The sequence below is a fragment of the Hyalella azteca genome, unplaced genomic scaffold, assembly GCF_000764305.2.
Source record: "Hyalella azteca isolate HAZT.00-mixed unplaced genomic scaffold, Hazt_2.0.2 contig7943, whole genome shotgun sequence".
Classification (NCBI taxonomy): domain Eukaryota; kingdom Metazoa; phylum Arthropoda; class Malacostraca; order Amphipoda; family Hyalellidae; genus Hyalella; species Hyalella azteca.
This window is the reverse complement of record NW_025938050.1, coordinates 4,018-148,196: the sequence shown is the minus strand read 5'-3', so window position 1 is coordinate 148,196 and position 144,179 is coordinate 4,018. Positions and strand designations below refer to the sequence as shown.

General features: G+C 42.2%; 7 protein-coding genes and 1 long non-coding RNA gene across 10 annotated transcripts; 5 read left to right on the top strand and 3 right to left on the bottom strand.

Annotated features, from left to right (window-relative positions):
- Positions 1–1,395: 1,395 nt before the first annotated feature.
- On the top strand, positions 1,396–5,700 carry LOC108681350 (ribulose-phosphate 3-epimerase-like). Of its 2 annotated transcripts, none has more exons than XM_047881426.1 (5): positions 1,396–1,540; positions 2,211–2,366; positions 2,849–2,956; positions 3,219–3,440; positions 4,358–5,700. In XM_047881426.1, exons 1-5 carry the CDS (start codon positions 1,415–1,417, stop codon positions 4,457–4,459), a joined length of 714 nt encoding a protein of 237 aa, XP_047737382.1. In that variant the 5' UTR covers positions 1,396–1,414; the 3' UTR covers positions 4,460–5,700. The 2 variants fall into 2 exon arrangements, with proteins under 2 accessions (XP_047737382.1, XP_018025858.1); XM_018170369.2 differs by having other exon boundaries at positions 1,396–1,748.
- Positions 5,701–6,292: 592 nt separating this feature from the next.
- LOC108681345 (RUN domain-containing protein 1) lies at positions 6,293–22,350 on the bottom strand. The gene is made up of 13 exons (XM_018170366.2): positions 21,755–22,350; positions 21,291–21,384; positions 20,606–20,755; positions 18,994–19,003; positions 17,763–17,857; positions 14,490–14,580; positions 13,517–13,668; positions 12,758–12,891; positions 11,025–11,256; positions 10,481–10,636; positions 9,828–9,991; positions 9,206–9,300; positions 6,293–9,050 (listed from the first exon to the last, which is right to left on the bottom strand). The coding sequence occupies exons 1-13, from the start codon at positions 22,339–22,341 to the stop codon at positions 8,944–8,946; spliced, it is 2,067 nt and encodes a 688-aa protein (XP_018025855.1). The 5' UTR covers positions 22,342–22,350; the 3' UTR covers positions 6,293–8,943.
- Positions 22,351–24,893: 2,543 nt separating this feature from the next.
- LOC108681347 lies at positions 24,894–25,698 on the bottom strand. Its single transcript, XR_001931491.2, has 2 exons — positions 25,523–25,698; positions 24,894–25,063 (listed from the first exon to the last, which is right to left on the bottom strand). It is a non-coding gene; the product is annotated as an uncharacterized LOC108681347 (long non-coding RNA).
- A 4,099-nt stretch (positions 25,699–29,797) lies between these two features.
- Positions 29,798–46,872, top strand: LOC108681348 (alanine aminotransferase 1-like). The gene is made up of 10 exons (XM_018170368.2): positions 29,798–30,253; positions 32,236–32,325; positions 39,726–39,968; positions 40,175–40,288; positions 40,654–40,863; positions 41,007–41,127; positions 41,492–41,613; positions 41,789–41,992; positions 42,708–42,838; positions 44,115–46,872. The coding sequence occupies exons 1-10, from the start codon at positions 30,002–30,004 to the stop codon at positions 44,203–44,205; spliced, it is 1,578 nt and encodes a 525-aa protein (XP_018025857.1). The 5' UTR covers positions 29,798–30,001; the 3' UTR covers positions 44,206–46,872.
- Positions 46,873–49,690: 2,818 nt separating this feature from the next.
- On the top strand, positions 49,691–61,251 carry LOC108681344 (centrosomal protein of 104 kDa-like). Its single transcript, XM_047881425.1, has 5 exons — positions 49,691–49,874; positions 57,110–57,821; positions 58,103–58,267; positions 60,176–60,399; positions 61,102–61,251. The coding sequence occupies exons 2-5, from the start codon at positions 57,782–57,784 to the stop codon at positions 61,249–61,251; spliced, it is 579 nt and encodes a 192-aa protein (XP_047737381.1). The 5' UTR covers positions 49,691–49,874; positions 57,110–57,781.
- A 6,225-nt stretch (positions 61,252–67,476) lies between these two features.
- On the top strand, positions 67,477–89,482 carry LOC108681343 (centrosomal protein of 104 kDa-like). The gene is made up of 10 exons (XM_047881424.1): positions 67,477–67,500; positions 74,547–74,661; positions 82,123–82,226; positions 82,801–82,920; positions 83,522–83,659; positions 83,982–84,122; positions 85,568–85,781; positions 86,532–86,635; positions 87,609–87,756; positions 89,474–89,482. The coding sequence occupies exons 2-10, from the start codon at positions 74,602–74,604 to the stop codon at positions 89,480–89,482; spliced, it is 1,038 nt and encodes a 345-aa protein (XP_047737380.1). The 5' UTR covers positions 67,477–67,500; positions 74,547–74,601.
- A 60-nt stretch (positions 89,483–89,542) lies between these two features.
- Positions 89,543–135,372, top strand: LOC108681342 (neurofibromin). The gene is made up of 43 exons (XM_047881427.1): positions 89,543–89,665; positions 92,531–92,674; positions 93,036–93,198; positions 93,615–93,726; positions 94,242–94,351; positions 94,795–94,913; positions 97,594–97,722; positions 98,149–98,263; positions 99,117–99,244; positions 100,838–101,028; positions 102,423–102,546; positions 102,920–102,944; positions 104,903–105,123; positions 105,430–105,686; positions 106,014–106,185; positions 106,785–106,924; positions 107,564–107,779; positions 108,430–108,628; positions 109,269–109,445; positions 109,861–110,025; positions 110,447–110,608; positions 110,876–111,075; positions 111,718–111,851; positions 112,210–112,364; positions 116,711–116,855; positions 117,789–118,600; positions 119,388–119,525; positions 119,768–119,948; positions 120,302–120,485; positions 120,609–120,634; positions 120,685–120,768; positions 121,157–121,301; positions 122,102–122,301; positions 122,715–122,848; positions 123,084–123,224; positions 124,204–124,291; positions 124,713–124,852; positions 125,239–125,589; positions 126,210–126,360; positions 126,415–126,863; positions 129,005–129,238; positions 130,824–130,917; positions 132,555–135,372. Exons 1-43 carry the CDS (start codon positions 89,606–89,608, stop codon positions 132,734–132,736), a joined length of 7,497 nt encoding a protein of 2,498 aa, XP_047737383.1. The 5' UTR covers positions 89,543–89,605; the 3' UTR covers positions 132,737–135,372.
- Positions 135,373–135,827: 455 nt separating this feature from the next.
- LOC108681341 (tRNA pseudouridine(38/39) synthase) lies at positions 135,828–142,264 on the bottom strand. 2 transcript variants are annotated; one of them, XM_047881423.1, is made up of 9 exons: positions 141,880–142,264; positions 141,480–141,616; positions 140,410–140,586; positions 139,628–139,764; positions 138,726–138,847; positions 137,729–138,319; positions 137,210–137,448; positions 136,722–136,867; positions 135,828–136,068 (listed from the first exon to the last, which is right to left on the bottom strand). In XM_047881423.1, the coding sequence occupies exons 1-9, from the start codon at positions 141,985–141,987 to the stop codon at positions 135,833–135,835; spliced, it is 1,893 nt and encodes a 630-aa protein (XP_047737379.1). In that variant the 5' UTR covers positions 141,988–142,264; the 3' UTR covers positions 135,828–135,832. The 2 variants fall into 2 exon arrangements, with proteins under 2 accessions (XP_047737379.1, XP_018025849.1); XM_018170360.2 differs by having other exon boundaries at positions 140,410–140,571; positions 141,880–142,262.
- Positions 142,265–144,179: the final 1,915 nt, after the last annotated feature.

Here is a 144,179-nt window from a genome sequence, read left to right as displayed (position 1 = left end):
TTCAAAAGTGACATGACAGAAAGATAATAACCTGTAAAAAGACCTGTTTTGCTGTTCATAATCTTTTACCAAGTTTCAGAGCTGTTTCAGACTTTCAGTTTAACTGTGTACCAAATTACCTAATTCAAGTTTTACATATTATATAGCTAACAAAATATAGAAATAGGCTAAACATAAAATTATATTTAGGCTCTTCACTCTTGGATTAGTTGTATAATTATATTATATGTTTTATGAGTTAGTATGCTATTTAAAAATAAAAAATATAATCACATTGCATACAAATATTTCTAAGATTTTTTGAAGCCTTAAAGTCACAGGGATTATGGGATAAAACTAGAATTATGTAATGTCTGGTTCAATATGCAATTATTATGCATATAGTAATAGGGTAAACGCGGTATATTCCGACATCGTGGGTAATTGACTAATTCCTTCACCTCTTTAGTTTTTCCTTTATATTAAGCTTTGTTTTAGTTCTATGCCTTTGTTGATGGTTGAAATGGTGACGTCATACATTTGCGTGTCAAACTACTGCCAAAATACTAGGTCTTGGACTCTTGGCCGTCTAGCGGGAAAATATTGAGATCCAAAGAGAGACGATGCACGCTACGTCACTACCCAGTGAGATCATCGAAAAATGTGTCAAATTTGACAGTTGACCTTGCTCTACCAAATAGTGAATAACTGTTTGTATAGGAAGAATATTATGGTTTGAGACTTTTAAATACGTCTGTGAATATATTAGGAATCCTTTAAGTATACTTGTATTCACTGATTTCAAGTGGTAAATAAATTAATAGATGATTAAGTTGAGAAATGGATTTAGACACATGAAAACTAATTCTGTCACAACTTGAATTGGACACACACAGATCATTCCAAGCTGTGTACAAAAATTAAAATTTGCTTAATTAAAAGCTTAATAGTTGTTAATTAAAAGCATAATTAAGTAGTGTTCAATATTCATTAGTGTTCTAATTCAAAGCCGTGTTGTATTCCAATACAGCTCACACAGCGAACGGAATTCGAACACGTGGATGACGGCATTACGTATCAGTAGAATTTGAAGCGCGGACGGAATACGCCTCACCACATGCCGAATATTGCCACACACAGTGATGGAATATAGGGATTTGGTAGGTTTCCATTCTAAAGGCTTTTAAATAAATATAGCAACATTTTGTGACGTTTTGTTGTTGCTGACACGTAGTGCGGTGTTTTGAGAGTCACATAAAGCAAACAGAACTTGAGTAACACATACGGTTATTTTTTTATAGTTTTTCATTTCTCGATGCGTCCTTAATGTGATGGAATATACTGTGTTTACCCTATAAAAAAATATTTGAATGTTTTGACTTTTGTCAATTTTCAATCAAAGGTTTTTTTTTTTAGTGAACTGTTAACAGAACAGATGCAGGCCTATGGTGGCCTGTTAATGGCAACAGGCCTATCCTATGCAGGCCTCTTCTTCAGTGCCCAAGATACTACTAGATGTTTCTATTTCAGTTTCACACAACAAAACAGAAGTAAAGAGAAGTTAAGTTGTTATATTGTTATGTTTATCACTGTACTGTAGCTTGCTAAGTTGCTAAAGATTTATTTCATTAATCTCAAATTAAAATTACTTCTCCAAAAGCCCGTCCCTGGAAATTTCCAAGATGTCATGTTCAGGAAAACCATCATGCAAAATTGGACCATCAATATTAAATGCAGACTTATCTGATTTGCACAGTGCCTGTGTAAAGGTGAGTGAACTTTTTGGAAAAATACCTCATATCCTTACTGCTCAAGGAGGGCATGAATGCCTAAATTGCTTAGTGGTTTGCTAATGAATTGTTGAAGGATTCCTGTTAGGTATTAATTAATAATGGCACAGTAGAGCTTTATGACCTCCAGCAGAGTTCTGCCCATAGTGCTCAGGCACTGCTTCATTTGACTTATTTTACATTTCATGTAATTGATGCATGATCCTGTAAAACTTATTTTTTATTTTGCTTTTATATATTTCTCTAGGTAGATGATGAACAACATATTACTATTGTATGTTGAATAATTTGACTAATGATTGACTGAAGATATTAATGATATTTTAAACATTGCTGATTGTTTTGCTTGAAAAACCAGCTGATTTTGTTATAAATGCCAGTATGCCAGACTTCAAAGCATTTATATATGTGCTAGTTCTCAATGTGTTTGTTGTTGTGCAGATGATGGACAGTGGAGCAGACTACCTCCACCTTGATGTGATGGACGGACATTTTGTACCAAACTTGACATTCGGCCACCCTGTTGTCAAGTGCCTCAAGCCAAAGCTGCCAGATGTTTTCTTTGACATGCACATGATGGTTGCCAACCCTGAGAAGGTCAACTGCCAGTTAATACTTGTATAGCTTAAAAGCTTTTGATTTTTCATTCCATACTGGAGCAGCTTCTCACATCATGTCCTGAATTTTCTAGAACAAATAATACAGCAACCAAGACTTGACTGCATCTAGTTCTATCAATTAACAAACTCCCATTAAGATATTATTGCTGTTCAATTAGGCATTATCCTTTTTACAAATTAATTTTCTGCAAAATTAATTTGGATGAATGGTATATTGTATGTGCTGAATAGGTGTTAGTTTCATTCAGGTTATATTGCAGTTCTAGAAATTTTTTAGACAGTGTTATCAAAGCCTTTCATGTGTGATGATTTCTGCATATTTTAACAATTTTATCCTACTCTTTTTACATTTTCTTCACATGATGATGCAGGAGAGAGCAGAATGGCTCAGCATAAGTCATTTTACCTCATTCATATCTGAGAATGTTGGATGTTAATTTCATAATCCCGACTTCACAGTGGGTTTCTGAGATGGCAGATGCTGGGGCCTCACAATACACCTTCCATTTAGAAGCGAGTGAAGATGTTCCCAAACTCATCAGGCAGATTAAGGAAGCTGGTATGAAGGTAATCTGGCTCTCCCTATAACAAAGAAATTATATTAGTGCTATATACTTCAAAGGATGATGTGGTGAACAATTTCTCAGTTCAGTGTAGATTTGTTTGTCTAAAGGCAGATGCAGTTAATTTTGGTAGCACAGAACTTGAAAGTAAAAAAATTATTTTATGTCTAAGTGTCTAGTTAAACAAGTTTCAGTTTCTTAGCATGTTTGTGTTAAAGTTTTTAATTTCTTCCTCTGAATTTAATGTCACCGAATATTGTGTTCAGGTAGGTATTGGTCTGAAGCCCGGCACTGCCGTGGAGGCTGTACTTCCCTACGTGGAGGCGGCTGACATGATCCTCATTATGACGGTGGAGCCAGGTTTTGGCGGCCAGAAGTTCATGGCAGACATGATGCCCAAAGTGCAGGTGCTGCGATCAAGGTTCCCAGAGTTAGACATCGAGGTGGATGGCGGGGTAGGCCCTGACACCATACAGCTCTGCGCCGAGGTGAGCAGAGGGCAGCTGCTGGGTAAAAGTTGGTTCTGGCATTAATACTGTCTCAAATATTCATGGAATAATCAAGAAGCAGTAGATGGAATTTACTTGGTATTATAGGCATTTGACTTGCAATGACTGTTCTTGTTTGACCTGTTATTATCTTTTAAATTGTTCTAAATTTATTTCCAGCTAAATAAATTCTTAAATAGACAGTGCAATGCAGCAGGTAGACTTGCTAAACTGTCAGTGAAAATTCATACTATGTAACCTTTTAACACTTTTTCTCACATTTTTTACTTTTCGATATTATGCTTTGTGCATTAAAAAATAGAATGAGTTCACTAGCGGCCACATACATCAACTGATCCTAATGATGAACACGTCACGCACTTACTGGATCAGTTCACCCTCTCAGCTGGTGGTTGAGGTTATGAGGAATATGCATTTTAATTTTCACATGTATTGGTGTTACACCTTCTGTTTTTTAGCGCATTTTCTCATTTATGGAAAAAATGCACTATTGTGCTCGTCATGTCTGTCTGTCTGTCTGTTCGTCCGTCCGTCTGTCCGTGACCTCAAGTTTTCGTCTACGAGAAAATGCGCTCTCTGTCACTCACTGCAGTGAGTACTGCGTTATATTTTTTACATATATTGAAAGGGAATGAATAAACGGACATCTTGCAAAATGTTTAGTTGTTTTCAGTGCGGACACTGGACGACGTTGGAGTTATCTTGCAGGCAACTCAGGAGAATTAATAGGTCATATTGTCCAAATCGTGACACACTTGAATACCCATAACACAAGCATAGAGCAGATGTAGCCATGATGCGCCCTTTGGTTGGGGCAAAATTGGTCAAAATGACCCACACATGGGCAAAAAGTGCTTTGCTATTTATACCAAGTCTCACTCATTTCTCTGATGCAGGCCGGGGCGAACATGATCGTGTCGGGCAGCGCCGTGGTCAAGGCAGCAGACCCCAAGGCAGTCATCACCAACATGAGGCACGTCGTCGACAGCGCTCTGTAAGATACCGTGCGCCCCTCGTAGGTAACGACGCCCTCCAAGGAGCCCTTTGTAGTTTACGACGCCTTTGAAGACGTCGATTTACTTGCCAGCGCCTTCAGAGTATTCGTCGATATTCACGCCTTCACGTCGACGAATTCACGTCGATATTCACGCCTTCAGAACGTGTGGCGTGGATATTGCTGCGGCTGGATAGCCTCGTGCGATAAGCGTGTGGCTCAGGCAATATTGAGATCAGCTCTTATTAGTAGTTTTCATCTAAGAATTTTTGAGCATTCCAGTAATATAGAATTGACAGTATTGGTACAAACTAGCCCTGGCAATGTGTTATTCTTGCCGTAAGTTCTGCCTATTTATTTAATCCTATTGTTATTTATTATTTACAAGTTCCTTCTCACATCAAACGTGTTAAATCGGCCTGTCATATAGCCGTGTGCTTGATTTCAATATTCTGTGTTATTAATTGCTAATAAAATTTTTGTAAAACGCTAGCAGCATGAAAAAAGCAAGCCATAACAATGTTGCTATCAAGTATTCTTGGTCAAGTTCCTCATGGGAGTTGAGGCAAACTTCAAGTTCATATGAATTTAATTAGGACAAAGAATTGTTTTCTCTGCCCGGCTTGGTGTATATTACGTACTCGAGAAAGACGAGACATAGGTAGATAACACGTGAGGCATTCTTACTCAGAGCCTCGCATTCTTACTGTTCATCTCCACCACTCTTAAGTTGCATAAATATTCCTTTATCTCATTTCATATTCACAATTATTCATATTCCATCGGATGCGTCTTCTACACTAGCATCGCTATCACATCTTTGTCTCCTTTATTACACAAGTATTCCAGGCTAGTCTCATTTCAATGTATGGATTAATTTTCAGACCAAATCATTGCTCTCCCATTGGATGACTTGATCAATTCCAATGTAATCGCAGTAAGGTATAATTATATTGCAAGGGAAGTAAGGTGATAGTTGTGTTGACTACTCACGTGCTCACGGCAGTATAGTTCATAGAAATGAAGCTCCCAGTTCAGTGCTACGCCTTGTGAACTTCTATGAAGGATTGAGGTCGTGTAAACAAGGCTTTTTATTAATCGTAACCTATTGCACAGATCTAGCTCGATTTGTAGTGATATAACGAATTATTATAGAACTTGATTTATGTTCTTTGATAGGCTTGTTGTGTCGGGATTTTATTTATAAACTGATGAAGCGTAATTATTTTCTGTAATAAAATGGTATGACAAATTGTTTCCTAATCCGCTGATGGACGTCGGCAATATTGTTCAGTAGCCTCCATATCTCAAACACCTCATCGGCGGCTATCCCCTTCCGATTTTATCCTGGTGTAGTAGTTAGTCAAGGGTTTATTTATTATGAACCATTAAGCGTTCGGATATCTTTCCGCAATGTTAATCTGTATGTACGTCTGGTGGGAGGCTATCTCGCGATGTAAATAACTTCAAGAAGTTCGATCATTCAACCGACGGATACGCTGACCATCGTCAATGCTTTTCGTGGTCCAAGGTCAGGTAGTTGAAATTACCCTCAGTTGAGTAGAATACGATTTTAGAATTGAAATTGAATACTCTGAACGACAGATTACAATGAACTTAGGTGTTGCTATCGTCCATGCAAGCATTTGGTCTGTCAGCTGTCAACCCGCATCTTCATCCTCCCGGCAACATCCACGTGTGCGTCAGGGGTGTGTAGTGATATTCATTCATGTTGCGCGCCTCGAGCTTCCGTTCATCGGAACTCCATTTTAGAATCAACATTCAGCTGCAGCTGTTAATAACTTAAACATGAGCCTTGGGTAATTAATACGAAGACTAGGCGAAGACTTTATTTTGATAAATAGAATATCCCTATGAGTGACTGACCGTATGTTATGTACGTACACACGATGCTGTTCTTTGGACGCGACCTCAGTTAGCTTAGCTTAGAATGTTACATTACTCTGTAATCCTTTCACTTTAATGAGAAGGATAATTGATAGTTTTCGGACTAGAACACATTAAAATTCATATGGCAAAGGGCATTCTGCTAGCTAACGGCGCAGTTACCTCCCATGTTCATCCAGTTTTTAATAAGATGTTGCAGCGCACGTGATGAGAATTCAAAATGTCACTATGCACAATATTCATCATGGTCGCGAGTCTCTTCATATATACTTATGTACTACACATCCATGTTTCGTCTTCTGGTCTCTAACTTGATGGCACATGGCGCGTCTTACAATGCAATAAAATCAATTAACATAAAACAGCTTATTTCAGGAAACTAAAATGTGACATAGGAACGTGAACACATGAATACTTCAATGGCATGACTAGAGAAGTGGGGCTACTTGACTAAACGAGAACATTCAACGTAACAGAACAACAACTAAACTACGAGTTGCAGGCTGATAGAACGAAACTATTAACTGGCACCAGAAAATGGCAATGGCCATAGCCTCAAGCCGCATAAAATTGTAACTAACGGTTAACACAAGTGGCTTTCTTTAACTGAATAATTCATGATGACCGAACAGTCAGCTTTGCCGCCGTGCTGCAGCACTTCAAGAAGGTAGTCGTGGGGAATGAGGGGCCTGTGTGCCTTCACGAGGTTTTCGCTCAAGTTGTATGCCCTTTACCCGCTACCATCTTTAGTGTTTGAATTCGAAGTGTCGACTTACAAGTCCCATGTAATATATAGCACAACATGACGATTAATTTTGCAGGCTACGAAACAGTTATATATAATTTGTCTTGAAGAATGATCCTCAGGGAGGGAGGCAGCAGTAGCGGAGTGTATATGTTATAAGATGGAGGGACAACAACGATGTTACCGTCACACAAAGTCAGAAGCGTTTCCTCAGGACCGATAAACAATTTATATAAGCCGCAGTTAATGTCGAATCAGTTTAGCTAAGGCCGAACAAGAAACTGCACTGAACTCGCCGCTAGTTACTAAGAACCGTATATTACTGGTTTGAAGTACAACTTGTGGGTTCGATTACCACATGATGACTACCAAGCTGTTATGATTGCGCTAGAAAGATACAGTTCAGTTTTGCTTATAAAATAAATCGTTTCTATTGAATGACAAGTGCTGTGGCGACGTTATCGGCATTGACGGTAGACAAAATAATGGGCAGACATATGCATTAGTGGATACTCGAGTTATACATACATTCAGACAGCTTGAATATGCTCACATATTATAGAGTTATAATCGACAGTTATATAAGAATTATCAAGTGTTAGAACAATTGATAATATGCGTTGAGTAGCAATAAGGAAGAGACCGTAGAATGTAAACTATGATAAGACACGACAGACGTGAAATGCACATCACACTGTCAAAAAAGTAATCAATGGCTCGTGAGGTGAAATATTCAGAGTGCCATCGTGAGAGGAGACTAATTCCTCGTCCATGGACGAAGCGGAACTCATTTTCATGGCTTGGATTTTCATTGCACAAACAAATACTAACTGAAATCTTGAACTGATGCCTCTGGAATGAGTGCACGTTGGGTGGAGAAAATTACGACGCTAAGCGTGAAAAATAAATAAGTCAGAGGGTAGTACCTTTCGAGTGCATCACTAGCGTACTATTTGTAGACTACAAGTGAAGGGAAGTGCGCATAGGTAAGAGAAGTGCAGGCATGGTGTAAGTTACTCGCGTAGTTACTTATTCCTAATGAAAGCACAAAATAGTCATGGGTGCAATTCGGGTAGAGTGAATACAAATGGTATTTGGACATACAGGTGCCATTTTCAAGTACAATATAACGAAATGATCACAATTCCAGCAAAATTCTAAGGTGACAATGATAATGAGAAGTGTATTAGGCGAGACAATAAATACTACTCATGTAAGTAAATTATATTTCTCAACTGCTCGATTTCGATGACGTATGGAGCAGCACTCGGAACTTTTCTTCAGGCACTAAGCTGCATGAATGCCCTGCCGATCGTTCATGTTGCGCGAATGAATATGATAAATGCTCGAGACAAAGCGCTGGATGTTGTCAAGAGAATCAAATCACAATGCGTAGATCTGTTCCCGTTGACTGGCTCGAAGCTATTCAACGAACAGTACAGCGGACTGCAAAGCGAACAAGAGTTCCTTTTATAAATATCTACATTTTCAAAAATTTTCAACACAAAGCGAACTTCTGTCCAATATCTTTCTTCTCAGTATCATCATGAACGTGGAATTAAAGGCTATTTTATTCAAAAATATTTCTGATGCAGAGCAGCTTTACAGTTTTGCTCAAGCGGAACTCAGATGGGAGCAGCGAGTCGTGGGTTTAAACCCCAGCCTACTGCGAACAACCAGCAACGTCGCTTGTATACGGCGCCAACAAAATGGCCGCAGACGCTTTGACCAAAACGAAACCCAATTACCTAATACCTGAGTGGCTCATACATTGAGAAAATAATGTTTCTAGGACGCAGTTGAATTTGGCCACTTGGCTGTGGGCGAGCAGGAAGCTAGAAGGCGTCGTTGATATTGCGCAAGGAGCGCACGGCGAGGTCGGCGGGCAGGTTGAACTGATATTGTTGAAGAGTCTCCAGGGACTTGAATGCGTCCTCAAAACCTGCAATCGGAAATCATTTTCAAATTTCTGATTAAAAATTATTGTAAAAAAATGCAGATTCCTTAAATAAGTAGCACAAAGGTTTCCTTCACTAAAAAATTACTACTCAAGTAAACTTGAAAATTCAAATATCATCAAGCTCAAGTATCGCTTACCAGTCTGTACGACGTAACTCCAGGGCTGGTAACACTTCTGCACGAGCGGCTGACAGCGCAGCAGCAGTCGCAGCCACACCACCAGGCGCTGCTGACTGCACAAGCAGGAAACTCGTTACTTTATAATCATCACTGTAAACTGTGATGACAATACAAACAAAAAACGTTACAGAGTTACACAGTTCGAACGACTAATTGGATTCGCAATGGTTCTTGTTGAATTATTTCTTCATAATGAATATAGATAAGGCATACACAGCGGGGATATAACATCTTAGCCGAATGAAAATCAGCAAAGCTGTGCTGAAACCGTGTTCAAGGCCTGAAAAAGTAAAGCCAATTGCTTGCCGAAGAGCTGGCAATCGCATTCGTTGTGACAAGATTGTCACCAAATTTCAACGAGCTACGTTGAATTTGGGTTCAAATTTTTTAGAAATTCTTCAGTTACATGAAGTTAGAGATCCAGAGCATAGAGTACAGGCACGATTCCTGGGGTCTGTAGTTGGTCATAAAGGAGCAAGAATTTTTTTTTGTTCATTAGGTCATCGAGGGGCGTAAATTCGGTCAGATTTTGATGGTCATGAGGATGAATTTACAAGAAAATTTGCCGTGAGTTACTCACTTGAGAGCCTCTGAGACGAATGCCTTGAAGTGGGAGTCATGGGAGCGCTTGAGGGGCGTATGCGTGGACAAGATGTTCCCTACCGTCGCCAGGAGTGCCCCTTTATGACCGCCTGCAGCGCCCAGCCCCCCACTGCCGCCGCTACGGAGCTCCAGGTTGAAGCTCTGCAAGGGCAGAAAAATCATAGAGCTATGTTCACATTTTTAGGCATTTATTTAAACGATGAATACTGCCTTGCAGGACGAAGTTAGCACATGTGTGAATAAGTCTTTTTCGTGACGAGAAAGGCATTGTTTTGTAAATGAGTATAAATGATTAACAAACGTAAGGCTTATAAGTTATAACTAACATGATGGTGGCAGCGGTCTGGTAATAATGGCACGAGACTAAACTTTGACTAGCCATTAAAATTCATATACTTGGATGAATTAAGAGTGTACGCATAAGTTTTTTTCGTCTTGGTGACCACGAGAGAGCCAGAAAGATGGTTCCCGGACGCACCTGAGAAAGACGGCGGGCAGGGGTGGTGTTGTAGTGGTGGCTCCGATTGAGGTGGTAGTACTGCATCACCACGTACCTGAGAGAGGCGGCGGGCAGGGGTGGTGTTGTAGTGGTGACCACGCTTGAGGTGGTAGTACTGCATCACCACGCACCTGAGAGAGGCGGCGGGCAGGGGTGGTGTTGTAGTGGTGGCCACGCTTGAGGTGGTAGTACTGCATCACGACGTCCCACGCGTGCAGTAACTGCGAGGGCGGCGACCGCGTCGGGAAGCACGACCACGCCGACACCAGACTGCGTCCGCTGCTCGTCTGCAGCGCACAATGTTGAGGATGAGACATCTAACAACTAGTTAACTAGTCAACTAACAACTAGTTAAAATAGCCAACCTCCAGCTAGTAAACCAGACTAACCTCCAGCTAGTTAACTATCCAACCTACATCTAGTAAACCAGATCAACCTATTGCTTAACGAGCAGGCACGCCAAGATGATGCACTCCTATAGCGAACAACCTATAGTGTCCTGGAAATATCAGTTGAGCTGGATATGTATCAAGAACTGGCACCTTCTACTTAGGTATTTCCTTCTTATATGAATTCAATTATTTATTCGTCAATATTTCAACGGTGAAATCATAGAATAGAGAAAAAGGAATAAACGGCGTTTTAAAGAAATATATAATAAAGTAATGGACGTACGGGCATGAGGCCGTGGTGCAGCAGGTCCCTGAGGGCAGGCACGAAGAGCTTCCTGACGGTAAGGGTGACCTGCTGGCTGCTGCAGCGTCGTGCCACGTCCCCTCCCCTCAAGTCCCCCATGGGTTCCTCGCCCCCCACGTCACTGTCGCTGGTGTAGTCGGAGGAGGCGAAGGAGGCGCTCACTTCCTCGGCCAACGTCGCTATCGCCAGCTCAAGGTTGGCACGCAGGTCTCTGAGAGCGGGATATATGGTATAATTCAAGTGTATTAAATAAATACGCATCTATGTTTGCTTTTTATCCATAATAATTATACGAAAAGTCTAACCAGTCACGCTCTAGGGTAGAGTTCTTTAGATCCTTGCTATATTGATAGCCACTCAAAACCCATAAACTTTTGAGAAGCTCTTTTCCCAGTAACTGTTGACAGGTTTTGGTTTTTGGACAGTATATTTGGCTTTCTTGACACTGTTTCAACGAACTGCCTGTTTTTCAACTCAGCCATGTGATCTTCAACTTATACATAGGAAAAAAGTAAGAAAATGATGTGGAGAACATACAAAATGTCCACATCATTATGAGTTGCATCCAGAGGATTTCATTTTCTTCGATCAACAGTAAATGTACAAGGGCAGGGATCTCCAACATCTGCACGGCGATTCGGCCTCAACGGAATTCCGTCATCAAACCTCAAAACAGCGAATTATCCACACAAGCGTCCCTCGGGGCTCCGTTCTGTCACCTGCCCTCTTCAATTAACATTTCCAAAGCACCTCAACCCTCCACCTAACATTAAGATCTTCTCATATTCCGACGATTTCACAATCTTTCTCACCCAGCAACCTACCTACCTCAGCGCTGCGATTTTTTCACTCACCGCAACCTGGAAAATTACAAACATACCTACAAAGCAATCAGCCGCCCAATAATTGACTACGTAAGCTCAATCTGGTCTTCTGTCTCTTCTACCACCAGCACCACCCGCCTGCAAACAGTTCAAAACTCAGCATTGAGAACAATGCTGAGCCGTTTGCCACAATACAACCGCCGAACAACATCTCCACTCCGAATGTCAAATGCTCACCGTCCAGCAACATACGGACCTCCTCCCTGCCCAATACTTCTGCAGTGTCCCAACCCACAACATGTTTGCCACATCACAAGACCGCTTAACCAACCTCGTTTCATAAGAAAAAATCTTTACCCCAAATATATCAATGCTGCTCAGCCTTTACTCCCAATCAACATAAACAGTGCGACCCTTAAAGCAGCCAGTAACACCCTCCACTCCAACGCTGCCATCGGCTCGTACCATCGCCTCGGCTCTCCTCCTCCATTCCCAACAATAGAAAAATCTTAATAATCACTTCCGAGATCTGCAAGACGGACGCTGGCACAACTTCCTTTCGGTCACTGCATACTCCTAAACAGTAAAAAAAAAGCAGAATCAACAACATCAGAAACTTATAGTACAATTGCAGCCATCTCTTCCCGGATGACGTGCCCCACCTCTTGGACTGCCCTAACAACCCAACACCCCTCAGCAGCGTAGGTCTTTGAAGGGACCGCGCTGCGGTTGTAAGTTGGCTCCAGCCAAGGATGGACCAGTGACAACGGAATCGGGCGCGGGGCAACAACAACAAATATTTGAACAATATTATATTAAGTACGTATAATAGTATAATCGTATAGTAGTATTAGTAACTATATTATAAGGTAAACAAAGGTAACTCACCCCCAGTGATGGCCTTTGGCAGACGAAGTGTGGGTTCGGGGAGGCGATGGCCCGCAGCCGAGTTGTGTGAAGCGCAGCATGTCGAGCAGCAACGTCGCCCGGTCCATGAGACGAGCTGTATCATCATGCAGCTGCTGGGGGGAGGAGGGTGTTAAACGAGCGGGGCATGGGTGGGGCATGAGTGAGGCATGGGTGGAGCATGGGTTGGGCATGGGTGGGGGCATGGGTGGGGGCATGGGTGAGGCATGGGCGAGACATGGGTAAAACTTGAGTGAGGCATGGGCGAGGCTAGACACGGGCGTGACATAATCATGACAGCGTGACGTTAGCGTAATGTGAGCGTGACATAAAAATAAAGTGAAAGCGACGTGAGCGATAGCTTTCTTGGATATTGTATATTAACATTCAAACCAATAATAGTCGATGTACAACATCAAAGTTGAAAGTGAATGTCATTGGTGAACAGCGAAGGGCTGTTCGAAAGTAAAGGGCTAATCAAGAAGACCTAAAAGTACTATGTAATATAAGGTATAATACTTCTAGGTACTCCGGCTACAAGTCCATCACTGATCGTTGACGTACGTTGTATATCAACTAGTGTTCCAACATGCCCCAGAAAATTAAACAAGTTTTCAGTGGTCTGCCAGCTTAATTCTTATCACTAATCGTAAACATTTTTAGCTATAATGACACACTGACAAATGAGCTCATATGCCTTCAGATGGCTACAAGAGATGGTGAAGACGTATTCATGCTCACTTGCTGCTTTTCTTTGCTGGTGTTTGGAGTGGACGAAGACTTTGGTCTGCGCGGAGCATTCGTCTTCTTGGGCGTGAGCTGGTCGCCGTGACCTCCACACTGGCACTTGGATGGCGACAGGAGGCCAGGTGGTACCTTCCTCTGGTCGTCGTCTGCACAAATGGATATTCATTAGGCACTAAATAAATAAGATTAGGCATGTTCCTAAATAAGATGCGCCAGTGAGTTCTGTATACTATGTTTCGTTAAACCTGCTTGTGCGTCCAAGCACAACAGTTTAGGCCCAGGAGAATAGGATTAGATTTGCGACAGGAGGGAGGGGCGTGACTTGGAAGCAGCGAATCAGCGTGGCAGTGATCGGAGCCGTACAGAGCTCCTGATTATATCTGAAGACGTGATGCACGTGAGCACGTCAAATGTTTCCGGAAGCCTTCCGCGTGTTGCACATTTTATACGTTTGCCTGTACCTGTATACAAGTTACGTGTCTCATGTTTTGTTGTGCCTGCATACAAGTTACGTGTTTGATGTTTCGTTGTGCCTACATACAATTCAAGTGTCCCCTCATATCATATTTTCTGAGCACATTCAACACTGAACTAGAATGTAAACAAATGAAGGATCGTCTACCACCGACATCTTGGTAACAAGTACTTGGAGCGGGGTATTTTAAATTCATTCCGTCAAGACTCGAGAGGCTTGAGGTAAGTCTTAACTTAATTCAAGTCTTCGCGCAAGCTACAACGAACTGACGTTATTTGTATTGAATTAACACCTGAAGTATCAGCAGCCATACACACGATTTACTTCCCATTTACGTATGCGCCCAAACTTCCTACCTGCGCGCGAGTCGAGTGTTTCTATTCGATTGAATGGTTGAAAGTTTCTATGCGAAATTGGTCAATATGTACAAGGACAGCTGACGATGCTTTTGATTCAAAGTCCTAATAAGAAGATTAATTTATAGAGCATTACCTTGTAAGAAGTCAATGAATCTCTCGAGGTCACCAATCTGCGTCTGCAGCTGAGACACAAGCTGCTCCTTCATCTTGAGGGGGTTGATGAGCTGCAGTGTTGGGGGGCATGCGGTTAGTGTAGTTAGTGGGGGTTAACAAACCAATTACCAAAGAATATCTCAATGCTTTCAAGTCAATGCACGGATTAATGGGAACTACTGTTTAATTTTCTGGCTACTTTCATTGCTTTTAAATTCTTGTTAATGGGAACTAAAATAACCAATAATAAAAAGAGCGAAAGATGTTACTTAACAAGCCATTAATACCCTTGAAGTATATATAATACACTGAGAGAAATGAGTGAGACTTTGTACAAATTTCGAGTTTCTATTTGGCGCTTGTACCAATCATCCTGACCAAGTTTGGTTGGAGAAAGGGCGTATCAGTGATACATGGAAAAAGTGTGCCAAAATATGCACAATATGACAAATCCATGTTTTTTGGTGCAAAACTACAACAGCATTGAAAGACATGCAACCACCAGGCTCAACATGAGCCACAACCAGGGTTGGCAATGATTAAATCATGTGATTAAATCACTTGATTTTTTATAAAAAAATCATGATTTTTTTTTATTTTTTCGATTTTTTCATATATTTAAATATATTGAGTGGCATTCTTTAATTTATATTGAGGTATTGTTATTCATGGTTTAGTATAAATGTACCATGAATGATAAATTGGTATATAAACTTGTTGCCTTTAGTGTGTATTAGGTTCCAATAAATTGAATGTTTTTGGTACAGAGGTATAAAGTGTGCAATATATTGTACGTAGCTAGCAGCTTAGCTAATTCTTTTAAGGCTATAAGTAGTCTTTAACTATTTGACTATTTGTTGTATATTGATGACAATATACAATTTAAATGTGTTAGCTAGCTTATACAGGGTGGGGCAGAACTGATTGAACAGTTTTGAGGCAAAATAAATTAGTAATGGAGGTACATAAAGAAGAAAGTTTATTTTCCTCAAGATTAGCATAACATACCATTTAAAATACTTATGCTTTGAAACAATATCAGGAAGATTGGGTTTGTTAGCTGCATCACACTGTTGGAGTCGTTCTCGGAAGTTTTCTACAGCGCGTTCACACATATGGCGAGGTATGGCCATAACCTCTGCTACAATAATCCATTCCCTTAGCTGTGGTAGGGTGAAAGGGAAACTTCTGAACACCTTTCTTTTAGATGTCCCCAAAGAAAAAAATCGCAAATGCTCAAATCAGGTGACCTCGTAGGCCACTGTAAATCACGCCTCAGAGTCTGGGAACATGCGTTTCAAAACATTGAGTGACATTCGGGCCGTGTGAGCTGTAGCCCCATCCTGCTGGAACCACACATCTCCCAATGCTTCATTTTCAACAATGTTTTCCATCCTGGGCTGCAAGAAATTTTGCAACATTGCAGCATAGCGATCGGAATTCACTGTTACGGTTACTCCCTCCTCTGAGAACAACTCCAACTGTGTGTTGCAGCTAACAGCCCCCATTTTCCAGATATTGTTTTTTGAAACATAAGTATTCTAAATGGTATGTTATGCTAACCTCTAGGAAAATAAACTTTCTTCTTTATGTACCTCCATTACTCTATTATTTTACCTCAAAACTGCTCAATTGGCTCTGCCCCACCCTGTATATTGAGAGGTTGAGATTGTATTGACCTTTTAGGCAATTAGAAAGATTTTCCACCCTGATACGCGTATTCTAATTAAATATTTAATTTCAATCTTTAAATATGCGAATTTGAAACTAGAAACAAAACAATTACAATTATAAGATTATATGTAAAATAATTAAATGCAGTGAATGGATATAAAATATTTGAATTGTGCACATGTTTATTTCAAACGGTGTTAGTTTTTCTCATAACTCAAGTCTCGTTTCAAGTCGTATGAGGTTTGTTTGGTTATCGTTCAGTTTATGTTTAGCATTGGTTTATTGGTCTGAATTAAATGGGAACAGTGCAGTCAGTCACTCAGTCACTACTAGTCGGTCTGTATAGAGGGTAGAGTCTGGTAGATTTATAGGACATAAAACTAGTAGATCTATTGATCACTTAGTTCAGTGCACTGTGCTATCAGCTACCTATCTGTTATGTGACTCTTTAATGTTTAGAAGATCTGCATTCCTGAAGTGTTTTTGTATATTGAAGCCAGTTAAATGGTCAATATTTACCTCATTACTTTGCTCCATACAAACTTTACAAAGCTAATGAATAGACTTATCAATAATTGTTTACCCAAAAATCCCTAAGTGGTAAACACCACCTTGGCCTGTTGGCCATTATTGAAGGCAATAAGTGCCCTTTTTAGCCACCCATTATGACCCATATACTGTTATTGTTAGTAGGCTAATTGCAACATAAAAAATAACACTTCAAAAAGACAAAAAAGCTGAAAAAATCAAAAAAATCAAATAAATAAAAAAAAATCATGAAAAAATAAAAAAAATCATTGATTTTTTATTTTTTTTTATTTTTTTAAAAAAATTAAAAAAATCGCCAACCCTGGCCACAACAGTGCTAATATCGCGTTAATGTTATTGCCACATTCATTTTAATGCAACAGTAATGTTAGTGAGTATCCAGGGCTACGGTCATGGATATAGTGTTCGACAAAGCCGAGTTATTCATCTGTCATGAAATTGTAAGCCATAAATGAACAAATTAGCACAGCAGCCATCGTCTCGCGTTGATATATAACGAAATAAGTTTATTATAAACAAATTGCGTGCTTAAAAATTTCCGGTACGAGTGAATAATCCTTTATTAAACTGGTGTCGACACAGAGTGCGACACCAAGTACAAGTTCTACATATACATCAGGTAGGAGATGATTAAATAAAACGTTGATTATGTATGTTGTTACATGGACACAAGCACATGATGGTAGCATGCCCATCTCCCTATACAAAACAACAGTACCAGAAACATCATGTACTTGCAATATAAAATGCACACCTAGCGATTTCTTCTCTTTCGACATATGCATAAGGCAAACAAGGCTGTCTCCCGACATCAAAGTGTCTCGAAATAACGACATTGGCAGACGTAGCGGCCGACATCTAGTCAAATATTGCTGGGTTTATCATGAAAATTTGCCAGTGATTAACTGACGGAGTTAGAAACTTTACTATATTGATTATTTTTGCCCTTGGAATTCATGATTATAAGTTAAGGCACGCAGTTAAATCCCACGCAACAGGCAAGATGCATGCACCCAACAGGAGGCCTCACCTGCTTCACGCAGGCGTCCACCTGGCGTCGCAGGTCCTCTACGGAGAGCTGCCCGAGGTTCTCAACGTCAAGCGGCAGCTTACCCTTCAGCTGATCTGCAATGCCAGCGTGGTGTAAAATGGGGCTCATAATATAATATTACACGATATGATAGAACTATGGAGCGTTATTACCAGTGTGTTCTGTAAAATTATTCTCCCTTTCGAATTAATGCATCTATGAACCCCTGTTACCTATGCATGTTAACTTTCTGCTCTTTAAGGACAATAAAGATACTTGCAATAATGACTACGATGATAGTATCGATGATAACATTGGGACAAGAGAGACAGTAATAACGAGAACGATGATAGTACCGATGATAACATTAGGACAAGAGAGACAGTAATAACGAGAACGATGATAGTACCGATGATAACATTACGACAAGAGAGACAGTAATAACGAGAACGATGATAGTACCGATGATAACATTACGACAACAAACATAGCAATAATGACTACGATGATAGTACCGATGATAACATTACGACAACAAACATAGCAATAATGACTACGATGATAGTACCGATGATAACATTACGACAACAAACATAGCAATAATGACTACGATGATAGTACCGATGATAACATTACGACAACAAACATAGCAATAATGACTACGATGATAGTACCGATGATAACATTACGACAACAAACATAGCAATAATGACTNCCAGCATTTGCATCAGCATATGCACCAGCATTTGCATCAGCATATGCACCAGCATTTGCATCAGCATATGCACCAGCATTTGCATCAGCATATGCACCAGCATTTGCATCAGCATATGCACCAGCATTTGCACCAGCGCACTACCATAATCTGCACCAGCGCACCAACCACCAGACGTAAGCTTTTACAAATCAGTTCGCGCTTCGTGGCTTAAGAGAATAACGAGAGGCGGCAATCAAAACATCTAAAGCTCCTCAGTGGATGAAGCTTAGGCTGGACACCATCACCTAAAGAACTGAGTAACGAGAGATCCTCCAATGTACACAAGGTGTTAATTATGCAGCTGCTGGCCTTGGCAACGGCATCTGTAAACGACGTGTATACGAACTTGACGTACATACATAAAGGCTGAGCAGTGAACAGTTGTGCTAAAGGCACAGCTGCTCACTGCATCATACACCTGACGCAACAGCTGTGCAGGATAACGCGCGCGAGCCTCGCACAAAAATCGCGCACCTTGTTTCAGCTTTGATACGAATTCGTTTTGAGAATTCTTCACATTAATGTCTTTCATAACAATGGCTGCTGCAGCAGTAAGTAAGTTTAAATATGATTTCAGCATTTAACAAGCCTAACGTTTCTGCAATTCATTGTTAGAGTCTGAACGTGAATTCATGCATTGAGTTCACGCACAGCTTGGCAACTACCGTATCCTGGATAGATAGACATAGGATACCTAAATACAAATCCTAAATACTTCTTTCAAATACTTAAAATCGTATCCTCAATACATACACATATAGCATAGATAAATAATCATCCCAAAAAACAAGGCAGGTCACAGGGCTGCTGTAAAATTTACAGGCAAGTGTCTCACGGTCACCTCTGATGTGTCAATTCTGTCTCTTATCCTCACGCAACAGCGAGACATTTCCCATATCTAGAGATAAAATATTATGAATTAATTTTTTTAAGCAGCGAGTTCGAGGCGAGTGTTTTAGCACATCCTGAGAGCTTGTGTTATCGGGCCGGCTATCATTTCTTCTGACGAGTTTTCCGCAACTTAGTGCTCTATTTTGTGCGCTTGAAATTACATGATAATAGTAAATATTTGATGCTAAAATACAGAAAAGCTTATCATGGCACGTAAGATTGCACACCACTTGCCTTAATATAAGATCCCATTGATATGTCATGTGGATGAATGAGATTCAAGCGAAAATTGCAAGTGAGAAATTAAAGTATATATCCTGTTATTTCTTATAATAGTTCATTGGTTTGTATACAGAAACCAATTTACGTAAGAAAAATAGTCTATTCAGTCTCTCATTAGCTAATAGTTTGAGAATGTAATTAATCTTTCTTGGATTTGAAAGAAAACGAGTTATTTAGTGCAGTTAGTTTCCTACGAAGTGGTGTACCGAAAGTTACCGTCATAAAACAAAGAATCAAACACCTATCGCGTCTGAGGTACCTACACAAATTTATTAGCAAGACCACAATAATTATAGTTCACGAAACTGGCGCCAGACAGAAAATAGGATTAGAACCATTTGGAAGAGAACTATCGTGTGAAAAAAAAATAATTCAAGTCTAAAATAAGGCTACGGGGAAAATATGAGTAAGATTAAAGCACGAGTAAGGATAAAGAAATGAATGATAAGGCCTATGCCTCAATGACCACAATAATTGTCTTTCACGAAACTGGCGTGAAACAGAAAACAGGCGTACTTATAAAGGTCATTCACAAGAGAACTATCGTGAGGCAAAAATAAATGTAAGTGTAAAATAAGGCTACGGGGTAAATATGGGTAAGGTTAAAGCAAGAGTAAGGGCAAAGAAATGAATGATAAGGCCCAGCCCATTCAAGGACGATATCGTTAGACAGAAAATTAGGATAAGGATAAAATAGGAATCATCGTAAAATAAGGGTCACATAAAACAAAAAAGTAAAATAGGGAGGGACGGTAAAGCCCCTCAAAATGAGGACTAAAGGGTAAAATAAGAAGGTTAAAGCCCCTTAAATAAGGTTTATGGTAAAACTAAAGGGTAAAACAAGAAGGTCAAGTCCCTCAAAATGAGGTTTATGTTAAAACTAGAGGGTAAACAGAAAGGTAATGTGACTCACTGAGGTAGAGCACTGGCGCACGGCCTGCCTGGTGTGCTCGATGGCGCGTAGGTCAGGGATGCCGCGGTCAGCGAACTCCTCGAGCTCCTTCAGCAGCGCCTCCTTCTCTCCTGCCTCAGCGTTGATGATTTGCTTCAGCCGGAACTGAACCTGCAGTCACGCAAGATATGTGACGGCAGGTACGTTAATACGTTATGACGTGACGTTAGGTACATTACGACGTGACGTAAGGTACGTTAATACGTTATGACGTGACGTTAGGTACATTACGACGTGACGTAAGGTACGTTAATACGTTACGACGTGACGTTAGGTACATTACGACGTGACGTTGACGTGACGTCAGGTACATTACGACGTGACGTCAGGTACATTACGACGTGACGTCAGGTACATTACGACGTGACGTCAGGTACGTTAATACGTTACGCCGTGACGTTAGGTACATTACGACGTGACGTCAGGTACGTTAATACGTTACGACGTGACGTTAGGTACATTACGACGTGACGTCACGTACATTACGACGTGACCAGCCGAGACTGCACCCGTCGTGCGGTACATTAGAAGTTGACAAACTAAAACTGGATCTATCACGACGTAAGATACGTGACGTCAAGTATGTAACATCGTGTTATGACATAAAATACGTTACGATGAAGTGAGTGCTATAAGCCACACGTACCTGAGCAAAGTGCGAGGTGAGGGACATGAGGGAAGAGTTCAGCTGCTCCTGTTCCTCCTCCAACTCCCGCAGCCGCCCCACCTCACTGCGCGACCTGAGGGTGGAGACAGCACAATACATCGCACTTAAGGAGCTATTACACTTTGGAATAAATAACACTTCAGGATACCACCCACTTTATATTAAATAAAATAATACCGAAAAAAAATCACACTTCAAGGTATTTCACACATCAGTGTTCATCACACATAGGATATTTTACATGCAAATGGATATGTTACACATAGAATACGTCACACATAGGATATGTCATACTCCATACATAGGATATACATCACAGATATATCATGTTGAGATGGATTTAAATGTTTTGGTCTTTCCCAATTTTGTTAACAAGCTGAATATTTCCAAGCAGAAAGAAAGAACCAAGAGACCTTCATATTAAGTAGGATAGGATGACTGACCTGCCAAGCTCCTCAAAGGAGCAGATGGATTGTTCATCCTCATCATTTGGGGCACCAAGGGGAGGCCAGCGTTCACCAGTAGGGCGCTCCCAGCCCTCCCAGTCATCCTCCTCAAAGTCAGCAGGTCCTCGGGAGGAGCAGGTGGGGTAGTCGCTGCTGCCATCAGCCTTGTGTGCTGGTGAGAATCCTGACAGTGGCGATGCTCGGCCCTCTGATCCTACCACCTCCTTGTTGCTCTCAAAGGACTCCATGCGGTCACGTTGCCATGTCCCACCCATCCTCTTGACAGGCTGAGGTGGCAAGCACCGGCTAACCTTCTCTCGTAACTCAGCACCGTACCAGTCCCGCTCCGACTTGTGGCCTTCAGCGCCATTCTCTGAGCCACTGCCATCGCTCCTCAACATAAAGTCATCAGTATCAGCAGTGAGCATTTGTTCTTTCCATGTCCTGTTAGTCTTGTCAGTGTCCCTCATCTGGTCGGCTGGTGGAGGTGTACTGCATTGATGTGCAGTTGCTTTACTACTTCTATCATGAACAAATTTGTTAAAACTGTCATCATAAGTTATGGAAGATTCTACTGTGCTCATGTTGACCTGCAAACCAATTGAAATTTCATACATACAAAAATATCTTCAGTGAATTTCATACATACATAAATTGTTAAAAAAATCTGAGCATGCAATCAAATTTTGATAGCATCTGAGAAAATATACCTAGCACTTTCTGCTTACTGTAAACCCCAGGTTAATTATGGTAAATACTTATCAGTACTCTTCTATTCAACCTTGACTGATACAAGAAGACTCCTGCGCATTGTCAGTTTAATGCATTCCGAAGTGACTTGATCAATTTTTTTACAGTATGAAAAATGGCAAAGTAGTACTTTTGCTTGCAATTCCAGAAAATCACACAAGGAACTATCATTTTCAAACACATTTTTTGGAAAATTTGGCCTGCTCTCCCAGAATGGCAGAGAGATATACAAATTTGGAAGGAAGTTTTTAGACAGCATTGAATTTAAGTGATTTGATAGGTGAACAGGTATAAACATTTACTAGATTAGGAGACACAAAGGGGGATTCTAGGAGAGGTGGTATGCACTTGCTCAGTCATTTTCAGGAATTTGGAATTTTTTTTTTATAATTGCTCATAACAATGTTTGCTTTGGATGTGATTTTTTTTTAAATCACTATAGCAAAATTGTTCAACTTTCCTTCATTTTAACCATGGAAATTAAACAAGGGCCATAAAAATGGGTTAAATCATCAGTAAGCACAGACATTTTTTTGCTCATTCACAGGAGGACTTTGCCTAATTTTCCAGTTTTGGCTTAATTGCTGCAACAGAATTTTCCAATCAGATAAGTTATGACATTAGTTTTGTTTCATATTGGTTGGAATTCTAGAACAGTGCATAAAGCTTGTCATTTTTGGGTGGATGCATGTCCATCCAGAGTGTGATTGGTTGTGGTATCATCCAATCCAGACTGATAGGTTATGGGACTATGATGTCATCCTCTCCAGACTGTGATTGGTTGTGGGATTGTGATGTCATCCTCTCCAGACTGTGATTGGTTGTGGGATTGTGATGTCATCCTCTCCAGACTGTGATTGGTTGTGGGATTGTGATGTCATCCTCTCCAGACTGTGATTGGTTGTGTTCAAACCCACACCCCTCTGCTCCAATCTAGGTCCTCTGAACTTCAAACACTGGGCCCAAAAATGAAAAGAATGTCATCACATGTCAAACTCGCAAAGTGCCTCTTTACATTTGGACTATAGAGCATATGTCAACTCAGCCCAGCCAGGTATGGACTTCTTTTTATTACTGAAATCTGGTGGCTGTCTCCAAGGTGAAAAAACTTCCACTACATTTGGAATTTTACAGCCTGATCTTCTAATCTGGAATATTGAAAATGGGAGAAATTTTTCAAAGGACATGGTTAATGCCTATAGTTTTACAGACTCTGCTTGAAATATTTGGGTAAAAATAGGCAATTTTTCTTATTATTTTCCACTGCAGAAATTGAGAAAGGTTCACAGGATGACAGGAATAGGTGAAATTGGATTAATTAACCAATATTTTGGTCTACTAATTCACAAGCGGCTTCTGCCCATTTTTACAGGTTGGCCAACCATGCCTTTTTCATTTTTTATTTATGATTTGCTTTCAATAAAAGGTAATTTGTCAAGCAAGTAGAAAGAATCTTCTGCTTGCAGTTCCACAAATAAAAAATGACAGGAAGGCTGTAGTTGTGGCTCAAAAATATATATATATATATATACCACCACCAGACTATGATCAGAGCCAATCTTGGCAAACAAATTTATGGTTTAAAATTTGCTTTTGACAATCACAACATGAAAAATTGAGATGGCTAAGAACTAGGTAGATAGGAAAAGTCATACTTCTTTTGAAATATTGCAGCTCTAATGTCATGTATTTTTGTGTGATTGAAAAAATGGCGGTTTGCAAAAATGTCATTTCATACAATTTTCAACTTTTGCAGTACCTCAATGCTCCTGCCAAAATATCCTGCAAAAGGTCATGATAATGAGTCGACCCAAAACGTTTCATTGAACATTGCATAGCTGTGGTCATGTCAGAGCAGTCAGACTGTATTATCACATGTTCAGTTGCCAGTTGCCAATTGCCACTAAAGTGCAAAGACAAATGCCCTTGTTTGCCGTTCCAAAACAAAATTAGGGATTTTAGGTAACACGTGCACAGGACTTTGAAAATGAGTTGGCAGATTGTGTGTGTGTGTAATTACCCTTTTTGGTTTATTTTGCCATCCTGGTAGTGGCAACTAGGGAGGGGTGGTGATAGGTCAATTTTTCCGGGCACATGATGCCACTGGTAGTTCTACGACCATCACTGGCTTGCTGACCCGCCAGAACCATTTGATTGGAGTACACAACACCCTGGACAAGCCAGGTACTCATTTATCAACCAGAGTTGGATGAATGGCTGAGTTGACCATGGGCTGAGCTTCCCGGTAGAACTTGTCCTCAGTGGGACTCGAACCCGGGCGCTGGGTGCAAGAGACAGTGTTCCCGTGTATGCCGCGGGGGGATTAACTCGTAACCCACTTAAGTGAAGCTGAATTGGTCTAATATGGTGTAAGTAAAGAGTTGCCAGAAGTGTTCTGTTTTATTATGGGATTTTAAAATACAACTGACATGCCGATGAATGTACAAAGAGAATATTGCATATAGTGCTTTAGGTCTATGGGACTTGGTGCTTGGTAACTAGTGATATGGAATAGGGAGCACAGGACGGGCAATGGCGCATAAGGTCCTCAGACAGCTGAAAGATATAAAAATTACAAATGAAATATACTGCGCATAATGTGAATATGACGCAAGCAGGTTACAATCTATCGTGCCTAAATTTAGATGTTAACTTGAGGCAATCATGCTATGACTGAATAATGAATAAACATTAAGTAATTTAGAGATTGATAATTTTAGTCTAGTAACTTAAATTGCAAGCGTTATTGAAGAAAAAATTATAATTAATAAACACAAAGCAAACAACATTGGAAATAGATTTGACGCAAGAATGCAAGTGAAGTTATATAGGTAAAACAAGGACCGCATAACCATCATGTCTATGAACTGAACACTTGAAACACAGTTAACTTGATTATGGTAGGGTTGTGCTCACATAATACAGATAAATAATGCAACGGTTAAAAAGGTATGGAAAATGCAGTATTACGGAAGACATACATATATATACATTATCAGGAAGAGCTTCACTCACCCAACAGTATTGCAGAATTAACTTGATGCATTTAACTGTCTTGGCAGCATTTTAGTTACTGAATTAAACTTGGCTTGAATGGAATTTAATCATTACCTCTGTTCTGAAACGATATGAAACAAAAGGATGCATTGAGTAAAAAAATTGGTTAATGACACAGATGGGTTGAGTGGAGAAAAAGCAATAATGCCTTCCGGCAACAACAGAGTCTCTCACCACTGCACCACACAGCTCTTAAGGCCCGTTCACACTAGGGGCAACATACAAAAATCAAGGGCCTCAAAGCGCATGCAGAGGCGCTTTGCAGCCTCTGCATGCGCTTCTTGACCGATTGACGAGCTAGCGATTGACAGGGGCCATGCCTCATGCAACACAAGCGCAGCGCTTAGTAGATAGCTATTAAAGAATTGATATCACTTGTATGCTTAAATCGCAAATTAACTAAGAATTTAAGTGAAATTAAATATTTAAATCAAATTAAAAATCTAAATTAATTAATTAAAGAAATTCAATTTGTTCTATGGTTTCAATGTAGGTATTAATTTGTGACTTCTGATTTGTGATTCTAGATTCTACGAACTGACGATGGAGCTGGTCTCCGAAACGTTTTCTATAAAGATATGAATTTTTGTGGACTATTCTTTGCTTTTAAATTCTTAGTTAGTAGATAGCTGTATGTGGTCTAGTAAGGTTGATTGTGTACGCTGGTCCGGCACACCAAATGTCAACTAAAACACCACTCTTGTTTGGAGTCACTCTCTAGTAGAGCGCCTAATTGATCTTTATAGAGAACACGAATGCCTATGGAGTGTTCGATCAAAGGAGTCCAAAAATCGAAATGCAAATGATGTAAGTTATTTTTACATGACGTGTTTAGTTTATGTGATTTTAGCAACTCCTGACAATTTATGCATTACCGTTTAGCGATTTCAAAGGATGATATAATATCGGTACAAACATTAGAACTTTTTATTTAACCCTTTAGCGGGCAAGCATTGAAATATCCAGAAATTAAAATTTCAGAAATCATTTCAAGAAAGTAAGAAGTATTATACAATATATTTATTTATATGAATTTTTGCAAATTTTGCCTATTGAAGGTTTAAATCGCACTTGAAGAATTCAATAAATGCGATCAGTACACAAAATTTTTATTCAGAATTAAAATTCAGTTTATGCAAATGAAAAATTAGAAACATATAAATTTAATTTAATTAAATTTAATCAAGTTGACAAAATAAATAAATATATATATTGATACTTACAAATTTTGAAGAAAATGCGGAATGAGCGTCAATCCCATTGTCCGAGTCAAAACCTTCATTTAAATGCTCATATTTCAATTTGTGGACTTTGCAGCTGGTGATGCTATAGATAGAATGATGGTCAGATAATTCAGATAATTAGTGATTGACTGAGGCATTATAAGGATGCCTCAAAAACAAACAGGAAGCCGTGGTGATGCTTTTTGTGATGCGATTTCAAGTGATCATATATGGTAACTTACTCATGAAAGGGTTAAGAATAGACTATATTTTTTATAAACTGTATCTTTTTGAATGTGCTAGTTCTCTAATTATGATGCCTATGCTAAATTCTCGTTTACAACTGGCATAGTGCGAAGAATGACGGACCGCAGCACACCCGAGAACAATGGCCCACAGCTCAAATTTGGTTACATCCATCCTCATTGATGTCTAGGTGCCAGTGGCAACTAGTGTTCATTGTTCAAAGTGCGCTACCAAAAACCGAGGACTCAAACTACCGAGGACAAAAGTAGTGTGAACGGTTGTGCGCGGTGACGCACAGCAGCAAACGACTCAAAGCGCATGTCGTTGCCACTAGTGTAAATGGGCCTTTAGGCAGATTGTAAATAGCTCTTCATGGCTGATATGTGGAATACACAGCTCAAGAAAATAGAATCACAGCTTGTCAAAATCATGGTTTGAAAAATCCAGTTGCAGTTCAGAGAGTAGATATTTTCCTCACTAGGCACAGAAGTCAGACCATGGACTAGTGAGTAGTGTATTGGTATGATGGTATTCCATATCAAGGCAACAGGCATCATGAGACATGGAATATAACTACAGGCAAGCTGCAACTGGATTTTTCAAGCCATGGTTTTATAGGTTTGCCAGCCTTGATTCCATTTCTTCAACTCGTGATTCCATTTCTTTGAGCCATGAATTCTATATCTCGGCCATGAAAAGCCATTTATGACCCACAAGCTTGTTTACAAAGTCACATGCTTGTGTTCTCCCAAAGTTGCATGCACGTGTTACCCCAAATTTTACCATAAAAACAGTCCAATTGTACAGCAACTCTAAGATTTCTCTTCACTTAAATGGCAACTGAACAAGTGATAATGCAGTCTGACTGCTCTGACATGACCACAACTACGCAATCTTCAAGGAAAAGTTTAGGGTTGACTTCTTGTTATTACATTCTGCACAATATTTTGGCTGGAGCGTTGAAGTAATGATGATTGTGCATCATTGTGGAAGTTAAAAATGTTATGAAACAACATGTTGGCAAAGTGCAAACTGCAATTTTTTAAATCAAACAAAAATACATAACATTAGAGCTGCAAGATTTCATACCTACTGAATTTACTGAAATTATATAGCTATCCTGATATTAGAGCCACGATATTTCAGAAAAAAGTAGGACTTTTCCCAACCTGCTGCCTGCTGGTAGGCTTATCCTTATTTGTAGTTTGTTAAATAGCTACAATTTGCAAAACCAGTAAACCAGTTAATTTTCCTAAAACTCTGGTCACACACTCACAGGAACACAGCCTGACTGCCTGAGAGGCTGAGTCACTAGTCTGGAAAAGTCCTATTTTTGTCTGAAATATCGCGGCTCTAATATCATATAATTTCAGTAGGTATGAAATCTCGCGGCTCTAGATATGGAATTCACGGCTCGGTGAAATTGAATCACGGCTCGTAGAAATGGAATCACGGCTGGCAAATCCATAAAACCACGGCTCGAAAAATTCAGTCGCGGCTTGCCAAGTAGATATATTCCATACTAGCTGAGTCACAGGCTCACCGCTCAGTGCTCACAATTTCACAAATTCACAGAGACTCACAATGGCCAATCTGGAAAATCCTACTATCTATTTAGCAGGATTTTGCTCAAATTGTGGTAAAACTATCATTATTGATTTTGTGCCATGTCATTCAAAAAAATTCAGCCAAAATCACATAGGTATAAACCTTTCCTATGATTTGAAGAATGAAGTATAGTATAGGAGATGAAAATGCTCACGTTTACAGGCCCATACTGGTGAGTCTATGCGTTTACTTAGTCAATTTCACCCACTTTCAATCCCTTTACCTTATTAGGTACTTTCACAGAAACATAAGAAATTATAGAAAACGAAAAAAAAACATTTTCACATACAATCTTTAAAAATCATCAGTAAGATCAGTTCATTAATTTAGCTATTCATTGCAGGCAAAAAGTGCCATTTTTCCTAGGTAGTAGGTACCTACAAAACTTTTACAGGACAATGAAGACATCATTAGTTTTCACGGGCTTTAACTTTTCCGAAGAGTGCTTATTTTTCTTACATACTTCAATTTATTTGAATTCTGAGGTAAGAGTAACAAAAACTCCCAGCAACATATGCTATGCTCAAGATCTACACAATCACTTCCACTTTAGACGCGGTCCTCCCACACACTATTCAGTTTTTGCCTGTGACAGACTGACAGTGACACAATTCTTAACCGTGACGTAAGCAACGGTTCCAAAGATGCCAGCCATCACGAGAATATCAATACAACTTTAATTACATAGATAATTATTTTTACTTGGTATCTTGAGTTATGTGAATTGATAGAAAGTACATAAAAATTCTTATTCCTAAAATTACCTCACACGTTACGGGGCACAAGTTCTATAGATTAAGCAAACAGTCCAATTACTTCAAAATGAGAAAGGTTGAGTTTATTCCCATAGTCATTTCCAGCTACACATAAGAAAAATTTTAAATGGCTGTTAATTTGTCCGAGGCACGGCAGTTGATGACTGATTAATAAATTACCATGTCATAATTTTAAAGGACGAAGTGCACAAACTCTTAAAAATATATTCATCTGCAAAATTTTAATTTTATGGACTAAAAAAGCAACTTATATGAGCGAAGACGTATTTTGTTGAAATTTATTTTATTCATTCCTTGCATTACCTACTTTGTTAAGCATGACCATCTAAAGAAAACGGACATGTACGTGTGTGTCTAGTGTCGACAGACTGACAGTCATGTTTGTGGTTAACTTGTGCGTATGTAACTAAGTGCAGTTTGAAGGAGGTCTTCTTTGACAGCTGTGTTGATGAGCAGTAGTTCTCTTCTTTCTAGAGAGCACAAGTGGTGCCAAGTGTTCAGTCGTTTACTAATCAAAGCATAATACCACTGAGTTTCGGTGATTTGAAAAATTGCAGTTATTCTTGCAAAATTAAGCTCCAGATATGTCTGTTACTTCGCTCAACACAAGTCGTCGTCTGCTTGGCAACTCGATCAGAAATATCAGCGCGAACGTTGGTAAGGGCGGCCAGTACTACGGCGTATTTTGTAGTGTAAGGTGTGTGTCGACGTCAGCCGTCATGGATAACCGCGTTTTAACTCTTGATAATATGAATCCTTACGTTAAAAAAATGGAATATGCAGTGCGTGGTCCATTGGTCATCCGCGCAACTGCTCTTGAGAAGGAATTGCAAGCGGTGAGTGTTGCCATATTTTAGGTGAACCGCATGAATTTGCGTACCATCTCGTGCGCAATTTCAGTGCCACTGTTTTTGTGCGTCATTTGTCCCATAAAATCCATGTAAAAAAATTAGCAGTCACAGTGCCACTAAATCAATAGGGCTTGTTAACAACATCGATACTTATCTTTTTATGCATGAATATTTTAACTGATATTCATTTCATTTGCATGCATCATGATATCAGAGAAATCAGGTATGATTCCTCATTTTTCTTTCTCCATTCTCTCCTACAGTGAGTCCTACTTAATCACCAATTATTTTCTGTTTTTGCAAATAATTTCCTACATTCTAGTTTCCGTTAAATGAGAATTATAAATGATGAAACACTTATAAATAATTTGAGATCAGTCAAACTGTAATCCCGGGATAAAAATATGTGAACTGTATGATCATTGGGATTAGGCCCATTTGACCGACTCAACTTACTACCGTACTGTATATACCACCTGGCTTTCAAGAGAGTCTTACCTACGAGTCTAACGACTGCGCAATCAAACCAAAGTGAAGAATGCATTAAAAATTACTATGAACCACGCGATACTGAATACCGATATATATAAGTGTAAATTTTAAAGCAATGTTACTCCATGAACATTTTTTCTTAAATTATGTATAAAAAACTGTTGATTCTGTTGGACATTTCGCCAAGAGCTCGACGTGAACGCGGCCTATGTACACGTCACCCCTTTGAGATGCACACGACTTTCTTCAGCACGCCTGAGGCTCTATTTATCATGTTTGAACACTTGCACATTCCAACTTTTTGTGTCTTTTAATCCCTATGTCTATGTTTATACATTCAGAAACATGAATGGGTCGCATTGTCCAAGTAGTGACAGTTTCTAACCTACACCACGAGCAAGAAGCGGCGCCGTACTGACTGGCTATTTTGCCTGCGGCAAAACTGTGTTAGGACTTAGGATCATCCACGTTAGGACAAAAATTGCTTCACTATTTGGAAAAAGTTTTCTTCGTTTCTCTGATTGCATGCATCTACGAAGTTCGTTGGACTGACGATCTTGTGTCGAGTCAATGAATGTTTCGCCGGGAGGGCGGAGGTCGCAGCAACAGTCGCCCATTGTCCTGGTCTTACTATCACAAATAGTTATGAGCTTCAGCCAATCAGTGACGGCTTTGCAAGCTAAACCCACCAATCACAATGAGAAATCGTCCGCTATGTGTACTTAGGCCTCTAAGTGTACCTAGACTGCTACGTGTACCTAGGCCGCTACATGTAATAAGATCGCTACGTGTACTTTGGCCGCTATGTTTACTTTCGCCGATACGTGTACTTAGGCCAATACGTGTACTTGGGCCGCTACGTGTACTCGGGCCGCTACGTGTACTTGAACCGATACGTGTACTTGGGCCGATACGTGTATTTGGGCCGCTACGTGTACTTGGGCCGCTACGTGTACTTGGGCCGCTACGTGTACTTGGGCCGCTACGTGTACTTGGGCCACTGCGTGTACTTGGGCCGCTACGTGTACTTGGGCCGCTACGTGTACTTGGGCCGCTACGTGTACTTGGGCCGATACGTGTACTTGGACTACTTTTGATTGCACTGCTCCTGTTACGCCGTTTCGTGCTGAAGTGCAGGCGTTGCCGCTGCGCTGATCTAACCCATCATGAGATGGTCGATACTCACGTCATAATTTGTCACTCACTGGCGAGGGCGATTAGATGATTAGTATTTTTCTGTCTCTATTATTTCTCAAATTTCTCGTCATTATTACCAGTTTCGTCCTTCATCAGAGTGAAATTATTTTCCCTCTCGCCGTTGCTCGAAGCTTCGTCATTCTTCAACTAAGTTTCGCCATTTTCCAAATTCTTGTTATTATTCATATGGTCTCTTTGTCTGTAATGTAACAAATGTTTATTATCACAGTATAATTTCCTATACAGACGCTATAATTGGAATTATGTGATCGTTGCAGGGCGCTCAGAAGCCGTTCAAGGAGGTCACCAAAGCCAACATCGGCGACGCGCACGCAATGGGCCAGAAACCCATCACCTTCCTGCGCCAGGTGAGGCCATACTCATAACAATGAATGGCTCTTATTGTCCAAATAGTAACACACTTTCTTAACTGCAGCACGAGCAGAGAGCGGACGTAGCACTGATACGCCATTATTCGGGACCAAACTGGATCAGGACGACCCAGACAATAGCAAATAGTACTTCGCTATTTGGACGAAGTCTCACTAATTTCTCTGAGCCCATATAATTTAATTTTATGGAAGGATATTATTAATAATATTGATATAATATAATAGGCCACCATATACAGCCTACCTCGCACACTTGTTTCATGTACACTATTTTGAACACTCGAACACTAACATTATTGAACAATATTGTACACTCGATGTCCACACAACGAGCGCAATAAAGGCCTTGTCTTGCGAGTGGATCAATGGATGACATGTTTTATGTACCAATTCATTGACCATACAAGCTTGTGCAGCACAGCTAGCTGTACATTGTGCAGCATTCAAGCCTTCGAGCTACACTGCTAGGCTGTGTTGTGTGCAGTGCATGTGCACTGTACAGTATGCATTGCATGTATAACGAGCTGGTTGCTTTTGAAGGTGAATTGAAATTGAACCAAGCAGGGACACTTGAGTTACTGTGGTGCGTGCTCTGCAAGCTGACATGACGGTCACACGCGCGTGCTTAGCAATAAATATTACTGTGTATCCATGCGTGCTTAGCACTGAGTATTCCATATATAATACTGGGAGCCATACTTTCAAAACTTGTTAAGTTAACGTAAGTACTTACGCTCTATTTTCTTGTCTATGATTGGTGGATTTTGCTTGAAAGGCCATCAATGATTGGCTGATGAACTTACGATCTCTTAACTTTTTTTGAAAGCATAGGCCCTGGTTGTTATCTTTTCTTTATTTGTACTTTGTATCTGTTTTTCACCGGTTAACGTTAATGTATTTTCCATCGTTGAGTTTAATCCTGATTAAATGATTAATTATAGAACATTACTGATAACGTGGTTCAATTTCAAGGTTCAATGCAAACAATCAATCATTAGAAATCCTACGGAGGAGCACGTTACAAATATCGGCAGGTAAATTTACGCTGTGATCTATAACTTATTCGTGTGACATAATAACTCATAATAATAACTCATTATTATATCACATTATCGCTGTGATATAATAACTCATAATAATTCATTATTATATCACATTATCGCTGTGATATAATAACTCATAATAACTCATTATTATATGACATTATCGCTGTGATATAATAACTCATAATAACTCATTATTAATCACATTATCGCTGTGATGTAATAACTCATAATAACTCATTATTATATCACATTATCGCTGTGATATAATAACTCATTGACGCCCGATATACGCACCTCAGATTCTCTTCGGCGAACTGATCTACTGAATGTATTCTACCCCGTGAGAATAGGGGGAGATTTAGGGTTTTATTTAGGATTCGGGTTAGTGCATGATGAGAGTCAAAATACGGGAGAACTGAGAAGGATTAACAGGGTTTGTATCGACACTTGCCGTCGGACTCGAGGTAGGGTTAACAGGGTTGTATCAACGCTTACTGTCGGACACGAGGAAGGGTTAGGGTTTAGAGAGGGCCGAGCCATTACCATCACAAAGTCTGCTCTGGTCACTTCTCGACCAAGATGCTCGATTTTCATGCTCCCTAAATAGGGTTCGTGAACAAGACGTCACTTTATGTCGGCGGTTTTCATAAATACACCCAAACTCCAACAGTTGTTCTCACGGTCTCGTCTTGGTATGGTACCAACTACTATAGGTCTTCCTACCACGAATCACTTCTACCTAGATATAGGGTCTATACATTGAGTTCATCCATGCATTCTTAGCACCGAGTAGCCAGTCTATCCATGTGTGCTTAGCGTTGAATATCCAGTCTATCCATGTGTGCTTAGCGTTGAATATCCAGTCTATACATGCGTGCTTAGCAGTGAGTATCCAGTCTATCCATGCGTGCTTAGCACTGAGTATCCAGTCTATCCATGCGTGCTTAGCACTGAGCATCCAGTCTATCCATGCGTGCTTAGCACTGAGTATCCAGTCTATCCATGCGTGCTTAGCAGTGAGCATCCAGTCTATCCATTTACCCATGCTGATCTCGAAATCCATTCACTGTAGCCTTTTAAACCATGCATGAATATATAGAGCGACGTACGCTCCAACTACTAATACTGACGCTCTCATTGAAATACCGATTGCATGATTTTCAATTAAATTGGTGCGCCTGTTTGATGTGCCAATTATTCGTTTTTTTACATGACCTTCCGCCTGATAACTGCTGGGCTTTCATTTTCATTCAACACATCGCTAGGCACCACACGAGTCTTGCATGCAGTAAAGTGGATGATCGTTCATCTATTAACAGAGCGATGTCTTAGTATTGACGTCATAAAATCTATTGTGTCTCTTACAATACTTGGCTATGCTTAGAATATTGTACAACAAGCGGCACGTGTTGGGCGAGCTGCCAACGTCGGGCTATTGCTGGACAATTGACGCAAAGTGCAATGCTTACTGCCTAGCAAAATTAAGTAAATGTTCAGCAATATGAATATTTTTAAGAAAAAAAGCTACGTAATAAATCTGACTATAGATGCACTTAACAACTTAATGAACTTTTGTTAGGTAACACAGGTCCTCTTAGAGTCAGTAAGAGCTGTTAACAATTGTGTAGTTGTTGCATTAGAAGTTGCAAGAGATTGGAAGGAAGCGAGTTTATGTACACTAAGCCCTCAAAAACATTGAACACCGAGGCTACGCATCCTGTCATGCACTAGTCCAAAACTTTACCAGAGCCCGAGTGACTAAAATCCTCGACCAATGAATTTCTCACGGTTGAACTCGTTTTCTCGTGGAATGTACTGAATTAATTTATGTATTAGCGGGTTGGTTCGCTATATAAATATCCGGGATAGATAATTCCTGCAATTTAAGAATCGCGTGATTCCTATTACAATCATCCTTAATCCCGTCGTCTCGAATCCCGTTTTCTCGAGTATCTTTGACAATTTACAAAGTTATATGCGGTGATATAAGTCTTCTTTCAGCCCTCATTCAACACGAAACTCTCGTTTCACTCATGCTTTTCAATTTAAATGAAACTTTAATCATCACGTTTCAATAATGTTGAGACCTGCTTCAGTATAAATGTCATTTAAATTTTTTATGCATCCCTTCCCTTTAATTTTTGGAGTCTTCAGGCCCAATTAACTAACTTTCAGGTGCAGGTGATATCCCAACACAATAAGTATCCTGGGTACGAACATCAACGCCTCTTGTATATTTATTGTGCCAGGTTTAGAACACACGCAATCTCTGACAAATATATAGATTACGTATAAGAAATAAGTGAAGTTCGCCTCACAACACACGCACACTTTGACAAATATCTATATCAAATATAAGAAATAAAGTGAAGTTCGCCTCACGCTTAGACGGACAGTCACGAGCTCAGTGCTTTGAGCACGCGTCCTGTCTGAGAGGGCGTGCACGGCTAGGACACGTGTAGTGTTGCATAACTACAAATTGGTACAAGTTAGAGTAGCGAAATTACTATAAGATAGCAGAATAAGCTTAGTTAAACACGAGTGGTTAATGTTAATGATTTCTCTGGTCATTAACCACTCGTGTTAGAGTAGCGTTGCACACGTAGGTGTAGTGCAGCGTGTCACATGCGTAGAGTGTTGCATGCCTCATACGCATGGTGTTGCTTCTTACGTTTATGAGATCTGCTGCTTGGTCATCATGTTGATCAGTTCATGCAGCATGCGAAGGCTGAACAGCCGACAGTTATGAGTGTGAGCGTCGGTGCCACGTAACCACGCAGTGCAAGTGAGTGCCACGTTACCACGCAGTGCCAGTGAGTGCCACGTTACCACGCGGTGCCAGTGAGTGCCACGTTACCACGCAGTGCCAGTGAGTGACACGTTACCACGCAGTGCCAGTGAGTGACACGTTACCACGCAGTGCCACGTTACCACGCAGTGCCAGTGAGTGCCACGTTGCCACGCAGTGCCAGTGAGTGCCACGTTACCACGCAGTCCCAGTGAGTGTCACGTAACCACGCAGTGCCAGTGAGTGCCACGTTACCACGCAGTGCCAGTGAGTGCCACGTTGAGAAGTGAAGAGCTGCACTGAAGCGAAACTACCCAGAAAAATAAGTGGGTCACATTGTATAAATTGCGACACACACATCTTAGCCTCGGGGGCACTAGCAAATAGTAGATGTTACACAGATACGCACCTTCGCGGGCCCGAAGTGGGCCAGAATGACCCACACAAGGGCAAAAAGTGAATCATTCTTTAGACAAAGTCTGACTATTTCTCTGAGTGTATCATGTGTAATGTGAAGCATCAGGCGTCAATGCAACACTGCACTCAGGAAAATCGATGTGTAATATTGTCTAAATAGCGACACATATTCTTACACTCATCACCAGCAGAGAGTGACGTAGCACTAATATGTCTTTTCACTAGATTTAAAATAGGTCAGAATGACCCACAAAAAGGCATAAATTGCTACGCTATTTAGACACAGTCTCACTCATTTCTCTAAGTGGCATGTTGGCTCCATGGCGACCCTGAGGTGCCAGTGCTACCGTGCTGCACGTGATGCATGCGCTCTGCCTGCCATTTGTTGTATGTAACATGGCGGCCATCATATGTAGTGTGGTGATGAAGGCTGTGGTGTTCATCATCACACTCACTCGCGGTCACGTCACAGCTTCCTACTTAGTAGTGATCCTGCATACGGCTAGCTGAGCTGCGGTTGTTCGCTTATCCCTCCACGTTAGATATCATCATTACGAGGTGTTAATAGAAGAAACTAGGGCAGACATCGGTATATTGAATTTTGAGTTTTTGGAATTTCATATTACAAATGTTTAATGCAATTTTAAGCAACGAGAAAGTCGCATGTTTCTGAATCTGGAGAGTATGCCAGAAAAAATTTCGTCGATTTTTGAGCATTACTAAAATATGGATCAATAACACACTGCATGATGATGCTCTCTGAATTGTGGTGACTGTCAGTGGCGGGAACACACATTTTACGACCCTTTCTCTTTAACACGTCCACTCTCAGCTTCTTATACCTTCATCTTTAGCCGCTCAATAAAATTTATACATTTTTGCCGCGATATAAATAAATAGATGAATTTCTTTTAAATTTTAAACACCCTGTACTGCTATGGGAAACAGCACAAGCTGGAAAAGACTACTGCATTCTAATTGCTCTATCATGATTATTATAGATGTCGATAAATGTAAATAATTTGATTTTATTGAAACAAAATTATTCCCAAGGAAGAATTTCTCTGCTTATTCGATTGCCCTGGACTCTCCAGCTCTGGAGTTGCTAATTCATCTGTCCAACTTTTACCAAACTGTCTCTCCGCCCTCTTTAAATTCCTCAACCATTCCGCACGCAGCTTCTATCCTTCCGCTTCCTCTACAATTGTCCCACGCAGTTCCTATCCGCAGCTATGACGTCATCTTTGCTGTGACGTCATCTCGCTGTACTGCTGAGATATGAACCTAATTCATCCCCCCTCGTCCCCCCGCACGTTTTAGACACAACGACCACGAACTTTGGGTCGATATCTCGCCTACGCCGCAGCTGTGGGCGCCCAAAACCAAAGTACGCAGCCTAGAATACTCATCTTTAAAATGGAAGTGTCCGCGTAAAAGGGTTAGGCTTATACCTTTGCCTATGGCGCCGAATCATTTAATGACCCAAACTGGTTTTAGGTCCATTAACTGTGAGCCTACGATCTAAACCGCTTAAGTGCTTGTAGCAAGCAACCTTAGTACACGTAGCAACCTTAGTACACGTAGCAACCTTAGTACACGTAGCAACCTTAGTACACGTAGCAACCTTAGTACACGTAGCAACCTTAGCACACGTAGCAACCTTAGCACACGTAGCAACCTTAGTGCACGTAGCAACCTTAGCACACGTAGCAACCTTAGCACACGTAGCAACCTTAGTACACGTAGCAACCTTAGTACACGTAGCAACCTTAGCGCACGTAGCAACCTTAGTACACGTAGCAAACCTTGGTACACGTAGCAACATTAGTACAAGCAGCAACCTTAGTACACGCAGCAACCTTAGCGCACGTAGCAACCTTGGTACACGTAGCAACCTTGGTACACTTAGCAACCTTAGTACACGTAGCAACCTTAGTACACGTAGCAACCTTAGTACACGTAGCAACATTAGTACAAGCAGCAACCTTAGCACACGTAGCAACCTTAGCGCACGGAGCAACCTTAGTAAACGTAGCAACCTTAGTACACGAAGCAGTCTAAATACACGTAACGGCCGATTACTCGTCTGTGATATGTGGGTTTAACTTGAAAAGCCGTCAGCGATCGGCTAACGAAGTTAGCCGATCGCTGACGTTAACGAATGGTACGGCCCCCTGGTCATTTGTTTAGACTAGATCTTTCTACAACTGCCGTTGATGTTATTCAGCTAAGGGTCATTTGAATATGTCTTAATGGTGGGCACAGTTTCCAGCTTGTAGAAATCTCTAACCACGTTAGCGATCATGTTCAGTTCTCAGTGGCTCAATATCGTCGGTACGATCTTATCTCCACTGATAAGGATGAACTTACCACAATTCAAAAGAGTCGAACTAGACAGGAGACTGCATCCTGTCCGGACAAAAGTGTTGTCCGGACAGTATGCAGTCAAATGTTCAGAATGAACCAATAATTACAATGAAATTATCAACTATTATTTAAAATAACTTGAACATGCAAGATGAAGTAACACTAAATTAATCTGAATCTAGATGCTGTGCTAGGGCTACCAGCTGAACCTATATTTATTACTGCTGTGGTCGGATTAATTAGATAATTATGATTTTCGCAATGTTTTCGTTGAAAGTAACCATGCCAATGGGTGAAAGATTGAGTTGACATCTGATTGTGTCCGTATGTCTGTTTCTGCAACTGTTCACTCAACACACTTGTGTTGCAGGTGGTGTCCGTATGCCTGTTCCCACAACTGTTCACTCAACACACTTGTGTTGCAGGTGGTGTCCGTACTGTCTCTTATACACATCTAGATGTGTATAAGAGACAGGGTGGCCACAACTGTCCGTATGCCTGTTCCCACAACTGTTCACTCAACACACTTGTGTTGCAGGTGGTGTCCGTATGCCTGTTCCCACAACTGTTCACTCAACAGACTTGTGTTGCAGGTGTTGTCCGTATGCCTGTTCCCGCAACTGTTCACTCAGCACACTTTTGTTGCAGGTGGTGTCCGTATGCCTGTTTCCACAACTGTTCACTCAACACACTTGTGTTGCAGGTTGTGTCCGTATGCCTGTTCCCACAACTGTTCACTCAGCACACTTGTGTTGCAGGTAGTGTCCGTATGCCTGTTCCCACAACTGTTCGCGGACTCGAACATCCCTGAAGACGCCAAGGCTCGAGCTCGCCTCGTGCTGGACGGTTGCAAGGGCGGATCCTTGGGATCCTACAGCGACTCCGCCGGGATAGAGATCATCCGTCACCACGTGGCCGACTACATCACGCGGCGCGACGGTGGCATCAAGTCCTCATGGGAGGACATTGTCCTCTGTGCGGGGGCCTCCGAGGGCATCAAGGTGCGTGCCTCTTAGAGCATCAAGGTGCGTGCCTCTTAGTGCATCAAGGTGCGTGCCTCTTAGGGCATCAAGGTGCGTGCCTCTTAGTCATCGTAGTTCATATCCACACATCCAGGTGTAGTGAGTGATGCAGCAATTTGCAACATCGTAGTTTATATCCACACAGCCAGGTGTAGAGATACGGCATAACACTCCACGTGTTGCAGGGTTTGCTGCAAGTGATGACGAACCACACGGACGGGCAGCGCATAGGAGTGATGGTTCCCATCCCGCAGTACCCGCTCTACTCAGCCACCCTCGCAGAGTTCGATCTTGAGCAGGTGACCAGGGCCAGCTAGTGTTATAGTGGTAATTTGTCATCATTTCTGTAGCTGATATGCATTTAGAGCTGAAATATGTGTTGTTATTAGAGTAGTACCTAGTCATGATGCACAGTTTAGTTACCAACACTAGACTTATAACTGCCACAGTCAATAGCCAAACACTCAAAATGTAATAGTGTAACAATTAACATGGTTAAAATGTGCCAGTTACCTACAAATAGCCTGCCTCATTAGGTCACTAGTCACTAGTCCCCATGTTGGACAGGTGCTAGGACCCTAGTTATACACGCAATGCCTGTCCTACTAGGCCCCTAGTTACACGCATGGTCTGCCTTACTATGTTATTATTCTAATTGGTACAGGTTAGCTACTACCTGGACGAGTCCGCTAACTGGGCCCTGGACGTGGAGGAGCTGGAACGCTCCATCGCTGAGGCCAAGACCCGCTGCAGCCCCCGGGCCCTGGTGGTGATCAACCCCGGCAACCCTACGGGGCAGGTCCTGTCCCGCCCCAACATCGAGGCCATCATCAAGTTCGCACAGCGACATCACCTCTTCCTCATCGCTGACGAGGTCACTAGGCTGTAGGTGCTTCTCTCAGAGAAATCAATGGCTCATATTGTCCGAATAGTGACACACTTCCTAACCCACAGCGACATCATCCCTCATTGGCGAGTGTACCAACAAAATGCATTTAAAATGCCTCTTATTTTCAGGTGTACCAACACAACGTTTATGCCGATGGCTGCGCCTTCCACTCCTTCAAGAAGGTCATGTCTGAGATGGGCGCTCCCTACGCGAACATGGAGCTTGCGTCCTACATGTCCATCAGCAAGGGTCAGTGCACGCCGCTCAGAAGCCATTTACTACTTACCTTAACTACACCAGTTAAGGTTTCGTAACTGCGTCTGCCAATCATGAACAACTTTCCAAGCTGAACTCATCAATCGTAGACGAGAAATCGGTCGCTCCGTTTACTTAGGCCGCTACATGTAGGTAATTGAGCTAGTTTTGATAGTACTGACCTGCGGTGTAACAAGCTCATCCGCAAATCGTATTACTAGGTAGTGTTCTTGTTTTATCGATGTCGTATTCTTCAGGCATATTTTGTAGTAGATAGTTACTAGCTTTAGTTTTATAATAGGAGTTTGGGAATGAATATTTTGTATTCTTTTGGAGGTTTAATATTGCGTTGCGACAGGCTTCATGGGAGAGTGCGGGCTGCGAGGCGGCTATGCAGAGCTTGTGAACGTCGACCCTGCCGTCAAGGCCATGTTCTTGAAGATGATCTCAGCCAAGCTCTGCCCCACCACCCTCGGTCAGGTGAGTTGCTTACGCAACAAATGGTAGTAGTAGTACAGTACTATTTCGTATCGCGACGAATCTATTGTAGTTCTCGTCTTGTTTGGATATATGTGTCAGGAGTGGATATATCAAGCGGTAGATCATATGCGATCGTATCTTATGGACGCCATATTTCATACTTGGTTCCGTCCAGGCTGTGGTAGAGTGCGTGGTCAACCCTCCCGTGGCAGGAGACCCCTCCTACGAGTCTTTCGAGGCGGAGAAGGGAGAGGTCCTTCGATCCTTGGCGCAGCGCGCCAAACTGGTGGCCGAGACGTTCAACACCGTGCCGGGCATGAGCTGCAACGTCGTGCAGGGAGCCATGTACGCCTTCCCTCAGATATCCATGCCTCCGAAGGTGAGTGAACTCAGCTGCTCCCCCTCAGATATCCTTGCCCCATAAGGTGAGTGAACTCAGCTGCTCCCCCTCAGATATCCTTGCCCCATAAGGTGAGTGAACTCAGTTGCTCCTTCCCTCAACCGTGAGTAGTATCAGACATTCCCCTCCATTGATAGGTTGTCCCGTGGTCCCAGGTACCCATGCTGTCCCGATATAGGTTGTCTCTGAACTCCATCCTGCCAAGGTGAGTGCAACCTGATATTTTTGCCTTCATCGATGGGTGCTTTAGTGGTTCTGCCTAAAAGTGAATGCCTCTAGGTGTCCGTGGCCCCAAATGTGGTGCATCAGGCGTTTCGTGCCTTGAAAGGTGTATGCCTTATTTTTCCTGCTCCTAAATTGGGTATCTTTAGCTGTTCCCTGCCAAATGGGTGTGTGACCTTAGCTTCCCATGCCATCCAGAAGTGGGTTCTCCCAGCTGTCCCTGCCCCTGGATGTGGGTGCTCCCAATCACACTTTAATGCCTGACCTAACAATCGTTTATGCAAAAGAATTTTTGAATGACACATAGTGAATTTCATAACGTAAGCGTAAGAACTTTTAAATGTACCCAATTGAGGCCTAATAAATGTCATAACGTATGTCCTAGCAAAGGTCCTAACTTAAGACCTGTCTTTGATGAAGTCTCCTGATGAAGACGCATTGAGTGTCCATATAAAGGCATCCTGTCTTTCAGGCGCTTGAGGCAGCGGCAGCGGCGGGTCAGAAGCCCGACGTGTTCTACGCATTCCAGCTCCTCGAGAACACCGGCATCTGCGTCGTCCCTGGGTCGGGTTTCGGCCAGCGCCCCGGCACGCATCACTTCAGGTCACTTCCCTCATACGAGTGTTTTCATTTCCCTCCACCTACCCTTTATTTATATTGTTATCTTCACTACCCTTATAGTTGTGCCGTCATTTATTCGATATTTACGCCTCAACTCGCTGCCTTCATAGTGGTTATCTCACTTCCTCCTTAGTTGCACCATTACTCCCTTCATTGCGGCGATTAGGCGATTAAACTTCCGCTTATGCAGTGCCTTCACTCTCCTAATTTTATGATCCATTCTCTTCACTTCAAATAACCTAATTCTCAACCCTTCACATTCTGGATCAGGGCAATGATAGCCGTTTAGATTCGATGTTATCATTCTCACATTGTTGTTCAGATAACATCATCCTCTCACTCTTTTTAGCGCATTTTCTCATTTATGGAAAAAATGCACTAATGTGCTCGTCATGTCCGTCTGTCCATGACTTTCGTTTTCGTTGACGAGAAATTGCTCTCTCTGTCACTCACTGCAGTGAGTATTGAGTTATATTTTTCAATTAAAAGTCGTATCTTGCTGCGTCAACGGTACAATTCACCGGGGGAGGTCCCGTCTCGATTCCTCTGTCGGACCATGTAGCGCACGCATTTGTTTTCTGAGTCCGACATATTTTTAATTATGATGTAATTTTAAGGGTGCCTCTCCACTCATGCGTGTCTCTGTTCGTGTCTGTGTCAATGGCCTTGTGTCAATGTCTCTGTCCCCATGTTGCCTTTCCACTCATGCGTGTCCCTGTGCTCGGGTCAATACATTCGTGTCTCTGTATCAACGTCTCTGTCCCCGTGTTTTGGTCTCCCACGTGTCTCTGTCCCCGTGTTTTGGTCTCCCACGTGTCTCTGTCCCCGTGTTTTGGTCTCCCACGTGTCTCTTTCCCCGTGTTTTGGTCTCCCAAGTGTCTCTGTCCCCGTGTTTTGGTCTCCCAAGTGTCTCTGTCTCCGTGTTTTGGTCTCCCAAATGTCTCTGTCCTCGTGTTTTGGTCTCCCAAGTATCTCTGTCCCCGTGTTTTGGTCTCCCAAGTATCTCTGTCCCCGTGTTTTGGTCTCGCAAGTGTCTCTGCCCCCGTGTTTTGGTCTCCCAAGTGTCTCTGCCCCCGTGTTTTGGTCTCCCAAGTGTCTCTGTCCCCGTGTTTTGGTCTCCCAAGTGTCTCTGTCCCCGTGTTTTGGTCTCCCAAGTGTCTCTGTCCCCGTGTTTTGGTCTCCCACGTGTCTCTGTCCCCGTGTTTTGGTCTCCCACGTGTCTCTGTGCCCTTGGCTCACAGTCTCTGTCGCCCCGCAGGACGACCATCTTGCCCCAGCCTGACCAGCTGGCCACGATGCTACAGAAGTTCCGCGTCTTCCACGAAGAGTTCCTCAAGAAATATTCCTAAGCCAGACATGGAGCAGCTTTCAAGTTTCCCGATTTGAATCCTGTTGACAAATGTATTTTCGTGTCTCGCCATTTTGTTGCGTGCGAGATTTTGTTATGGCTTCGTCGCTCTAAATTTATAGTGCATGCCTGTCGTTTGTTCGTGACTAGCGATGTATTACAAGCAATATGTGCCTTTAGATGAACAGAGCAAATAATTATTTTATGTTAAATAATGTATTATCGAGAGAATCGTTCTCGAACTGTGAGATAAAACATCGAACTTGTAACCCCGTAGCACGTGTAAACTATCAAGCTCAATTATAAAATCATGAGGTTAAACGCGCCGTTTGGGTTGCTTCCTGATGGCCAATCTCTTGAATTATCAACAATTATCAATCAATTCAGGAAGTTGATTCGGTTACGTCATAATGGCTTTGTGGACGTACTGACCGTACTTTGAGGACTGTCACTGGTGTGGGTGAAAATTTTGAAAATTGTTTAATTATGAATAATGGAAACCAAAAATATAAATGAATTCACGTGTGATTACCACCTGACTATCAACGTAAACAAGCATGTTCCTGTCAATAACAGGCTGACGACTGTTGTTCGCAGTATATCGGGGCTAAGACTCGATGTTTTGAAGGCTAGATTGATTGACCTTACGATGGTCGTCTCATCGGCACCAAGATTCGCATCGCGCTACACTGCAATGTATTTGTTGTCATGTTTCCGGAGAGTTCGCTCGAAATATCGTAAAAGTGTTTCAAGTATTAAGTAGATAAAATACATGTTACCATGACTGGCTGATGTCGACAACCGCTTGTCTCAAATTAGGGCTTGACGCGGCGGTGTTCGGAGTTACAAACTTGCGTGTGAACAACCACACCGCGGTTGTGATCAAGCTTAACCCACAACGCATCTGTGATATGCACTTCTTCCATGTAGGTGTCAGGAGCCATCATTTGTGTCATGTATCCCTCCCCTAATTGTGGATTGTTGTTCGTTTACCTGTTCAGTCGTCTACTACCTGACGGCATTGTGAGTAAACTGATTCTGTAGAATTGAGTAGGTTATAAATAAATGTTGAATAACATAGGTACGTTAGAGCCGCACAATTCTACTGCATTTAGAAGTTTAGTAGTCCACGTTGAGCAATAAACTAGACATTTTCATGACTTAGATTTGAAATATTTTAGATACTGATTTAAGAAAACTTGAGTCTGAAACTCCAAGTTGCAACGGGAGCGATCTTGAGTTGCTGGCATCCTAAGTTACCTAACCGTATCAGTTGCGAGCCAACGCTGACAGAGGTGAGGTGTGACGTTGCTGGGTGCTCATGTCTCGCCCATGCAATGCCAAGTTGAATGGTAGCGATTTTAGGCCGAGTAGCAAGAACGGAATGCCTGTCGGAGACCACCACTGCCCTGCTGTGAAGTTTTGAACTGACTGTCATGATCTTGTCCCTCGTATCCTCCAGCACTTCTGGACTGTAAGATTATCAGCCGCCAGACAGATCACATCCGTTGAAGTAGAGCAATCAGCCCGCAGGAAAACAGCCTGCTATAGTGTGGCCCAGCATAGTCTGCCAATGCGCGAGAAAATTCTGCACCACTCGCACAGAGCTCGCCGGAGCCTTGCAGTAAAGATGACGTCCGTATCTCGCCCGTGCATTAAATCGGCTTACGGTCGAACGGTTCAATCGCCAAAGGACGATAAATTTTGGAACAAAACTTTGCCAGCCGAAACTGAACCTCAGTGGCTGTGAACGAAAAATTAAGTCATTGGCATCCATTTTAACTATGCTCGGAAGTCATTCGACCAGCGGCATGGTGGTGCATGGCAGATTTCACACAGTTCCCCCGACGAGCTAGGCTGATTGGTGGCAGTACATTGTTCTCTGGTTACAGTTCGAGCCAAAGTCAGGGTATGACGTAATGTTTCGATGCAACGTTCAGTGGTGGACGATCATTATACTCTGGGCTATTCGCTCTCGTGTATGATGGTGTAAAGCCCATAATATTTAAAACAAGATGATGTGACAGGCTGGTTACTGACTGCAGGATTAATACGCGGCGGATTGGTGGCTTTATGGAAATAACCTATAGGCGTTCAATTCAGGGCTGATTGTGCTCAAAATTTGTGGTGCACGGCTTTGCTCTCACACGAACACTGTAGTAGACTACCTGGTCCGTACCAACGGATGCATTATAAAGTGCCTACTTTGAGCCCAGGGGAAAATATTTTCATTGCTTGCTTGTAGGAAACTCAGGGCACTTGCTCCCATATTCATTCATGGTTAACAAGAGCTGTCTACGGTGAAACGTGCAAGAAACACGCTGAAAAACTCCTATTTTTCTAATTCACTACGTTGTAGCTGGCTAAATGTGTGCAACACTTCGTCAAGCTTGTCGCTCTCTTTCTTTTATTCAAGATTTTTACGTTGAAGATAAACCCAAATCCTCTTGGTCTATACAACTGTGACTTATTTGTTGTCTTTCTGCTCAAATATTCTTTGTTATTGATGACGTTTAATTGAAGAGAATAATTGCTGCTATTTGATTTTTTGTTCAACTTGAAGGTGTGGAATAATTGTGAGTAGCATAAGATATAAGTGTGTAAATAATGTTCATGATGCACACGCCATCTTCGGGATGGATTGGGACAAATAAAATGTCAACATATCTGCATCTTGTTCTTATTGCACCTCACTGCCGTCAGTGACTAATGACTTCACGATGATGACACAAATGACTTCGTTACGATGACTCAAATGACTTCGTTACGATGACACAAATGGCATCGTTACGATGACACAAATGACTACGCGACGATGACAAAAATGACCGCAATGATGACTCAACACTAGTAATGTGGTGTAATAAAACGAGTTCGAAAGCATAGAGTAAGTTCACCAAAAATTAGATTTACATGTTACCACCAAAAACTTGGTAACTGGAGGACCAAGTAACGTCCCCTATTACAATATATGCATCAACTAAGTTTTATTATTTTTTTATAATTAGTTCAATTAAGATTTCTTCCGCTCAGTTAATACTTCCGTAAGCTGCTCGCCGCTTCACCCGAGGAAAAAGAAGAGCTGCCCAAGAAGAAACGTAGGTCGCAGCCGAAAAGAAGAAACGTAGTATTGCTCGGTGGATGAACAGTACCTGAAAACAAAGAAGGAAGCCTACCAGCGTTATTTACAGACTCGTAGCGATGCTGACTATCACCTATACAGGCTATACGCAAGAGCTCGAAATCAAGCTGAAGAAAGCTGTCGCACCGTAGTAAAAACCATCGAAAAAAATATTGCTAAAAATGCAAAAAAGAACCCGAAAGCCTTCTTGTTGTACGCTGGCTCGAAGTGCAAGATTAAGGACGGTATTTCTGATTTGAAAGTAGATCAGCGAAAGATATCCTCTGATGAGAGCAAGGCTACCGAACTTAATCAGTTTTTCAGTAGCGTATTCACTGAAGAGGACTTGAACAGTATTCCAGCTATTGAGGAGCACCCAGTCGGTTCTAAATTAACAAGTTTTTAAATACAAGAAGAAGAGGTTCTCCAGCGCTTTATCGCTGTAAATCCAAACAAGTCATGTGGACCAGACGGCTTCCACCCCAGATTACTCAAAGAGTTAGCAACTGTCCTAGCCGGCCCTCTAACGTCATTTCTTCGAAAAACTTTGAACGAAGGGATCTTGCCGGCTGACAGGAGAGAAGCTCAAGTGACACCATTGTTCAAAAAAGGTGACAAAAGCTGCCCGGGCAACTATCGCCCTGTCAGTTTGACAAGTGTCGTTTGCAAGGTAATGGAATCTGTTGTGAGGGATCGATTGATAGATCATTTGACTGCTAATAATCTCCTATCAGACTGTCAACATGGCTTTATTGCCGGGAGATCCTGCACCACTAATTCCTCTTGTCTACTCTGAACGAATGGACCCGCTTGCTGGACGAAAGGGAGCCAGTAGATGCAGTTTACCTCGATTTTGCCAAGGCATTTGACAGTGTCCCACATGAGCGGCTGTTGCGTAAATTGAAGTATTTGGGAATTGAGAGTAATGTACTCAAATGGATCAGAGATTTTCTAGTAGGGAGGCGACAACGTGTCAGTATTAATGGGTCCCTATCAGACTGGGCTTCAGTGCGCAGCGGCGTGCCACAAGGAAGCGTTCTCGGGCCTATTTGTTTCGTTGCGTTATAAAGGTCGTGTCTAGCGTTTGCTCGATGTATACTGACGACACAGAAATTTATAATACAGTAAAAAATACGTCGCAAAAAGTACAGTTGCAATGTCTTCTTGACAGGCTGGTTGACTGGGCTGATAAGTGGCAGCTGCGTTTTTAACGCTAACAAATGTAAAGTTGTTCACCTTGTCAAGAAAAATGAACAGCAAGATCACAGTATGAGAAGACACGGTTGCAACGACAGAATGATGATGTCGAAGTCGACCATGGAAAAAGATTTAGGGGTAATATCGACAATGAGTTGAAATTTTCTAAGCATATTGAAGGTCAAGTTAATAAAGCCAATAAACGTCTTGGACTGATCAGACGCTCTTTCGAGTTCCTAGATTTAGAAACGATGAAGCAGTTGTTTGTTGCTGTCGTGCCCCTGAACCTAGAGTTTGGAAACGTCGTGTGGTCACCGAAATTCGAAAAGGACAAAAATTTAATGGAGAGTGTTCAAAGACGCGCAACAATGATAGTTCCGGGCTTGAAAGGCAAGTCCTATGAGGAAAGATTAAAGATTATGAAGCTTCCAAGCCTCAGTTATCGACGTCTGCGTGGGGACCTCATTGAAGTATACAAGTATACTCATGGCTTATACAAGGTCCCAGAAGGATTACTAGAATTTGAAACAAGAACCAACACCAGGGGCCACGGCTATAAACTAAAAGAACAGCGTTGGAACACATCCATGCGACAACATTTCTTCTCGCTTCGAGTCACCGACATGTGGAACAACCTCCCTGATAGCATCGTTGACGCTCCGAGTATGAACATCTTCAAAAACAGACTAAACGAAGCTATGCAGGAGCATATGTTCAGTCTTAAAATGACTAGCAAATTACGGACCAGGCAATAAGTCCAGCAGCTATCTCAATCATTTGTCAGTTATGGAAAGATCGGGTTCCAAAGGCCGGATCCCTTGTGAATCAAGGCATGAAAAATTCAAGAATCGGCAACAGGCCATGGGCCTATTTTCTTCAATGCCGACACTTCTATTCTATATATAGTTTCATGGCATTCAGCACTTCATATAGTTGCGTAATTGAAAGAATTATATCTAGAAAATATGTATCCTTCATTTTCAGCCACCACGTTTTTAACAGTGTCAGATATGGTGAAGACAGCTTATCGCCGGCATTGGGGCGGTTTGTTTCGTTATGGCTAAAGCGACCTTGAGTCTCCAGTTCATGGATAGGAACGAGCCAGCAACGGACGGCCAGGCAGCGTGAGGGCTCAGGGCTGTACAGGCTCCAGTGTCTCGCTGGACGTTGGTGTGTTAGTATGTGCGTCTTTCCTGAACAATTTCTTCTATCTGAACGTACAACTCGGAACATGTTATCTTTCCCATAAATATTTAACAGAACGAACTTTGAAAAACTGATGAATCTGTTTTCTGAATAGTGAAGGTTCGTTTAAATTGAACTTGAAGCAATATCGCAGCACGAAGTTAGTGGTGAGTAGACTGGTAGAGGCGATACCTACGTCTGGCAACACTTATCATTTGTAAACGTTAATCTCTCAATTTATTGATATTGTCGTTTCTAGTTCTTTAAATCTATAATTACCAATTTTGTACTATTAAATCTGTTATTTAAGATAAACTTATCTCCACGATATCCGTTTTGTCCTGATCACTTGAATTTAACAATATATGACTTCAAAACCTGCTTATGTTCCAATCACTAATTAATGTCAACGTAAATGACTAAAAAGCACGTTTCAACTCATGGGTTTAGTTGTTTTTTTGGACACAAAGATAGGCAATTATTTTTATTGGTCCAAGGAATTTATTACCTGACTTTTCTGTGTTAGTCTACGGTATTATAAAGCCATGTTTATTTTACAACTCCAACTTGGCTGATGCTGGAGTGGGAGTTGGTGGCACTGGTGGGGAGGTGATGCGTTGTGGACGCTGGAGTGGGAGGAGGTGATGCGCTGTAGGCGCTGGAGTGGGAGGAGGTGATGCGCTGTAGGTGCTGGAGTGGGAGGAGGTGATGCGCTGTAGGCGCTGGAGGGGGAGGAGGCGATGCGCTGTAGTTGCTGGAGTGGGAGGAGGCGATGCGCTGCAGGCGTTAGAGTGGTGAAGTGGTACGTCGTTGACGCTAGAGTGGGAGACTAACCTGCTGTGTGTTCACCACTCACCAGATCGATTGCGGTCGCCATGGCAGTTCAGGCGTTTGTATAAAACCAAAACTTTGAGCTCGGCGCGTGAATTATACATGGGACGGTGAACGCCTGATAAACTTCTGTTCGTGGAACCTGTTTCTTGATAAGCGCCAAAGTGGTGCACGCTTGTCAGTGAGTGGTACTGACAACAGCAGCGAGTGGTGCTGACAACAGCAGCGAGTGGTGGTGACAACAGCAGCGAGTGGTGCTGACAACAGCAGCGAGTGGTGCTGACAATATAGTCTATATTAATGCATTACCTGACCTCTACACATGGCGGCTGTCATAGTCTACAGTAAATATAATGCATTACCTGACCTACAGTATACAAATAGCGGCTGTCATAGTCTACCGTTTATATGATGCATTTTCCGATCTCTTTATTAAAAGTCCACTACCATAGTCTATTTTAGATACAGGGCTGATGCCTAGATGAGAGCACTGTCATAGTCTATCTGCAACTAACTGCAAATTGTAACCGGTACAGGTATTTAAATTATAATGTTATCAAATTCCTTCGTAACTAAATTTGCATGCAAATAATTTACGTGGTCAATTATTTTTCTTATTATTCACGTAATTAATAACGTTATGCTCAGGTAATTATTATCAGTCTATCTCATGCTTGATCATCTGTCATACCGCACGAGGTGTCGCGCTGCACGCGAGTGTTGACACACTTAGGGAAATGAGTGAGACATTGTCCTAATAACGATGCATTTTTGGCCATATTGTGTGGATTATTCTGACCCAGTTTTGCTCGACAAAACAGCGTATCAGTGATACGTCAGCTTGCTGCTTATTAAGTGGGATAGAAAATTTTTCGTTATTTAAAAATATGTCAATCAATTTGCGCTGTTGCTTCAGTTCAGAACAGACCATTAGATGTGAATTGAGGCTTCGTTTTAACCATTAGTGGCTAATGGGGGCAATACTTATTCTGTGGGATAGAAAGTTAGTCACTATTTGGAAAGTGTGTCTGTCAATCAGAGCTGTTTCTTAACTCCAGACCAGACCATTAGATGAGAAGACTTGGTTTTAACCATTAGTGGCTAATGGGCTAATGATAGACATCGCTAAGTGCTTACTAATGGCTGGGACAGACGGCACTTGTCACTTGTTAAATGGCATGCAAAAAGCGCTGTCCATTTCTGGCTAGATGGTCTGGTCTGTCCTTACTTCTGGCTAGATGGTCTGGTCTGTCCTTATTTCTGGCTAGATGGCCTGGTCTGTCGATCTGTCTCTTATACACATCTAGATGTGTATAAGAGACAGGACAAGGGCCGACAACTTCTGACATCGACCGCCGGCCATGCCCCACCACTCAATAAAACCTTTGCTTTGATGCAGCAGATGCCCACTAAACATTTGATGCACTTCCTGACCTCTACAAATGACTGCTGCTATAGTCTATGTTTTATGCATTACCTGACCTGTACAAATGACTGCTGCTATAGTCTATATTTAATGCATTACCTGACCTATACAAATGACTGCTGCTATAGTCTATATTTAATGCATTACCTGACCTGTACAAATGACTGCTGCTATAGTCTATATTTAATGCATTACCTGACCCTGTCTCTTATACACATCTAGATGTGTATAAGAGACAGGCTGACAACAGCAGCGAGTGGTGCTGACAACAGCAGCGAGTGGTGCTGACAACAGCAGCGAGTGGTGCTGACAACAGCAGCGATTTTTTTGCAGTATCTGCAGGGGCAAGTCCTCTTGTAAATTTTTTTAATTGTTCCTGTTATCGTAAGTTTCAAAAGTTTCACCACGTCTACCAGTTTAGTACAACCATCCCCACTCGCAGTATTCGCACAAGCTCGCTCAATAACACCGCGGCCTTCCTCGCAACTCGTGTCACAAAAAAAAAGTTTGCAATGAAAGTTTGCTTTGCTGTACAAATTTTGGCCACTAATAGACTGCTGACCCGCAAACTTGAAAGCAGGTTACCCACAACTTTCCATGCAGGTCGTATAACAAAGTTCACTATATCGACTTTGATGTAGGTTTAGATGGTGAGCCATCTCTGGGAGTGTATGTAGACGAGTATTTGCCACAGCAGTGACAGAAATAGAGGTAAAAGTTCATTTATAACAGGAATTGCTGATGTAGAGACAGAAATAGCGGCAAACGTTTCATTTATAACAGGAATTGTAGATGTAGAGACAGAAATAGAAGCCAAAGTTTCATCTACACGAGTAATTACAGCTGTAGAGACCTGGGCAAAATATGCATATTTACACTATTGAGAGCAACTGTGTGTAAAAATATAAAATGCTAGAGGGTCAAGTAGTGGTAAATATAGTCGAAAGTTACATGTATACGAGAAATTGGAGCTGTATTTTAGAAGTAGACAGAAATAGGGGGCAAAAGTTTCATTTACACGAGTAATTACAGCTGTGGAGATCTAGAACATGTGGCAAAATATGCATTTACACTATTGAGAGCAGCTGCGAGTAAAAAAATGATAAACGGTAAAGTAATGGTGAATAATGGTGAAGTTGTGAAATTGTATTTATACGAGAAATTGGAACTGCATAATAGATATAGACAGAAATAGGGACAAAAGTTTTATTAACACTTATAGTTGCAGCTGTAGAAACAGAAATAGGGGGGCAAAAGTTTCATTTACACGAGTAATTGTCAGGTTCAGCAGACGATGATTGGCAGGTTCAGCAGACGATGATTGGCAGGTTCAGCAGACGATGATTGGCAGGTTCAGCAGACAATGATTGGCAGGTTCAGCAGACGCTGATTGGCTCACTCGAAATGAGTTGTGAGTTACTCAGAAACTTTTGTACTCACGACATCAAGAAGTTCTTCACAAGACGTTACTTCAATAAAATAACCGGACTATAACAATGAAAAAATCATTGCAATAATAACGTAAGGTTGAATTTATTAACGCGAACTTTAGTTGTACAATTTAAATTGATGTAACGATGACATGCGGGGGAGCTACAATACATAATGTGCAGTGTACTACATGTGCAGTGTACAAGGTACTGTGCAGTGTACTACATGTGCAGTGTACAAGGTACTGTGCAGTATACAGTGTACTGTGCAGTGTACAAGGTACTATGCAGTGTACAATGACAAGGTACTGTGCAGTGTACAATGACAAGGTACTGTGCAGTGTACAGTGTACTGTGCAGTATACAGTGTACTGTGCAGTATACAAGGTACCATGCAGTGTACAATGAACTGTGCAGTGTGCAGTATTCTGCTTTAACATTGCACGTATAGTGTAGAATTCATGCTAGTTACATTATATTGTATAATGCTTACAAGCTACATTGTGTGATTCATACAAATTTTATTGCTTAATACATGCAAATTGAATTGTATATTATAATTCATACAAGTTATAACAGCATGGGACATAGTTTGGTGACCTGAACTGACCTGAGGTCAAAAGAGCCTTACACGTGACGATCTGCCCAGTGTTTGCGTCACTACAAGAGGTGAACATGCGTGATGTTAATTGCGTATAACTTCTCGTTGTTCGTATGAAGTTCTTCCATTAACTTTTTTCATATGTGTTCGAATTTCTGATAAATTTTGTCTCCCGGTACGAAAAAATTGCTCAAGAAATGTAATGTAAAAGGTTCCCTATATCTGAATAAAGTTTACATTAGTTGAACCAATTTTTATTTCATGCTACATAGATTTCAAAAGCTAATTCTCCGTGAGGTAAGTTACTCATGTAAATAATTTACAGTCGACGTGCAGGAGCCTCGCCCAGTGTTCGGGTTATCAAAAACTTACGATTACTTGCCCCATAATTATAGAATAAAGTAGCAGTTTTTAATCTGAACTTTACGCGTGACTTTTACAACAACCGTGAAGCTCATTTATGTTCAGGCCTTCAGCGTTCTGGCATTCAGCGGAGCGTCACAACTGTGATGCATTGCAGCCCGTCACACACTCTAGTGGTATATCAATACCAGTCAATACTCGAGTGGTATATCAACACAATATCAATACTCGAGTGGTATATCAATACAAATCAATATTCGATTGGTATATCAATACCAATCAATACTCTAGTGGTATATCAATACCAATCAATACTCGAGTGGTATATCAATACCAATCAATACTCTAGTGGTATATCAATACCAATCAATACTCGAGTGGTATATCAATACCAATCAATACTCGAGTGGTATATCGATACCAATCAATACTCGATTGGTATATCAATACCAAACAATACTTGATTGCTATATCGATACCAATCAATACTCGAGTGGTATATCAATACCAATCAATACTCGATTGGTATACCAATACCAATCAATAAATACTCTATTGGTATATCAATACCAATCAAGACTTGATTGCTATATCGATACCAATCAATACTCGAGTGGTATACCAATACCAATCAATACTCTATTGGTATATCAATACCAATCAAGACTTGATTGCTATATCGATACCAATCAATACTCGAGTGGTATACCAATACCAATCAATACTCTATTGGTATATCAATACNGGTGGTGAGTGGGTGGTGAGTGGGTGGTGAGTGGGTGGTGAGTGGGTGGCGAGTGGGTGGTGAATGGGTGGTGAATGGGTGGTGAGTGGGTGGTGCGTGGGTGGTGAGTGGGTGGTGCGTGGGTGGTGAGTGGGTGGTGCGTGGGTGGTGAGTGGGTGGTGAGTGGGTCATTACTGCTGTGGTGGTGGTGGTGATGGTGCATGCAGCATCACCTCAACCACCACCACTCTCACCACCGGCGCCTGCACGCCACTTTAGTCGCCTGCAATTTACAGGCGATGATTGCGAGATGAAACGCCGGAGAATCGTGGCCAAGACAGCGGTGAAGTGTACTTATATTTGAGCGCGTCTTATCCCTCATGAAGAGCTAGCGGCTCGCTTACCCTATATAACGCCAACGTTCAAGATCATTACTTGCATAAAACTAAGGTAAAACGTCCTTGGCCGCTTCTTGATGAAAAACTACCACTCTGATTAGATGGGCGTTAATAGGATTCTGTTTCACATCTGGAAGCTTTGCCGTGAAATTACAGCGTCAAAAATTACAATCAGAAAGTCTCAAGATTGCCGTCATGAACTTTGACTCAAGATTGTCGTCATGCACTTATCTCAAGATTGCCGCCATGTACTTAGTCTCAAGATTGTCGCCATGTACTTAGTCTCAAGATTGCCGCCATGTACTTACTTCTTAGTCCCGATTGTAAATAATATGCGTTTAAAAATTACTTTTTAAAGACAACACTTCTAAAGAATCCAGTACGGTATCTCTGGTGTTACACATGTACAATAATTTCTAATTTTTGTTTTAATATAAAAAAGTATTGTTCAAATTTTTTTAATATATAAAAATTTTCAAAAATTTCAAATTTACTTATTCTGTCAACTGAATCATGTACATCGTCTCTGATTTTATGCAGGTTTGCAAAATTTCAGATCGATTGGATAGGTAAAAATGTGTTAAATATGGATTATAAGATTTGTAGCAGACAAAATTTTTTTGTAAATTTTTCTTAAAATTGAATTTTTTTATTTTCATAATTAATTATTCTGTCAATTGATTCATGCATTGTCTCCAACTTTAAACAAGTGTGCAAAATTTCAGATCGATTGGAGAGGTAGAAGTGTGTTAAATATCGATTATAAGATTTGTAGCAGACAAACAAACAAACAACAAGAAGTGAAGTTAAAGAGAAGTGTTGTATAAAGGCTCTTTATGTCTCCAAAACAATTAATTGCTTCGCACGTTTCAGTCGCTAGCGCCTTCTGATCACTAATACTTTATTATTTATCATTTGTTGCGGCAATATCATTTACTTAATTTTAAATTAAGTGCTTCAAATTTTATAAGAAGGTCGGCAGGTCGCTGCATCACTGCAGGCACGGCGCTCGCACTGCGCCACGTGTCGGCAGGTCACTGCATCACTGTAGGTCAAAGATAACAGCGACATAGTAAATTAATCAACCAATCAGCATTCAGGCTGCGATCAAAACCCGCCAATCACGGACTGCGGAACAAATGAGAAGCGACAAGCTATCGAGCGCATAGATATTAACGTGCGCATTGATATATTGAGAAGTAATAATTCACAGGTGGAATGATGCATTGACGAATATAATGGTTCATGGTTGGAATGATGCGTGGACGGGTATAGTGTTGTATGCGAAAGGTTGTTTGGCTCAATATAACATGAGTTATAATAGGCATGAAGTAAACAACATGCCCAAAGGAAGCATTTGCCAGAAGAGGGAACTCATTCTCTGATGAAGTGGAACCAAGCTTTGGAAGCAAGCAGCCTGGGCGTGGCGAGCTATATAGCCTTGTGTGTGCTACTGTCACTCCCGCTGTCAAGGCTCACAATAAGCATGTATACAGAGTATATATACGCTTCTAAAATCACCTAAAAAGTAGCATCAAATGATGATGTTATTGGTCAGCTAATAGTTTGAACTAGTTTGTTCGCCTTCAAGTAATTCTATTACTTTAATATCTTCACTCTCTGTTGCAGGGAGCTGGCCCAGAAGGCTTCGTCAAGCAGCTGAAGAAATAAGGTAGAACAAACCATCCATCGTAACCAGTACCTGCCTTGAACATTCACCACTACAACGTCCACTTTGTGATATTTAGGCTCAGATGACCTTAAATTGGATGTCATTCCATGCAAATCAATTGTAATGGTCAAGATGAAGGGTTTGGTCACGGCGCTGGTATCGAACACAGATAATGTGAGGTGAAGACCATAGTCCAGCTGCCATGGTGTAGGTCTAGAAAGCTGGACTGTTGAATCGAAAGTAAAGCTAGACTGTTGAATCGAAAGAGAAGCTGGACTGTTGAATCAAAAGCAAAACTGAACTGTTGAAAATAGAAAGCATTTTTTTGTAACCAACTGAGCCTAGGTCATGACAAGGTTTCGGAGGAAGAGTTTGCTATTTAGCTGTCGGAGAAATGCTAAGGTTTGTAGAGCCTCTGCGAAGGAGGGAATTGTCATAGTTTGCAGGGCAAACTAAAAGATAACTAGTTTGGTGCACAGCGGAGGTTATAGAATTACCTCTGCTTTTGGATAAAATTTAAGACATTCTTTTATGGACATCACATTTTGCTGTGTGAACTGAAGGACAAGCAGAGTTTGGCGTGCAGCTGAAGAAGATCTGCTAGGTTGAATGACGGCCGCTGGCTCACCATGCCGCACAAGCTCGAGTTCTCCGTATGTCGCTTCACCAGTAAGTGCTCGTGACGCTTCAAAATAGTGATGTTACTATAGCTAGTGAGGTCACGTGCTATTGCCTAGTGAGTAGTGACACTACCGTACTAGCTCTAATTTTAGTAATAGTCACGCCGTGAATAGTCACCACCCCTTTACCGCCTTCCTCGATTGATGATCCCTACCGAGTTCATGTCAAGCATTCCCCGGCCTTTAAACTACATCATTACAGTTGAAATATTTTCAATCTGAATAGTAAATTATCGATACAACTAAATGTTACTGCCTGTGTGCATGCAGGCGAGGACGCGGAGGGGCGGGCGCAGGACCTACAGCTGCAGGGGCCTGGAGCGCGCGGTTGGCGCTCCGCGAAGTTCTCAATTTACCCCCAAGAACTCGTGCTGCAGTTCAGCGAGCGCGTACATCTGACGCGCGTACAGCTGCTCTCTCACCACGCTCTCGTCCGTGAGTACCGCCCCTTGTGCTGCAGTTCAGCGAGCGCGTACATCTGACGCGCGTACAGCTGCTCTCTCACCACGCCCTGGTCCGTGAGTATACCGCCCCTTGTGCTGCAGTTCAGCGAGCGCGTACATCTGACGCGTGTACAACTGCTCGTGTACATGAGTACACTACAGGTGAGTACCTGCTTCTCGTCTAGAGTAGCTTACCCATGTACTGGGCTGTACTTTACTCAGTCGATGGCCCCTGTCGCTTCATCGGAGTGTTGCGAGCAAACTCTGCAACATCGAAAGGCGTAGCACATTAGAGTGATGTACGTGTCGCCGTTTATATCGCCGCCGCTATGTGCTCGTGACATGCGTGGCCGCCTTCCGGCATCAACTTTTCAGAAATAATATTGGCAAAGCAATGACGGAACAACTGTACTATCTTATTCTGAAAGCATGTATACAGTATATTTAATTAATTTTGTGTTCATATTCCACATGGCTATAGAAGAAACCAATTCGGAAATGTCTTTAAGAAAGCCGAATCATAAAATAGTTCCAAGATTTGTTAATTGCAACTTCCTGCATGCTTGCAGCAGATGATATACAAGAAGTTTTACGCTGCTCCAACAAGACCTAACTTTTATTCGTATGTCAGGCTTTCAAAAGTTGTCTAGAATTTTGACACTCATCTGGGAGCTAAGCAAAAATTTATAACCACCTGATCTGAAGCCTCGCTCACACTGTTCAATATCATAGGCAATTGCACGCAATGAAATTCTACGGCTGATCGTAACGTACGTTTAACAGTCGCACCATGACCTAAAATATTCGAAAGATTTAATTTAACTGATCTTGACTGTGTCGTGCCCCAGCGCCCTCGTTATAGTTTCGATTGACTGTCTCGACTCTAATCATGATTGTTACTGGAGTAAACCACGCGATGCCTGAATAGATTTAACAAGGTTGGCTTACTCAAATAAGATGGAAATTTTGAATAAATTTAAGCCTAATTTTGTAGTGATAAATAAACATTAACATTTGTGGTTTCCGATTAAAACCCATCTTGAAACACACGATTGAAAACCGTACAACGCAACAAGAAAAGTAATGAATGGAAGCATAATTGTGCTTATTGATTTGTGTACCGCCACATCCTCCGTGCTGTGACACTGACGGCAAGCTAGCGAAGGAGCGAGTGAGGCAGCCAATCAGGGACCGTATTATAAAAACTTGCTCAAGTAACGTAGTAACTTGCGCACACATAAGTACTGATTTCCTGTCTGTGATTGGTGGGTTTTGCTGGAAAAGTCGTCAATGATTGGCTGACGGGCTTACAAACTCGGGAATATTTTTGATAATACGGCCCCAGGTACCGTGCCATCATATATACTTCCAAGTTTGCAACTCCGTCAGTCAATCACTGACGGCTTTTCAAGCTAAAGATCTAAACTTACTAATTATAGACAAGAAATTGACTGCCACGTGTAGTTCAGCGAGTTTAGATAGTATGACCTCAGAGGTCTTGCAAAATAGTGTCGGAAGAGTATAATATATAATTATAATAATATGTATTTAGTAAAGCATGAAAGCAAGCTAATTCCAGTCAACATGGCGTAAATATTATTGAACTGAGATCATTAACAGATGTTATTTGAGGATTATCTCGATAGACAATTCTATTAAATATGCAGTTAACTTTTTAGCATAGGTTATTGAAAATACCCTATTCTTTTGGCTGTGACGTTTGCTTTAGGGTTGAAACGCTCCAAATTTACCCACGAACATTTTCTCGGTGGTGCAGCTGAGAGTGTGCAGCTGCCGATACAGTGCAGCTGATTCCAGTCATTATGTACAGCTGATATTAATCATTCCCTGCCGCTGATACATATCATTCTGTGCAGCTGATACATATCATTCTCTGCAGCTGAGCGTGTACAGCTGCTAATAGGGGACACGCCCCCTGAGGGGGAGATGGGGGTGTTGGGGGAGGCGCAGTTCACCCCCCTGGGGTACGTGGGGCTCAGCGACAACTCCCACACGGAGCACAAGGCACGTGAGCTCAAGAGCGTCAACGTGGACTGCACGGGCACGTTCCTCAAGCTGCTCGTGTACAAGAACTACGTGAACAAGCTTAATAAATACAACCAGGTACGTGAACGGGCTTAATAAATACAACCAGGTACGTTAACAAGCTTAATAAATACAACCAGGTACGTGAACAAGCTTAATAAATACCTGTCTCTTATACACATCTAGATGTGTATAAGAGACAGTAGAGTGGGTCTGGTAGAGTGGGTCTGGTAGAGTGGGTCTGGTAGAGTGGGTCTGGTAGAGTGGGTCTGGTAGAGTGGGTCTTGTAGAGTGGGTTATGGTCTAATTATATCAAAGCTCAAATGTTTTTTATTTATTTTATTTTTATTTATTTTTTTTTATTTTTCATATTTAATGTTTTATTTTTATTTACTTCTCATGAATGAATCACATGTAATTTAAAAGGCAAATCAGAGAAGTTTATTACACACCAATAATTCTAATATTACAATACAATACAATATTATTATTGTAATATATTACAATAATATTACCACTGCACTGCTCAATAACTATTCTACCACAAGTATTTCTGCTCATTAATTATTCTATTGAGATTAATGCTGCTCACGACTGCAGTGAGCAGCACGGCTCATCAATTAGTCCAGAACAGTCGGTGCTGCTCTGCTGCTGCTCATTGATTGACATTATACGGCGAGTTGGAACGCAGCTCTGCTCACTTCTTGACCTGCAGCAGGCTATTAGCAGCCTGCTCTGCCTGCAGCAGGCTGTTATACTTTCCTACCCTGCCTGAAGCAGGTTGTGTTGCGGCCTTCTCTGCCTGCAGCAGGCTGTGCTGCAGCCTACCCTCTGCAGCAGGCTGTGTCGCCGCCGTGTGCTGCCATAGCTCAATCCTGCTCCTGCAGCTCACGGCCACGCGTGTGTGTGCACACAAAGAACCATGTGTGAGATTTTGTTTGAATAGCTATGTACTTTCACCCTTTTTAGCGCCTTTTCTCATTTATGGAAAAAATGCACTATTGTTCTCGCCATGTCCGTCTGTCTGTCTGTCTGTCTGTCCGTGACTTCACGTTTTCGTCGACGAGAAAATGTGCTCTCTGTCACTCACTGCAGTGAGTACTGAGTTATATTTTTTAGTAGGTATTCCTGACTCAGTTTGTCAGGGCTAAAAGAAGTATGAGGGTCACATGCACGCGCTTCTTTCTCGCTCTGTGGGTAATAAAGTGTGTTACTATTAGGACAATGAGACTCATTAACTTTTTTGAGTGTGTGTCCGCTCGCTTTAATATGTACATTATGGGAGATTAGTCCTGTAATCCTTCGCTTTAATATATATGTAAAGGAAGATTAGTTCGGTAATCCCTTGAGTTCTCCCCATTTAGCCCGGAAGCGGCAGGATGCGGGCCCAATTTGAGCGAGAAATTCCTCTTAGTCTGCGAATTTCCACTGTGAACAAATTGCATGAGAATTTTCGAAAGATTTAAAAGAACATAGAGCTTGAGTTGAACGAGCATTTCCATTAGGATTTTTCATAACGAATTATAGCTAGACTCGGTACATAGAAGGAAAATAGAAATAATTTAATTTGATCATTATCATTAATTTATTTTCTTGAATTGACGCACATTTGGTTGAAATTTAAAGTCGAAAGTCTTAATGTCTTGTGATGGCCATATGTCTTGTAAAAGACATATAATTTTGTCCGAAACAGAATGAGTCGTGCAGCTGCAAGATAGATCTTGTTCTGTGCCAGCCTTGTCTGTCCCGGTTCTCTGTCAGCCCGGTCTCTCGGTTCTCTGTCAGCCTTGCCTGGATTGGTTCTCTGCCAACCGAGCTGGTCTTGGTTGTCTCACTTGTCTGTCATTTGGTTCTCTGCCAACCGAGCCGGTCTTTGTTGTCTGTCATTTGGTTCTCTGCCAGCCCGGCTTTTCTTGGTTCTCTGCCAGCTGAGCCGGTCTTGGTTGTCTGTCAATTGATTCTCTGCAAGATAGCCTGACGCCTCGCTGCAGGAGTTCTCTGCCAGACGGCCTTTCTTGGTTCTCTGCCAGTCTTATACCAGCCCCTGCTCTGTCCATTCTATATATCGTCTCCAGGTCCGTTGCCAGAGCTGTTGACTGCCGCTGCTCTGCCGGCACTGGCAGACTGCCAGCAGTTGATCACACTCAGACGTCGCGATTCCTGCAAGTTGTGTTCCGTATCGCAATTTATTTATTCCAAGGGCTGTTTTTACGTGAAAGAACGCGCCGAGTTGCGTAAAAACAACTCGCTAGTTTCTGGATTTTCCATTTGAGTAAATTGTCGGCGCTCGAATGTCTTATCTGTGGTGGTGAGAGGGTGGTGAGTGGGTGGTGAGTGGGTGGTGAGTGGGTGGTGAGTGGGTGGTGAGTGGGTGGTGAGTGGGTGGTGTCCAGGTACGTAAACGGGCTTAATAAATACAACCAGGTACGTGAACAAGCTTAATAAATACAACCAGGTACGTGAACGGGCTTAATAAATACAACCAGGTACGTAAACGGGCTTAATAAATACAACCAGGTACGTGAACAAGCTTAATAAATATAACCAGGTACGTTAATGGGCTTAAGAAATACAACCAGGTACGTTAACGGGCTAAGTAAATACAACCAGGTACGTTAACGGGCTTGATAAATACAACCAGGTACGTGAACCAGCTAAATAAATACAACCAGGTACGTGAACAAGTTTAATAAACACAACCAGGTACGTTGACGGGCCTTGGTACGTGAACGGGCTTAATAAATATAACCAGGTACGTTAACGGGCTCAATAAATACAACCAGGTACGTTAACGGGCTAAGTAAATACAACAGGTACATTAACGGGCATACTACCCTAACAAAATTCGGGTACCGCCCAGCCTTCTTACTCAGGAGTTGCTACACTCGGCGCAAAGTTATTCAGGGTCTGCTCGGCCGCCTGAGAGTGTGAGAAGGGTTGGCCGAGTCTTGTCATACCGATGCTTGTAAGCTGCCCAGCGGCTGCTCTTCAAAACCTTGAGTCGAAGCGGACATAGAGCGGAAAACCCTTATTCTATGGATTTCAAACCATGGGTTTGGCTTTAAAACACCGAAAAACCATTATTCTATGGTTTTCAAACCATGGAACCCTTATTCTATGGTGGCTGATTTACATGCTCCTCGGGTCCTGAGCGGCACCTAATGCAGATTCGAATCCACATCTAAAATTTTTGTGGTAAATAAATAACCTGGTGCGTTATCAAACTAACTAAATATAACCTGGTATGTTCAAAAGCATAGAAAATATTACCAGCTCCGTTATCAACCTCAAAAATATAACAAACGTGAACGGGTTCAATAAGTAAAACCAGGTACGTTAGCAAACTCGAAAATTTAACCAAGGTTAACGGGCTTAAAAAATATGTATCGGTGCTTATTTCTTATCAGTTATTGCCCGGATTTTATCTGTGTTAAATTGATCATTTATTCAACTGGCTTGTGATGGACATGGTGATAACTGCTGATAATTAAGACCTATTTTGATTGTATTTATCGGAACTGAGTTGTATGGTTATTCATACATGCAAGTCTGTGTGTTATTCATTCATACAAGGCTGTGTGTTATTCATTCAAGGCTCTGTGTTATTCATTAATTACAAGGCTGTATGTTATTCAAACAAGGCTGTATGTTATTCATACAAGGCTGTGTGTTATTCATACAAGACTGTGTGTTATTCATACAAGACTGTGTGTTATTCAAACAAGGCTGTATGTTATTCACNTCTGTTGTGTCCTCCCTCTGTTGTGTCCTCCCTCTGTTGTGTCCTCCCTCTGTTGTGTCCTCCCTCTGTTGTGTCCTCCCTCTGTTGTGTCCTCCGTCTGTTGTGTCCTCCCTCTGTTGTGTCCTCCCTCTGTTGTGTCCTCTCTCTGTTGTGTCCTCCATCTGTTGTGTCCTCCGTCTGTTGTGTCCTCCCTCTGTTGTGTCCTTCCTCTGCTGTGTCCTCTAACCTCTAGCATATTCATAAGTATATTAAATGAATTTGAACTCGATGCTGAAATTTCGCGGTTCCAAAATCATGTTATTAATCGAATTTCAGATCCCGTAGCTTAATTACGCAATTTTACTTAACTATTCTGTAGGATTTAATTCAGCTAGCGTATGTAAATCTAATCGCTTTTAATATGGAGGGTGTAAAGTCTGCGGTAAAGCCACACTACATTCAACTTACTATTGGCAGGAACAAACAGGTGTAAGGTCTGCGGTAAATTGCCACTACAGTATATCTAACTTACTCTTAACAAATAATTAAGTTTTAAAAAGTTCGAAAATTTCCAAAAATTAACTATTAAAGCTTGACTCTTATAAAATGTCAGGTATTTTCTTAAGTCTGTAATGATGACTTTTTGTGCGTAGCGGGATCTTGAAATTACACCAAACATTTTTTAGAGTAGAATTCTAAAGGATAAAATAATGGATAGTTGTATATATATAACATACTAAAATAGTCGATAGATATGTAAATAAAGCATACATTACCGTAAGACCAAAGCTATACCTTTGCAATATAACGCCGTTTGATCAAATCAATGAGCCATATTCTCCGTTCAATAAGAGACTGCCTTGTTTTATTGTTAACTGAATTGCTTACATTTCGTAACACCTTTAAGTATGTACACCGTGTAAGTTTAAAGAGCCTGGTCTTGTCAAGCAGATATTGTAATGCTCCACACGAAGTAGCTGAAACTTGTAGCGTTTTAAATAGAAATGAAATGCATTTTACCCCATTTTTATTTCTTTCAAATTTTTATTTTGAAATTGCCTTCTATTTTATATATTTTTTCGAAATTTTTTCTTCAAATTTTTTAATTAATATGAGATATAAGCAGTCGAATTATTTTAATTTTTAATACTTACTGAGGTATAACCTCCCATGCCTTTGATTTTTTCAAACTTTATTATTGCTCTTAGTCTACGGTAACGACACTGGACATTTAGTTTACAGTACTGGAAAATAACTCGTGTGAAGTCTACGGTAAAAAGCTCTAATATTTAACTAACTCTTCGGAAATTTTAAGCACTTCAGCAAGTTTCGAATAAAAAATTATAATGTAAAATGAAATTGAAACGACCTTAATTGGAAAATTATTTTATTTTATATTAATCATTTAGATCAATCAAAACAATCCCTTTCGTACATTTTGATTTTAGTTTCCGGTAATATTAATCATTTTCTTCGTAAGCTCCGTTTTCTATGATGCACGATAATTGCCGTGAGTCAGTATCACCACACCCTCGTGTGCGTGTGTGCGGCTACTGTCGTCTATCTTGTTTACTTTTAGTCTTACTTGTGTTTGTGATGCTTGTGAAGGTTATCAGTGCAGTGAATATTGTTTATTAAAGTGAAGACCTTCCAGTTCAGTGGCTGTCATAACAGCAAGACGAGTGTTGAAAATTAAAAGTGAGTTTTAACTGCTCAGAAGCCGGGTTTGCTTCATGACTCAGCTCTGCATGTTTACCTTTAACGCCACCTGACTTCTCTACCAATACTTCCTTTCTACCACGCACTTTTACTCTTGCTTCCTGACTTCTCTACAAATACTTACACGCACTTATACTTGTGCTACCAGAATTCAGGTAGCTAAGCTACCTGACTTCTCTACCAAAACTTCCATAATAGGCTACCACGCAATTTTACTCACGTGCTACCTGACTTCTCTACCAATACTACCTTACTACCACGAACTTTTACTTGTGCTACCTGACTTCTCTACCAGTACTACCTTACTACCACGCACTTTTACTTGTGCTTCCTGAAGTCAGGTAGCTAAGCTACCTGACTCCTCTGCCAAAACTTCCTTCCCACCACGCACCATTACTCGTGCTACCTGACTTCTCTACCAATACTTCTTTTCTACCACGCACTTTTATGCGTGCTACCTGACTTCACTACCAAAATTTCCTCTCTACCACGCAATTTTATGCGTGCTACCTGACTTCTCTACCAAAATTTAATTTCTACCACGCAATTTTATGCGTGCTACCTGACTTCACTACCAATACTTCTTTTCTACCACGCACTTTTATGCGTGCTACCTGACTTCACTACCAATACTTCCTTTCTACCACGCACTTTTACTCGTGCTAGCGGTCAATACCTGACTTCTCTACCTCCTACTACCACACATTTTTATTCATGCAACTTGCCTTTTCTAACAGCAGTTCGTCGTTACTACATCTTATGACGCTATTTAAATAAGCCTTATCCTCGTACTTTTAGAACACCCACAAACTGCAAAGCTTTGAAATTACTCGTGTATACCACCCACCCCGTGTACACACCACGCACCCCATCAACATTGTACGCTTCATGTACACCCCTGCACACCCCGTGGACACCTCACACCCCACAATTACACCCCACACACCCGGTGTGCAGATGACCGGTTGGAGTACTGCCGGCGGCTGCAGCGGGCAGGGGAGCTGCTGAGGGCGGCTGGGGAGCGGCTCGGTAAGTTCGAGATCGACAAGCAACTCGCGCTCGACGCCAACGACCACGAGCGCGTCCGGCGCAAGACACAACTCATACGCGACTACCGCGCTCAGGTCTACGCTGCGGTTGCCCTCGACGACCTACTCGAGAAGAGGGGGGTGAGTGCGGGGTGTGGGTGGAGCGGGTGAATGAGTGGGGTGGGTTCCGGGGTATAGGGTATCTGGTGTAAGGGTGAGTGAATGAGTGAGGTGGGTACCGGGGTATGGGGCATTTGGTGTAAGAGGGACGGGTGAGTGGGCTTATCCGGTGTAGGTGAGGCGGGTGAATAGAGGTGATGTGGAATTTAGAAGAGTGGGTGGGTGAGGCAGTGGGTGCAAGAGGGTGTTGATCAATTGCAATGGAGGCGGGTGAGTGGAATGGGTGTGAGGTGGACAAGTGGGCGAGTATCTGGTAAAAGGCGGGTTTTGGTATCGACGACCTGTTCGTCAAGAGGTGGGCTTGTGGTGTAAGAGAGCGAATAAATGGTTGGGTGTGGGCCTGTGAGGTGTCTAGTGTAATGGAGGAGCGTCGCCGGTTTGTGGGTATCAGGAGTAGAATGTCAGCCCTGCTGCTGTCAGTGAGCAGAGGGTGTAAATATTGCTGTCAGTGAGCAGTCCCCTGCTGCTGTCAGTGAGCAGAGGGTGTAAATATTGCTGTCTCGACGAACGTGCCCTGCCCGCCCTTAAGCAGTGAGTGCAACGTGTAGCATGTTACAACATCCCTAACAAAATTTGCGTACCGCCTAGGCTTCTGCCCAAGAGTCGCTACTATCGACCCAAAGTTATTCTGGTCCAGGGCCTATGCTTTCAAAAAAGTTAAGAGATCGTAAGTTCATCAGCCAATCATTGACGGCCTTTCGAGCAAAATCCACCAATCATAGACAAGAAAATAGAGCGTAAGTACTTACGTTCACTAAGCGAGTTTTAAAAGTATGGCCCCTGAAAATCGAAATCAACTTTTTGGTCAGAATCTCATTTCCGACTTTATAGTCGCCTGAGAGTATGAGAAGGGTTGGCCGAGTATTGTTATACCGAGCTTTTGCATGCTGCCCAAAGGCTTCTCCTCAAACCCTGAGCCTCAGCGGACATAGAGCGGCTGATTTACATGTTCCAAGAGTCCTGGGCGGCACCTAGTGCATAGTAGGGCCAACACATAAGTTATGTTAGGGATGTAGTGCGTTGCATGCTACAACATGCAGCTTGTTACAAGGTGTAGCATGCTACAACTTGTGATATAACTTGTTGAATGTCACGTGTAGCATGATGCTAATGGTAAGTGTATGTAGCATGTTGCAATTGGTATGTGGATGCAATATAGAATTTAGGGTTTGCTGGTGTAATATGTAGCATTTTACGCCAAGCATGCAGCAGTGAATAAATTTGTAGCATACAAAACATGTTTTTGTAACACTAAGTAAGTTGAAAATGGTAATTCGTTGGTGTAACGTGTAGCATTTGCAGACAATGACGTGTTGATGTAGCATTGGCATGTTACAAATGTCGATGTAACATGAAGCAGGTTTTAGAATTTACTATCATGATCATGTGTTCACGAAGTCAGTATTAAGGAGCTGTTGTGATTGGAAATGGAGGCACAACAACGATAGTGTCATTCTAAACACTCTCTGTTGTCGTTCTGTTGACATTTTGTTGTCGTTCTGCACATTCCTTGTTGAAGTTCTGATGTTTTTCTCTGTCGTTTGACACGATTCCTGTTGCCGTGCTCTATGGTAACAGTAGAGCATCGTACTGTCCCTCTAACAGCATTTATGAAGGAAGCTCACTTTATTGCTCAATTTCTAATCGTGCTGCCGCGAACGGCTGATTTTAAACCGCGGTTGTAGCGTCACGTAAGTAGTTTTACTACCACACCGGACCTAGTCTTGTATATATTTGCCAGATATTAATAGAATAAAATATTCTTTATATCAATATTGACTGGTTTCGATAGATTTGGCTTTCGCACTGATCAATACCTTGGGGTATTGATAGGTTTGTATCTTCTGTACATAGAAAATGGGAGAATCTGACAATATTGTCGAGAATTCTATTATATTGTAGGTATAGAATAATTACCATTATTTAGTAGCTTAATCTTGATTACTAGCGCTGCCGTAGAGCACTTGTCTAGTCCATCGTCGAGCTGACGGTTCTTTCTCATGACCATAACATAGAAACTCATAGAACATCTTACTATGACATTGTACGGTAGTTTGTGTGCACCTAAAGTCAGGAGATGAACTTGTACATGTACTTGCGTTCTATGAGGATTATTACTGGATTTGTACCACTATTTTAACTCATAGTTACAGCTCACTTCACAGTAAACGCCTCCTGCTCTCATTGCATAAAATGCTGTAAAACGAACAGTTTAAGCTAACTGGCATCTACGCTCATGCGACTGAATTTTATGAGTCATAAATTTGAAAGTATAAATTTCAACAAACAGACATATGCAAACTCATTACCAAGGGGGCAAGTCAAGCAAGCATTACCGTTAATGTTTGCATTACTTTGAACCACTTGATCATGTTTGCCCCGTTGCACTCTCGTGCAGATACAATATCTTGCATTGTAAGTTAGCTAAATGTACTTTACATTACAATGCTTGATACCAGTGTAGTGTCAGTTCTTAGTAAAAGTAATAGCTCGTAACCTCCCCTGTAAATTAATTAATAACATATCACGCGTGCTCAGGTCACGTTCATATCGCTGTGTTAGTTTGTGTTTGCGCTGGCCGCTTGTACGTTCGTACGCGTGTGCGGTCAATTTCAAGAGAAGTCATTCTTGTAGCCTTTGTTGCCTTATAGAATATGATGTATTCTTTATAAAGAGTATATTTCACTTAGAAAATTGTTTCCTCCGTGTAACATAGAGGATATATTCATAGAATATGATGTATTCTTTATAAAGAGAATATTTCACTTAGAAAATTGTTTATTCTATGAAACTCAATACTGTGGTTAGTGCTTGTAGGAGAATACGTATTTTCCAGATGGAATATGATGAGAGTATATTTCACTTAGAAAATTGTTTATTCTATGTAACTCAATACTGCTATCAGTGCTTGTAGGAGTAAACTTTTTTTTAGCTAGAAGTGGGTATATAACAGTAGCGTTGTATTTGAATACTTGTTGCAAGCAACAGTTTCCTATGAACTAAACTTAATTCTATCTATTTATCAGGCCAGGTAAGGCGCTTGGAATTTCGCTGCTGTATTTGTGCAGCTTCATCGAACCCTCCTCCTGTTTCTGCAGCTTTTTATGATCGCTAGTTTGCTTTAATGCTTGCTAGTGTTGTAATGTGCCGCGGCAGTGCATGTGTGTATCTATATTATCATTTGTAAAATAAATACTTTATATATTTTTGCTCTGTTTCATTACCTGCTTGTATCTGTGCTTGTATTCATTGAAGCCTCGGTCTACGGAATAGCGAAGTATTTTAGTAGCGAAATATTAACCCCCAATTAATCATCCTTCCTCGCGCATCTGAGACCCTCTGTTAGAAAAAAAAACGGTGAAAAAACGGTCCCACTGGCGTTCTAGAGGCCGGTCGCCCCGTGAAAATAAACTGTTTCGGCGTATTTATCAGATGTTTTACGGATTTCTAGTGTTAAATTAGAATAAAAACGACGACACGTTGTTTATTTTCACGTGCCGACCGGCCACTGAAACGCCGGTAATACCGTTAACGGGAATTTTTCTTACAGTGCAGGTAAGGAACGAAGCTTTATGGTTTATCTCTGGAAAACGTTAATATATTAACTAACCATGATGTCTTACAAATGATTTCACGTAATTAAAAAATAATGAATTATTATTGTCGGCGCTTTTTACAAAATAATTTTGTTGAAATATGTGATGTGAAATATAGCTTTATGAAAGTCAGTGTTGAAACACGGGATGCGTTAATTTAGTATGCGTTAATTTTGATATTCCATGAGGCTTTGCAGTAATTTCTTATTTATTAATAGAGTGTTAGCGTTGAAGAAAAGACCTTTTTGCCAGTAGCCGGGCTAGACATCGTAGAAATTTCATAGCCTTCTGCGGGTCTCGAACCCACAACTCACTGCTACAATTTTGATGAGTATAACTACTGGGCACCCACTCCCCATTAAAGGCAGCATTATACTTGACATTTGAACGCGTTACACCAAGTCAAATTTGAGTTTAAATGACGGCATAGTTTGAACCAAGTCTACTTATTTAAATTGCATAAGTAGCGCGGGCATGCCATGCTTCACTTGCATGCTTTATTGTCGTGTTATCCCATCCGGTACATGTCAAGTGGATGAAATCTGCTTTACATTAAGTGGTCGTGAGCATATCTTATCCCTTATATATTTCCTTAATCTTACTGTAAGTTACCTTCTCTGAATTTCCGTCCCTGTATTCCGTATTTGTTCCAAGTCTTTTTTATGACACGAAAAATGATGAAATGAAATAATTTATGAAAAAATGAAAAAAATGAACAAGCCAGCATTCTAATAAATTAGAATGTTTTGGCCCTGGTGTCGCTAGAATGTCGCCGCAGTATCGTTTGCTCCGGCCATCCAAGAATTGACGTTTTCCGCTATGTCAACAGATGTAATAGTTCCCAGAAATTCAAAAACAAAGGAAAAAGCACAAATGTTTTTCACCATGGTAAAATAAATCGTTTAAATATACGATACAGTTGCAATATAGAAAAAAACTCAGTTGCGAAGCGATGCACGTATAGTATATTTTAGCCTGACATGCAACCTGCGTTTTGGACATCAAATATACAATAAATATCGAGGAAAGAACTTTTGAGCGGATAAAAGTTTTACACGGCGATTTAATTTGTCACCTTCACAACTCGCGTAAAGGTATGAAGAAAAATTGTGTTGAATCCTTAAGCGATTTTTATAAAGATCCAAATTTTAAATATGTTGATTATGGCCCTGAAATTTGAATATTCGCGGTAGCGACCCAGTTAGTAATGTATGGTTACCACATACTTAATTTATTAATGAATCGCTTCTGAAATTATTAATTTACAGAAATTAAATTAAATACACAGTTAATGTAATTTCTCCATTTCCATATGTGAGAAGGAGTTCGTTTTTACCCATATATACTTTAACCAACTTATGGACAGACGCCGCGACGTAACCGCGACGACCACAAACCTGTCCATTGGGTCGTTTTTTTTTATAAATATTTGATATAAGTTGCGTTCTTGCTCCAGATGAACAATAACGCGTCTCCGGGTTTTGACAATAACGGCTAACATATAAAAGATTCGGTTTTGTCACTTTGGATTCGGTTTTGTCACTTTGGTTTTTGTCACTTTGGTTTTTGGAGTCTCTCCATAACGTTCCGCCGTATTGCAACCCCAATTCTCTTATTCTCTACCAAGAAATTGTTACGTTTTGTTCTTGCCTAGTTTAATTTAGTTATTTGGATTATTAAAACAATAACAGGTTAAATGCTAAATCTTTAAATTGAAATAATTTTTTTCTTGGTTAATTATTTCTACAACTAAAATCCGTTGTTTTAATATGAAGTGTTTAGTAAAATTGATGCACTGTCTGTAGTAAAATCTAGTTAAATTATCACTCCGTAATTTAAAAGTTATAAAATATTCTTTATTTATCAAGATCACAATTTTACAAGACGTGAGGCTATGGCTCGCTGTTGGCACCTGAGAAGCTGAGGAGTTAGCAGGATGAACCCATGACAGTAAAAGCAGTAAAATAGGCCGGCGTGAAATGACAAAGCCTATAGCAGTAAAACATGACTGTTGTGAACGACCGCTCCCGGCCGCTTGACTGTGAATCTCGTAGCCACTATCTATGAGATGCTCACAAAGAATAGTTTTTTTAACATGGAAATCGAAACTCTACGGATATTTTTCCAAGTATTCCGTTGCGACCAATTTGGAAGAAACTTTACGGATATTAGGCAGATTATTCCGTTGCTAATTATTCGACCAAACTTTCCGGATTTCTCTCATGACGTAACCGTAAGGAAGTAAATGTCCAAAGAACCGATTGACGATAATTGTCCTGTCTATTAATTGTTACGAGAAAATTAGTTTTCCTAGATACATAGATATATTCACTTAAATGCTGATTATCAAACCGGATTTATTAAGAACGGGATTGGCAAATCAGGCGTCGCTGCTCTGCTTAACTTTACACCGATGTGCACTGCCCATATGCTGTAAGAATTTCCTACGGCTGTACATAGTTTACAGATGTGCTGTGCCTGTACATAGTGTATGTCCTGTTACTGTACCAATGTACTGTAGGTGTACAGCTGAGCGTCAGGTGTACAGGTAACCATGTCTCCGTTGCACGTCTATTGATTGCTATGGCATAAGCACACGTCTGTACATCGCTATTCGTTGTTATTAACAAATTACTTGGACTTGACTATAACTGCAACTCTTTTCTTTATAAATGCTCAATCTGAAGTTAATTATAACTGTAAACTGCTTCAAATGTTAATAAAAACGATTGCAATAACAAATATTGCCTGTTTTGATTGGATTAGCTAAGGACCAATGGGCACGCAAGGCCAACACCGCAGTGCCGGGGCAGTTGCTTGCGGCGATGCGTCAGTCACCGATCGTCGGTACCCGAGACAGTAACAAATTTTAAACATTTTTCGTTGTAACCTCGGATATTACTGCCCGAAAGTGCGTGTCTATTCGGAATATAATTGAATGACCATCATAAATGGTCTTTTTAATTAGTTTAATGTGCAAAATGCCTTTTTTACTTGACGTTTAAACCCCAAGTGAGGGTATACGTGTATGAGTGAGGTATAAAGTCGCGCGGTAGTTAAGTAGTTACATCACAAGGTCTTTCAAGCATAGCGACACGAAACCGAAGCTGCTACTTAAAACTGCTCAAATAACGGCGCTGGAGAAGCTCTGGAAGCGAGCACCATGATAAGCTGAGAAGAAATCGAGGGACCTGCAAGGCAATGTCTCGGCCTGCATCATAGATAAGACATGCAGCATTGATAAGACCTGCATCATCGATAAGACCTGCATCATAGATAAGACCTGCATCATAGATAAGACCTGCATCATAGATAAGACCTGCATCATAGACAAGACCTGCATCATTGATAAGACCTGCATAATAAATAAGACCTGCCGCATCGATAAGACCTGCATCATCGATAAGACCTGCATCATCTATAAGGTTGCTTGAAAAGGAAAGCAAGTGCCTCAGATGTGCTGCTCGATTTACCCCAACTGGTCCGTGTACGTTTCCCTGTATTGTATATTTTCAGTATCTTGTTTATTGTGTACTTAAGATTCATACTTTATACATTTACATACTTCATTCGTTGCTACGTTCCTGTTTGCACGGGCCTCCGCGGAGCAAGCAATTACGATTTGTGATTTTCATGTCTTTGAGTCGATGGAAATTTATGCATTTAGTGTAGGGCACCGAGATGAAAATGGCTAGTCGTGGGTTCGGGCCTTAGAAAGCTCAGTTCGTTTTTCGGTTTATAAGGCTTGAATATTTGTAGAATAATTCTTGAATAATTATCTTTGACACTCAGAACCTCCCTGACCTCATGACTGAGACTGATCTTCCTGAACTTGAAACTGACGCTGACCTCCCTGACCTCGTGGCTGAAACTCCGACCTACCTGACCTCGTGGCTGACACTGACCTCGTGGCTGACACTGACCTCGTGGCTGACACTTTCACCTCCCTGACCTCGTGGCTGACCGTCCTGCTGCCGTCAGCCGTGTGGTGGAGGACGCGGCAGAGGAGGAGGTCGCGGCTCTGCGGCCGCAGTCCATGACGGAGGCCGAGAGGAAGGACGCGTCGCTGGCCATCTACGTGTTCGGCGCCTCCATGGTGCGTGTGGTGCGTGCCTCCATTGTGCGTGTGGTGCGTGCCTCCATGGTACGTGTGGTGCGTACCCTCCATGGTGCGTGTGGTTCGTGCCTCCATGGTACGTGTGGTGCGTGCCCTCCATGGTGCGTTTGGTGCGTGCCTCCATGGTGCGTGTGGTGCGTGCCTCCATGGTACGTGTGGTGCGTGCCTCCTTGGTGCGTGTGACGCGTGCCTCCATGGTGCATGTGGTGCCTGCCTCCATGATGCGTGTGACGCGTGCCTCCATGGTGCATGTGGTACCTGCCTCCATGGTGCGTGTGGTGCCTGCCTCCATGGTGCGTGCCTCCATGGTGCGTTTGGTGCGTGCCTCCATGGTGCATGTGGTGCCTGCCTCCATGGCCTGTCTCTTATACACATCTAGATGTGTATAAGAGACAGCACTTAGTACATTTAGAGCATGTAGCGGTAGCGGCCGCTACATTTAGAGCATGTAGCGGTAGCGGTAGCGGCGCTACATTTAGAGCATGTAGCGGTAGCGGCGCTACATTTAGAGCATGCAGCGGTTGCGGCCGCTACATTTCAAAGTAGCGCTGCCCAGCTCTGAGTGCGTGTTACTTCTCAATGAAGTTTTGGTTCCGTCATCTACGTTTGGTTCCGTCAATTATATAATGATCATTATCTCATGTACAATTATTGAAATTGAAACGCGTACGAATAATGACCAGAGAATGCATTATATTCCAATTTGCAGGGAATTAAAATTTTTCATCTGAAGAATTTTAATTCCCTGCAAATTGGAATACAATGCATTATTTGGTCATTATTCGTACGCGTTTCATCAAGAAAATTCTGCCATATAATGCTGATGATTGAAATTATAAACAAACATAAATTCTGGGTCACTGTGTTGTTGTACCGACTTCCAGTCTTACTTCAGGTCGCTGACAAAAAGCCAATAAGTCAGCTAGTGTGTAGGAGTTAGAATGTTAGTATCTCGGTGCGTATTCCGTTTAGTTTTATTTTTCTTTTAACCGCTTAATAACAGAAAAGTAATAATTTTCAAGTTTTCCCAACTAAATTATGAAAACTTCCTACAACGAGGAAAGGTTTATCAGTTCTAGCAGTTCGTTAATATTCTCGATTGAAAAATAACGACCATAAAAAATTATTTCCTCATCATATATTTATAACTAAATAATTATTCCATTATCACGTATTTTCGATACAGGCTAGCCACGTCATAACTGAAGCCCGCGGTACTTGGTACACGTTGGTCTGCCCGTGGTCGGTGTTTGGTTGGATTTAGAAGATATTTACTGACGGCTACGTTAACTAGCTTCAATATTCAATATTCATGGAATTCATGGAACGTCTGTTGTTCGAACCTTGTTGTATCATCTTCTTTTTGGTGACTACATGCTAACTCGGTATGGATGGCAGTGCGTTTCTGTAACTTCAAATAAACCTTGTATAAATTAATAGTCTAGTGTTCTGAAGGACTCGTCGTTACTCTGAAGCAATTATTATTCTATATCAATTATTGTTCCGAGTTCATTTTTTTCCAAGTTCACGCTTTGTCCTAAAGGTTCTCTGATGAAATCATCATTTTCAATAGATTATCGTTCCGAGTCCGTCTATTTCTCAAGTTCCGGCTTTGTCCTACAGGATCTGCAGGAGGTGCGGCAGGACGAGCTGTTGAAGGAACCTTGTCATCCTCACAACTCGCTGGGGGGATCTCCTGGTGATACCCAGCTCTCGCCCCTAGACACGACGGATGACAAGTACGTGATAAATTAATATATTGAATATTGGTGGAATTTTTGGATCGCCCTTCACGTCTTCACTTACAGTTTCGCGTTTCTGCTTATTGCCCTTCGCATCTTAACGAGCTGTGTTGAAACACTATAATTGTTTCGCCATGTGTTGAAACACTTGTTGCGCCGTGTGTTGAAACACTTGTTTCGCCATGTGTTGAAACACTTGTTTCGCCGTGTGTTGAAACACTTGTTTGCCGTGTGTTGAAACACTTGTTTGCCGTGTGTTGAAACACTTGTTCCGCCGTATGTTGAAACACTTGTTCCGCCGTATGTTGAAACACTTGTTTCTCCGTGTGCTGAAACACTTCTTCCGCCGTGTGTTGATATATCTATTTTGCCGTGTGTTGATATATTTGTTTCGCCAGGACGTGCATATTCTTGGGTGTTGCAGCTTGTTGAAACACTTGTTTCTCCATGTGTTGATGTATTTGTTTCGCCAGGACGTGCATATTCTGCGGTCGGGGTGACGCTGGGTGCGGCAGCGGCGGGCTGGACGCGCACTACTGGCGCGGGTGTCCACTGCTCACCCGCTGCCCCCACTGCCGGCAGGTCGTCGAGGTCGCCACCCTCTGCACCCACCTGCTGGGTGAGTACTATTCCTCACCTGTAGTTCACCTGAGAGTGAATACTCACCCTCATTCACTTTAGTGGGTGCCCATTTCACCCAGCGGATGAATGTCTCTTGTGATGATAATTTTTTACGACGTCCGTGCGCTGGGCAGGAGACTGCATAGTGAAAAAGCAGAGAGTTTCTTAGACTTTTCCTCCAGTTCCATTTTGAGTCCAATAAGTAGACCATCAAAGTGTCTTGGATACCAGCATAATCAGGCATAAGATAATAGAGATATTGGTTTAAATCTTGAGTAAATGAGGGAATTGAAAATGAAGAGATTCTAAAAAAATCTCTGGTTTGCCACTGGACAGGAGAGTGCCAGGCGTCGCCGCTGTACCGCCGCTGCGGACGCTGCGGGACGGCGGTCACCGTCCGGGACTGGCGCCACCACGCCGCCGCCACCCCGCCATGTCCAGGTACCCTCACTTGGTGCCCTCACATGGTGCCCTCACATGGTGCCCTCACATGGTGCCCTCACATGGTGCCCTCACATGGTGCCCTCACATGGTGCCCTCACGTTGTCATATTTTTTATTACATTTTCTTATTTTTAACTGTAAAGTGTTGTTTTATCATTTTTAAACGAAAAATATGCAATTGTGGTAAAGGGACCAAGGGTGGGCGCCTTGCCCCAAGCCCATGGGCCCATTGCCCCAGGGTTGGGGCAATGGGCCCATTTTGACACTTTTTACAAAATGGTGTTTCATTAAAAATTGAATAACTCTATAGGCGTCTAATTCACATCATACATTCCTCATTAGTTGCACCTTTAAACAAAACAAAGAACCACCTCGTATCAATTAAAACTTCATCAAAAATTTAGTCTAAAAAAAGTGGGGGGCGCGCTGCCCCACGTTACCCTATATATGATAAATATATTTTATTTGTTGCGTATTAATTAGCCTTACACCCCCGTTCACCCTCCCGCAGTTGTTCAACCCCCTGCGGGGGTGTGCCCGCTGTGTCACGGGGTCGTCCCTCACGGGGGGGAAGAGGCCTGGCAGGCCCATCTCCTGCCGGGCCCCAACTGCTGCCCCGCCAACCCCAGGGCCCGCCATGACTTCCCCAGACCCGTTGCGACCCGAGACTTTCCCCAGCCCCAGTCTAGGGGGAAGGAGAAGGACCCCGGGGGCGTGGGTGACTTCAACGCTGGGGGGGACACTCACCCCCACTACGGGGGCCTGAGGAGGACAGCGTCGGCAGACCAGGGTGGGGAGGGGGGCGCTTCCCTCCTGCGGGGGGACCGGCGGGCCACGGAGGCCAGAGGGCCTCACAGTGCGTATATTGGTCTTCATTATACCTAATATCTATTATCTTTATTACTTTCTTACCTTCATTACCTTCTTACCTTCATTACCTCTATTACTCATACCTTCTTGTCTCTATTACGGTCCCGCTTCTAATATCATCCTAATCTTTATCATCGTTTTGCTTTTATTGCCCGTTAACTTTAATTTTCTTTTCGTCTCTTACCCGTCCGATCACCCACTACAGCGCGTTCAAATTCACATAAACCCCCCCCCACACCTCCCCCCCAGCGTCCTCTCAATGGACAATATTTTGTTACAGCGCTGCCTCGTCCTGAGCGCTGCAGGCCCTCCAGTGCCACGACGGAAAGTCGGCATGACGACCACGTTCGTCATGACGATGGCTCTAGTCACGGCCACCACGCCCGTCATGATAACCACACACGTCATGATGACGCCTATAGATATGGTGAAGACACACGTCAAGGCGACCCTTCCAGACGTGGCGACCACACTCGCCATGACGGTGACCGGCGCTGGGGCGACGACGTGCGTCAGGACGTGGCCGGGAGAGGAGGTGCCGTGCGTGCGAAAATCGCCACGCCGGTGTTGAGACGAAAGAATTACTGAAAAATCGTCACGTCCTGACGATGAAGATGAATAATTCCGCGCCTGCTGACAGGCTTTATAATTTACAGCAACTTGTTTTCATATTTATTTAGTGCTGCCACGTTCTCGTGTTACGCATTCCGACCCAACGTCGCGAGGCGGTAAACTCTCGTTACCAGGCCTTTTGGTAGGAATAGCATTGGCGACGGTTTATGTGTTGCCCATTTGCAGCTATCGGCACCGCAGTACCGAGTTGCCTGGACCGTGTTGCCCAGCTGCCGGTACCACAGTACCGAGCTGCCTGGACCGTGCTGCCCAGCTGCGGGGACCACAGTACCGAGCTGCCTGGACTGTGTTGCTGCCGGGACCACAGTACCGAGCTGCCTGGACCGTGTTGCCCAGCTGCCGGGACCACAGTACCGAGCTGTTCATTGCGGTATTGTATATAAAAATAGATAAAAAATTATATGAACAGTTGGTTCTGCTGGAAGTAGGTGAATTGACTGGCCCTTTAGGTATAATTTTCATTATAAAATAGATAGTATGGGTGCTTATTGTTATTTGCGCTCTTATTTCCTAATAATTTAACGAAGTTTCCGTCGCTTGAAATTCGTTGTGATGTCTGTAAATAAACGATCTTATAATAGATTTATGCCTAACTATTGTAGACTCAGACAGCTGTTAAATTCTGGCATCTACGTAGCCATTTTTCTGCACCCTATTACTCATTAAATTTATTATAACCAAGTTACTGATAAAGCCGAGCTTATTTCTTTTTAAAAACTTAGTTGCAGACTTGAGTAGCGTTAGGGCAGGGAGGTTTCGAGGGGGAAGAAGGATTCGCTTTTCAGGCAAGTGACGTTGTAACAACGTTAGTCCAGAGTGTATAGAGACGAAAACTGCATAATATATTTGAACAGAGATAATATAAATACAGACATGACGACTGCGCCAGAAGACTGAAGAATTATTGTTTTTAGCCTATTATGTACAGTTATTTATTTTAGAGGTTATGCTAGCGTGTTGAACTTCGTGGTTCCTCGCACTTTCGAAAAAAATGTAAAGGGAAGCTAGCTTCCGGGAGCCTGGAATTCTTTGGCCATTATTTTCAGACTTGATAGACTTGCACGTCCCAATAGATTATATCAAATGTAATTGATAAAGTCAATCATATCACTTAATAAATTGAAGATCACGCAGCTTTTGCTCTTAAAGGCGAGTTTCGTTGAAGAAGTTGGACAAGTTGAAGAAAATCGAACCCAGTTTAAAAATTCAGACACCATCCTCACAATGAAATTTTTGTCTGCCATCTGCAAGAAGGTTTTCTGAATTCTCGATGGAATGTAGTACTAGCAAATGATAATATGGATCTCAAACTTGCGTTTTTTTTAGAAATTACGGCCACTTTGCCAATTTTCGGTTGATTTTGCTTCCAAATTCGCCCTCTTTTTTGATCAGATATGGAAATAATGGACAGTAAGGGACATCGCAGTCCTGGGCAGTAGGGGACATCGCAGTCCTGGGCCTGTCTCTTATACACATCTAGATGTGTATAAGAGACAGCTCATGCTCAACGTGAGTGACGTGCTCATGCTCAACGTGAGTGAAATGTTTGTGCTCAACGTGAGAGACGTGCTCATGCTCAATGTGAGTGACGTGCTCATGCTCAATATGAGTGAAATGTTGGTGCTGAATATGCTCATGACCCTTGTTAAGTAAGTCATCTTGCTCGTTATCAAAAACGTTTCTCGTTATCGTCATAAAGCAATGATAATTACTGCTCGTGGCCCTTGTTAAGTAAGTCATCTTGCTCGTTATCAAAGAAGATAAAGCAATAATAATTACTCAGGGCAAGGCGGGTCACGAGATCCAGAGCAGCACCCTGGAGCTGATCAACGGGCTGGTGTCGCTAGTGCACAACCACTCCATGCCTGACGTCGCTGCTGAGGCCATGGAGGCGCTCCTTGTCCTCCACCAGCCGGAGAAAATTGAGATGTGGAACCCTGAGGCGCCCATAAACACCTTCTGGGACGTCAGGTATACAGCTAAATTTTCTTGTACGTACTTTTACTTACGTAAAATGCCATAGTGAAGGACCAGCGTATACAGACAACCCCGCTGTTCTCCAACCGTACTTTTACTTACGTAAAAGTACAGTTGTAAAAAAAAAAACTTACGTAAAAGTAAGTTTTTTACATACTTTTACGTACCCCCAATGATACTTTGTCTAGTTGATTGAGTGATCGAGATGTAATAGCTCCCATCTAATTTTTCTAGGCATTTATTCAGGCCTGAAATATTGAGTGTAAGTAATGAGTGTTGACACTCATTGATATCTATTATGAACTTATGGTGAGATGCACATAACCTCCTGAAGAAGCCCATTGGAGAACCCAGGTTTTCAGTTTTTGAGTTTATTTATTTATTGTTCCTGAATTTGTTTTACATCCTGACTTGGATGACAGTCGTTATTGTCAGTTTGCAAGGGCGGTTTTCCGGAAACTAGTTCTTAGCAGTTACTAGGTGCACAGTTTTTGCTTGTTAGTGACACATCGTACTAGTTACTAGGTGCACAGTTCCTACTTGTTAGTGTCACATCGCACTAGTTACTAGGTGCACACTTCTGCTTGTTCCATACCGTATACTCACAACTGTACCCCGGCAGTTCGCAGGTGCTGTTCTCCATCTCCCAGAAGCTCACCCAACACACCATCTTCAACTACACGGAGATCCTGAAGTGGCTACGGGACATCCTAGTGTGCCGCAACGCCTTCCTGCTGCGCCACAAGGACTACGCCAACTGCAACATCGGCGCACACATCGCCATATGCAAGCAGGCACACATCAAACTGGAGGCAAGTGAACAGCTTACGAATTTTGGATAAATCTTACCAATTTTTGATAGAGATATTACGAATTTTTGATAGACATCTTACGAATTTTTGATAGACATCTTACGAATTTTTGATAGACATCTTACGAATTTTTGATAGACATCTTACGAATTTTTTATAGACATCTTACGAATTTTTTATAGACATCTTTGTGTACGTGCAGGTGGATAAGTGTACACGTGTACGTGCAGGTGGATAAGTGTACACGTGTACGTGCAGGTGGATAAGTGTACACGTGTACGTGCACGTGGATAAGTGTACACGGGTACGTGCACGTGGATAAGTGTACACGTGTACGTGCAGGTGGATAAGTGCTACAGCAAGAGCTACTCCGACAAGGAGGCAGGGTTGCTGCTGCTGCAGGAGGCGCTGCAGGAGAGCTGTCCGCTCAGCGCAACCCCCGACAGGTAGTTTGGTGTATTATTGATTAAATTCGCCATGGACAAATAAGTATAACAATAATGACTTCAATGATCACGATTCATATATATATGGTAACAAAATCTTACTTTTTATGAAATTTTTAATTTTAAAAGTACTGGAACAGCTTAGTAAAAGCTACGTAACTGCCCCGTAACTTCCCTGTAACTGCCCTATAATAGTCCTGTAACAGCGATGGAACATCTCTTTAACAGTCATATAACAGCGTCTTAATAGCCATGCAACAGCCCAGTGCAGTCCCATGTCAGCCATGAACACCATCTTAACAGCCACAACAGTTCCTTAACATCACCGTAGCGGCCCCACAACATCCAATATCTGCATCGTAACAGCTCCGTAACAGCATCGTAACAGCCCCCTAACAGCACCGCAACAGCCCCACAACAGGGCTGTAACAGTCCCCCTAACAGCACCGTAATAGCACCGTAAAAGCCCCACAACAGCCCCATAACAGGGCTGTATCCCCCCTAACAGCACCGTAAAAGCCCCGTAACAGCCCCACAACAGCCCCGTAACAGCCCCGTAAAACCCCCCGCGCAGAGTGCTGCGGGCGGCAGTTCAGCTCATCCAGCGCGGGGTGCGCGACAAGGTGTTCAGCGTCGCACAGCTTGCGTGTGCTGCACTCAGCGTCCTGCTCACCATCTTCCTTCCAGCACACAGGTGGGCTAGTGGGGCAAATGTGACTAGTGAGACTAGTGGGTCTAGTGGGGCTAGTGAGTCTAGTGGGGCTAGTAAGACCAGTGGGGCAGATGTGACTAGTGAGACTAGTGGGTCTAGTGGGGCTAGTAAGACCAGTTGGGCAAATGTGACTAGTGAAACTAGTGAGGTTTGCAAGTCTAGTGGGGCCATTCACTTTTGTGTGAAACTCTGCATATTGTATGACTTGTGTGTTACTGATGTGCTGCTGACTTGTGACTAATTAATCTGAATGAAATATGAGGCGTGAACTACTGAACAGCTACAGTTACTGCAGAGTGCCTGCACAGTAACAAGCATATACTGGCCCCTCTTGCACCTCGACACGACACTTGTCTGTGACTGGTACGAGTGTGTAAGAAACCTTCTGCCCTACTGCCTTACACTCAATATTTTGTCTCCCATTATAAACTTCACGCAGTGATCTGTCCCCAATTCTGCACTACACGCAGTGTTCTGTCCCCAATTCCGCACTACACGCAGTATTCTGTCCCCAATTCTGCACTACACGCAGTATTCTGTCCCCAATTCTGCACTACACGCAGTATTCTGTCTCTACGCACAGGGTCTCGCGCAAGGAGTGCGCTGCAGCGCTAGACCAGCTCCTGCCAGACCTCCTCTCCAAGACCGCCGACAACGCGGCTAGGGCGCGACAGCTCGCCGTCACCGCCCTAGACCAGATGCTCACATACTCCCTAGCGAGGTGAGTGGCCACCCAGGGAACTCCCCACCAGGAGGTGCTCTTAGTCTCCGTTGTATGGTGAATACTTTCCGCTGGGTTGACCTCTTCTTCAGGTGAACCTCCTCATGAGGTTGGCACCCCACCAGGTTCAAGACCTCGAGATCAAAGGCGTCTGGCAGGCAATAACTCATGTCATGTGCTGGGCAGGGGAGCTGGCAACATAGGGACAGAGCTGGGCGTCTGGCAGCTAATAACTCATGTCATGTGCTGGGCAGAGGAACTGGCAACATAGGGACAGAGCTGGGCGTCTGGCAGGCAATAACTCATGTCATGTGCTGGGCAGAGGAGCTGGTAACATAGGGACAGAGCTGACCAGACCAATCAGCCACTCTGTCCACCCTCGGTCAGCTCTGTGCCGTGTGACGGTGGTGGAGATGCAGCTCTGCAGGATGGCTGACGTACCGCTTCCCAAGGACAGAGAAACGTGAGTACAACTATTGTTATCGTTGGCCTCTTACCATTAGCCATTGTTGTACAACAGACAACAATACATTTTCAGCGTAGCACAACATTCACATCGCATCTTCAATCTAAAAGAATACCGACACCAGCTAGGTTCTCACTGCAGGTGTCCACCCGCAATAGCAGTTTTCCTATGTGACCAATAGCCACAACATGTCCCTTGATGTCTTCCTTCCTCAGCGTGCTACTCGTGAGACCTATAGGAATCAGCCCCAACAGCTTGTCCCTTTGGATACCTATATGCCCTCACAATGGGTCCCCTTCTCACTTTCAAAGTGTGCAGCCAGTCCGGTTATCATCTTCCACGTGAACAGTATGATATATCTGTCCTATCACCTCTCCAGTATGATATATCTGTCCTTTCACCTCTCCAGTGAGTACAGTCCCAAGTGTTTTCACCTGTCTCAGTAGTCCAGGGGCTATACTTTCAAAATTCGCTAAGTGAACGTAAGTACTTACGCTCTATATTCTTGTCTATGATTGGTGGATTTGGCTTGAAAGGCCGTCAATGATTGGCTGATGAACTTCCGCTCTCTTAACTTTTTTTGAAAGTATAGGCCCAGGTCCCTCATTTTGCTGATCCTGGTCGTGAAAGCCCGTTAAAGTTTAGACGGCCTCCAATTACCGCACCGCGTCCGCCTTGAACAGTGCGGTTCTTCACGACACATTTCCCCTGACATTTGTTCGCCCTATACACATGTCCTCTGACATGTATCGTGTATCACATGTCCTACAACATCACATGTCCTCTAAGATCCGTCGTGTGTCACATGTCCTCTGACATGTATCACGTATCACATGCCCTCTGTCATGTATCATGTATCACATGTCCTCTGACATGTATCATGTATCACATGTCCTCTGACATGTATCACATGTCCCGTGACATGTATCATGTATCACATGTCCTCTGACATGTATCATGTATCACATGTCCCCTGACATGCATCATGTATCACATGTCCTCTGACATGTATCATGTATCACATGTCCTCTGACATGCATCATGTATCAAATGTCCCCTGACATGTATCATGTATCATATGTCCTCTGACATGTATCACGTATCACATGTCCTCTGACATGTATCATGTATCACATGTCCTCTGGCATGTATCATGTATCACATGTCCTCTGACATGTATCATGTATCGCATGTCCCCTGACATGTATCATGTATCAAATGTCCTCTGACATGTATCATGTATCACATGTCCTCTGACATGTATCACGTATCACATGTCCCCTGACATGTATCACATGTCCCGTGACATGTATCATGTATCACATGTCCACTGACATGTATCACGTATCACATGTCCCCTGACATGTATCATGTATCACATGTACTCTGACATGTATCACGTATCACATGTCCTCTGACATGTATCATGTATCCCGACACAGCGGGTTCACCCCCCGTCAGCTGGCAGAGCTGGCACTGTCAGCGGCGCAGCACCCCGGCAGCGATGTCCGCAAGTCTGGAGAGCGCGCCCTGCTGACGCTGTACCGCCGCCACCCGCAGGCCGTGCGCCGAGTCCTGCCCAGCGAGCAGGATCCTCAGCGCCGCAACGTCCTCTTCAGGAACCTCTTCGAGCAGCTCGAGCTCATCGACCTCCAGGTCCTCCCCCGGCTGCATTGGGGCTTTGTGTAGGCATTGGGGCGTTGCGTAGGCATTGTGGCTTTGCGTAGGCATTGTGGCTTTGCGTAGGCATTGTGGCTTTGCGTAGGCATTGTGGCTTTGCGTAGGCATTGTGGCTTTGCGTAGGCATTGTGGCTTTGCGTAGGCATTGTGGCTTTGCGTAGGCTTTGTGGCTTTGCGTAGGCATTGGGGCTTTGCGTAGGCATTGGGGCTTTGCGTAGGCATTTGGGCTTTGCGTAGGCTTTGTGGCATTGCGTAGGCATTGTGGCTTTGCGTAGGCTTTGTGGCATTGCGTAGGCATTGGGGCTTTGCGTAGGCATTGGGGCTTTGCGTAGGCTAATAAACAAAACTAATTCATTTGAATGTTGTTCATAGTCGTTTTTATCTATTATCATAATTCCTTGTTTCTAATTTTTTTGTTCAATATTAAACTATCATTGTACTCTATGAAAATGTGTAATGTGTCCTCGAAGTTCGGTTGAACCAGCTATTGCTATCACATTTTCGTAGGTTAATAATATTTGCGATGTGTTGTGTTGTACGGCGGTGTATTGCATTGTGTGAATACGTGGTTCTCTGGCGCTGTGTTGTGTGTTGTTGATCGGTGATGATGTGCTGCGTGGTGTTGACGCGCGATGTTGATACTTGGTACTGTGTTTCATACTGTTTTGTTTTGCCGAAAGAAAGAAAGTTTTGCTGCTTGGGTGTGAACATTAGTTTTTTCTTCAGAAAGCCACCACGCCACGAGCACCACCGCCCACCACAGATCCTCCTCCTGCAGAGGGCGTGACAGCTGGGCGCTGCGTGCCCACCACCCTCGCCCTGCCCACCTGGTGAGACCTCACAGCAAAAAATTGTGTGGTCAAACTCCCAAAGTCATTGTGTGGTCAAACTCGAAGTCCCACAAGAAAATTGACGTTGAATTAAGCAACGTTGAATTAACGTTGATTCAACCAAACAGCGTTTAAGCCAATATTGATTCAATTCGTCACATGTCTGGTGGGGGAGTTCAACTGGAGTGTGATCGAACTTTGAGGTCAACTCAAAACCGACGTATGTCAGGAATGCTCTACAGGAAGTCATAAACTTGACTTGCGGACATAAAGGACTGCACGTGGGACACAAATGTCCTTTGTTTCTTGTTCTTGCGTTCATAATCCTAAAGCAAGTCTTATTCACCCACCTTACAGCCTCCCGCATCACATCTTTATCGTAATATGGCTCCTAACTCGGCAATTCAACATTCAATTCCGTTGGAATTATCCCCCGGCATTGCAGAGACCGCTGAAAACAAATGAGAATCAATTGACGCATCTGAGTGCTACCTCTATCTTTACCGCTCAGTGCCTGATCAGTTTTGGTCTCTGTTGTTCGTTGGCATCCCATTTTGTTCGTTCTCCTTGAATCCTGCCTGCACTGATCCTATCCAAATCCCCTATCATCTTATCTGCTGCTGTTCATTTTCTACGTTCCTGATCGTCCGATTTGTTGGTGATGGCACAGTGCTGCCTTCTGCCCTTTTTTTGCATCCCTCCCTTTTTAGCGCATTTTCCCATTTATGGAAAAATGCACTATTGTGCTCCCCATGTCCGTCCGTCTGTCTGTCCGTCCGTGACCACGTTTTCGTCGAAGAGAAAATGCGCTCTCTGTCACTCACTGCAGTGAGTGCTGACTTATATTTTTTCTCTGTTTTCTCGACCGCCTACATCCATACGCTATCGACACCATAAAAAAAACAAACGCCCCAAAACTAAACAAAAATCTCTAATAAAATCGTATTTTGTTGTTATTGCGATGCTTGTGCAGCGGCGGCAGCAGCAACAGCAGCAGCTGCGCCAGTAACTGCAGCGCTAACAGCAGCAGCAGCAGCTGCGGCAACCCTGCACTGCTGCACAGCTGCAGCACTCCTGAGGAAGCCCGTGGCCGCGTGCTGAGCAGAACAAACTTCTGTAAGGTGCGTGCAGAGGTGGGCAGTAGCGCGCTACATGTAGCGGCCGCTACATTTTCAGTACCGGTAGCGGCGCTACATTTAGAGCATGTAGCGGTAGCGGCCGCTACATTTAGAGCATGTAGCGGTAGCGGTAGCGGCGCTACATTTAGAGCATGTAGCGGTAGCGGCGCTACANCGCAGTCCTGGGCAGTAGGGGACATCGCAGTCCTGGGCAGTAGGGGACATCGCAGTCCTGGGCAGTAGGGGACATCGCAGTCCTCTGGAGTAGGGGATATCTGAGCCTGACGTCCCCACAAGCTGGAGTTTTCCGGACCGAACTTCAAGCCATTAAACTTTAATTATTATACAGAGCTTTTCATTTCCCGTACCAGCCACAGCGTGAATGGGTGGGTGAATAGCAGCATGCATGGATGAATGTCAGTGTGAATGCTCGAACGAATCGCTGTATGAATGGATGAATTTAGACAAACTCATGAATGAACTGTTTTGTGAATGCATGATCGTTCGACTATGTATGAGCGGACCACGTACGTATGTCTGCCAGGTCAAAAATTATATCGATGAAAGAGGGAAATTGTAGACATTAGTTAAATTAATATGTATATTGGAAAAAATTACGATGACGTAGTGAGATAATTAAATCAAAGCACAGACCAGTGGGAATTTAACATTGCGTATAAAATAATTATTATTGCTAAGACTTAATTAAGAAAATTTACAAAAAATAATAAAATTCTGAAAACCGCGCATAATGCGATGACTTTAATAAAATAGAATAGAAATGTCGGCGCTGACGAAATAGGCTCATGGCAAATAGGCCATGACTTTACCGAACAGAATAATAATAGCGGCTTCAGCGTTCAGTAGGCCGTAGGCCTGTCGCCGATTCTTAACATCACAGAACATTCACAGCATTTTGCGGTCTCGAACTCGCAACTCACTGCTACAATTCTGCTTTGCTTAATCGCCCGGCCTCCTTGCCGATTCTGACCAGAAACTGGCGCACATGCAGAGCTCAGATCGAACCCGCACCTCTCTGCTCCAATCCTGAACTGTAACCACTGAGCCTTGAAATTAATTACAATTCAATTAATTCACTTGAAATTAATTACAATTAGTCCTAAGTAGAGACAACAAGAGACAGAAAAGATGAATGAACATTCATCAGACCAGCATTTATTTTCAAAATAAGTGCGACAAGCAGCGAAACTCGTATTTCATTGCAAAATCTAAACATTTATGATGAAGTTTGCGCTACATTAGCCATTAATTTTCGATACTTGACATTTTTAGCTATTAATTAAAACATATGGCTGATGGACATCGGTTTGGCCGAAGCTAGGTTATGATTGGCAAATAAACTCTATTGTTAGGCTCCATCACTAAATTCTCTTTAATATAAACCATAAGGGAGCGTTCTACCGGAGAACAACAGGATTAATTCCCGCCCGGCCTTTCCTGTCTAACTTTACACGAAACATTTCGATGTCAAGGCGATGTTCTTGCATATAAAAACAATTTAACACTTAATTGTTTGTTCTTCCTTATTTCAATGTAACGATTTAACTCTACGCAAGCTCTGATGAACATCTGTTGCAGCAGAATCCCAAGTTATAACGGCTTAGACATTGAAAAAAATTACCCTGTGCAAAGAGCTTGTAAAATATTTTTATTCTATGTAAATATTGGGAAAAAGGGAAGATGTTATTTGTATTCCCAGCCTCTATGAGGTCTCAACCTGGGCTGAACGAAAAGTAGGGAGCTCCACTCCCAAACGCGACCAGTCGAGGATCTGTTGCCGTGAGTGGAGGGTATGTGAAATGGTGTCCAAAGATAGTGTTTGGATCCAACAATGGCTACTCCAAAACCCATGGAATGGGTAACTTCTTTGATTATCAGATTTGAGGAACAGGTTAGTATATAACAACTACCTGTGATTGATTGTAAATCAGCTCTGATACTTCCGTGAAAATCATGAATGAGTTCAGAATTAGAGTCAGTTCGAAACGACGAAAATTCTCTTTACTTTGCTAAATTTTCTCATCGATTGGCAAATTTGCTGAAAAATTAATCCTATTGGTATATTATAATTGCAGAAACAATAATCTACATATTTGCTACAAAATTTGGGCCTCTAGATGTTATTAAATTCGAAAATTTGGCTTTTCATTGTTGACGCCGTTGTGTTTATTGATCACTGGACCTCCAATGCCTTGCACTTGTCAATAACACAGGAATTCATGAATGAAATTGGATGCCGCTACTACGGAGCCATGTTTCACGCATGGTGTGAATTGATACGCATCATTTTTTGAAGGTCAATTTTTCTATTTTGGGGCTATTATAAACAAAGTTATAAGCCGTTAATATAGTTAATAACGAAGCAAGTTCTTCGCACTACACTCAAGTCTCAACTATTAAAAATGTTTATCAGTCAAGCCCGGTGCGACAAACCACTGTCCAGTGTCCACACACGTCCATAAAATACCCGCCTTTTTAACATCAAACATTAGTCATATCACTCATATGAATGAATGAATACTAATTTTGATGTTAATATATTGAAAAGTAGCTTCATTACTGTTAGGACAGGCCAAGTAATATACTTGAGTGTCTAGTAAGGCTACTATGATGAACTTTGAAGCCAGTATTAATTTTAAAATATGTATTTCTGCACTATAAAGGATTAAAAAATAGTGCACGAAAGACCAAAAATCTTTTATTGCTTATGAGGGCTATAATATTGCTTAGGCTAGAGTCTACCATAGATGGTTAAGGTGCTCGAAAATTTTGGTACACAGCAGTTAAGGTTATGTTATTGCACTATTACTATTTATTTACTGCAGGCTAATAAAATGCCTGCCTTACCTGAATTAGTACCTCATTGGCATTTGACCCAGTTTTGTCTGAAAAGTTGGTTGCATAAGAAGTAAATATGATAGGGATGCTAAAATAATTTCCTTCAAAATTTTTTTCTTGATATGAGGGTAATAAATTGGAGGTACAATTCTTATCATCTAGTCATCAGATTCTTAGGAAAAACATTATTTCATTATCAAAATAAGGATGCAAAATTTAGTAATTGTACAAACTTTTTTTTTTTAGGATGGTAAATTAATTTTTAGGCAAGATGGTTTTCAGTAGGATAGTAAATTCATTTTTAACAGAGTTTATTGTCATACAAGCAGCATGATAATGAAATATTTTAAATATATATAGGTAACTTATGAGCTGCCTAAAAGCTAAGCTTGAGAAATTATATATAATTCATGCCACTTTGTCTACTTGAATCCCTTTGTCATTGTTTTTTATATTGTGATACCTAGTTAAAATACAATAATAGCAAGTAAAGAACTGATGGAAGTGTCTTTTTAACACTCCTCTAATACAAAAAACTTGTTAGACATTTTAGAGCTGATTTGTATTTCTACCTCCATCTGAGTCTATATGTATTTTGTTTTTTAATTTCAATGAATTAAAAATAAGTGACTTTTATTTTCATTTATTTTTTAGTATTTAATTTGAATTGCATGATTATTAGACAACTTAAAATGAAATTTCAGGCCATGGTAGTATCTTGACTAAATTACTTGATAATTATGGTGCAGTCCTTATCATCACTCCTATGCAGTTCCTACCTATATTGTGCAGTCCTATGCATTTCCTACCTATCTTGTGCAGTCCTATGCATTTCCTACTTATCTTGTGCAGTCCTATGCATTTCCTGCCTATCTTGTGCAGTCCTATGCATTTCCTACCTATCTTGTGCAGTCCTATACATTTCCTGCCTATCTTGTGCAGTCCTATACATTTCCTGCCTATCTTGTGCAGTCCTATGCACTTCCTGCCTATCTTGTGCAGTCCTATGCATTTCCTGCCTATCTTGTGCAGTCCTATTCATTTCCTGCCTATCTTGTGCAGTGCTATGCATTTCTTCATGGTCTTGTTCCGTCATTTCCTACCTGTGCGCTAAGGTGTCATGTGTCCTTATCCATAGATTGTAAGTAGATAACTTTGTTCACCATTTGGTTACATTTCAACAATTTTTAAGTAAACAGAGTAGATTGGATGTCCCTGTGAATCACTTTTTCATTAGCATTGTAGTCTTTACAACATGCAAAATATCAATGAAGGTTTTTTTTTTTTAAACTTGAAAACACTGCTTTCTGCCTAATAGTTTGTTGGTGGTACATGATGGAAACAATCTATTGTAGTAGTTGATATTCATCCATTTTGGCTCTGACTTTCATACTGTGAATTCTGAGTTGTATAGGTATATTATCTTTGCTTGTATTAAAGATTTTATTGAAAAATATAGCCTGCAGATTCATTTCCTTGTAGATAAATCAATACTCAAAACTGGAGTTACAAATTTTTTTTATTTACAAGTTTATAATGAGTCTATGATGGCCAATAATTTTTTGTTTCATTTGGAAATATTGGCAGATTAATGTCCTCAACCTATTGCATATTTAAGAAAATATCATCATGTCACAGAATTTCTTGCTATAACGTAAACCAGCCTGAAGCTCTAATTTAATTAATTCTCAAATGATGTTCAGTGGAAATGGCACTGACATTGTGAATGATGATTATTGGGCAGTTAATGTAACAACCAAACTCATATTTACATGTAAAATTTAATATTTATTGGCAGCTTTGTTGGTTAGGAGATCATGCTTGCATGTAATCACTTTAACAGTGTCATAGAGTTTTGAATTAGTGATAATTTTACGGTTATATTATACACTCTGTCATTGTGGCCTTATCATTACAGCTGCCATGCAGAACTGGACCGCAAACACAGCTCTCGCGCAACAATGTACAAAAAAACAAAGAATGCATCATCCAAATCTGCAAGTACAGATTTGGACTCGTCATATCTGGCCTTACGAAAATTCTGCAGAAAGTCAATGAACTGGTAAGTGGTCTTCTCTCCAAGCTGGAACAATTATTGTGAGCTGCATGCATGCAGTTATGATGCAGATTTTGGTGTAGTAGTCAGGAAAAAAATCATACCCTTAAATATACAAGTTTAATCGATGACCAGAGAATAAAGTTAGCTAACAAATGTGAATTGTATCATGTTGCTATGATGCACAGTGTGCATGAAAAAGCTTTTCATATAGAAACATTATTAGTTTTCTTAAAAAATTTTGAGAACATTTCAAATGTCTTATCAATGTATTGACTTTTTGAGCAAGCCTATTTGTAGCAATTTTCATCACACAAGTTTCTTATCAATTTTGTAGAACTTAATGAAAGGCTTTGCTTAATTTCAGCGGCCGCATGGCCATGACTATGAGAAGAACTTCTACTACGAGTCGCTGGTCATTGTGCTTGATACACTAGAGAAATGCCTCTCATCGCAGCCCAGGGATGCAATAGGATTTGATGAAGTTGTTAATGTCAAGCTTCTTCTCAGGGAAATATGCCAGTTCATGGGTGTGTAGCTTTAGGTCTTCTGAGTGTTGCATTATAAAACTTTGTTTTGTGTTCATACACCAGTAGGCATTTATATTAAATTTCACTGCTTTGTGAATGCAATGCTTAGTGGTGAAATTACTTATGAACTTGAATTGAATAGGTATATTTTTTAGTCCAAAGATACTCTAATTTATATGCTTTCATAATTATCATGGTTGTAGTTAGATTTGAAGTTCTATATGTCCCTAAATATTCTGGTCATTATTGCACATGAATTTTTATTTCTCTAAATCTCTGCATTTTAATGGTATAATACGGAGTTTAATGCTTGTCGGAGTATGTAGATTATCATTACGTACCTATGTGCAAAGCTTCATCCTACTTTAAATATTAAGGTTCTATTTAGAGATTAAGTCTATGATTGTGCTTTGCAGATATCAGCCATGACTCGCTCATGGCCACTCAAATCAAGAGTTTTGCCTCCAAAGTTCTCTTTGCCTTGAGCATAAACAACTTCAGTGCTGTGTTCAGTCGCATTTCTGCCAGGTAAGCATGCCATTTTCTGTCTTGTGATAAACATTACAGTAGGACGGTAATTCTTTGCTTAACATTAAACTTTGCTGCCAATTTCTAGACGCAAATGTCATCTGCAGTTAGTTGTTATTGTAGAGGTATTTATTAAATTTGAAGAATTATTATGATTGATGTAAGCTTTGATTTAGTATAGGTACCGTACTCAATACAATGGGCATTTTAGGAGAGCCTCATGAGACACATGTTGAATAATATATTCACAAACTTAGCTTTATTGTATGGAGTGACACTTGGAAATGAATGGCCCAGCCATAGTGGCTTAAACTCATGATCTCTCCAATAATCACTGTACAATGCTGTCATAGAGATAGTGCTTGGTTGGTGGATTTATTGTTAGGCTGGTCACCATAATGGCCAATAGTCTGCACTCTAAGTGAATGTGAATGTACTATGGCCAGTTGTGTGCATGCTAAGTAGTCTGTGCTAAGGCTAGTAGACTGCACACTAAGCCTGATGTTGTTTCTAAGACTGCAAGAGCTAAGCACCAGTAACACGGAAGAGAATCTTGACTACAGCGACATCGAGCTGATGCAGTACATCAACATCGATGTCGAGCGGCTTGTCAAACTCCTCAATGGTGAGCTACTCTTTGTTTGTTGTGCATGCAAATAACATTTTAGTGTAGCGGCCCAAGTGCCCATTGCGGCAAAAGTGCCCATAGCGGCCCAAGTGTCCGTATAGCGGCCAATTAAGAGGCCGTAGTAGCCCAAGTGCCGTAGCGGCCCAAGTGCCCGTAGCGGCCTTAATAGTTAATACATGTAGAGCACTAAGTACACATAGCAGCCCGAGTTTAAGTAGTGGCCGAAATACACGTAGTGATCGATTTCTTGCTTGTGATTGAAGAATATACGTCAGTTTTGGGCTGACAGAGTTACAAATTCTAAATTATTTTCGATAGTATGGCAGGAGGCTCTTTGAAAATCGCCCTCCGTATATACGATTGTAACCAATACCTACAATTTAAGAATAATATGACTAAATTGTTTGTTAATAAACTATCGGCGGGTGGATACATTTCAGAAACAAACCAGAAGTTCCGCAGCCTGCGCAAGAACGCGCAGATTGTTCTCATGACCTCCATGGAGCGCGCCATCTGGAACTGGATGGCCACGTACCCTGCAGAGTTTGCCGACCTCCAGGTGGGTGGTGCCTCTAGCCTCATAAAGTAGTGTACGGTAGTATAATTAATAATGGTATGTATGTATAATGAAGTATATTGTTGGACCTCCAGGTGGGTGGTGCCTCTAGCCTCCTTGTATAGTGTAGGATAATTAACAATGGCATGTATGTATAGTGAAGTATATTATTGTGCTGAATATTTATTATTTATTTAGTATTTACCGTATAATATATATTATAGTGAGTTCGATTGAAAACCTGGGCCTATACTTTCAAAACTCGCTAAGTGAACGTAAGTACTTACGCTCTATTTTCTTGTCTATGATTGGTGGATTTTGCTTGAAAGGCCGTCAATGATTGGCTGATGAACTTACAATCTCTTAACTTTTTTTGGAAGAATAGGCCCAGAGCATACATTTTATTAACAATTTTCTTACGTTTTTTTCAATAAGCCAAACAAAATTTCTTGCCGGTGCTCGGAGATAAAAAGCAGGTTACCAAATGACTACTAGAATACGACGTTGCGACTATTCAATATTCATTATCAAGTAGGTGAAGAGTTATTTCAACGCTTAAAATTAAAATTTGTAAATGACATAAGTACATACAAAAAGTATCTCAGATACGGCTCAAAATCGAAAATTAAATGAATCCGAGAATAATTTCAACGTCCTATCGCCGAACTCTACATTTACGAACTCGAAAACTGTGTGCACAGACTAAACCCGACCTTTACTGTCGATATGTCGACGACATTTTCGTCATCGTTCGAGATGAAGATCACATGATGAAGCTGCGCGCGGCTTTAGAACGCAATTCCTTTTTGACGTTCACTTGCGAATTTGGGCAAAATCACAAGTTGCTTTTCTCTACATACTGGTGCAAGACGATAATAATTCGTTCGTCACTAGAGTTTATCGGAAACCTACAGACGTCGGAAAGGTCTTGAACGAAGAAAGCGAATGTACCCAGCGCTACAAAATCAGTACCAAACGCGCACTCGATCATACATCGCATCGAGCATTCAAGACCTGTACATCCGCTCGTGACTTGAAAACTGAACTCCGAACTTGCAAGCAAATTCTCGTTAACAACGGTTTGCAAACAAAACTATGTACACAGATATTTCAAATTTTCGAGCACTTTAAAACCGAACAGATGAATCCACATCAAGAGGTTGCGTCACCTGAGTTTACTATCAAAATCAGATGAACAGCGGCCATAGGCCAGACGAATAAGTCCTTAGTTCACTTGTGCAAAATAACATAAGCTGCACAATATTAAGTGACCAAATGAAACTCTCGATTTACTACAGAAACAAAAAGATCAAGAATTTAATTATGAAAAATAATCCATGTAAAAAGTCCGGACCGCCGCAAGAAACCAATATCGTTTACAAATTTTCCTGCTTGAAAGAAGGTTGTAGACTTCTCCAAAATGTAAATTACATCGGTTTGACAAGCACGACATTGAGCCGCAGCCTCACATGCCATCTGCAAGCTGGAGGACCAAAGAATCGTATGCGGGAGGCCCACAACGAGACCATCACCCGTGCCACGTTGGAGGCCTGCACCAGCATCGTCATGCGGTGCCCCCCGACACTACGAGACTGTCCATAGCGGAGGCTCTCATTATCAATGACGAGTCTCTTGCTATCAATTTGCAAAGCGCCGGATTCGTCAGGACGTTGAAATTATTCTCAGATTAATTTTATTTTTTTAACCGTATCAAGATGCTTTCTGTATGAACTTATGTCATTTTCAAATTTAAATTTTAAGCGTTGTAATAACTCTTCACCTGCTTGATAATGAATATTGAATATTCGAAACATCGTATTCCAGTAAAATGTCATTTGGTAACTTGCTTGTGATCTCCAAGCACTAGCAAGAAATTTAGTTCGGCTTATTGAAAAGAAAAACAATAAGAAAATTGTTAAGAAAAGTATGCTCTGGTCTTCAATGGAACCTGCATAAATGAAGAACTTCTGCCTAACTACACTAAAACATTATAGTGTACAGAATTATAGCGTTGAAGATTAGGTCATGGTTGGACAGTCAGTGATTCATGCAATGCAATATGTTGGTTTGTTTCCAGGAGGTCTTGAGATAGAACTTTTGTCGTAATCTATGTATATATTTAATGCTAAACGCGCCCCCCGCTATATTTGTTTGTTCAGTAGTGGGTATAACCTGCCCTGCATTGCGCATTTAAAACTGCGTAATTGATATTCGCGTTAACGGTCTGCGGAGTAATGCTGTTTCTAGTGATTAGAATAACTGACACCTGTGTTCCCTGTCGGAGAAGTAACGATGTGAGGGTGAATGAAATAAATGATATCTGTGTTACCAGTGTGATTAGTAACGATGTATGGGGAATACAATAAATAATACCTGCGTTACCAGTACGAGAAGTAACGCTGTTTATGGTTATAAGAATAATTGACATCTGCGTTACCAGTGTGAGAAGTAACGATGTGAGGGGGAATAGAATAATTGATACCTGTGTTACCAGTGAGATAAGTAAAGATATGAAGGGGAATAGAATAATCAATACCTGCATTACCAGTGTAATAAGTAACGATGTGAGGGGGAATAGAATAATAGATACCTGTGTTACCAGCGTGATAAAAAACGATATGAAGGGGAATAGAATAATCAATACCTGCATTACCAGTGTAATAAGTAACGCTGTCCATGTCAGAAATGTCGCAACGAGGAGCTGGCCAAGTGCTGCGAGTTCCTCTTCGAGTGTCTCGACTCCTTCAACGAGAACAGCAAGAAGCGGGCGCAGGTCTGGCCCCTGCAGATCATCCTGCTGGTGCTCTGCCCGGTCAGTGGTCTAGCCACCGTATCCATCTGGCCTTGGCCTACCCTGCCTTGTCCATCCTTCCGTGTCCATCCTGCCTAATCCTGTTGTGTCCATTCTGCCTTGTCCTGACTTGCCCTGTCTTCTCCATCCTGACTCGTCCTATCTTGTCCATCCTGCTTTGTCCTGTTTTGTTCAAACTGCCTTACTATGCTTTGTCCATCCAGATCCTGTCTTGTCCATACTGCCTTGTACTTTCTTGTCCATACTGCCTTACTATGCCTTGTCCATCCTGTCTTGTCCATACCGCCTTGCCCTGTTTTGTCCATCCTGCCTTGTCAATCCTTGCCAGGCTCACTTTTAGTTGTGCCGAATATGTTGGAATAATTGTAGTTTTGATAACAAACTGATGTTGTCCGCTGACTGATATTGTTAATGTTTGTGAGGCAGAAGGTACTGGAGGAGGTGGTGAACGCAGACGCGGGGGCGCCGTGCTCCGTGCGACATCACAAGAAGAAGATGTTCATCGAACAGCTCAAGAAGGCGCTAGTGCCTCACGCGGCCAGTGGGTGATGTGATGTGATGAGTGGTGATGTGATGCGTAGTGATGTAATGATGTGGTGATGTAATGCGTAGTGATGTAATGATGTGGTGACGTGATGCGACAGATGCGTAATGATGTAATGCGTAGGATGTAATGTGTGGTGATGGTTTTGTGATGTGCCTGGGGTGTTTGTTGCAAAGGGTTCAGGAAAACATTGAATTAGTGATGATCTCCAATTCCCTTACAACCATCCTAATCCACCTTTTTTATATAACCTTTTATTTATATTGAAGTATGTACAGTGAGAGAAGAGACCAGTGCAAAACTGAGGTACGGGGTCCACTTTACCTTGAATGAATTAGTATTAGTTTGCATGCCTTTAACCAGTCTATAAACAAAAGAAAATTATATATGATGAACTTAAGGAGTGCACTCACTAAATGCCTAATTATGACAGAAATTCAAGAACTTTTGCATGGTTTGGTCAGTGAATCATTTTCATGACCAGTTAGTTTCCTTACAATTTCTACGCTGATTTATAGTTCTAGTTTAATTTCATACTTTGACTTTACACGTCGTGCCTTCAGGGAAGGGGAGCTTGCATGGACTCCTGGTAGGAAAATAGTAGTTATTTGCAGGAACATTAAAAGAAGCTTCCCATGACTGTGTTGGTGATGTGAATTTGTGCTCTGACGGTGATGCGAGTTTATGATGTGATGGTGATACGGTTTTATGTTATGATACGGGATCATGCTGTTATAGTGATACTCGTTATTTTAGTGATACAGGTTTATACTACGATAATCATACGGTTTGTGCTGTGTTAGTGATACAGGTTTATGCTTTGATAGTGATAAGCGTTATTTTGCTGCAGGCAAGCACATGACGGAGGCGGCAGCGGTGACGGGCGTCAAGCTCTGCAAGCTCGCCACCTACATCAACACCAACGACTCCAACAACGTGGTCTTCCAGTTGGTGCAGTGCATCATCAACGACCTGAAGGTAGGTGACCTCCATGTCGTGCTGATGCTCATGTCGTGTTACAGGTCGTGTTCCTGATGTACCTATGGAGCATAGACATGGAGGCCGTGTTGGTTGCCATGTCCATGTCGTGCTGATGCTCATGTCGTGTTACAGGTCGTGTTCCTGATGTACCTATGGAGCATAGACATGGAGGCCGTGCTGGTTGCCATGTCGTGCTTCGCGCTGCTGTGTGAGGAGGCTGACATACGCTGTGTATGGGACGAAGTCACGGCCACTGTAACCTACCTGCTACCAAACTACCACGTCTACCAGGAGCTGGCAGCTGCATCTACCATCCCCACCACTGGTAGAGACTCTACTTCATGTTATACTACTGTCATCTACCACTGTCTTCCACTACACTTGAACCATCAGACTACGACTCGTGCTACCATTAACCTTACTAATAACGTGTTATGATTACCAAATACTTTAATTACTTATTTACGTTAGTCTGGAATAACCCGACTGGTCTGTCACGTACATGTAAATTAATGATATGCAGATAAATAGTAAGAAATATAAACTTCTCAAGCTAAGCAATGCTGTTGCCTTAAACAGATGAAAGAACTTTTACTTAACCTGATGGCATTAGCTTGAGAAAAAAAACGTATACGTGGCAGGCTTTAGTGAATTATTCAATAGAAAGAATAAGTTAAGTTCAACTCTTGAGCTCGCTGCTCTTTCCTCGTATACCAACTTCAAATATCACTTGTGTTCCCTAAATCCTGAACTTGTGTTCTTCCCTCACGCCCTTTACTCACGTCATCTAATCACGCTCGTTATGCTCACGCTCGTTATTTTTACTACATGCAGCGTCTCAGGATTCTCGTGTACTGAGTCAGCAATATCAGCAGTCAGGTGAGTCCGTACACTGTAACTAGCGAGCCCTACACTGTAACTAGTGAGCCCTGCACCTTAACAACCGCAACTAGCGAGATGTATGCAGGAACTAATGAGCCGATTACTGTTACTATAGTTACAGTAACGCTTCTGCCAGTCTTTCCTATGTATCTATACATTATTTATCTTCTTGAGTAAATTTTTTTTTTTGTGTTATTTTCAGAAGATGCATGAATTTTCTTGTTCTGCAGAATGTCAATAGCGACAGACTGTACCTTCACTCGGTAGTCTGATCACATGGGTTAAGCATTTTCCGTTGTATGTGCCGAGGTCCAGCAGCTCTGCAGTACACTAATAACTCTGTATGTCCTGAGGTCCAGCAGCTCTGCAGTACCTGTCTCTTATACACATCTAGATGTGTATAAGAGACAGGTGCATCATCAACGACCTGAAGGTAGGTGACCACATCCTACATCAACACCGAGGACTCCAGCTGATGCAGTCCAGAAATCTTCTTTAATCAGCAATGTATTAATTTTCCATCATGTATTCAACAATCATTTATTCATGTCTCGCCACAAGCTATGATATCCTCGAGCTATTTATTTACCGTCTTGATCATTATCATCAGGGACTTGTATGTCTCGTATTACTATCATTACCGTATAAATATCAATTATGTTGATGCTCATAATCATTACCATATCAATGTCATATTCATTGATGCAGGTGGTGCTGTTCAACCCTGCCAAGCCCTTCACCAGAGGCCAGGTCTTCATATGTCAAGACGTCGACCTCATGATCGACTGCTTCGTGTCGCTCTTCAGAATAAACCCACACAACAACGAGGCTCTCAAAGTCTGCCTCAACTCTAACTCACCTTCACACTACCACTTCGTGCTCATCAGCTCCCTCTACCGGTGAGTGGCTGCGTGTAATTCCGTTTTCTGATCCGTTTTTGGCGACAAAATTTGGTAGCTCGCGTAGTAGACGCGAGAAGTGGTAGTCACAAACGAAAGAAATATAGCTCAGTACTCAGCAGTGAGGGGCAGAGAGCGTATTTTTTTCGACGAAAACGTGAAGTCACGGACGGACGGACAGACAGACAGATGGACGGACGGACGGGCATGGCTAGCACAATAACGCCTTTTTTTCATAAACGAGAAAATGCGCTAAAAAGGGAGAAAGAAAAGGTCAAAATTGCTGCTGTCTACAAAGGGTTTTTCTACAACGCGAAAACGTCGGGGCCATATGGGTAGATGGCAGATGGGGAGAGATGCCGTGTATAGTCTAGGATGACTTACACGGGGCAAGTGCTGCTTTGGGGTGCACCTTTCCCCTAATAAGTTGCATGTGAATGAACTGATGTGGCTCTGCCGCAGCTGACCGGCAGCTTCGTTGTAACTGTCTCCTAACGTAAACTGGGCTAGAGGTTGGAAATAAGGTAAAAAATGATTCGTCAGAGAAAATCAAATTTTTTTACTGCTAGTGGGACATATTCTGGAGGTTTATGCACCTCTCTAAACGCTTTGAAACATTTGTATTTGAAACCAGAGGTTTACTGATTGCAGCTTTTTTCATAGAATCCAGAGCTGTGAAGCTCTCGGCCAAAGTCTTTATGGAAACTGGGTTTAATAGGTGTCCATTGAGGTCTGCAGTAATTTTAACAGCCGTGGTCTTTTGATTGTTCCTCACAATTCGATTTAGTTACCGACGATCTCCCTCAGGACAATTTGAACCTTCGGTCAGACCTGTGCTTTGCTGATGACGGTTTTCCTTCTCTTTCAAAAGCAGTCATTACTTTTGAGACGGTACCTCTATAAACGTCGAGCATTCGGGAAGTTTCTGTCACACTAACACCTGCCATACTGGCACTTACAATTTTGAGGTCGAGGTTAGCCATTTATAGGTTATAGGTTAGGTTATAGGCACAAAACGTTACTAAAAATATTTGTGTCAGGATAAAATATCAATTAGCAGCAATAATAAACAATAAAAGATGAAAAAATATCACGTTTTATATGTCACGTTTTTTTATGTTATATATAATATGTTCAAAAATTACGATATCAAAATATAGGGCGTTTCCCTTATTTTTTCCAACCCCTGCATATAAATATTCATATGAAGCTTCTTAATGTGACCGCAGCACTCTCTCTGAAGATGCTCTATAAATGCCTGCTATCTCATTCGAAGTCGTGCTAAAGCCTCCGGATTGAAAATTGCAGAACATGTCTTACACCGTACGAATCAACAATAGTAATGATAATATGTAATAACATATCAGCCTTTATAGCATGGCTGTATTTTCCAGGATTATCACGCAGCCGCGTCTGCCGTGGTGGCCGCAGATCGACCTCGTCTACGGCAAGTCGAGCGAACTGCGCGCCATGTTCACGGACACGCTCAATAAAGTCACGCAGGCGCGCATGATCCAAGTGGGTGAAGCATGCCTTATTATCCTTATTAAGGGTTTCGGACGTAGCAGTCCAGGGCCTATACTTTCAAAAACAGTTAAGAGATTGTAAGCTCATCAGCCAATCATTGACGGCCTTTCAAGCAAAATCCACCAATCATAGACAAGAAAGTAGAGCGTTAGTACTTACGTTCACTTATCGAGTTTTGAAAGTATGGCCCCAGGAGACGTTGTAGTCCCAAACCACGCTGGGACTCCGCCTCAGTGTTCCTCCTCCCTCGGCCGCGGCAGGCAAGTCGTGTCAGGGGCCAGTCCATGACTACCGTGCATCTGCCCTCAGTTGGGCCAGCTGATGCACGATGCTGTTGCTTGCTTCTTGCCGCCGCATGGTGCAGGTGCGTGGTGCAGCGCATGGTGCAGGTGCGTGGTGCAGCGCATGGTGCAGGTGCGCGTTACACGGCATTTGTGTTGACTAGCAATTCGTGTAATTTTTTTACCAGTGTCAATTGCACCCTTAAGAATAAAAAGTGTTTTGACATAAGGAACTCAGCACGAGTGAGAGTAGCATAGCCAATACACTTGCGTGTGTATTAGCGTGCCCTAACGTGTAACCCGCGTGACGTGTTAAGGCCCGTTTACACGCCGTGTTAAGGCCCGTTTACACTCGGTTTCACTGTCTGTGAAACCGCGCTCTTCGAACATTAAATGCTGCATGGTTAGACGTCAGTGAGGATGGATGCATCCGAATATATGCTTTGGGCCATTGTTCTCGGGTGTGTTGATGTTATAACATTCATGGTCTCTATAGGCACTGTCTCTTATACACATCTAGATGTGTATAAGAGACAGGGAATAGATAGAGAGATTGGGCGATCAAGTTTCCAGAATGTGTTTTCCCCCCTTATGCCGCAATGGACTAACCCTCTTGGAGCTGCCTCGGTATATGACCATATTTGGTAATGCCGTGTTTCTCGCACGTTGATTGGCTGACGGCTAACGCTGGCGACCATATTGCAAACGTTGAGCAAATTCCAAGTAAAATGATATACATGTATATGAGCTATGAAATAATACTTCTGACATTTTAAAAATCAACGACGAGTACACTAATGAAAAACTTATGTTTTTTAGTCCCATACGCATAAGTTCTGCGAAAATCCATTAGAATTATTCTATACAGTAGATTTACATCAATTTTGCTTTATACTAGATTGAGCCATAGATTGAACGGTTCCGTCAAAAACCTAAAAGTTATAGTTCAAAGCAATACATATATTTTGTACAAATTGTAATGTTTCTCGGTTTTATAACTTATGCCGCAGAGAAAACATGGAGGTTATTCCCCACACAATAGCAGGACGGAGCCAGTGTTGTCAGCTTTTTTTCTTGACGAGAATACCAGATTGTCTAGCTCAAAATATCAGGAATATACCAGAAATTAATTTGTTCAAAAATAGAATAATACCTCCAAATTTATTGAAACTATTCGTCAGAAACGTTGGTTAGAAAAAGGAAAAAAAACTATTCTATGTACTGTGCATTTATCTGGCTTGACGATAATCAGCCAAATTGAACACGTTATATTTTTTCCCTCTGTTTGGAACATTTAGACACTTTTCTTTCCCTGTGTTTGATTACATTGGCACTTTTTCCTTTTTTTAACACATTGTGGCACTTCTTTCCCTATCGCTCAACATGAGCAAGCCACGGAAACAGGTCATCTGCGTTTTGTTTATTTCCGTACATGCTTGCATATTACATTAATCTAACATTTCGGGTCTGATCACTTTGTTGCGGCTGAGCAGATAGATTTTGGTCCGAATAAGTGTCTCCAGTACCTTAGTTGAAATTTAATTTCGTTGCTTGTTTCTCACATTGATGACTTGTGTAAACACTCGCTCCATGAGTGCATTGGAGACAGGTCAAAGTAGACAAGTGATGCAGTAGGCAGCCAGTTCCATGAATGGATGATGATTTTCAAGATCAGTGAAATATTGAATGGCACCCCAGAATTCAAGTAGCACTCTAGAATTCAAAACCACCAAACAGAAACGGTGAAGCTTGCGTCACAGAGATCGGTTCGACAACCTCACTCGTCCTAGGCCATATCATCACTGATTGGTAATCAATCAAGGATCGTCACTCTCGTGCTTATATTGCACTAAGCACTTTTGTTAAATGTTAATAATTAGATTGGGGTTATTTCATCAAGCGGTAAACTTGCGGTTTTAAAAATGNTCTAGCAGCTCTGCAGTACACTAATAACTCTGTATGTCCCGAGGTCTAGCAGCTCTGCAGTACACTAATAACTCTGTATGTCCCGAGGTCTAGCAGCTCTGCAGTACACTAATAACTCTGTATGTCCCGAGGTCGAGCAGCTCTGCAGAAGAGGATCACAGCTCTGCTACGTAAGATCGAGAAGTGCACCCCTGGGGTACTGCAGGCGTGGGAGGACACCTTCATCAACTGGGAGAGTCTGACCAAGCAACTCACGTCGCACCCGCGCACCAAACTCGAGGACGGACAGATCGCTGAGACCTTCCACCGCTCTGTTGCTAAGAGGAGGGCGTCCCATCAGAGCTCTGAGCACGAGCTGGAGGTGTGTGGTGTGTGTAGTGTGTGGTGTGTAGTACACATATAGGGCGTGTTGCAGGTGCTCTATGACCTGCGTGTTGCAGGCGCTCTATGACCGGCGTGTTGCAGGTACTCTATGACCTGCGTGTTGCAGGTGCTCTATGACTTGCGTGTTGCAGGTGCTCTATGACCTGCGTGTTGCAGGTGCTCTATGACCTGCATGTTGCAGGTACTCTATGACCTGCGTGTTGCAGGTGCTCTATGACTTGCGTGTTGCAGGAGCTCTATGACCTGCGTGTTGCAGGAGCTCTATATGACCTGCGTGTTACAGGTCATCGACCAGGTCAACGAGTGGGCCAACATGACGGGGTTTCTGTGCGCCCTGGGGGGCGTGTGTCTCATGGGCAAGTCCCCTTCGTCCCGGCCCCCCCACCTCGGTCTCCACGGGGCAGCCGGTCTGGGGGCGCCGCTCCTTGGGTGCCTCTCGGGGTCCCCGGCCTCCGTGGCCGCCGCGTCCGAGGCCGCAGCCAAAAAGGCCATCCTGCCTGCGGCCACCAGCCAGGACATGCAATACTGTCCAGTCACGCAGTGAGTCACGCAGCACTGCTCAGTCACGCAGTGAGTCGCGCAGCACTGCACAGTCCGGTAGTATAGCGTCGTTTGGAAGATTATTCAAATCTGCCTAAGTACACGTAGCGGCCGATGCCTCGCCTGTGATTGGTGGGTGAAAAGCTCTCACTGATTAGCTGACGGGGTGATGAACTAGTAACTATTTTAATACTACGGGCCCTGGTTCATTGGGCATCAGTGGCACAATTATTGTGCCCTCATGCCCCAGATTCACACATGACTCATCATGCCCCCATGCCCCAGGTTCGTGGGGCACACATGACTCATCATGCCCCCATGCCCCAGGTTCGTGGGGCACCTGCTGAAGCTGCTGGTGTGCAACAACGAGCGCTTTGGCCCGCAGATCCAGAAGCACGTTAAGGAGCTCGTCGGCCACGAGATGTCGCCCCTCCTTTACCCCAGCCTCTTCGACCAAATTAAACTCATTGTTGATAAATTCTTCGACCAACAAACTCAGGTTCGGGCAAATTTAATATATTTTGATGAACAAGTTCTATTAACTTTTGCTCGGGTCAATACAGTTCATTATTAGTCATTTTGACTTTGAAGAAATTCAATTATATTTTGCATACTGCAAACACATTTTGCAAATGCTACTGAAACACTGTAGACATTCAAGTAAGATTTGCAAAATCTTGAAAAAATATCTTATGAACTTAACGATGTGCTCGGAATCAGCTTCGGAACGAACGATTTATGAGTTGTCTTGCGTTTAAAATTGTTGCTCGTTGTTTATTTTGAAGCATTTAACCATTTATATGCCGTTTGTATTAACGTCATTGATGAAATGTCTTGTATATGGACTTATGATTGTATATGAAGCCGCGTAACCCTAGAGTTTGCAGTGACTTTTGAATTTTAGAGAGAAATGAATACAACATTTATTGTCCACATCACTATGAAGATTATAATATATTGCCCTGCAACATCAACCATGATGTTGCAGGTTGTGGTGAGCGATGTGAACACCATTTTATTGACCACACCACAATATTTTGCAGGTTGTGGTGAGCGATGTGAACACCATTTTATTGACCACATCACAATATTTTGCAGGTTGTGGTGAGCGATGTGAACACCATGTTCATCGACCACATCATCTTCATCATGAAGAACGTGCTGGAGAACAAGAGTGACCAGCCATCAGAACATCTCGGCGTCACCTCCATAGAGCCCCTCATGCTCGCCATCGTCAGGTATATAAATGCCTTCGTTTTCTGCCCATACGAGCCTACAGAAGCATATGTTATCATACAGAAGCATACGTTTTATATACGTTTTCTGCCCATACAGAAACATAAAAGTTTTCTAAACACACGAGTTCCCTCAAAAGAGATTTGGTTTAACCATTCGCGGCAGCTCATTTTTATTGTTTAACCCACTCCTTTGTAAAATATTCAATCATTATTATCCCAATCTTGATGTTATTTCAGCTTCAATGCTCCGAGTATCGTTGGTAAGCTATGGCACAACCAACTGAAAAATTTATTTGCTGTGCAACATTATTCCCTTGCTACTCTAGTCCAAATTGGCAGTTATTGACTTTTAAGTTAAAAATTGGTTACCATCTGCCAAGCTTTGCACATTGCACACAAAACCTCAGTTCGAGCGCATATTACGGAAGCTCTTCATTACGGGGGTGTAGTTCTAGTTATGGTGGTTTATATACATTCGAGATTGATATAGTCTGGTACCTTGATCAGTTTCATAACACCAGGGAAATATTAGAGGAAAATCTAGGATCAATTTTTTAGATTCAATATATTAAATGCACTTGTTTTTATGTACTCCTTTTGAATTCCAGCCTGGAGTCCTGAGATTTTTGTGTTGTGCAGATACGTGCGGCATCTTGAGATGACTGTGCTGACGCTGCACATCAAGACGAAGCTGTGCCAGCTGGTGGAGGTCATGATGCAGCGTCGGGACGACCTCGCCTTCAGGCAGGAGATGAAATTCCGCAACAAAATGGTCGAGTACCTCACCGACTGGGTCATGGGCAACTCCCACCAGATCGCGCCCCCAGGACCCATAGACCAGGCCACAGTCTCGGGGTGAGTCTCTATTGGTCATGGGCAACTCCCACCAGATCGCGCCCCCGGGGCCCATAGACCAGGCCACAGTCTCGGGGTGAGTCTCTATTGGTCATGGGCAACTCCCACCAGATTACACCCTAAGGGCCCATAGACCAGGCCAGTCTAGGGATCACTACCAGTAGGCCATCGGAAACTCAAATCAAATTTGCAAACTGTTCTTGACTGCTAGTAAGTAATAGGTCCAGAATATTGTGTTTTCTTGTTGGCCCCCGAACTTGTTGACTAAGTTGTAGGTACGTCTTAGGTATACATGACTATGCCAGAGTCCCTGTATGCACCGTGAGTGCCGGAGTCCCTTAATGTCCCGTGACTGTGCCGGAGTCCCTAAATGTCCCGTGACTGTGCAGGAGTCCCTGAATGTCCCGTGACTGTGCAGGAGTCCCTGAATGCCTCGTGATTGTGCATGAGTCCCTGAATGTCCCGTGACTGTGCAGGAGTCCCTGAATTCCCCCTGACTGTGCATGAGTCCCTGAATGTCCCGTGACTGTGCAGGAGTCCCTGAATGTCCCGTGACTGTGCATGAGTCCCTGAATGTCCCGTGACTGTGCATGAGTCCCTGAATGTCCCGTGACTGTGCAGGAGTCCCTAAGTGTCCCGCGACTGTGCAGGTGGTCGTACGAGATCAACACCTGCTGCCGAGACCTGGACCAGGCGTGCATGGAGGCGGTAGCGGCGCTGCTCAGGGGCCTGCCCCTGCAGCCGGAGGAGAGCGACAGAGGCGACCTCATGGAGGCCAAGTCGCAGCTCTTCCTTAAGTACTTCACGCTCTTCATGAACCTCCTCAACGACTGCACTGAGGCGCAGGAGGTCAGAACTTCAGGAACTGTACGTCAGAACTGTACGCTCTTCACGGGGGTTTTACTCAGCCATGGCTTTTGCTTCAGCCAGGGCTTTTGCTTCAGCCAGGGCTTTTGCTTCAGCCAGGGCTTTTGCTTCAGTCAGGGCTTTTGCCCCAGCCAGGGCTTTTGCTTCAGCCATGGCTTTTGCTTCAGCCAAGGCTTTTGCTTCAGCCTGGGCTTTTGCTTCAGCCATGGCTTTTGCTTCAGCCAAGGCTTTTGCTTCAGCCTGGGCTTTGGGGGCTTCACGTTCTTCAGTCAGGGCTTTTGCTTCAGTGGTGTAAAGTTTTTAAGCAAATTGATTCATATGTGCCACATTTTTGACATACCACATACTGGACATGATATATTGAATACAAGCCACATTCCATCCATGCCGCGTTTTAGACATGCCATTCGATAAACATACCATATCGTCTTCAAAACTCTTCATGCCACATGATATTCATACTACAGATATTACCCAGATCCCGTAAACAGCATAGACCAGCGATGTTCCAAATCACATGTTTGACTATAGATTTCAATCTTACTATTTGATTCTTTGACTGGATTTTTTATTCTATCAGTATTTCCATCAGAATGTTTTATTGTATGTTGTCTGTGTGCAGCAAATGGAGAAGGACCCAACGAGGCAGCGGTTGCCACCTGGCAAGCTGTCCGCCCTCCGCACGGCCGCCATCCAGGCCATGTCCAACCTCCTGTCCGCCAACATCGACTCCGGCCTCATGCACTCCATCGGCCTGGGCTACCAGAAGGACCTGCAGACCCGCGCCGCCTTCATCGAGGTAGGCCTACTGTGGGGTAGGCCTTGACTTTCATGGAGGTAGGCCTGCCGTGGGGTAGGCCTTGACTTTCATGGAGGTAGGCCTGCCGTGGGGTAGGCCTTGACTTTCATGGAGGTAGGCCTGCCGTGGGGTAGGCCTTGACTTTCATGGAGGTAGGCCTGCCGTGGGGTAGGCCTTTCAAGACTTTCATTGAGGTAGGCCTGACGTGGGGTAGGCCTTGACTTTCATGGAGATAAACCTCGTATGCCTTTACGTCAAAACTGACTTCTCATTGTTTCACATGACCTCACATGCCATCATGTGTTTTCACGTGGCTTTGACATGCCTGTGACAGTGTGACTGGCCCATACGTGCCACTGACAGGCCCTGACGTGCCTCTGACAGGCCCTGACGTGCCTCTGACGTACTCCTGCAGGTACTGACGAAGATCCTGCAACAAGGCACGGAGTTCGACACGCTGGCGGAGACGGTGCTGGCGGACCGCTACGAGCAGCTCGTCCAGCTCGTGACGATGATCGGCGACAAGGGCGAGCTGCCCATCGCCATGGCCCTCGCCTCCGTCGTCATCACGCCCCACATGGTCAGTCCAAACGCCCCACATGGTCAGTCCAAACGCCCCACATGGTCAGTCCAAACGCCCCACATGGTCAGTCCAAACGCCCCTTGGTCAGTCAAAACGCCCCACATGGTCAGTCCAAACGCCCCACATGGTCAGTCCAAACGCCCCACATGGTCAGTCCAAACGCCCCACATGGTCAGACCAAAAGTCATCGTGTAGAGTTTTGAATGTCGCGGTCACGCTGGTCAAGAACACCTGCTATCGCTGGTGCTCTTGATTACGTACCGGGTATGTTTTTAATTCTCTATTCACGTGTTAACTTCCATCTTTTCTGTGTATTTATGGCCCCTCGGTGTTGCAGGACAATTTGACCCGCATGTATGATCTTAATTCTCTATTCACGTCCATCTTTTCTGTGTATTTATTGCCCTCGGTGTTGCAGGACGAGTTGGCCCGCATGTTCGTGACGCTGTTCGACGCGAAGCACCTGCTGTCGCCGCTGCTGTGGAACATGTTCTACAAGGAGGTTGAGGTCTCCGACTGCATGCAGACACTCTTCAGGGGCAACTCTCTCGGCTCCAAAATCATGGCTTTTTGCTTCAAGGTTCGTTATTAAATTATCCTATAATAATCTCGCTTGATGTTCACAACTGTATTCGAGCAATTAAGAATCCTCTTTGTTGGTCAGATGCAGTGTACGAGATTGAGTTATTTTGGCTCAGATCTACGTTTTAATACTCGTATGTTAATTATATTATCTTATTAATCTTACGTGTGACGTGCCCTCATAGTTCGTTTGAACCAGACGCCACGATAAAAGCTTCGAATAATTATAATGATTATAATAATAATATGTGCATTTGTGGCTCAGATATACGGGGCTTCGTACCTGCACAACCTACTGGAGCCGCTGATCAGACCCCTGGTCTACACGGAGGCTGGCACGTTGCCCCTCTCCTACGAAGTAGACCCTGCCAGGCTAGACCCCCACGAGGATGTCGTTGAGAACAGGAAGAACCTCATCGCCCTCACTGCCAAGGTCTTCAACGCCATCGTCAGCTCTGCTGACAGGTGAGAACCTGCTTCGTCTGTCTTCAGCTTAGCGTGTCTGCTGACAGGTGAGAACCTGCTTCGTCTGTCTTCAGCTTAGCGTGTCTGCTGACAGGTGAAAACCTGCATCATCTGTCTTCAAGTTAGTGGTGTAGGATATGCTGCTCTTTAGTTGTGGTTTTCAATTGAAATGACCTTTGATATCCTATCACAGTTTTATCATTGCGGTGTGCAACTACGATTCTTATATTTTTTAGTTTCACATATTCAATTTAAATTTCTATTCTTAAACTTGACTTCTGATTGGGTTAAATGATGCCGAAAAATAACAAAATCTAACCCGTGATCGGTCGAAATCCTGTTAGGGTATTTATTTTTGAGCAATGAGCATATAATGTATTATTGTTGTTGACGCTCAATCCCGTGTGGTTTGTTGAGATTTTGACTGGTGAATGTTAGAAAATGTACGATATCCTGATAAAATTTACGTAAATTAATATCCTAATTATTATTCTATTCTAATAGAATAATAATTATTTATCCTAATAAAATTTACGATATCCTAATGTTGCATATCAGCCGCTAGATTTGCTATATCTTTGATAATTTAGACTGATAATCGTAAGATAATTTCGATGCCTTAATGATAACCATATGTTGCAGGTTCCCCCCTCAGCTGCGCAGCATGTGCCACTGCCTCTTCCAGGTTCTGAGCAAACGCTTCCCTCAGTTCCCTCAGAACAACATAGGAGCCGTCGGCACTGTCATCTTCCTGCGCTTCATCAATCCTGCTATTGGTGAGACTATGCTGCTTCATAGACTCCTTAGGTTTTTTCGTTTGATACTCTTGGATATGATATTCAATGGATGTCGGAAATTAATAGTCTTCAGCAGTGATTGTTTGATACGCAGCTTGTTTTTGTATAGCATCTAGCGTGTGTTTGTTGAAGTGATTCCAATGCAGTTTTTGACGCACATCGTGTCTTTGTGTCTATTAACAGTTTATTTATTTCTACAGCGAGTTTATTGCATTGATATCATTGCAGTTGACACATAACGTTTGCTTGTATGTCACACAACTTGTGTTGCTTTAAGACACAGCGTGTTTCTTTTATACACACTTATTTATTTGTATGTTTTTATTCATTGTGGCAGTGACCCCCGTGGAGATGGGCATCCTGGACCGGCAGCCGAGTCCCCAGGTGAAGCGCGGTCTCATGCTCATGTCCAAGATCCTGCAGAACATCGCCAACCACGTCGAGTTCAGCAAGGAACAGCACATGCTTCCCTTCAACAACTACCTCTGGCAGGTGGGACGTGAGATAGTACCTCTGGCAGGTGGGACGGGGACGTAAGATAGTACCTCTGGCAGGTGGGACGTAAGATCTGTCTCTTATACACATCTAGATGTGTATAAGAGACAGGGTGAGATGTCCTGGCTGCCTAACTTCACTAGGTGAGATGCCCTGGCTGCCTAACCTCACTAGGTGAGACTAGGCTGCCTAACATCACTAGGTGAGACGCCCTGGCTGCCTAACATCACTAGGTGAGACGCCCTGGCTGCCTAACCTCACTAGGTCAGATCAGCGCTAAAACCTTACTTTAATTTCACCAAAATCTTATCATAATCTCACTAGGTGAGATCATTGCTAAAACTTCACTACAATTTCACTAAAATCTTGTCATAGTCTCATTAGGTGAGATTTCCATCACAACATTACATGGTGAGATCTCAACATAACATCATCAGGTCGCATCCATAGTTTTTAACGTCTGTTTACAAACTGATTGCAAGTAAACAGTTGGAAATAAATTTCATCTCGTTTTATTGTCGGGCTAGAACGCTTAAATAGTGAAGGAATCCTATAGGATACAACTCAGTACTCCGTCGATCTCGCGACAATGAGCTGGACTCTTAAGTTGGATGACGATTTGTAGGATGCTTGTAGGAGTTGTAGCTCCATGGATATAGGAATGGTGGCCACCGTAATGTATTTATATGATGAAACCTTTGGGCAACTGCTGTATTAGTATTATGTACAAGCATTAATTGATGTAAGCGTAATTATTAATTTGTTTTTATGAAATGGAACCATATTTTCTACCGAGATGCAGTCTTGCGTAAACCTTTCATTGCTTACTGCTTATTTTTGCTGTTATGCTGCATGTATATTTGTGTATTGATTACTAAAAACTGTTGATATTGAGTCTCATTGTCATCTTTTTGATACAAAGTGCCCGGTTGACCCTCAGGTTCTGCAGCCATCCTGACGACAAGAAGCGGCAGAAAGTTTCCATGATCTTAGACAAGTTGATCACCCTGACCATCGAGGAGGAGGAAATGTACCCGTCCATCCAGGCCAAAATCTGGGGCAACATCGGCCAGGTTTGTGCGAATGTGCCACGAATATTACTTCCCAATGAACATACGAATAGCATTGCTTCTATATATGCTTTTGTTTGTGTTGAAGCTCATTGACAGCCATATTGCAGGTGTCGGAGCTCACTGACCGCCATATTGCAGGTGTCGGAGCTCACTGACCGCCATATTGCAGGTGTCGGAGCTCACTGACCGCCATATTGCAGGTGTCGGAGCTCACTGACCGCCATATTGCAAGTGTCGGAGCTCACTGACCGCCATATTGCAGGTGTCGGAGCTCACTGACCGCCATATTGCAGGTGTCGGAGCTCACTGACAGCCATATTGCAGGTGTCGGAGCTCACTGACAGCAGGTGTCCATGACACCATGTCATATTGTACCACCATGACACCATATCATACCATCTCATATGTCTGACACCATGCCATATTGCAGGTGTCAGAGCTGATCGACATGGTGCTGGACTCGTTCCTGAAGCGGTCGGTGACGGGGGGCCTAGGGTCCCCCAAGGCGGAGATCATGGCCGACACCGCCGTGGCGCTCGCCTCTGCCAACGTCGCCCTCGTCGCCAGGAAAGTCATCGGGCGTCTCTGTAAGGTGGGCTTTCAGGTGGCCTTTTTTGCTGATCATAATAATGACCATCAAGGTCATTATTATTATGATGGTCATTATTATGCTGGTCATTATATAATGACGTCAAGGTTGCTTATATGGTATACGGTCGTCTCTGTAAGGTAAGCTTACATGTGGCCTTCTTTGCTGAAAATAATATAATGATCATTAAAGTAATAATAATGACCATCAAGGTTAATAATAATGACCATCAAGGTTGCTTTTCTTTTGTTTCACTTGCAGGAATCCCAGTGGTTCTTATCTTGTATATCATTAATATTTTTTACATTAAGCTGAACATCGTGCTTAAGCTTGTGAAATGCTACACATTTCAGTTTTACCTGTTTGTCAAATATTGGGCAGGCACGATATTGTTGAATGTTGAATGATGTGAAGCTTGTGATGATATGTAATACGTAATGTCGTGTACAAGTGACAATGTACAACATGTAATGTCGTGTACAAGTGACGATGTACAACATGTAATGTCGTGTACAAGTGACAATGTACAACATGTAATGTCGTGTACAAGTGACGATGTACAACATGTAATGTCGTGTACAAGTGACGATGTACAACATGTAATGTCGTGTACAAGTGACGATGTACAACATGTAATGTCTTGTACAAGTGACGATGTACAACATGTAATGTCTTGTACAAGTGACAATGTACAACATGTAATGTCGTGTACAAGTGACGATGTATAACATGTAATGTCGTGTACAAGTGACGATGTATAACATGTAATGTCGTGTACAAGTGACGATGTATAACATGTAATGTCGTGTATAAGTGACGATGTATAATATGTGATGTCGTGTACAAGTTACGTTGTACAACATGTAATGTCGTGTACAAGTGTCGATGCTTGATGACGTGTTGATGACGTGCACCACGTGCTCAGGTGATCGACAAGACGTGCACGTCGCCCACAAGCACGCTGGAGCAGCACCTCATGTGGGACGACATCGCCATCCTAGCGCGCTACCTCCTCATGCTCTCCTTCAACAACTGCTTGGACGTCGCCCGCCATCTGCCCTACCTCTTCCACACCGTCACACTCTTGGTGGGTTGGTCGGTCACACCCTGCTGGATGGATGGTCGGTCACCCTGCTGGAGGGATGGTCGGTTACCCTGCAGGAGGGTTGGTCGGTTACCCTGCTGGAGGGATGCCCCATCCCACATGTTGGTGCCGCGGAATTGATGTGTTTGTTTTTTTGTTGTCCATCCTGGTTGTGACGGCTGGGAAGGGGTTACAGGTCAGCGAGGTAAGGTAAGCCAGTGATGGACTTACCACAGGTAAGTTCTACAACAATCACTGGCTCGCTGACCTGTCAGAAGCATTTTGTTTGCATTACACAACACCCTGGACCAGCCAGGTACACAACACCCTGGACCAGCCAGGTAAACAACACCCTGGACCAGCCAGGTACTAATTCATCATCCAGAATTGAATGAATGGCTGAGTTGGCCATGAGCTGAGGTTCCCGTAAGAACTTGTCCTGCGTGGGACTCGAACCCCCGGGTCCCTGGTTGCGAGAGACAAAGTTTCTGGCAACCGCAACACCACAGCCCATGTGTTTGTTTTTCTGGGTTATCGTGTTTTTTCTCAGGTTTTACGTTTATGTCACAGGTGTAGCGTGTTGATATCACAGGTGAAACGTGTCTAGGTCATGAGTGTAACGTGTTGATATCTCAGGTGTAACGCGTTTGTCATATTGTAATGTTTTTGTCACAGATTTAGCGTGTTGATATCTTGGGTGTAACGTGTTTGTGTTGCAGGTGTGTACGGGACAGGTGTCGATGCGTGCGTCCACCCACGGTCTCGTCATCAACATAATCCACTCGCTGTGCACCTGCACCAAGCCTTCCTTCTCAGGTACAGTAGAGCTGTGCACCTGCACCAAGCCTTCCTTCTCAGGTACAGTAGAGCTGTGCTAGATAGTACCTCTGGCAGGTGGGACGGGGACGTGAGATAGTACCTCTGGCAGGTGGGACGGGGACGTAAGATAGTACCTCTGGCAGGTGGGACAGGGACGGGGACGTAAGATAGTACCTCTGGCAGGTGGGACGGGGACGGGGACGTAAGATAGTACCTCTGGCAGGTGGGATGGGGGACGGGGTCACAAAAAAGAGATGTTGATTTATGAGGGTGAGGACTATAAAGGCGATGATGGATGTTGTAACTTTATGGAAAAGTGGAGGGACTACGGGCGCTGGATAATACACTGGAAATGATGGGTGATGGAGGGTTGGAAGGAGTTGTTGGTTGTTGAGGTGTATGAATAGGGTGACGTTGAGGTGCATGAATAGGGTGACGTTGAGGTGTATGAATAGGGTGACGTTGAGGTGTATGAATAGGGTGACGTTGAGGTGTATGAATAGGGTGACGTTGAGGTGTATGAATAGGGTGACGTTGAGGTATATGAATAGGGAGACGTGATAGGTAAACATGGCAACTACCCAGGTTCTGACGCAAACTATCCTGATTTTAACGGTTCTAAGAATCATGGGTTCGACGACAAGGACTCGTATTTTGACGCAAGCATGCAGGTCCTGATAGCAGGAAACCGAGAATTTTTTTTATATTTTTGCATATTTTGTTGCAAGCATGCAGGCTCTGATGGCAAGAACCGTTTACCTTGATGATATTTCCGCAGAACTTCGAGTCAGCGCGTCGGTTCTTCATCCAAATCGCGAGCGACTGCGAGAGCGTCGAGCAGGCGAGCCACAGCATCTCCTTCATCAGCGACGCCAACGTGCACGCCCTCCACCGCCTCCTCTGGAACCATCAGGAGAAAATAGGTCGTCTAGTTAATCCTCTTATTATTTCATTGTTAAGAAGCATTAAAGTTATTGTGCTTACATTAATCAGCAGAAGATACTAGATGCTCTTCCTCCGCCTCCTCTGGAACCATCAGGAGAAAATAGGTAGTCTAGTTAATACTCTTATTATTTCATTGTTAAGAAGCATTAAAGTTATTGTGCTTACATTAATCACCAGAAGATACTAGATGCTCTTCTAGTGCTCTATAAATTATACGGTGAAAAATACCTGTTAGGGGAACTCGAAGGTTATGGCGCTTAGATTTACTACCAGAAGAAAATAGGTACCGGTACTCAATTTAATGCTACACATTGAAGAAAACTTTATTATTGATTTAATGCTATTTATATATATTACCTGCACGGTCAAGCTAAAGCTTGATATGTTTTATAATCGAGTAACTGTCATCAAAATTTCTAGTTATTATGCTCGAATTACGTATCTGATGCTGTAGACCGTAGAACATCTTGGAGTAATTAAATATTGGACTACCTGATGCAGTAGCAACTTTATGATGATTGAAATATTTGGCGCTGTAGAAATTTTCTAGGAGATTTGAACGATTCATAAATATACTGCTGCTAGATAACAATATTCTTGTTACGAGAGCTCATGTAACCTTTAAAACTTGCTACCGTGATCCCTGGTCTTGATACCAGCCCCTGATAGTAGTGTTGATACCAGTCCCTGATAGTAGTGTTGATACCAGTCCCTGATAGTAGTGTTGATACCAGTCCCTGATAGTAGTGTTGATACCAGCCCCTGATGGTAGTGTTGATACCAGCCCCTGATGGTAGTGTTGATACCAGTCCCTGATGGTAGTGTTGATACCAGTCCCTGATAGTAGTGTTGATACCAGTCCCTGATAGTAGTGTTGATACCAGTCCCTGATGGTAGTTGTTGTCCCTCAGGCGAGTACCTGTCCAGTAGCCGTGACCACAAGGCTGTTGGCAGACGACCGTTTGACAAGATGGCAACCCTGCTCGCCTATCTTGGTCCTCCAGAACACAAGCCTATGGACTCGCAGTGGAGTAGCATGGACATGACGAGCACCAAGTTCGAGGAGATCATGGCCAAGCATAACATGCATGAAAAAGATGAGTTCAAAAGCATCAAGACTCTGAACATTTTCTATCAAGCCGGTACTTCGAGGGCTGGTAATCCCGTATTTTATTACATCGCTCGTCGCTATAAAATCGGCGAGACGAATGGCGACCAGCTGATTTACCACGTCATCCTGACGCTGAAACCTGTGTGCCGCAAGCCCTTTGAACTCGTCATAGACTTCACTCACACCAGCACCGAGAACCGGTTCAGGACCGAGTTCCTACAGAAATGGTTCGTGGTTCTACCTGAAGTCGCTTACGAAAATATCCATGCTGCGTACATCTACAACGCGGACTCTTGGGTGCGAGAGTATACGAAGTATCACGACCGCGCACTCGCTCCTCTCAAGAACCACAAGAAACTAATATTTCTTGATACTCCGGCTCGTCTTAACGACCACATCCATCCTGACCAACAGAAGCTACCTGGTGCAACCACTTCACTTGACGAGGATCTCAAAGTTTTTAATAATGCACTCAAACTCTCGCACAAAGACACTAAAGTCGCCATCAAGGTCGGTCCTTCGGCAATACAAGTCACCTCCGCCGAGAAGACCAAGGTCCTCTCGCACTCTGTCCTCCTCAACGACGTCTACTACGCCTCTGAGATCGAGGAGGTGCGTATCTCTTTACCTATTATATAGGCTGGTATACATTAAAGTGTTACTTTAATCCGTTACTTTAACCCTTTTACTTTAGCCTGTTACTTTAAACCTGTTACTTTAACCCTTTACTTTAATCCTTTACTTCAATCCTTTGCTTTGACCCTTTACTTAAACATTTTATTTTAACCTGTTACTTTAACCCTTTACTTTAACCCGTTACTTTAACCCATAATATAATCATAAATGTCTAGGTTTTGAACGTTGCTATCAGTAGGCCAGGGGTATAGCACCAATATAAAGGTTATAGCACTTATTTTCCAATATATTATGGGAACAATCTTGTTAGTAAGACGGAACGATGTTTATGTATACATGTTTTGATATCGTAAGCCTCTTTTGTTTTGTTCTCCATGTTCCTCATGACTTTTCAGTCGGTATCGAGTTTAGTATTTGGGTTTTATAAGCGTTATCTTCTTTCATGCAGCATCTATGGCTGGTTTGTCCGTTTTTCTGTTATCATTTGTCTTTGTTTATGCCCGCTTAATTTATTCTTTTTAGCGCATTTTCTTATTTATGAAAAAAATGCACTTTTGTGCTCGCCATGTCCGTCCGTCCGTCTGTCTGTCCGTCCGTGACTTTCACATTTTCGTCGACGAGAAAATGCGCTCTCTGTCACTCACTGCAGTGAGCACCTACTGAGTTATATTTTTTAATGTATATTGATGGTGATGTACCTGTCTACTAATTTGATTTTGTGCAGGTATTTAGGTTGATGGATAAAAGTATGTAATTTGTGCAGGTTTGTTTGGTGGACGACAACCAGTTCACGCTAACCATCGCCCACGAGTCAGGCCCGCTCTCCTTCATCCACAACGACTGCGACAGCATCGTCCAAGCCATCATCCACATCCGCACCCGCTGGGAGCTCTCCCAGCCCGTGAGTAGCTGGTCCCACTCAGGGCAGAGGCACTCGTCACTCAGGAGTGACAAACCCATCACTTAGCACTGACGCAGTCATCCTTTAGCACTGATCAACCCACCATTTGTCACTCAACACTGATCCATCCCGCAACCTTCACTCAGCCCTGATGCACTCGTTGTTACTGACGTGTTACAGGACTCAGTCACTCATGACTGACGTGTTACAGGACTCAGTCACTCATGACTGCCGTGTTACAGGACTCAGTGACGGTGCACCAGAAGATACGCCCTAAGGACGTGCCGGGGACGCTGCTGAACATGGCGCTCCTGAACCTGGGGTCGCTGGACCCCAACCTGCGCACGGCGGCCTACAACCTCCTGTGCGCCCTCACGCAGACCTTCGACCTGCGCATAGAGGGGCAGCTGCTCGAGACCTCAGGTGCGCAGCGGGCGCTTGATGCCTCGCAATATATATGTTACATTGGCGGCCTTTCAATGGATACCTTGGAATGTATTCATTGTTACATTATCAATTATCAGCGGGCGCTCGGAACCTCATAAGATATTATTTATTACATTATCTATTATCATTATCTTACATAGGTATATATTATTTGTTAGATTTGTTACATTAGCGGCATTTCAATGAATATCTCATAATATATTTATTACATTAGCGACCTTTCAATGAATTTGGCTGCCGTGAGATCCTTATCGTACACCAAAACAAAAGTTTTGTTTGAAAAAAAAGGTTCAAAACAAAACAAAAGTTGAGTAAGTTTATATGTGCAGGCTTGTGCATCCCATCAAACAACACAATTTTCATCAAGAGCGTGAGCGAGAAGCTGGCCGCCAATGAACCTCACCTCACGCTGGAGTTCCTGGAGGAGTGCGTACAGGGCTTCCGCTCCTCCAGCATCGAACTCAAGCATCTCTGTCTGGAGTACATGACTCCATGGCTACCTAACCTCACTAGGTGAGACTAGGCTGCCTAACATCACTAGGTGAGATGCCCTGGCTACCTAACCTTACTAGGTGAGATGACCTGGCTGCCTAACCTCACTAGGTGAGACTAGGCTGCCTAACTTCACTAGGTGAGATGCCCTGGCTGCCTAACCTCACTAGGTGAGACTAGGCCTGTCTCTTATACACATCTAGATGTGTATAAGAGACAGGTACAGTAGAGCTGTGCACCTGCACCAAGCCTTCCTTCTCAGGTACAGTAGAGCTGTGCACCTGCACCAAGCCTTCCTTCTCAGGTACAGTAGAGCTGTGCACCTGCACCAAGCCTTCTTACACAGCATACTTATGTTTTTTTTGCATGTTTGCCTAAATCGAAATTCGAATGAGAACTTTAAAGGCCATTTAAACATCACGTAAATTCACCTTGTCATTCACATTTCAGACACCAGCTCCATCATGAATTCATCAGTCTTTGAAACTTTAACTTATATTTTAACTTGAAGATTTCGATGAAATAAACTGGTCTATTCGCTTGACCTTTTCTTTGCTATGAAATTCTTACTCTGCTTCTGAATGTTTTTCATTTGGTAATAGAAGATATTTTGTAGTATAAATACCTATGATGGCTTAGAAAATATAAAATATCCTGTTATGTTTATGTTTACCATAGTTTCCTTTGAACAGAGGAGACCCAACGAGTCCTGCGTCTGTCACTGGACGAGTTCTCGCTGCCCAAGTTCTACCTCTTGTTCGGCATCAGTAAAGTGAAGAGTGCTGCCGTCACCGCCTTCAGGGCCTCCTACAGGCACACCTCTGAGAGGGGCCTCAGGTGAGGGTCTTCCTCCAGCGCATTCAATCTTTCATCCTTACGTCCGATTTTTTGCATTTGATTTTTTATCCTTGCATTCGAACTTTCTTCCTTACATTCGTTTTTTCATCCTTGCATTTGATTTTATCTCTGCATTTGCTCTTACTTCTATACATCTTGTCTGCTCGTACGGTCTCTTCACTGCGCATTTCATTCCACTGAATTTTATTTCATTGAATGCCATTGAATTTGCCAGGTTTAGAAGCTCATCATAGTCGCAGCAATGCAAATTTAAGTGACATAAATGCCCTATGACAACTCATTCTGTAATGAAAGTATCTTATTGAAACTCACGACATGCTGGAATGCAGAACGCTGCTTAAGGGCTGACCGCTCATGTAAATAAGACGGTTTAGTTTCACGATTATTTGGAATTTCACTGTATGCTTTCAGAAATAGTTTACTCGCTGAGAAAACATTTTTCATGGTAGCCGATTTTCTACACAAAATCGTAATGACCGCGGTGCTAATAATTTAGCGTTCGGTTCCATTAGCAATACGCTCGATAGCACGTTAGAGTTGAAATTGTTATTAACTAGTTATCTAGACCATAAATCATATGGTCTTAATATTACAGTTTGATTTTTTAAAAAAAATCGATGATGGCGAAAGGCTCGCCATTCTATTAGCTAGAAGTGGTGTTTAAACAAAGAGACTATATTGACCAGACTATATTAACAGACTATTTTAAATTAGAAAAATTAAAAAGACTATATTAATGAGACGAAGTTGAAATTGTCAATCCTGGTACTGTGTGACAGCGCTGCGAGCGACAGAGAGCGGATCTCGCTGACGTCTCTGGAGACGATCACAGACGCGCTGCTGGAGATCCTGGAGGCGTGCATGCGGGACATCCCGGACTGCGACTGGCTGCAGACATGGACGGGGCTCGCCAAGAGCTTTGCCTTCCAGTACAACCCCGCCCTGCAGCCCAGAGCCATCATCGTCTTTGGCTGCATTAGTGCGTGCCAATTTGAACATTTCTATTGTGAATTTGAATCATCGTCTTTGGCTGCATCAGTGCGTGCCAATTTAAAAATTTTTGTTGTGAATTTGAATGCTATTTATCAGCACAGTTGATCCTTCTTCCACTTGGGATAATTTTTCCATGTGGATTTGAATTCTATTTGACTGCAGCATGGGGGTCTTACTTGTACCTGTTGTGTTTATGTATCTTTGACATGAGTTAGTGTTTTCTTGAATTGATGTAACAGGTAAATGGGCCAAGTGATGCCCGGTAGACATAAGTCCATGCATACCCAGTGAAAATTTACAGACGCGGCAGCTTCTGATTTAGACTGCCAGAAGCTGGGGCGACTCTAAATTTTGTTGGGGTAAGAGCTGGCACAAACTTATTGCTTTATTATTGCTTAGGTAAAAGCATCAGCGACCAGGACATGAAGCAGCTTCTCCGTATCTTGGTGAAGGCCCTCGAGAGTTTCTCCGACATCACGCTTATTGACTCCATTATCATGTGCCTGACACGTCTACAGCCGCTACTTAGACCTGTGAGTGTGCAGGGCTGTGTCAGCAGCCACTACTTAGACCTGTGAGTGTGCAGGGCTGTGTCAGTAGCCACTACTTAGACCTGTGAGTGTACTGTTGAACAGCTTCCATTTAGTGGCTTGCGTGAAGATTGTGTGCCGCCTCTAATTATATTAGTGAATGTATACATCTTTTGTTTTTGTTGTATGATTTTGATCTAGACGAGTTCTCTCCAACTATAGCTCTGTTATATTGCAGGAGTCAGCAATCCACCAGTCGCTGTTCTGGGTGGCTATTTCTGTGCTGCAGCTGGACGTGCCTCAGCTGTACGCGTCTGGCCTGGCGCTGCTCGAGCAGAACCTACACACCCTCGACAACCAGGGCACCTTTGATACCATCGTGCGTGACGATGCACAATCTGCTTCTTAACCTTATCTAAACCATATTGTTCCTATCCTTATGGAAAATATCTTGCCACTAAACATATATAAACAATCTTGTCTTTGATGCACCATCTGCCTAACCATATATAAACCATCTTGTCTTTGATGTACCGTCATCTGCCTAACCGTATCTAAACCATCTTGCCTTAACCATAGTTAAACCATGTTGTTCCTATCCTTATCGAAACTATCTTGTCATTAACCATACATAAACCATCTTGTCCTTGATGCACCATCTTCTTCCTAACCGTGTATAAACCATATCTCTAACCATAGATGAATCATTTTGTCATTGATTGCATTTCCTCAAGAGTCGACAAGGCCTGTCAACTATGGCCCCTCAATTATTGTTCTGTCAATGATTATTAAATATATTGTGATTATAATCAATTAAGTCAATTAGGGTCGATCAGATACAGTCAGGGTCAACGTCAAGCCTTGTCTCAGGATCACAACCATGATGTCCGTGTGCACTTTTGATTCATTGTTCCATACGGCGCTATATCCATTGCTGATGAACCTGCAAACGCTATTTGCTCGTTGGTTTTATTTACATCACTGTACTGCCTTCCTCCTAACATGTATGTTGGTCGGGAGAGAAGAGTCATGAGATTTGATTTAAGCCCTCGCTGGTAAATGTTAGATCTCATGTGGCCATTTAGTTGAGTAGACGAATTTAGTGAAATCGAGGCGGTTTAATGCAACTTAACGCCTACTCTGTGAAAAAATTTGTAAAAAAAAAATTTTCATTTGTCATACCGATGTTAAATTTGTGGACAGCATGAGGGAGAGCTTAGGCAGCAAGTCTTAGTAATGCTCTGGAATAAAAGGTGACTAATTATGTGGATACAGAAAATCTAAATTATTAATATTGTTGAAGTTTTAGAATGTGTGCGTGTGCAAGTAATTTAAACCGTATTATTTTCTGTAACCAGGCGCTGGAGAAGGTGATGATGAGTACCAGGGAGCCCCTGGAATGGCACTTCAAGCAGCTGGATCACTCCGTCGGCCTGAGCTTCAAGTGTGAGTAGCGCATAGCTTACTTGTATCTAAGACGCCTCAACAAGTGATTATTAACGCACGCTGTATTCTTTTTACGCATTTGTAGAACATTATTTGCTGGTATAAGCACTCATAGGTAATTCATATAGAACCTGATTAACACCAAATTGTCACCTCGTCTACACTGAGTAGCACTGAAGTAAGATCCACGCACTCCCATTAGACGGACCAAATATAACGCAATTGAAAACAAAGTGCAGCCAAACAACTCATGAAAAACATCAAAGTTACTACCAAGCATCTCTGATCACCGTCAAAATAAAATTCAAGGATCATTGATTGCGCCAAAATAACATCCAAATAACAGTGAGATTCGGCAACATAAATAAAAAAATCAATTTGTAAGTGTAAGTAACTTATTTTTGTTACTGGTCTCCCGCAGCGAACTTCCACGTGGCTCTGGTGGGGCACCTGCTGAAGGGCTACAGGCACCCAGCGCCCACGACCGTCTCCCGCACCGCCCGCGTTCTTGTCACGCTCCTCGCCATCGTCGCCAAGACCGCGCGCCGTGACAAGTTCGAGGTGGGCAGGTGGTGACAGGTGGTGGAAAGGTGGTGGGGTGGCGACAGGTGGTGACTGTTGGTGGAAAGGTGGTTAGGTGGCAACAGGTGGTGACAATGGGTGGGATGACGGGCAGCAGTGCGAATGAAGGCAGAAGATGGTATGGGGCAGGAGATGGGATAGTTGCAGTAGGTGAATTGTGACATCAGGTGAGATAATGACAGAAAACAGGATTGTGATAGTTATCACCAGATGTGAGGGCGTCATGTGTGGTGTGTGGACGGTTATATCAAGACGTGTTAACAAGAAATCAGATGCAGGTTTCTCCGATTATAACATCCATTTCGGAAAGTTTATATATCATTATTTGTAGTGTATCGTGTGATAAACCGCCTTTTACCGTGCAGGTTGCACCCGACAACGTGGCGTACTTGGCAGCGCTGGTTGCAGTGTCCGAGGAGGTCCGGTCACGATGTCACCTCAAGTTCTCGCTGGCTCGAAATATGAGCGAGTCCTCGTCCAGCGACACGTTTCCTGTGGACTTGCACCTGAACCTTAACCCTCCACTACCTGCTGGAGGAGGAAGTGGTAGTGGTGTACCTGCTGTGCCTCCAAATAATACCAGCAGACCGCCCCTGTCACTGCCACACTCCGTCACTGCACAGCACTGCCAGCACCAATACCCCGGTGCCCAGGCTGCTGGGCTATCACCCCTCAACCACCTGCCTCCTAGTCTCTTCTCTGATGCAGTGTCTCGGGTAACTAATCTCTGAAGCAGCAGCTTTATTTTTAATGCATTTCTAGATATTTTATTTCTGACTTACCAACCTGATTTCTGGTGCAGTAACAGTTTCTTTTTAGCGCATTTTCTCATTTATGAAAAAAAGGCGCTATTGTGCTCGTTATGTCCGTCCGTCTGTCTGTCCATCTGTCCGTGACCACGTTTTCGTCGACGCGAAAATGCGCTCTGTCACTCGCTGCAGTGAGTACTGAGTTATACTTTTTACTATGGCTATAGCCTCATGTCTGATGCACAGCATCGGGTAATATGTTTCTGCCTTATTTTCGTATCATTTTTTGCCCACTGCCATCATTCAAGCTTCTCTGCTGCAGGATCATATCACTTATTCTACTAAAATTATTAGTCTGCTTATATCGCAAGTTTACAAGGAATTTAAATTTTTATGTTTTATGTCTGTCTTAGAATTTTGATATAATAATTTGATTTTATTCATTTTAAGTTTTTCGAACTGATGATGGAGCTGGACTCCGAAACGTTTTCAATATTGATATGGTGAATTTGCTTGGTGTTTTCTTCACTTATTCTACTGCTATGTTTATAATCACGGTCTGCTTAATTGATATTTTTGTTGTGCAGTGTGGCGCCATGCCGGCCTGTGGCAGCTCTAGCACCTCTGGAACTGGCACTCCAGTTGGCAGCAACGCCTTCACCTCACACAACAACAGCAACACAGCCAGCACGAGCACCACAGGAAACACAAACAACACAGGCAGCATGAGTAACACAGGCAACATGAGTAACACAGGCAACACGAGCACCACAGGAAACACAAACAACACAGGCAGCATGAGTAACACAGGTAGCACCCTAAGCATGGGCAGCACCAGCGTGTTGTCAGTGAGCAACACTGGCGACTCTGACGTTGCTGAGCCGTCCTCGAGCAACAACACGCCCGTGCCGTCGCGGGTGTGCACTCCCGTGTGCGGGTTGCCATCTGACATCCGCACTCCCGTGTGCGGGTTGCCATCTGATATCCCTGCTGACTCCAACACACAGCAACCCTCTCCTGCCGCTTCTACCCGAAACACCTCACCTCCCCCTCCATACAGCTCCCCACCTCCCCCTCCTTCTTACTCTTGTACTCCTCCCCCGCCTTACAGTTCCCCACCACCACAACCCGCCAACCGCCAGTCCCACCACCATCACCACCACCACCACCACCAGCAACTCGTACAACCCAAGCCCAGGGCGTGGCTGGTGCTGGAGCCTCCGGCAGACGCGCTTACGCAGGTCAGGAGGGAGCGTAGGATGGCAACACTGAGGGGCAACACTTGATTTGGGTTTAGGATGGCAACACTGAGGAGGGCGAGCTGAGTGGCAACACTTAATTTGTGTTGCATTGAGAAGCTTTGTTTGATCAGGAATGGCTGATGTAAGTGATACTTTTTTTATTTTCACGAACTTTAAAGAAAAAAGTGTTCAGAGCTCATTATTTGCAATGCAAGTGGCTAGGACACCTGAAGGGCCTGGTGGCTCCTGAAGGACACCTGAAGGGCCTGGTGGCTCCTGAAGGACATCTGAAGGGCCTGGTGGCTCCTGAAGGACTCTGAAGGACACCTGAAGGGCCTGGTGGCTCCTGAAGGACACCTGAAGGGCCTGGTGGCTCCTGAAGGAGACCTGAAGGTTCTGGTGGTTCCAGAAGCAACAGGTACCTAGCCACGTCACCCAAAGTCCGTGGTATCTCTGGCGGTTGCCGGCTCTCATGCCGTCGGTCGAAGGCGTAGTGAACCTACTTGATTTGGTTCTTCAAGGCTTGAAGAAGCTCTCAAACATGTCGACTCTCACTCCTTATACCTTGTCGGAGTAGCAGGACTCCGTCGTCTATCACTTCTACTTTTACTACTGCTGCTACTTCTACTTGTACAACAGCGGCTGCTACTGTCACCACCTTCCCTTTACCCTTCACTAACTTCTGCCGTTTTCTTTACAGCCTCGCAGTGTGGTGCAACTCTTTTATGGGAGACTCAACTCATCCTTAGCTCTTACTATTCTTTATATTCCGTTTTATCTTGCTTTACTCGATCCTTTCTTGCTAAAAGCTTTGACAATTTTAATTTCGCTGTCTGGCAACACTGCCCTGCCGTATGTAGTGTGGTGCTATAATTTTGCTCTGCGTCGATCTGTAGTGTGCTGCCCTAGTGCTACCGTGTACTTTCATGTAGTATGGTGCCCTAGTGCCAAACTGTACTACACTGTAGTGTGTACCCTGCTACATTACACTGTAGTTTAGACCCTGTAGTGTATTACCAAATTGCAAATTGTGAGTCCTACAAAACGTGCATTGCTAAACTGCAAATCCTCGCCCCTGCATTTCACTGTAGTCCTGATTCTGTATCATGGTGGCCTGCTGCAGTTGAAAATTATGCATATCTTCATCGCTACGACAAATCATTACAGTGAAGTCTAACATTTCATTTCTGATTCTCATTTCTGGTTCTATTCCAATTCCTGCGTCTCCATGGCGCCTTTCTTCCGCTCCAAGAATTTACCCTTTTAATAATTTATATTTTTTTTCTCTTTAGCAAAATTATTTTTTTTTTCGTCTTTTCAACTCGCTCCTTCTCTCCAATAAATTTTAAATACTCTGGCTTGTTCCAAGTCAGCTTTCATCGTCACCTCGGCAATTCTCTTCTCTTTTAAGAATTTTCTTACTCGATTGGTTTTTGTTGTCTCGGTGATCTCGGCATTAGTAACCAACGAATGCCCTACCCGCAGGTTTACACTCATTCACTTCTGCTATTAAGCAGGACATTTATGTATCTGAGATTATTCTCTTGTGTGAATCATGATCAGACATATTCATGTTGTTCTGTGTTGATCGTTATCAATAGCCGTTATCCCTGCTCAAGTTGGCACTTCAAAACCATTTAGTAGCTCTGGTTTAGTCAAGTTGATATAGTGTAATAATGATGTACGTTATACATGTGCAGTGTGCACAACTGCACATGCTAATTCTGCGGCTTTTTTGGTTGAGGTATCGCATGAGGCTGTTGATTTGTCGAGCATGAAACTATGGCCACTGGCCAGCAAAACTGATTTGGTGCCTCTGCCTGAACGCTGCTTCTCATTAATGAGCTTTAACGTGTCGATATTGTTAGAACATCGCTAGCGTAATCCACATCTATAGGCTGCGTTCAGTGTCGGGTGCTGTGTTTGGGTGTGCTTGCTCGTCCCAACCATTACCATTGTTTGTTATCGGGACTGAATCGCCTACCAATCCGCTGTTGTTGCATCATGATGGCTTGTTGGTACGTGACGAATATTTAGATCATGTCACTATAGCTTCTCTGCCATGTAACAGCACCCTGGTGGTGGTAACGGTACGTGACAAATTCTTACGTCAAGTCACACGCTTCTCTCCCATGTAACAGCACCCTGCTGGTGGTGGTGGTGTTGTGGTTCCCGGCTTGACGATCATACCAAGCAGTTCTGTGAGTAGCAGCAACTCCAGCCTCGATGTCCAGCACACGACGAGCTCATCAAACCAGCTCTCGGCCAGTAGGGGCGTCGACCCAAAAACTTGGCGCTCCCTTGATTTGGACCCTCAGAAATCGACGCGTCCCACCTTCAGGAACCAGCGATCCTCGTCCATGCCCACATCTAAGGTCGTTATCATAGTGCATGCTTCATCGTCTCTCACTCTCCTTCCCTTCTCTCCCCTCTCTTCGTGTCACCACGATGGCATCTTCTTCGTGGTTCATCTCTGTCCCTGTGCACAGTTTCTACTGCTACACCTCCTACAGCTCCTGCACTCTCGTTTGTCCTGTATTAATCCACTGAATCTTTTTGTTGCAGTCATTCCACCGCCCTTCTTATCTCGTCCTTGTAACTAACTACACTCTTCTCCCAGCTCTTGAGAGACCGTAAAGATAATCTGCTTAAGTACTTATATATTATTCCATGAAACTGTTCTCGTTTATTAACGCGGATATTTTCTTCGAGCCTCCTACTTCCTTGAGAGGCCAGACATGGAGCTGCCTTTCGCTGCATCATTGGTCGTCTTCTCGACATAACAATCACTGTCTTACTAACCCACAAATGCATGCTTCTTCTCAAAACGTATACAAAAATCCGCTGAGATATCTCATTACTCCTACTGTTATACTCCTGCATGACTTTAGACTCTAATTGAAGCTTGCAAAGAAATGGCATGAGGCTTATGAGCTGCATTTTATTACGTGTTTAAAATATGTTCATTACAACATGACTGAGAAGTGAGAACCAATCTTAACCACAGCTGAGATAAGTTACTTCACAATCGATGTAAATAATTAAAACTCCACATTTTCCTATAGCTCACTAAGTTTTTCATACAATAATAGGTTTTTTTAGAAAGCCTTCATGTTTTCCAGCTTCACGCGTCAATTATCGCTAGTTAGAAAAATCTTGGCGTATCAGTACAACTGCTTGCTCTGTTAGCTGCGCCCTTACCTTCACTCATTCCAATTTATGTGTACGACTTGATTCTAAATATATCAATCCAATATAGAGATAATTAGCTATATAATATTTTTAACAATTATTTCTGCAATTATTATCCTTTTAATGTGTGTGGTCGAAAGCTCTCGTTAACGGCATGCGGAGCACAGAGCGTGCATGTCGTGTGACGGGCCATTTGTAACCTGTTATGATCGTTACCTTGCTAATGGCTACTTCGACACGTGACGTTCTTGCAGCACAACAGACGTTCTTGCAACACAGCCAGACGTTCTTGCAACACAGCTTGCCATCACCATTAATGTGGATATAAAAATCCAACGTTTCATGTGATCCCTGTCCAATAATCACTATTTTATTGCCATTAAATACAGATATTCGCGCGCATTGTGGCCCGGCGGAGGCTTCAACTAAGCTCGGAATGTTGCCTCGCAGAGCCTGTGTTCTGTTCTCCCCTTTCCGCTGTTCTTCTCCAATTGACAGACGAATGACATGAACTTTCGGCAAAAAATAGTTATTATCTTCTTTACATCTACGTCAACTTATTTCTCAGGGTTTGCACTCACGCGATATTTTAGGTTAAGCTTCATGAAACTTCTTGTCCTGACTGCAGCTGCTGCAAGATGTACTCATGATTGTGCTGACTATGTCCTATCTATCCGATAGCGCTGATTTTGTACTATATATGTACGACAACACTGTCAGTCGACTTGATGTTCGACAGTGCTGACAGCTAACTTTTATTCTGTTCAGAATGAGGCTGGTCCTTCACAGCTCAGTAGTCAGCATGGCGTGCTGCAATCTCAGCACGGCGGCCCTTCTGGTGCTGCTGGGCAGTCATGTGTGGGTACGTTCTGCTGGGCAGTCATGTGTGGGTACGTGGTGCTGGGCAGTCATGTAGCTGTCTCTTATACACATCTAGATGTGTATAAGAGACAGATCCACTAGTGTACATAACTTTAACTTGTATCCCTCATAGCTTTATCCATCATGTCTGTACATCTATCATGTCTGTACATCCACTAGTGTACATAACTTTTTCATTAGCTGCAGTTTTTTGCCTATATAATTTCTTTTCCAGCACCGTTTTATGTTCAATGATTTATTTTAAGTAATTAAGTGTTGCACGACAATTTTTTCTTTAATGCTTACGTCACGTTACTAAGTTAAAATCGTTTAGACTAAGTTTCCTTACGTTATGGCTTGATTTTCCCATAAATTTCTTGTTTAACAGTGAACTTGTTCGACATAATTTGTGCAAGCATGACTTAGTGAGTTCAAAAGAGAACGGAATGTTGGCGCACTGGCACACTTAGGACTAAGGCACCGAGTTTTTTTTTTATGCAACATAACCATAATGCTACTAATTGAGAGTAGTTGGTTCCAGGTTTTCATCATTCCATGGAAGATGATAAACCACAGCTAACGGGATTATATAGTAAGGTCGCAGTAAGAGAATAAAGTGCAGTGACCCCTCAACCTTTATGTTTCCCGAGGGTCAATATACACGGCCGTACTGCAGTGAACCTTAGGTTAACTTAGTTGTTTGTTCTATTGTTTATCATCTGTGTTTGTTTGATTGGCAGCTGCACTTCTTGTTCTTTGTAGTTGTCAACGGCTCATTTTCAAACTATTATTTAAAATTAAAGAATCGTTCTACTGACAGTAGTTCTAGAATCCAGTCAAAAACAAATAGCATTGACGACGCTTAATGTGCCCTTAGTTACTTTGATCGACTAGCGTGCACATTCAGTTATGACATTCAAGACTGTGAATATGGCCATAGAGTAGATTTAACTGGCAACTGCATTTCTTAAACTATATTTCAACAGTTTATTACCAGACTAAACTGAAGAATTAATACGTCTTTTCCACTAAGTTTAGTGTTAAGTATTCGAGATACAAACGGCATTGTCGTGTTGTGTACCGAAAGACTAAGGACTAACAGGCGCCTGGCACACATTCAGTCTTAAAATGCCTAGCAACTTACAAACCAGGCAGTAAGTCCAGCAGCTATCTCAATCAATCGTCAGTTATGGAAAGATCGGGTTCCAAAGGCCGGATCCCTTGTGAACCAAGTCACGAAAAGTACAAGAATCATGGAAAGATCGGGTTCCAAAGGCCGGATGCCTTGTGAATCAAGTCACGAAAAGTACAAGAATCGGCAACAGGCCATGGGCCTATTTCTTCAACGACGACACTTCTATTCTATTCACAGACGCAGACGGCGGGGATGCAGGATTGTTTGTTCTATACATACGACATTGCCGTGTTGTGTACCAAAAGACTGAGACTAAACTGAGGAATTAATACGTCTTTTCCATCAATTTTAGTGTTAAGTATTCGAGATACATACGACATTGCCGTGTTGTGTACCAAAAGACTGAGACTAAACTGATGAATTAATACGTCTTTTCCATCAATTTTAGTGTTAAGTATTCGAGATACATACAATATTGCCGTGTTGTGTACCGTAAGACTAAGAACTAACAGGCGCCTGGCACACAGACGCAGACGGCGGGGATGCAGGGCGCTGCGCAGCGCCGCTGCTGCACGCTGCACTGGGCGGCCGCGCGTCCAGCTCTGCACTGAAGCCTAACCTCCTGCCCAGCATCATTGCCAAGCAGCGCTCGTTTCGCTGCAAACTCTCCAACAAAAATAAGTAACGACGCGTAAAATAAGTAACGATGCGTCATATGAACGACGCATTCACTCGAAGGCGTTGCGTAGTGGTTACACTAACTATTTCTGATGGGTATTTTTAGTCTCGTGTAACTAGCACAGGAAAATAGTAAAACGAACGAACGTGTATGCAAGAATGCATTGGTGGCAACTATGAATAGTTGAAATTAATAATGTATCTACAAATTAAATTTGAAATGTCGAACAAATGCGCTTTAATTTGTTATGACATTGAACGTATTTTTAACGAAAACGGCGGTTGAATAATCGCAATTATTTGCTTAAACATTCTGATCAGTCAGCCATGTTGAATTTCTTCCATTTATTGGTTGTCGAGGCCACACAGTCCGCTATAAACTGAGCTTTGTCGAGTGCAAATTGAGCGTTTTCTGCTTCAATATAAAGTTGATTCTTTGTTGTGATACTTGATAATTGAATTATATCTTCACTAGCTATTCTTCATTTTAAAAGCCCAAGCTGTAAAAAAATTCACAAACCTAAATTGTAGATGCGTTCTATAGTTGTAAAATATTAACTTTGTATTTTTAACCCTGATTGCTTACCAATTCTTAGACCTCGAATTGAAATTGGGTGCGTGATAACATCCGGTCAAGGTCTTTAGCTCGGCATAAAAATCATTTACTAGCGTAGAAAAAGAATTAAATTCACAATACTTGACTGGCATTGTCATTTGTCATTACTAAATTAATCTTGAGATTCCGTCGGGGCTGCGGGACCCGGTAAATTTTTAATTCAATGATAGATATATGTATTATTATTTGTTCAAAATTAGATTTAGAAAATGGAAATAATTTTAAACGAGGTTTGTCATTTTCTGAGAGGAAAAAATAAAGGATAAGAACTGTTAACCTTAAACAATAAGAACAAAACTAAGAGACGAGGATCCTTGTGCAGGTTTAGGCTTTTGTTCTTTGCGCATTTGCCGAAAAGTTGATTTGTGTTGCGACTCGCAGCTTCATCCAGTGTTGCATGGAGCTGAAGGGCCTCTGTTCAGGCCCGTAATGGGATCTTGAAGATTAAGTCTCTCAAATTTGGGCCTTTTTAATATCATGAAGAGTCATTTTTTTTAATTATTTGTAATGCTGCTCAAAAAGATCAAGATTTCAAATTTGGGACTTCTTGAATATCATGAGGAGTCAGTCATTTTTTAATTATTTGTAATGCTGCTCAAAAAGATCAAGATAATCTTTTGTTGGAGACAAATCGGAAATAAATGAAAATATTCCGTGCCCATTAAGATGGACATTTTTCTGGTCTCCAATCACTGGTTAATTTCGACGTGTTATTAATGTGATTGTCTTACGATTGTGTTCAAACAGTCGCATCATACGAGTTTTTTGCTGTAAACTTTTGCCGTATTTGTTTTAACTGTGCTTATATGGTGTCGTGTATATTGATATTAACCTGTTGTGAGGCTCCACCTTAAAAGTACGCGTGATCTCAGATGAAAACCTAATCCAAAATAAAGCGGTTTTGTGTATTAAGCATTTACCTGCTGATAACTTTGGCTTATTGTCCAGCATTATTAGTCTTAGCAAGTGCATTCTTGTGTGTGCGATTAAGGTATTGTTATGATTGGTCTCTGCGGAGCACCTGACATTGACTTGCTTTCTCGCAGTGTTCGGTACGACATTAAGCTCGAAGACGATTAGAAGAAATAAATCTCCAGGTAAATGTATGTTGTCTGTCGGGAATTTCTGTGGAGTGTACGTTCATTGATCGATTAGATTTAAACTGTGAAATTTATAGTCGCTCTTTTATTATGTGACATTCGCCAGTCCTCGGCACCCGTCTACTTGGCTGCGACGCTCGGCTACTATCTAAATAAAATGGACGGTTTTACAACTTACTTTCGAATATCTTTTGAAGGTATGAGTAGATAAATTATAATTTATTTTTATACCAAAAATTACGTGTAATGTGTAGATGACTGAATGTATACCGGGTTGGCAAGGAGCCAAATGGGTGCGGTATCCAGAGATGTACATATTTCTTGTAAGGTAACAGTCGCACGACTGATAAAGCTGTGTTCATAATCTTAAGACAACATGATTGTTTTCTCGTAGCTAATACCTCGATGTATAGTTCGTTCATCAATATTTCGAGGTAGTTCATGTGTTAACGACGGCCAGGAAAACAGGCTTTTGATTCGCAATTCAAAAACATTAATCTGGACAGTTAGATAACAATGGCGAACTTATACATGAAAATAAGGCATTTTGGCGCTAATGAATTTGTCAAGAATGTATGACCAAAAAAAAAAAAAACTTCGTCGCCAGGCTTGGCTATTCTTGCATATATTAACTGAGCTGTGTCAAATTTTTTGTTATATCGTGAGCAGAGGTGACTATAAACATAATTCAAATATTATTTATCATATAGATTCACTAGAGCGTCCCCGATAAAAAGTTAGCTTAGTAATCCAGCCGGTCAAAATAACAAATCTTTTTCCTTGGATGTAATGCAGTTGGAGTGCAGTTATTCAAATATGTGCATTGGTGGATGATTACATAACAAGCCTGTTTTCGATACTTGCACCTGGAACTCGATGTTGTCTCGGTAAATTAATGCTCATTTATTATTGCAATGATTACGAAAGCGTTGAGTTTTTTTTATCCTTACGCGTGTATCAGATTATGAGATCAAGTACATGAGTTGAAGTAAGGCCATTTTTTTGAGGGGGTTTGATATTAAAATATTATAACTATTACATATCGATATTTAAAACGAACAGCACTAAAATTCACAGAAGAATGCAAGACGTCTTGCAGTAGGTAACGAAGCTGAAACAACAAATTTGGCAAGCTAGTCTCCAAGAAATGACCTGAATTCATTATACAGAATAATTTTCTTACCAAATAGTAATGTTCATAATCCTGCGGCAATTGATATGTCAATACGTCTATTCTCTCGCTGACTTGACTATCAATTTGGGAACCCTATTCAATTTTTGTTTGATTTCATGCGTCCAAGTAAAGTAACCCTAAGTAGGGACCTGCAACAAACACTACAACCTTTGCAAAAAAAAGGTACAAGGTTAAATAAGAAAGAAACTTGGTTCAGTGATTATTTACGTGCGCTGTTAACTCCTTACAGCTGACATGTTCTGCGTTTTCTTCGTCGGGCGCCCGAGCTTCGGCATCCAGAGACCTGGGCTCCTCCAGCACCCTTAGGTCCACATCCCTCTGCCCCTTGAGGTCCTTGTCTTTAACCGCACTGGGGTTTGTTACACTGAGCAGACTGGGGGCCAGACGCCTACGCTTCACGAAATGTACAACTCGGTTCTCCAGACTCTCTGTAAGATAGATGTGGATTGGTCAACCAATTACGGTGCGTTATATGACAGCCCATTAAGGCTTGGATTGTAATATCAGTGGATTAATCGACCAATAATGGTGCATTATATGATAGCCCATTAAGGCTTGGATTGTAATATCAGTTAGGATTAATCGACCAATTACGGTGCATTGTATGACAGCTCATCAAGGGTTGGGTAATGTCCAACATGCCACGGCAACTTTGGTGCGCTTGAAGCCCATAAAAATGTGAGCGTAAGAGCATATACCGGATTACATTCATTACAGTCCACATGCTGTCTGGCATGAGTGAATAATCTCAATCTATTGACGCCAGAGACTAATAGGATTTCGATTGAGGGAAAGGCTTAGTTACTAATAAGGTTTATCTGAGTTTCGTCTAGGAGTTAGCGTCAGCTGACCGAGTCTGTCATCAAGGCTTATGATCATAACATCAGAGGCATATCAAATGCTCTGAATGTAGATGAAGAGGAAGAATGCCATTTCAATTGAAATTTAACTACCTTAAAACTGTCCCTCATAATGATACATGCAAAATACCAGTATAAGACACTCATAGGGACTTGATCTAATTGAATAATACGATCTCGAAATAATCTACATCTAGTTAAAAATATGAGCGATAACGGACTGCAAGTTTTGCGCTGCATCAGAGGCTGATGTTGCTTGGAGTGAATGTTCGCTACGATGGCGTGTTGCTGCAATACTACATCCGTAACATTCATGTTGTGGCACTCACGCTGCACCTCATCCAACATGTATTTCAACATTGTGCTCCTGTAAAAGAGACGTAGATTTGAACCCTAGAATAACATTCCAGGTCCTGCAAAACATTTCCCATTAAGAGACAAAATGTCATTCGCCCAGCAGACAGGGCAGAGGTGCAAGGAAAAAGAAATTGAGCCATGTCTCTGGCGCAATATTCAGTTTCGAAAATCAAATTCTGATAGCAGAGCACAATAGAAAGCATTAGATTATTATCGGTTCATCTGGAAACAACACACAATCAAGTATGAAAGAATGTAAAAGCGTATTAATTAATAATGTAATGTAAAACGCTTCGTTTAAATGGTAAACTCGATGTAACTTTTCTATAAACGAGCCAGTGCAAGCGCTGACCGTATCGAGTGCTGGGCCCAGCATCTCTGGAAGTGAGCTTGCACGCCGCGCAGTGCAGCCGCTGAGAACTGCCACTGAACGTCAGGGAATTGGGTGTAGAAAAGACACAGAGGTACTTCACTGGCGAGCTGATACTGAGGCTTGCGAGGATTTTTCTGTATATTTAATAATTCCGTCACAATTGACGCTTCTTCCTTGCCCAGCCCGACCAGGAACAGCACGGACATGATAGCCCTCACCTGTAACGCGAACGTGACACCTTTTATGGTAAGAAATATCTACAACCTTCGCATTTACAAAACGCGTAATAACACTAACAACTATCATGACACACAAAAATTATTTTAGCAATGACAAGCGCCTTGAGATCTTGAAAATAAATACATGATATTGCAAATATTTCACACGTTTACTTTCAGAAATTGACGTTATGGTCAAACTACACCCATCAATCCTAAATGATTTAGTTTTTCATAATATTATCTTTAACTAGTTAATACTCTAAATGAAGTTACGCACCTGGTGCCAGAGGAAGGCATTCCCAGTGATTGAGGCAACGCACATCCTGTAGCCGGCACCAGCCGTCACCTCACCGAACTCGGCAACAGGACTACACAGCAGAGAACCGCTCTCACTGTCATGGCTACTCCTCTTTTTATCACCCTTATAGCTCACTGTTTTACTCACGTCTTCGATGCTGTTTGAAATGAGTTCAGTATTATCATTTTTTCCATTGACTTCATTTACTTTATTATTGATATTATTTGATTCACAGGCATTTTGATTGCTTAAAGTCGAATTGGTTTCACAATCATCGCCGCTGGCACTGCCCACGGGAACGCCAACGTCTCTCTGACTTTGTTGTGTGTCATCAAAATCCATCCTTCTTATTGCATCCAAGTTTTGACGAAGCCGAGAGTAGCTGTTCTGTAACCGTGCAGCGCCGCTGTGCTCTAAACTGTTCTCTGCTTCACTGGAGTTCCCAAGGATGTCGATGCTAATGCTGTCTATGTTGCGCTCAAAATTAACCACTCCATTTCCTACGTCCATTTTGCAGAAATTACGGAAATCGTGATGGCCGATCATGAGCTCCGCCGCATCGCGCATACGCTGGAAAGTAATGTTAGACTTATTTTATCAGATTTTGAGAGAAAATTTCCCACACAAATGGATATGTGGCTGTAATTCTCCAATCAATTTTAACTAAAATCTCCAATTAATTTGCATCTTCTCGGCTAGAATTAGTGTCGTATCAACATAGATCCCCGCACAAACTAAATATACGTACATAAAAACAAATCAATAAGACTTTACAAGTTTAATGCGCAATAATTATTTCGGCTTTATCGTGATAAAAATGAGGATTTTAAATCAAGGCAAGCAAGAGTTGTCGTTTGTTACGTCACTAACTCAGCACTGACCTGCACACTCAGCACTGACCTGCACACTCAGCACTGACCTGCACACTCAGCACTGACCTGCACACTCAGCACTGACCTGCACACTCCGCACTGACCTGCACATCGAGGGCCCCCAGAGGGAAGAAATATTTGTACGTCCGTGACTGGCAGTCAAAGCGAGCCGAGTAGCCCTCGTTCACGGGGCTCCACGCCAGCATTCGGATGTGTTCAGGGAGCACTGCAATGCAAGCCTCTTATTAGGTAATGATACTGGTGAATGATAGGGGATGGGTGAATGATAATAGTGAAAGATACTGCATACATGATATTGTCAACGAGGGACTAGCTCAAACTAGGGTGATGCTGGCAAGGACTAGGATTAATTTGCCCAATATGGGACTGACTCTGGTTAACATTGATGATACTGGCGAATGATAGAGGACGGGTGAATGATAATAGTGAAAGATTATGCATACTTGATTTTGTCAACGGGGGGGACTAGAACAAACTAGGGTGACGTTGGGAGGACTAGGATTTATTTGCCCAATGTGGGAGTGACTCTGGTCAACGTTGACAAGAAACTGCAAGCAGCGATCAATAGCGGGTTTGTAAAATCCTGCATATTGGACAGATGAATGAATGTTGACATTCCTGACGTAGAGAAGTACTCAACACATTGGAATATTTATTACTGAACATTAATTGTAATAAAAAATAGTAATTATACACAGTAAAAATTAAGTGTAGTCATTAGTGAATGGCGCCGCTAGCAGTTAAGTTGATAAATCAATCAGCATCCGCGCATATAATAATAGCAATACAAAGAAAAAGACTAGACGAGTATAAAAAAAGTTAAAGCTATTAATTAGTATAGCTTTTTTGTCACCTAATCACTCAAGCTCAACGCACAAATCAGTTTTTCAAGCTAAACTTACAAATCACAGACGAAAATCGGCCGTTTCGTGTGAGAAACTACTGATATTACAGCACCAGGACTGGTACACTCACACCTACACACCTCTGTTGAGCATCTGCACGTACTGCAGCTCATGGCTGAGAGCAGCCTGAGCAGCAGCTGTAGCAGGCAGTTGGCTGCGCACGGTGATGGAAATCACTTGGCTGAATGCACTCACTCCTTTATCAGTCCGTCCACACCTGATCAATTATACAAAACATTACAAACAAATAATTTAATGCATTTTTAAGAATATTTCATGAATGCGATTTCACAGAGCTAAATAATTAATAGTGAATATTAGCCACTTACTGGCATTACTCATAATTAAAAAGCCCTTAAATTTAAAATCCAGTTAGTCTGAATCCTGTTATTAGGAATAAAATGAAAGTATGTTAATTAGAGAAAAAATTACCCGCACATGCATTTTAAATAGAACCAACACTGAATATGAATATGGCAGCTTCACTCATTTACCTTTTGTTTCAAAGCATACAAAATAAAAAATATATTTTGTGTTCTTAAATAAAAATATAATCAACTTGTAAATTAAATTACAATTTTGTATCTAATTCTTCCCTACAGCACCTCAATATTCCCACGTGAGAATGAATTTTCAGGTCCAGGCTATATCCCAGCACAATAAATATTATGGATATGTATTAATGGGGCCATTATTTAAAACACAAATAAACTAACATTGACAAATATATGAAGATGATATATAACACACAAATGTCTAAAAGATCAATTTTCAATCCACCAATTTAATAAATAGGTACAATAAATTGAAATAAATCATTTGTAACAAATTGCAGGATGTCTAACAAAGATAACACCAACACCTATGGTAATTAGATGTCTCCCTACTCTTGATGAGCTTGGTTTTGAGGAGTGCTTCGAATAGGTCTGCTTCAATGGTCCTATGTGAGTCTTCTTGCACAGCATAGCCTTGGTGGTCCCAACCCAGGTATGCAAACTTCAGCAGAATATGGCGGCTAGTGTGCCTGTGAATATGGCGGCTGAATATGAATATGGTGGCTGAATCTGAATAATATACATATTTTAGCAGAATATGGTGGCTGGTGTGCCTGAGAAGCAGCAGGAACAAGTCAGTGGTAATCATTTAACAAGAAAATCAAACAATCCAGGCCATACAAAGTTATGTGTAGATAAGACTCACAATATAATTGTCTTACATTCTGCTTAATAAACTGAGCACAATGCATTAGGAATGGAATTATCTAGGTTTAATGCAATCTTCATTACCTTATATTAAGCTAAATACAATACCAATAGCATTATTTACCAATTACAATACCAATTCATTATTTTTTTCTTGATTCAATCAAAAAGGAACTATCTTTGTCTTAGTACAAATGGGAATAGTATAATCTTGCACATAATGCAACCTACACAGAATTAGCTAGCTTAGACTCAGTTCAATGGGAAGACTCAGAAAATTCTATTCAGTTCAGAATAGCATTTTCTTAAGCAAAATGCAGTAAATATGGCCTCAGATCAGGAAGTGTCTTAATGCTGGCTGGGTGAAACAAGTCTAGCCATTCTCAGTGTCCGACTGTCCATAAAATGAATATCTTCTCTTATATAAATCAATAAATAATTCAATAATAATAATAATAATATAATATATAATAGGTAATATATATAATAATAATAATTCAATAAAATAATAAAACTTGATCTGAATTCCTTAGAATTGAGCTTGAAGTGTTCAAAGATCATAATACTCTCAAAATAGTTTTCCTTGCACAAGCAGATGTCAGCTCTAACAATTTAAAAAATCTTCATGACAGAGATATAAAGATAATATTACAACTTATTTATTACAGTTGATACAAATACCACTGAATAACTTTAAATATAAAATAATAAATTAATTTGCATAACTCACTTTTCAAAGTCGAATGGTTTTCCTTCCTTCCTTCCTTGGCTATTGATATTCTGATCATTTTTTGCCATGTTGCGTTGAAGTAGAGCTTTGAGTTGTACATTGTGTGCATGAAGCTGCAGAGCACAAGCCTCCAGCTCCTAAGCAATAAATACAAACTTTTAATAGCAGTAATAATTAGCTATGTTTGCTCAATTACACATTTATTAACAACATATGCAGTAAATTTTGAATTCTTTGCAATAAAATCTACATAATCAAAGTCTAAATAGCATACATATACTTTCTAACTTTATCATCATTCAATAGAATTCATGAATTCTTTGCACAGGTCAACAGCCTAATTTGCTGCAAATGAAAATATTTACTAAATAGTAAATATGCATGATTGCATGTCACTCACTTCTCTGTCCATGAGCTGCACATCTGCTTTGTTTAGCTTTGAACTTGACTTTGCATATTTCCTAGGCATATTTGGAGTATCAGAATTAACTTCTTTAACAACACTCATTCAAGTATACTATGTTCAAACTTAGATCATACATAAATGAAAGCTCTGTAATGCTTTTTTTTGCAGAAAAAAAGATACAATCATTGTGAAAGTTCAGAATGTATGCAAATATAGAACAAATGAATTTTTTTGACCAAGTAGCAAAATAAAAATAAACCATTCACAGTTTTTCAGAATTTCAATGCAAATACAAAGCATAATTACTGTGTTTGGCACGTTTTGTTAGTCAAATTGCATTTAGTCAGTTACATTTTACAACTGGAATGGTTCTGCTTTCTTTTGTTTCCAGAATATTCACATTGTGCTTGCAAGTTATGCTGCAACTGCTTATAAGTTATATGATACATTCCATTTGCCATGAGAAATACCCACCACAAATCAATATATAAATTTGTATAGCCAGTATCTTGAATTCTTGATATCCATGCAGCTATGCCTAGAAATATTATTGAACTCAGCAGTCAATTTGAAGGGCAATCGGTTTTGAAAGGATGACGCCACAGCACCAAATCGTGAAATGCATAGTGGGTTTGGTTTGGCCACCAAATTTGTTGCATGTCTAGCTTTCACCTACATTTTGCAGAGCTGGGCAGCGCTACTTTGAAATGTAGCGCCGCTACCGCTACATGCTCTAAATGTAGCGGGCGCTACCGCTACATCCACTAGATTGTGACAGGCACTACCACTACCGCTACAGTAAAATGTAGCGCGTTACGTTAGCCGCTCAAATGGCCAAAATTTTTAGAAAAAATCTCGTAATATTTATTGTTCTGCTATTGGGATTTACTCGTAAACATTAAATGAGAATAAAACATTTTCAAAACATATTAATTCAACTTTATTGCAATTAACCTAACCAAACTAGTACTGGTTACTGTGGTTAGACACAGTAAATAGAAGTTAGTTATTTACTTATTTTTATGTTTTACCTTCCCTACATGGATGTCTACTTTAATCTACCAATCTCAAAAAGTATCCACATATATATATATATACAAATGAAAGAGTGATTTTTTTATATTTAGATTCAAGTAGACATCCATGTAGGGAAGGTGAAACGTAAAAATAACTCTAAGCAAACTGAAACATGAACAAATACCTGTACCATTTACTCGCAATTTGTAAGCAAATTGATATATAAAAATAAGTAAATAACTAACATTTACTCGCAAGCAAACATGGAAAAATCAGAAATTTCACACAAATTCCTTTATCCTTTATTTATCCTCTATTACACAGAAATTCCTTTACCCTTAATTATTTATTTATTAAATTCCTTCATCATATATTTTACACAGAAATTTTATCCTTTAAAAATACCAGCATTTCAAAATGAACAACTGAAATGTTCATTATCAAATTAATTAATATCAGTTTTAGCTAAGTTAGGTTAGTTTTATTTGCAATACTCGCTACTCGGTCACTTCTATCCATATATTAAACTTGATATAAGCTGCCAGTTACAGAGGATTATATTCACATGCTAAACTTATTAAGTTACTGAATACAAACAGGTTACATATTACCAATGAAATAACTCAAATAAGCATCAGAGCTATAAAATCAAGTTCATATTGAGAACAATTGCTGCCGACATGCTTATGTTGATACCACATCACTGAGATAAATTAATGGGTAATCTTGACTAAATCGTGATGCACATTCTGTTTATTATAGCACAGATATATGATCTTTTACCAAGCCAAACTCAGTCGTATACGTGATAACCCACAATTAGATGGGCAAAAAATTCATCGCCATTTGAACAAAGTCTCAATCACTTCAATTTTATTACACGGAAATTCCTTTATCCTTTATTCACACAAAAATTTTATCCTTTGAAAATACCAGCATTTCAAAGTGAATATCCGACAAGCTTGAACGCTTCGGCTTTAGGATATCCTTTCCCAAGGAAAACATCCTCTCCACCGCAGCACTAGAAGGGATTGGAGTGTTGTACAGTAATTGGTCAAAAACACAAGGGAGAAGTTGAGGAGAAATACTAATGTAGTAAAATAATCAAAGTTCTGTCATTAAATTACTTACCTCCAGAGGTAGCATATTATCCACAAAAAAGTGATTAGTTTTTGGTCAACGTTAGACTGACAGACTGCTCGACTGGCGAAAGCCATGGACTGTTCAATCTTCTGCTGTTTTGCACAAGATTGAGTGTTAGTTTCTTTATCCATACC

Coding starts and splice junctions, on each gene's coding strand:
- LOC108681341 (XM_047881423.1), bottom strand. CDS start 141,987: ATGAGTGTTGTTAAAGAAGTTAATTCTGATACTCCAAATATGCCTAGG. Junction 138,320..138,725: donor TGGGGGCCCTCGATGTGCAG/GTCAGTGCGGAG, acceptor ATTACTTTCCAG/CGTATGCGCGATGCGGCGGA. Junction 136,868..137,209: donor TGGGCCCAGCACTCGATACG/GTCAGCGCTTGC, acceptor TCTCTTTTACAG/GAGCACAATGTTGAAATACA.
- LOC108681350 (XM_047881426.1), top strand. CDS start 1,415: ATGCAGGCCTATGGTGGCCTGTTAATGGCAACAGGCCTATCCTATGCA. Junction 1,541..2,210: donor AAAACAGAAGTAAAGAGAAG/TTAAGTTGTTAT, acceptor GTTGTTGTGCAG/ATGATGGACAGTGGAGCAGA. Junction 3,441..4,357: donor CCATACAGCTCTGCGCCGAG/GTGAGCAGAGGG, acceptor TCTCTGATGCAG/GCCGGGGCGAACATGATCGT.
- LOC108681343 (XM_047881424.1), top strand. CDS start 74,602: ATGACGGAGGCCGAGAGGAAGGACGCGTCGCTGGCCATCTACGTGTTC. Junction 74,662..82,122: donor ACGTGTTCGGCGCCTCCATG/GTGCGTGTGGTG, acceptor GTGTACGTGCAG/GTGGATAAGTGCTACAGCAA. Junction 82,921..83,521: donor ATCTTCCTTCCAGCACACAG/GTGGGCTAGTGG, acceptor CTCTACGCACAG/GGTCTCGCGCAAGGAGTGCG.
- LOC108681348 (XM_018170368.2), top strand. CDS start 30,002: ATGTCTGTTACTTCGCTCAACACAAGTCGTCGTCTGCTTGGCAACTCG. Junction 40,289..40,653: donor CAGAGTTCGATCTTGAGCAG/GTGACCAGGGCC, acceptor TAATTGGTACAG/GTTAGCTACTACCTGGACGA. Junction 41,128..41,491: donor CTACATGTCCATCAGCAAGG/GTCAGTGCACGC, acceptor GCGTTGCGACAG/GCTTCATGGGAGAGTGCGGG.
- LOC108681344 (XM_047881425.1), top strand. CDS start 57,782: ATGCCGCACAAGCTCGAGTTCTCCGTATGTCGCTTCACCA. Junction 58,268..60,175: donor CTCTCACCACGCTCTCGTCC/GTGAGTACCGCC, acceptor CATTCTCTGCAG/CTGAGCGTGTACAGCTGCTA. Junction 60,400..61,101: donor AGCTTAATAAATACAACCAG/GTACGTGAACGG, acceptor TGCCTGAAGCAG/GTTGTGTTGCGGCCTTCTCT.
- LOC108681345 (XM_018170366.2), bottom strand. CDS start 22,341: ATGAGCACAGTAGAATCTTCCATAACTTATGATGACAGTTTTAACAAA. Junction 12,892..13,516: donor CCAGCAAAGAAAAGCAGCAA/GTGAGCATGAAT, acceptor TCCTCCCCCCAG/CAGCTGCATGATGATACAGC. Junction 11,257..12,757: donor GCCAAAGGCCATCACTGGGG/GTGAGTTACCTT, acceptor TCCCGCTCTCAG/AGACCTGCGTGCCAACCTTG.
- LOC108681342 (XM_047881427.1), top strand. CDS start 89,606: ATGGCTACTCCAAAACCCATGGAATGGGTAACTTCTTTGATTATCAGA. Junction 101,029..102,422: donor CTCATCAGCTCCCTCTACCG/GTGAGTGGCTGC, acceptor TGTATTTTCCAG/GATTATCACGCAGCCGCGTC. Junction 118,601..119,387: donor ACGCCTCTGAGATCGAGGAG/GTGCGTATCTCT, acceptor TAATTTGTGCAG/GTTTGTTTGGTGGACGACAA.